General features: G+C 39.7%; 2 protein-coding genes across 5 annotated transcripts; one reads left to right on the forward strand and one right to left on the reverse strand.

Annotated features, from left to right (window-relative positions):
• The first annotated feature begins 3,020 nt into the window (after positions 1–3,020).
• GPR65 (G protein-coupled receptor 65) lies at positions 3,021–11,266 on the forward strand. 3 transcript variants are annotated; one of them, XM_038139333.1, is made up of 4 exons: positions 3,021–3,132; positions 4,809–4,904; positions 5,856–5,910; positions 7,770–11,266. In XM_038139333.1, exon 4 carries the CDS (start codon positions 7,894–7,896, stop codon positions 8,929–8,931), a length of 1,038 nt encoding a protein of 345 aa, XP_037995261.1. In that variant the 5' UTR covers positions 3,021–3,132; positions 4,809–4,904; positions 5,856–5,910; positions 7,770–7,893; the 3' UTR covers positions 8,932–11,266. The 3 variants fall into 3 exon arrangements, with proteins under 3 accessions (XP_037995261.1, XP_037995259.1, XP_037995260.1); XM_038139331.1 differs by lacking the exon at positions 5,856–5,910; XM_038139332.1 differs by lacking the exon at positions 5,856–5,910 and having other exon boundaries at positions 7,773–11,266.
• Positions 11,267–61,449: 50,183 nt separating this feature from the next.
• KCNK10 (potassium two pore domain channel subfamily K member 10) lies at positions 61,450–118,880 on the reverse strand. Of its 2 annotated transcripts, none has more exons than XM_038139588.1 (8): positions 118,450–118,880; positions 117,534–117,591; positions 94,319–94,647; positions 88,869–88,986; positions 85,720–85,880; positions 73,626–73,812; positions 70,407–70,549; positions 61,450–68,457 (listed from the first exon to the last, which is right to left on the reverse strand). In XM_038139588.1, exons 2-8 carry the CDS (start codon positions 117,583–117,585, stop codon positions 67,852–67,854), a joined length of 1,596 nt encoding a protein of 531 aa, XP_037995516.1. In that variant the 5' UTR covers positions 117,586–117,591; positions 118,450–118,880; the 3' UTR covers positions 61,450–67,851. The 2 variants fall into 2 exon arrangements, with proteins under 2 accessions (XP_037995516.1, XP_037995517.1); XM_038139589.1 differs by lacking the exon at positions 118,450–118,880 and adding an exon at positions 117,943–118,009.
• Positions 118,881–121,309: the final 2,429 nt, after the last annotated feature.

A 121,309-nucleotide genomic window follows, 5' to 3' on the forward strand; every position in this document is an offset into this window, starting at 1 on the left:
CGCCGAAATGAGAACAGCCGAGGTGGTGCTGAGCCGCACGCCAAGAATTTCCGTGAGGATTGCCGGGGTGTTCCCGCAGACTCCAGCTCATGCAAGCATGCGGCACGGAGGAAAAGTAACCCGGAGACTGGCGATCAGCTTGATTATCGTATAAACATTCTTAATGGGGAACTCTCTTGTCTGTTGACCTCAGTATTTCATAGAGATGCTTCCTGTGCCTAAAGGAGAAATGAGCCATGAGGAGATGCAGTGGCTAAAGTCCGGCGTTGTGAAAGAAAAAGCCCCGGTTTTGCACACATTCTAACCATAAGGAATGCTGTTATTCGAGCCTTGGTCGCTCTTATTGTCACCGTGTCTCTGCCACTGTCATTGAGGGTTCTAATATCTCAGTGATGACATTACCTGACTGACGTTTCCTGTTTATTTCTTTTTAAATAACAATACCAAGCACTCACAAAACATTTTGCACTTTATAGCAATATCGAGCATTAACTAATGAGCCTGCTCACACCCAAATGAGCTATATGACACCATTATTACATGCAGACAGTCAGAATGACTTCCTCAGGGGTATTGTGAGTCAGTGCCAGAGGCAGCATTATGCTCCTGGTCCAATTTCACATTCATTCCAGCAGACTGTAGAGCTTTGCACACCTGGAAGGCTTGCAAAACCATTATGAATTGTTAATTGATTCATTTTGATGGTTTGATTGATTAATGCATTAGTTTATGTCATGTAAAAGGCTTCAGCTGGGAAACTTAGTCTCTTATTCACTCACAAGATCCTAAAATTGTCAGTTTTCAAAACTTGTATTTGCAATCCTGTGACATGCTGTGTGCCCACCCTTTTCAGTTGATACAGAAAAATATTCTCATAATCTGTTTTGGTGGAAGGAAAAGGATATTTTGGTGTGACTCTGTCAACTTTCATTCTGCATCTTGACCTTGTGTTGAGCCATTTTTTCCTTTACCCTGAAAGGAATGAGAAGGAGGTGTCTTTACAAACAAACTATGGGCCAGATATGGAGAAGTGAAAGAAGCAGTGGAGGGGAACAATGAATTCCATAGGAATTCCATTAATTGACACAGACTCTTACTCACTCAAGACTGTTCTACATGTCTGGATTTAGAGAACAAGAACAGAGACACAAGGAAAAAGAAAAATGAGGGGGGTATACATTAGAAGGGGATATTACACATTTTAGGAAGTCTGTACCTCTCAAGTGCCTCAGCCAATGAGGAAAGAGAGAGGGAAATGTGCCCAGGAAATTAGGATAAAAAGGAGGCTGCATCCCCCAACAATTTTGAGAGACCCCAGGGGAATGCCCCATGATCTCTCCCTTTATTGAAATCAAGTTACAGGACTCCTCTGTCTTCTTTTTGGACATAAACCTCTGATGTTTGTGGATTAATTTTCCTGACAACACCTTTGTTCATGGACCCTTTGTAAACTCAAACAATAAACTTATTGAGGACTTACTCATTGCTTCTTTCCACTGTTAATGCTTTTCTGTTTTAGGGTTGGGGTAGTATGCTAGTCATACCTGTTGTTTTTGGATGACTGATCTAAGATACTGTGTATGTCCAGATCTCACAAAAACCCTGGAAAACTGTGCTGCTTACATCAGAAATTAATTTTTTTGCATATGGACACAATTAAGATTTATTTTAACATACAGCTTTACTTCCAGAATGCATAAAAGGCTTCATCTCCTCTCTTGCTTCCTTTGATCTTTCAATTCTGCTGTCATCACAGCAAAGAACTGTAGAAATGTTCCAATTTTGTTTCTCTATTTCTAATAATTATAAGAACTGGTTTTTCTTTAGCAAAGTATAGGAATGCTCAACAAAACACAACCAGCATACTGGAGACCATGTATAGGTACCATGATAGAAAAAAGCACATGGAAAGTGATGAAAAAGGTCTTCATCTGATGACTTTTCTCTCAGTAAAAATGAAGGTGTGGCTGAAATTTATTTTAGAAATTTATCTAAGTGCTCTTCCATTCACCAAACAGGAAGGGGCTACTATAACTGTTTGAAAACGGCCACAAGTATTGGATAGTTTAGGCTTCATGTAACAATCAGATCAGTAAAACACTGTGGATGAAAAGGTCACACTGATTGAAAAAAAGGAACCAAATCTCAGCATACAGTGGTTAAATATTGTGGAGCTGCCTGGTATTCTCAAGGAAGTCAGTGTGCCCCTATTTTAGAACTTTTCAATTTGTTCCCTTTCATTTCTCCTTAGCATCTGAATCATCAAACTGCTGGAGAGTTATGGTGTTACTCAACAGATGGACAAGTGAAATTGTACCCGCTTTCTTAAAGCAGAATTGTATTGTTCCAAACAGAATTTAAGAAAAAATTCAATAAATTATTCTGATCACAGAGGGGGAAGAGAACCATGCTCATGTAACAACTTTCCACCGGTCTAATTGAATAGAATTATCTGTTAAAAGAATCACTCCCCTGAAAACTGCATCCAACCTCAGAGTCAGTTTATATAAAAATATGTAAATATGTAACCCGTCACAGTGCGTGAAATGCTATTATCCTTTGTAAACTAGAACTATTCGTGAACTTCTCATAAATTCTGAAAATGCTTAATTCTTTTTCCACAAACTCCTAAAGTCATTGTAAAACATTTTTGAGCTCTTCTCAGGTGGATTCTTACTTGATTCTGTGATCAGTTTGTAGGGAAAGGTAGGTGAGGTCCTTCAGTCAACTAAAAACATACACATTTTGAACTTATACAAGTAAACACAAATCAAATACAGCATTTTATTTCTGTGGGTTGGATGCTCTGAAGAACATAATGTCTCCTAGATAAGGAGTGTATAATATGCTATGGTCATATAATTAGGCAATATTTTAAATTAAACTTCTGTTCATCATCTTTTTTCTCATGGGTAAGCTTAGATTAACAAGGAGTTGGGGACAAAAAAAAAAAAAAAAAAAAAAAAGGAAGCAAAACCAAGATATGTGTGAACCGCTGCCTGTTTATCTTAGAGCAGCTTCCTGTCTCTGTATCTGATCAAGCAGAAGCAGACACTTTTCTTAGAAGCAGAAACAGGTTACACTGCCAATGGCATAACGGGAACCACTGCACGGCGACACGTGGCGGCCAAGGTAAGTGCTCTGGAGCCAGGGACAGGTTTCACCTTACTCTCCCTAATGGGATGCTGACATCATACATTTGAAAGAAGGGACACAAAAGGGGCTGGAAAAGATTGCTTCGGGAGAAGGATTATTTCAATCCCAGCGCAACCAAAACACGAGACTAGGCAAAAGATATCAAAAAATTGAATTAGGAAAGACATGCCTAGGAATATGAAAGAAAACTTGATTCGTTGTTTGTTGTAATGGCATTGCCATGATCAAAATACTGTTGATTACAAAAGGGGAGAAGAATGAAGAAGAACTGTATTTGGGGGTGAATTTTCAACATTTTGAGCTGTCCCATCACTGTAAAATATGCCTCAGGCCTCACAGAGGGTTCCAGTAACTCTTCTATTAGTGTTCTCCAGTATTTTCAGATGCTGTTAAGATACCCAGTGGTATTTATATGAATATGCAAAATGCTTAAAACTTAGCAGAAAAATAAGCTCTGGTAAAAGTAGCTTCTTTGAATGCCATGTATCATATTTGTGAAAAGATATTGTACGTCTTCCTGTGTGCGTAGAGGAAAACATGATGCACTTAATGATAGAGCAAAATAATACTTGCCTGCATGGCCTACATTCTAAAAAATGTGGGGTTTTTTTCCTGTTTGCTCACATTAAGTGAATGTTTATGCTCAATGAAACAGTCTGTAAAGTGTATCTTAAAAAGGCTGAGCACTTTTGGACCTGTTTGAGTCTCTACAGACTCTCATGGAGTCCTGTGGGTGAAATTTAATGTTGCATGAGGAAAATTGCTGATAATTTTAAGCAAAAAAGGCCAGGTTTCTGAAAAGCATATTTCAACTCTCCTAAACTGTGAAGTTTTTCAGAATTGAGATATAAGATAAGCTCATTAGGTAAAAAGAGGAACATGGAACATCGCCTGTACTTGAAGAACTCAACTTGGCAATTGAACTTATTTTGAGAACACAAAGCAATCTACTTTGTTGAAATTGCTTAAAGAGAAAAAGGAAAACAATCTATCTTTCCATCTTATGATTGATATACTGTATCACCAGTACAGCAGCTACTGCGGTAGCTCACACAGCATTGTTCCTTTTCTTCCCTTACAAAGTTTTTTACAGATAGGAGTATGGAATATCCTTTTTTATTTAAGCTTATGAAAGTTTAACTTTGTACTTTGCGACTTTCAAAATGTCATAAATGGAGAGACTATATAAAGCTCTCTGTGAACCTGAAGAAGATGCTGTGGAAATTATACGAGTACAGTGTATAATGACTACTTTTCACTACAAAATCTCACAGGGTTCCTTTGCAGGCTTGTTTGCATACAGTACTTGAAGTGTAACATATGCTAATCCATTTCACTAAATTTTTTGTCTTAATGACTCTTCAGAATTCCTGTACAGTATGTTTTCTGTAGCAAAATGACATATGCAGGAACTATGGTAATAATTGAATAACATGTCTAAAAAAAAAATTACTGTTAAGAATTTTTATATTTTTTTATTTGAAACATCTGATACCAAAACAAGTCTGTAAAATAAGTCACAAGTATATGGAATTAGTCACAGTAGGCTTGGACCATGAAAGTCCAACCATTAGACCATATCATTAAACCAGAATTCCTTGATGGTTAAAAAAATATAACATTGGGGAAAATAATCAAATCTTGTTTTTTAGGATAGCTGTAAGCCAATACCATCCTCCTAGGCAAAACCAGGAGGTGTGCTCAGTAGCAGAGAGAAAACCTGGGGATGCTTCAGATCATGCATTCAGGTAAGAAAAAAATCATCTTGCATTACAAAGTCCTAATTATGAAAAAAAACGACTCAGCAAGAAAGTGTGATACGGACTCCTTCCTCTGAAATAAGGCCCCAAGCAATTTGAGAGAAATGTGTTGTAATCAGGGCAAAGTGGTGCTTTCTGCTTTTACATTTCTATGCAAGAAACTGCAGCATGCCTTGTGGTAGGCTTTATTTGCTGGTTCTTTGACACACTTAAGTATAGGTCATCAATACATGCCAGAATGACACACTTCTCCTTATTACCATCATTGAAAGCATGTCCTCATGTAAGTACCATCGATGTGTCATCAAAGCTCGACATGGATTACCTGGGAATGCTGCACAGCCTCCAGGGCTGTGTTTGTAGGAACTAAGGAACATACTGGGTAAGAGGAAAAGAAAGCAATGGGGTACAGTGACTTGTGATTATGAAGGACAGAAATTACTTTCTGAGGTGACAATTTCCATGTGTCTCAACTCACTTCTTTGAATTTCATTTTTAGTGTCCCAGCCTGCCATTAGCCAATTACACTTTCAGATATTAGCTCCTTAAGGCAGATGGCAGAAGAGCAAAGCAAAGTCTTGCCCCAAAGGACTTGTGGTTTATTCAGATAAGAGCAAAATTATCATCAGTAAGATCAACAGAGTCAAATTCTTAGAAACAATGAGCTAAAATGAAAAAGCTGAAAAAAAACCAAGTGGTATGAGTAAATTAGCATGTTGGTCTAAGAGTAGATACAAAAGAATCTGTTGTGGGTAATAAGAGAGAAGTTGGGTGCTTACAAGGATGGTGAGTCTGTAATACAACAAGTTAACAAAAGAGAAAGAGTTTATGGGGGAGGGAGAAGGAATTCCAATTTCTCAGTCACGAGACCAGGAAACACTGCCTCATACATTTGCTGCATTACACACATGCCTCTGAAAGGGCACGTTTCCCTCTTAGACATGAAGAGACCTGTCACAGGAAAAGAGATGCTAAAGTGTGATTAGGAGAAGAGGTAGGTATTTTATCTTTGATTCATCTGGTCTGTATGCATACATTTGATTTCTCTTTGGTGAGAAGTGGGTCACAAAACCCTGGGATCCAATTTCTAGAGCTAGATTTTTATTTTGTGATACTTACCTGTACTGATGAACTTACAATGCCTTATTTACTGTGTGGTTTTATGAAACCAAGCTGAAATGCAGTCGTGTTGTGTTTGTCTTAAATATAGACACTGCATTTTTTTAAAATTAGTCATCATGTTGATAAGGTTCCTCAATGGACCAAATTGGCAAGCCCTTTTCAAGAACTTTCCTTGGCTTTCAAGCTTGTGAATGAGTTTAGCTCTAGCTGATAATTTAGGCAGCTTGATCAAATAAGGCAGTGACAGGTAAAATTGAGTGTGTGTTTTCTGGGTAGTTTTGTCGTTGCTCCTTTTTTTTATGAATAATAATGAAAGAGGGGGTTTTTTTTGTGGTCAAGAGATCCATATAATAACCTCTCACTACAGACGATAAACCTGTTTGGGGTTTTCTGATAAACATACAAACACATCAAACCTATAAAAGGTTGGGTTTTTCTTACCACATGGTAAAGATTCTGCACACAAGATGTATTGCATTGGAGTTCTTTCCCACATGAGAACAGTTGTAGACGTGCTATCTTGCAACCTACTCATTCTTCAGCCTCTTCACCTCCTCTGCTGCAGGCTCAAAGCACAGATCAGCTATCACAGCAGTCTCTCAAGCAGTTAGTATATTTGGCACTATAACTCGTCTGCAACCAGTATTTTCCATTCTTGTATTTCCTGAACGTAACAATTAGTTCTCTAGAGAAGTGAACTGCCAAGTGTCAGAGCTGTGATACTATCAGTGAGTACCAGCTGTCCCACAACTACAGCTGTACACCCTTTCTTACCCTCTCTTCGCCCTTTCTAAAGGTCAGCTCTTCTACGTGTTCCTAAGGCTCACACATGCAACACCTCCAGTCCCACTGCTTTAGTCAGGGCTGCCATTTTACTGATATTTTCGTGTTGAAGCTGTTGATAACCACAGTCCTGGAAGTGACTAAGAAATATTTAATGCCTAATGGCTTTATAAGCTCATGCATCGCAGCTGCAATTTTTAGAGGAAAGAAATGTTAATGAAAAACTGTGCTCAGTCTGCACCTCACATGTTCAAAGGGACTCCCAGCAGATTGTTCCATGCAGGAACCCCACAGCCTGGCGGGTTTCACATGAGGGTTTCTGGTACATACAGGGATTCTTGCTGGAACAGCACAGTTGATGGCAAGTTCATGTGGGATCACATACAAAGGAAGAGAGAGGAAGCAGGGATGTGTGAGGATGCAAACAAGAGTGATTTGCAATATGGAAAGATACCAGACACACATTTTCCCCTTCTGAGCAGATCCCAACATCCAGTGGTACCTGAATCCCTGTATTTCTATCCTTGTCTCTCCATTGCCGTAGGGGGGAGGAAATAGTTTTAAATAAGAAATCTGTCATATTCATATGCCCAAAGCAGTGCTTACCACAATAAGAGAAGTGTACTTCTGCTATTTTAGTTGTGGTCCACTTTCTGATCTCCTTTAACTCTCCCACAAGAGAGACCCAGGATTGCAGGACACCACCCCACTCCTAGAAGAAGTGTCTTAACTACTCATCCTACTTCTGCTGTGGAAGCTTCCATCTAAGTGACTTTGACAACCTTAGATTTTGGGTTCCTCTTCCTATGCATTGTTAACTCCAGGAGCATTAACATCCTCCGATCTCATAAAAACAGTTTCTTTCTTCTAAAGAAAAAAAAAGACACGCACCAAGAATCCCATAAAAACAGCAGAAATGTAATAGCTGACATTTTTCCTTTTTGGTAGCAGAAAGCTGGAATCTTGTCAATCAGGTCCTGAAGAACTGACAGATGACAACCCATCAGACTACAAGAGGGGGTTTTATTGCACCCAGGCTGGAATTATCTCAAGGATACTACCAGGGGGGACAATGAACAACATCACTGAGTGCCACGATGATCACACCCTGGACAAGTATTTGTTTCCATTTGTGTACAGCGTTGTGATGATGATCAGTATCCCCATCAACTGCATATCCCTCTATGCATCTTGCATTCAGGTGAGGAAAAAGAATGAGTTAGCAGTCTACATCTTTAGCCTGTCTCTGGCTGACCTTTTGTACTCTTTGATTCTGCCCCTGTGGATTGATTATGCCTGGCATGGAGATGACTGGAGGTTCTCTGCCTTGCTTTGTCAGATTTTTGCCTTCCTTATGTATATGAATTTCTACACCAGCACTGCGTTCCTTGCTTGCATCTCTCTTGACAGGTACCTGGCATTAGTTCACCCCTTGAAGCTCCAGTACTTGCGCACAAGAAGATTTTCATTGATTGTCAGCATAATTATTTGGCTTCTGGAAAGCATCTTTAATTCAGGCATATTGGTGTACAAAGAAGTATTCAATGATCCTTGCAATTTCACTAATCATACATTATGCTATGATAACTACCCCCTGGAAAGGTGGCAGGCGAACATAAATGTATTCCGGATATGCTCAGGGTACTTGGTCCCTTTGATAATCATTGTGTTTTGCTACCATAAAATCTACCAAGTCGTGAGGTATAACCAAGCCACAGTAGATGAAGAAAAGAAAAAAGTGAAAAAACTTATTGTGAACATCACAGTTAGTTTCATTTTTTGTTTTACTCCTTATCACATTGTACTGCTTATTCGCAGCATCACAGAACCTTCCACCTCTGACTCACATCTTTTGTTGCTGATGTATAAGGTTTACAGAATCACACAGGCCTTAGCAAGTTTGAATTGCATTGCGGATCCCATTCTGTACTGCTTTGTGAGTGAAACTGCACGGACAGAGATAGTGAATTTGCTCAGGTGTTGCTTGTGCCTGCAAAAGCGTGGGGAAGACCAAGTGAAGGGGCATGCTCCATGCAGTTCTGCTACAAAAAACACTGCACTGATCACCTACAGAAGTTCCTGTGAAACACAGACTGTCAAAGTTTCCTGAATGAGCACATGCAAAGGAAAACTGGATAACCTAAAAGGAAAAGAAAGAAAAATTGTTCTCCTAGGAACTTGTGTACCTAGGAAATGCCCCAAAAGTCAGAGATACCAGTCTAAGCAAAACCAGTAGCTGGAGCCAGTAAAAACTTACTATAGGGTCAATGAAATCAATGGAGTATCAACACATATATTTAAATCATGTGTGGTGTATAAACCAGTGACTACAAGCAAATGCAGTCCAGAAGGATGGCTGTGACATGCTGACAGAATTATTGAGGATCCCCCACAGAACTGTCTCCTGTGGGCAGCTTGCTAGCCAGCTTGCTGCAATGTACTAAGCTAGAGGAAGGCTGATGTCCTCTTTGTCCTGATTAGCAAAGGACTAGACAGAGGGAGTGTGGTAAATTTCATCTTGTTATTTATGCTGCTATGATGGTTCTTGTGTTTCATTAAAGACTCCAATTCTTCTTTAGCATACCCTTGAGATCAGACACTTCTTAAAATTGTTTACCCTGCTGTGTACAGACACCCACACTTAAGCTTCTGTTTTTCTTGAAAAATACATTTTCTAATGTACAGCTGTATGTCATGCAGTTTCATTACAATACCAGTATTGGGTTTCAGATAGTTAAAGATTCATTAATTCAAGTGCCTATAAAGAAGCAAATTCTAGCCACCAGTGTTTTAATTTGAATGAAACTTTTCCTGATACATGCAGAGAAGCAGAGGAGGATAGAAAGGTGAGGTTTCACATCTCAGCAATGTAAAGGGCCAGCCTTCAAAGTTGCTTATTGTGACTGAAATCTGGAGTGTGGTTCTGTTTTCAAACTCAGTAGAGTAAGGTTTGTATCCATTTACTAAACTGCACGTGGAGGCCTCAGCTAGATGTTCCAGGGCTGTCAGTCTGGCAGTTTTAAAAAATTAAACAAGCCAGCCAGCAATACTGACAAACCAGCAAAGAGCATGCACGTACCAACAAACAGTAAGAATGGATGCAAAAGAACACACATTTTGAAAAAGTTGGTGTTAGCACAAATCTGAAGTACAGCTGTTAATTCAGGGACCTGTTCATGTGCAGGCAGAAACAGCTGCCGGGCTCCCTGGTTCCTTGTCCTGTCCAGATACCTGACCTTCTGAAAAGAGTTGAAACATTACCTTTTTTTCTCTTCTCACAACCTTTTTACTTTTGCTCAATTAATTCCCAGGAAAAAATAGTTGGTTATGGTGTTTTTTTATTTCATGGGGAAAGAATTTTTCTTTCCATCAAAAAAAGAATCGCCCTCTAGCAAATTTATGTGGTGGAAAGATTTTGACCAGCATTTTTCAGCACCCTTTTTGGTCTGACATTATGTGTAGAGGTTGTCCATAAAGTGGTCACAAGCAATAAGATATTTTTTATGAGAGTGTGCCTCTGTGTTTGAATAAAAAATTTCTCCATTGCAAAGAGCATTTCCATTGTTTTCATGAGTTGCTCTATGTGTCTATACTTTCTGTTAATTTCATATTCTGAAATGGGACCTTGCCAGGCTGTGCAAGCTGGGCTTATTCAGCCTGGAGAAGAATTTGGAGGACCTAATGACAGCTTTGTAATCCTGCAAAGAGGATATTGAGACGATGGATCCAAGCTCCTCACAAGAGCTCATAGCAGGAGTGGTGTGGTTTAAGCCTGGCTGGAAATTAGGGACCACACAGCCACTCGCTCAACCCCCTTCTGTCCCCCCACAGACAGGTGGAGTGGAAAGCAGAATCAAAGTCAAACCTGTATGTTTGGTTAAGAACAGTTTTATAATCAAAAATAAATTTTAAATGTAGAATAATGGGCAATTATAATAATAATGATAATAATAAGGGAAAAAACAATTGACCAATTGACCACTCACTGACCAATACCAGACCCCACTTCCTGAACCCAGATCAGCCACCCTTCTGGGTAACTTCCCCCAGGTTATCTACTGGGCAGGACATCCTATTGTGTGGAATATCCCTTTGGCCAGTTCGGGTCACCTGTCCCAGCTGTGCTCCCTCCCAGTTTCTTTTGCAAACCTCCTGACTGCCAGAGCATGAGACAAGAAAAAAGTCCTTTACTTAGGATAAACACTTAACAAAACCAAAACAAATAAGTGTGTCATCAACACCGCTCTCATTCTGAATTCAAAACACAGCACTGTAACAGCTATTGAAAGGAATTTAACTTTACCTGAGCTGAAAACAGGACAAGAAGGGACAAGAAATCATGTGTAAGATTTGAAGCAGGAAGGGTCAGAGTTGATATAAGGAAGAGTTTCTGAGCTATGAAGAACTGATAAGCAGTGGAGCAGGTTGCACCAAGATGTTCTGTGTACTCCTGTCATGGTTTGACCCTGGCCCAATGCCAGTGCCCCCATGAAAGCCCATCTTCCCTGGTGTCTGCTGTGAGATGTGATCAGAGACAGAGCAAAGCAGGCCTCCACTTGCAAACAAAAGGGAAAAAAACTTTATTATCACACAATTACAATAAAATTAACACACAGAGCAGAATGGAAACCTTTCAAACATTTCTCCTCCCCCCACTCAATTCTTACAGAATATCACAAAACCTTAGATCTTAATCCAGTCCATCACCCTTCAGATAATCAACTCAGTCCATCTCCACCCTTCCGACAATCACTTTTCATTTCATCAAGGAGAGAAGGAGCCCTCCTTGTGCCACCACAGGTAAATCCCCGTCACTCAGCAACTACACGTCGTGACTTCTTCCTTCCATGTTCAGTGCTCTCACCACTGCACATGGACCAGAGCTGCTTTTAGGGTTTCCCCTTTCAAGGACGCCTTGCCCAGTTCCAGAAGAGAACGACAGTCTCTCACCTCATTTCGGGACACCAGTCCCCCCCAATATTTCACCCCCTGGGGCCGAGGGGTCTCACCATCACTCATCACCTGTCGTCTCCGCACACATCACTCCTTTGGCGCAGCCTCCCCCTAAAATGCAGTCTCTGTATTACAGGAAAGGTTCTATCCATGGCTAATACAAGAAAAGTCCAGCCAAAAGCCACTCCATCATCTCCTCCACCTAGGATTTCCTCAACTTCTCCCAGTCCTTCTTCACTTGCACAACTCTGCATCACACTTGCGCATTCCTTCTTATCCGTTTCTCTCCTCCCTCAGCTCCCAGAGGATCAACATTTGCAAGGTTTTCCATCGTCTCACAGAAGGGTTAAAATCACAGTCTCTGATTATCTCGAACTCCCACACTACTCATCGGGCACTCTTCCCCTCGTCGGGCCCCCCCTTCTCTTCCTCGGCCAGGCCAGTGCTTATCAAGTTTCAAGATAGCACTGGCACCTCTCTCCTTCTCTCTCTCTCCTGAGAAAGGGGGGCTGCCCACTACCTCTCCGAGTTCTTCCACCCTTCCGTTTCTTCCAAGGCTCTGGCTCACCTCCCTCGGCCGCGTGGTTTTCCCCTCCCCCACCCAGCCCGCAGCTGGGCAGGGGAGGTCTGACTCCTCCATCCACCGGAACCAAGAGAGAGAGCGATCCCCTGGGAGCTCTCGCTTTTAACCCCTGTGTTCTCAGAGGCGGATCCATATCCTCAATGGTCAAACCAGGTGCCAATATCCACATCTGGGCACCTATTGGTTTGACCACTACCACCTCCCAAAAACTCATTTCCTCTCAAACCACGACAACTCCATCCTCAGCAATTTCCAATACCCAACTCGACAAAGCTTGAGGAACATCTGACTTTGTAGCTGACCTTCCTTTTAGCAGAAGGTTGCACTTGTGATTCCCTGAGGTCCCTTCAAACCACAGTTGTCGTGTAATCCTGTGGATAGTCACTATTCTGGTTGTCGCTTTCCTCTCTGGAAAATTACATTCCCTCCTTTTCTTTTTTGTTTCCATTTACTGAATTTTGTTTTGATGTGGGTTTGTGTTTCTGATTTGGTTTTTTTTTTCTGTAGTTCCTTCTTATATATTATGAAGGAAGAATTATGCAAACAGTGGTGAACATTACTTCATCATTTTTTCCACTGCTGACCTATGTATTTTGCAACAGAATGTGAAATTTCACTGTAGCATTGAAATGAAAGCAGAACCAAACTTCACTGTAACTTCATGGAAAAAAGAACTCAGTGGTCCAATTTTAAATCTTTCACATGCCATTAAGGTTAAAAAGTTAATTCTATTTGGGCTTTTAATTTAAAAAAATTTAAGAATTAATTTTAAGAATGATGAAAACTGAAGCTAAGCAACAAAACTGAGTCAAAATAAACCTCTGTGTCAGGGAGTAGTGAGAGCTGCAGCTCCACAAGGGGCAGTGAGCCAGGAGCTGAGGGTGACAGCCAGGCACACTGGGCAGCATCATCACCAACAAGCCACAGTCCCATGGCACCCAGCAAGGCAGAAGAGCAAGTGTGGCCAACTGCTCTCTGATGACCAGACAAATCTCTGGTGACAAGGCAGGTCACGGGTCAAGCTGGGAAGCCAAGTCAGAAAGGCAAGGCTGAGATCTGCAAGGTACAAGGACATGGCAGCACCATGTCAGCATTGCCCCGTGCACAGGCAGTTAATTCCTAATGTAGTAGGAGAAGAGACCACAGACTCTGTTGGTAAAGTGACCCTGAGCCTCTGCAAAAAGTTTCATTTCCACAAAATTTCACCCTGAGATTTTATATTCTTTACTATTTCACCAATGCTCATTAAAGCCATAGCATGGACCAGCTCACATGGGTATCTGAGGATGTTTTTCATAGCATCATTTCCTGTGGTACCTCCCTGCATTGCTGGAGATTCACTTCAAGATAAAGGGAAAACCATGATTGTGGCTGGCCCATAGGCTGGGCTTCATGAAAAAGCTCAGATAAGTCCAGGCTCCTATCCCTTTATGATAATAAAATGTAGGTTACTAATTCTTTAGATTGCTCAAAAATGCTTCTGCCTCAGACAGCAGCTCCTGGTGGTCCCCAAGCCGTCTGAGATGGCAGCTTTCCCCTGCCCAAGGCCACCAACTCCTCTTCACCTGCAGGGTCCTCAGTGGGGCTGATCCAAGGCAGTATCTGATAAGTGATGCTCTAGCACTCATAAGGGGAAAGAGCAAAACACATAGTGCATGTGTTTTTTCATGAAGTTTTTTCTTTCATTGCTGCACCACAATGGCTGTGTTACTAACAAATTGCTAGCCTAAGCTGACACAGGGAAATTTTGGCTGTTCAGCTGAGAATTAAAAGTAACCAAGCTATTTCACCTAAATCCTTTAATACCTTAAAAAGGGACAAAGTATGTTCTGGACTGGGACTTCACAAAAGACAAACACAAACCAAAACAATTAAAACAAAAAACAAAAAACAAAAAAAAAAAAAAAAAAAAAAACCAAAACAAAAACCAAAAAACCCAGCAACAAAAATGAGACAGAAAACATTAAGGAGAAGACTGCATCAGATGATATGTAAAAAGCCTGATCGAGGTGAATTATGAAGGAACTGCACAAGAGAGAGTCAGATTCTCATCTCAGCCAACCTAGAGGCATTGTCATCAGTGTATCACAGCCTGTATCCAGCCTCTGTACAGCACAGTGTGTGTCCTATAGCATCTCTCACTGAATATCAGAGCACACACATCATATCACTAACGTGTCACGGAAGTGCTAAAATAGGGGGAGGTGCAAAAAAAAGTGGGAAAATAGGTCAATTCGGTTTTGTTTTCTTTTCAAAATTAACTTTGAATATTTTGGTGGTGGGAGCTCAGACTCACTGCTTCTTTAAATGGAGTGCGAGAGAAATTGAAAAAATAAAAGGTGATGTCTCAAGAGCAAAGGTAACTGGTACTTTGAATTTAGTATTTTGAGAAATGTTATTGCTATAGCAACTGCTAAATATTCAATACAGAGATAGAAGATTCTTTTCTTTTCTTTTGTTTAATTTTCCTGGTAGAGTCAAGATCTGTTGCTGGATGAAAAACAGAGCTGATGACAGAGTGGGTAAAAGCACTGTACTAGTGCCCAATCACATATAACCCTGCCGTGTGCTGGTGGATGAGAGGCTGGACATGACCATGCAATGTGCACTCACAGCCCAGAAAGCCAATCCTATCCTGCTTCCAAAGCAGCGTGGGCAGCAGGGCAAGGGAGGGGATTCTGCCCCTCTGCTCTGCTCTGCTCTGCTCTGCTCTGCTCTGCTGAGACCCCACCTGCAGTGCTGCATCCAGCTCTGGAGTCCCCAGCACAGCAAGGACATGGACTTGTTGGAGTGAGTCCAGAGGAGGGTCTTCAAAATGATTAGGAGAATGGAGCAGCTTTCCTATGAAGAAAGGCTGAGAGATTTGGGTTTTTTCAGCCTGGTGAAGAGAAGACTTCAGGATGCCCTAATTGTGGCCTTCCAGTACCTGAAGGGGGCCTATGAGAAAGATGGAGAGGGACTTTCTACAAGGGCATGTAGAGATAGGATAAAGGGGAAAAAGCTTCCAACAGAGAGAGAGTAGGTTTAGATTAGATGCTGGCAAGAAACTCTTTGCTGTGAGGGTGGTGAAGCACTGGAACACATTGCCCAAAGTGGGGGAGGCCCCAGCCTTGGAGGTGTTCAAGGCCAGGTTGGATGGGGCTTGGAGCAACCTGGTGTGCTGGAAACTTTCCCTGCCCATGGCAGGGGGGTTGGAACCAGGTGATCTTTCAGGTGCTTTCCAGCCCAGGTCACTATAATTCTATGATGATTCTTCAGATCATTTAGCTATGGCACGTTGCCTTTCAAATGACTTACTGAAGTTCATTTAACATAAACAATGACTTACACAAGCTTTTTGCAAGAGATGGTCCTAATATCCCTACATTTTGCTATATTTCATACCTGCTGCAGCTTTATTTTGATTTCTTGTAGAATCTTGGTCTTACCTGCCATTTCTCCCTGTTTGAAAAAATCTTTCTTCCTTTTTAAAAAAGGGGAACAAAATAATGGCTGTTTTTCTGACCCCACATGAAGAACTACACCAGGAAAAACCTTATTTCAAATTTCTAGCATTTCAGCACAGAGCTTTTTTTGCATCTCAATCCTAGTCATATCTCAGGCATCTATTGAATGCCTGGAGAAATTGTCACCACAGTTTCCTTCATCTGATAGCTGGTACCTTACCAGATGTCCCAACAAGTACTAAATCCAGAAAGCTACAATCTAAAGGAGAGATCCATACACTGTGTTCTGTTTCACATACTTAATTATATGTGTGATGAAACACTGTGAGGAAAGGGCTGTTGGTCCTGTAAATCAGGAATTCCTTAGACTCATATCCTTAGGCTCACATCCTTAAATGAAGTGAACTGGTGAGGCTGAGATGAGTATCCTATTTTGAGGCACCAGGTCTGAACAGGTGGCCTGGCTTATGGCAATTCATCTTCTTAGTTATCATTTCACCCCAGAAGACCCAAGGACTCTTAAACAAAGAGATCGTTCTTAGTGGGCAGAAGGAATTCTTAACTCTGCCAATGACCTACCAAGTGATTCCTGAGATTCATTGTGTACTCAGAAAGACAACATAAACACATGGCTTCACTGTCTTTGCTTATCCTCATGCAGTGCAACCCAGCAAATAATCCTCAGTAAATCAAAGTTTCTGTTCCTTCTCAGAATGCATTGCTGCAGAAAGAAAAAAAACAGAAAAGGTCAAACTATTGAGGTCTGCTGTACTCATGGTAACCCCATGCAAACATGTGAGCTCTCCTTCCTGGCATGCAGAGAACAAGCATGTGTCACTGTCTGGCAGCTCAGTGTATGTGAACCTAATATAGGTTCTGTGGAGCACAACCAGCCTAGAAAAAGCTTCATCCTGAGACATTATACAGGGAAACAATGCTGCAGTCACATTTGTTATAGAGTTTGTGCCAGAAATGTGTGAAATACAGGATATAATTTCTTGGACACCTGCTCTGATGTGATCAGTGCCAGTCTTCCTTCCCTGTCTGATGGCTGTTGGCTCCCAATGCAGGGTCTAAATCCTGTTCATGTATGGCTCAGACCTCATAACATAACAGAAAGGTACTACAGTGTATTGTGAAGGGTGCTGTGTATTGCCTGTGACTCCACATGTAACTTGGCATTGAATTTTGCAGCTGTGAAAATTCCCCATGCTCTAAGAAGACCATTTTATCATGAAGTCTAGTATTCTTAGAGGATGATTTACTTCTGTGGAAAGCAGGAAATAAATTTAGGCAGTAGCATTTAGCAGTTTAAATTTAGACCTGTTTAGAGAGGAAAAAATATCCAGACAGTTTTTTTGATCCCTAGTACACTGATAGTGGATTCCAGTTTTGATTTTGTATAACATTTGCAGTTATATGCATACTGACATATGCAGTTTCAAAAAGACCTAGAAATGTTCATCAGCACCAGGTGCCATAACTGTATCTCTACCAAGGCAAGTCAAAGAAACTAACTTTATCTGAGAGAAAAAAACTGATTCTTCCTGTCCCACTGTTGTTTATACTCACAATTTCTTCAGAATTCTTTCATGTGGTTACCTGAAAGTCACAGCTCTTGTATTTGGAGGTTCATGTGTATTTTCCCTTACTTTTTCTTGTGTTTTATGTTCACAAATGTACAGTCTTTACAATGTTAATTTTAAAAGACTATATGTATGCCAGGAAAAAATAACCTAAAATATATTAGATTTAACTGTAATTGATTTTTAAATAAAATAATAAGAGTGATTTGCTATGTGTTTTTTTTAAAACCTTAACAGTCAGTTTATTTCTTCAATGTCATAGGAAACAAATTACATATGGTGTGTCATGGTGGAAATAATAGAAAAGTGTCTTGATCATTCAGATCAAACAAAAGGAACCTGCAAAATGGATTTAACTGGGAGCCTTTCATAAACTTGCCAACATGGTACATAGGGTGTTATCTTTCCTTTGTTGCACATTCACTTCAGTTCATTACAGACATACTAACAGTGAAACCACTTCTTGATACTTCTTTGGGTTTTGGCCAGTTACGCAGTCTGTTTATTTTTAGCAATTCATTCAGAGAAACAAGGAGGAAGAACTCGGAGACCTTTTGCAGCACTACCTGTGCAGGAGGCATAAGACACCCAGCACAGACATTAAACCTGGTGTAAGACACCCAACACAGACATTAAATCTGGCTCTTCACTCAAGATTCCTGTAAATACATTTTGAAGACAATAAAGTAAGCATCTTAACGATTGGAGTGAGAAGTGGTATGAACACCTGTTCTTGGATAGATATTATTTCACAAAAATGGCTGTTTCTGTTACTTCAGCAAATACATTTTTCCTTAAATTCTTGGGTTTTTTTCTTGCACAGTATCAAACTAAATGCAGTGGAGTATTAGGATTATTCCAGTTGTGTTTACAAAAGCCTTGTGTAAAATGAGTGAGCTGAGAGACTGTCCTCACTAGATGGCGATTTTGGTCTGTTTAGGCAGGCTTTATGGAAAAGCATGAAAACGTCCCTAGTTCAAAGCTGTGTTTCTTAAACAGAAGAAAAGTTTGAGAATGGAGCTGGCCACTGCTCCCCGAGTTCCCATGAGGCTGCAGGAAGCCACCATGGTCCTTTCAACCTCTGCCTGGAGCTGCAGCAAGCTGTCAGGCTGTCAATCATCAGACCCAGGAGCAAAATCAAAGAGCCCAACAGGGAGCCTGGAGAGCTGTCTACAGTAGAACACCATGAGCTCTCGTTCAGTCGTGTGTATCTAAACATTGTATTTAACAAAGAAAAATGTTCAGTGTTATGCTGTGCTAGTCCATCCAATATGAAGCCTTAGGTTTCTCTTCTTCCTTCTTCTACCTCCATTTCACTAGTCCTTATGTTCATTTGCTTCTTTTTTTCTTTTTCCAGAGTTCATTCTTCTATATTGCTCCACCCTGGTCCATTATGTGTCCTGAAGAATATTTATGAAGAATCTTTGCTCAACTCCTCACATCTTTATTACCAATATAAGCAACCCTGAGCCATGGCACAGTACATGGAATTGTCATGTTGTTAGGGAAGGAAAAGAAAAGCTCACTAGGTATCAGTATTTTGACTAGGTCAGGAAGGTCATGTTTGCCACAATGGCAGCCACAAGCAGGATTCAGGAGAATTTTCTCAGAGCTTAAATGAACTCCAGGGCCAATCACCATGAAGTTTTATATGAATGTGATGGCAAAATAAACAGATGTCATGCAACCCAGGTTCCTTGTTACTGCAATCTTCTGTGCTTTTTCCCCCTTTTTTCCCTTATATTTGGGCTATTTTTGTCCCTCTTAGTTACTTCTCTGAAGAGCTCTTTAATATGCAACTGAAGTAACTTAGAAACTGCAGGTTTAAAATTTAAAGTTGTTTACTGGAATAAACATGTCTTTACCTTACCTTAGAATACTATGAACATGATCTAAATTTACACTGAATTTCAAAAAATTACTAGAGACAGAAAAATTGGCTTGATCAGAAAAGAGAAGAAGAAGAATCTTGCTGAGCTCTTACATCATATTAATAATTATATGTGAATAAACACAGTACAACTGTAGAGTGCTATGTTGGGCAGGAATAACAACAACTTATTTAAATAAGATGATTTTTTCCTCTTGCAATGAAAAGCAGGGATATAAGACATTTTCTCCATATTCTCAGATATGAGTGGCAATGAGGAAAGTATTAAAGGTCTTTATTTGCTTTGAAATGTTTTGTAAATATATAAGCATTGCAATGAGGTGCTCAAATAACTATATGAGCTATACCTGTTTAAATGGTCTCCTAGCTATTGACATGGAGCTTCATACAAGACGCACAAAAAACCTTTCCATTCTTCCCTTTTGCAACCTTGGAGTCATTATGATGTGCAGAGCTGAATGCAGGGAGGATTCCTGCTCTCAGCTCAATCAGTATTGACTCTGTTGTGGTCTGTAGTTATCAACAATGCCAACAATGCTTATCAACAATAAAAGTAGAACTAATCAGTATTGTGTCAGGATGACCAGTGGTATGTTAAGATGCTGGGAATATAAATCTTTGTCAAGAAAACATGATTTCAGCTTCAGGCTCTGTTACTTCAAGAACTATTGAAGTGTTGGAAACAGACTTAGTTTGTTATCTCAGAATATGTTTTGGTAATGTTCTCAGTATCTCGCAAAAATATTATTACTATTACTATTAATATTTTAATAATTATAGTAGTAATAATGATAATAATTATTATTATTTGCTATTGCCACGTCTGGGGTCACCATTTATTGCTGCGGGTCTTCTGGGCAGTTAGGACTTGGTGAAGCAAAGGAGAGATCTTGACTCCATTTCAGAAAGCTGGTTTATTATATTATGATATATATTACATTAAAAAAAACACACTATAACTATACTACAAAGAATAGAGAGAAAGATTCATCAGAAGGTGAGACAGGAATAGAAAAGAATGAATAACAAAGTTCTGTGACTCCTAGAGAGTCCGAGAGCTGCTGCCTCCTCGATTGGCCACCAAGTAGAAACATCCCACATTGACCAATCGAGAAAGCACCTGCTGCATTCCACAGTAGCAGATAACAAATTGTTTACACTTGAAGCTGAGGCCTTCTCAGCTTGTCAAGAGAAGAAAATCCTAGCAAAGGGATTTTCATAAAATATCACAACCACAATTTGCCACTTACACATAACCTTTTTTTCAAGAATAAGTGGTTGTGTAATTTACCATAAGAATAACACATCCCTGTTATTCTCACTCTATGCCATTCAAGACAGAACAAGAAAATATGTGCTTAAAAGCTTTGTCAATAAGGAATGTATCTGAAACATTTGGTTCTGTGAGAACATGATCATATGAAGCAGATACTAAAGGAACAGAGAGCCCTGACAGTGTGCTGAGTGTCTGCTAGGCAAGAGTCACTTTGCCCGTGCTCCTCCCTCTCCTGCCGCGCTGCCATCCTGGGATGTTGCTTTGCTCTTTCCTTGTGTTGGCATCACTTCTCCTTGAAGGTGCAGTGCATGCAGTCAGCAGGGGAGCAGCATGTGTGCAGGTATACGCGTGCACTCACAGACATCTAAGACTGTTGGAAAATGGGTTTGCAGAGAATCACTGCAGCCAAGAAAATACCCTCCCCTGAGTTATGGGAAGCCGTGATCCTGTATTGCACAGCCACTCCTACCTAACCAGTATTATGTCATCTTAAACATACATCACTAGCACAGTCCCTATTTCCTAATGAATTTAAAAGCACAGATATAATAACTTTTATTTTCCAATTAAACTTTTTTTTCTGTATTAACTACTAGCAAACTGCTACTACCAATAGTATTTGCCTTACCAATGACTGTGCCAGAAAAAAGGCTATGGCTGAGCTGGTCAGCCACCAGACCTGGATATAAATCTCCCACAGCAAAGATATAAATAAGATCAGAGTCTGAATACAGTGCAGCTCAGAGTCTGGATACAAGTGCAGCAAGGAGTCCAATTATATATGTGTTATATATGTCATGCACATACCAAGTGTTATAAAAAACCAATGCCAAGCAGACAATACAGAGCTCTAAAAATAACTTCTTGGTCCTGACATAATTGTATTTCTTCCTCGCTGTCAGCTATTTGTGGAAAACTATTACATTTCATATGAGGTGCTAAACCACAAAGATTCCTATAAAGAGGATATTAAGGAAGTCATCATCTCAGCCCAGAAGGGAAGAACCCCCTTGTCTCCAACGTGGCTCTCATTTTTCTATCTATTGCACTTGAGAAGTCACATAAAATATGCAGCTATTAAAAATTTAATGTACATGCTGACTTTTAACTATAGCGGGCATTAATTCAATTAATTCAGCTACCTGTAAAAATAAAATTGTTTCCTTGGGTATGGCAACAATGAAGGGAAGCATTTGTGGCAAGGTATATTACTTATTTCTCTTTCTCATCATCTTGTGACACCTTGTTAATGTTTTTTTCATGCAGCAACTTTCCTTCCAAAATCAATATGAGTGTACAAAAAGCATAAACTAGCTCCTGTCAGATTGTGAAGAAAGCTTTCTGGGGAGTTTGGTGAGTTCTGAGTTGTGCTCTATTTCATCAAATGAGTAGCACATGTGATATTAGTAATGGCAAGTTGAAATTTTAGATAGAAAGTAGTATTTAATCCATGCGATTCATTTTTCCATAACACTTCATTGCTAAACATTTCATTTGGTTAGGCTGCTTTTATGGAGAATCACAAGAATTAATATATAGTTTGAAAACACTATATTGCGAGTTAAATTATGATCTCTAACATTACCAAGAACTGCCTCCTTCAATCAAATTGTGGCATTCCTGTACTTATCACCATTTCAGGAGATGATGTGGTACAGTACATTCTGCTGTCAATGTGCTTGTCACCTCGCTGTGACTGACTAGAAACTGTCAGCATCTGGGAGCCCTGTCAGTCAATCCAGAACACCCTCAGACACAATCAGCAGTCATACCTGAACACTTTATGTGGTTTCTCACCCTGGCATTCTATTCTGAAAGCAAAATACCGCCCTTGGCTATTGCTGTGCAGCTTCTGAGCCAGTGCTGCGCTGGGATGAGCAGCCCTGTGAGCACGCCTGCCTCCTCAGCAGAGTAATTTTGGTATCTGCTGGTGATTGCTGCAAGTGCACATTGCAGGCTGTTCCTGCTGGCAAGAAATTAGCCCCAGTGCTCCGTCCCAGTGTAAACCAGTGTGTGAGACATGAACCACACCCAGATCCATCTGCTCGGATCCATCTCTTCCCATCTGCCACCATGCTCGATGCTTTCCATAGGACATCGCCTCAGAATTGTGAATCATCCTCTCTAAGCTCTCGATATCCTACTGTAACAAATGGGCGTGACATATAGTCCATAATATCCATTCTGGACATGGCTGCCCTTTGTTATATTAATGAGAAAGGAGCCAACTAGCTGGCATTACTACATTACTGACCTTTCAGGTAAAAAAGGCTGCAGTCCAAGCCTGCGTTAGTAACCCCAGAGAAGGCACAACTGTGAAAGAATGCATTTTTCTTGGTTTGACTGGAAATCAATACATGAGGTAAAGTCCAAATCTTTGTTAGTACCACTAACTATGGCAGAGTAATTCCTAGAAAGAATTAGTGCTGTCTTGTGAGCAGTACTAGGGCTAAATAAAGGTAATGTTCAACACTTATGACATTTTGTCAATAAATCAGTAAAGAGAAATAAATATTTATTAGGAGTGATGCACAGATGAGTCCACAAGACGAGAGAAGCATCTCTCTGCTGGTTGTTTTGTATGATAAAATGCTATGTGCATGCCAATTTTTAAAAGATGTGAACTGCTTTCTGCTGCACAGTCTAAATTTCAGAACTGAAGATCCAGGCACTAGAAAAATGTATTGCAGGTCTCAAGGATTCAAGATATTTGATCACCCAAGAAGAAAGCTGAGGAGTAATTTGATTACTTTCTTGCACATTTAGACATTGAAAAGGCATGTGTGACAGACTTATCTGCCTGTCTACCCAGAAAGGATCACAGGTCCAAGTGCTGAGAAGGTGCAGTTTCCCATATGGAAAAGGCCATTTCTATACAACAGTGGTATTTAAACATTGTTAAGCTCCAAGGCAGCATCACTGTCACTTGGACTCTCTAAAATGAGGCAAGATGATGTCAAAACATCTATAATCCATTTTTCCCATAAATATTCTGCATTTAAATATGCAGGCTAGATAAGTAGGATAGACTGTGATGACCCATGAGTGACTGAATCCTTGCCACTTATCCTGAATGCAAGCAGAGATTTTCTACGGTGGCTGAAGGAGCTGCAGCTGCCCCCCCTCCTGCACAGCCAGCACAGGAGTGTGCTTTAACCCTCTGTGCATCACACAGGGGGGAACAGACTGTGCCTCAAAGTTTTATTCCTGCTGCTCCCTCAATGTCACAGCTACAGCCACTAGTGCTGAAATCAGTAACTCAATACCGAGGACAGGGACAAAAATACACAAGAGCATGAGGCTCAGTGTGTGCAGAGCGTGATTTGAAACAGTATTTATGATAGGAGATAGTTGGAGAAACATTATTTTAAGAGCTTGGGGTTTTTGGGTTTGTTTTTTTTTTTGGGTAACATATTATAGCCTAGCATACAGAATTGCTGAAGCATTTCAGAATCAAAGAGTGCAAAGGGATCTCAGGCCTCTCACTGTAAAAATCTCTGTTTCCATTTCTCCAGCAACAGTGGCAGGGACTGGTTCCCATTGGGCTATCAGGTTTTTTCTTGAACTTCTCTTTTCCACTGGATGTGAGGGATGGGGGTATGGGGTGTGGAGATATTCAGACAGGTCACCAGAATACAGCAAATGGTCTCCAGTTCTGCTGAGGATAAACATTTCTTCAGCTACTTTGTAGATCTCTTCATTGGTGATGGGATTTTTTTCATCAACACCTCAAAACTTCCAAAGGAAACAGTTACTGTAAAAATGTAATTGGTGGTGCATGTGACACTTTAGTGGTGCAAGTGACAAACACAGGCTGCATTTTACATATGCACATGATTTTTGAAGACGGTTGTCCATCTAACTTCAGAGGATGGAGGACATTGCTAAATGAGTAGCGTCCTTGACTTATATATACTGATGGCATCTCCAGAAGAGTCTACCGTCCCTTGCTTCCAGGCAACAAAGCCAACTTGCTCTTAATATTGAAAACCAGGAATAAAATGTGCTTTTGTGCAATGGCTGTGGTAAAATTTAAAGTCAGTAATTTATTTTTCTTAATAAGTGACAGAATTCATTCTCATAATTTAACAGGTTTTATCTAAACATTTTATTTTGTTCTCAGTAATCTTTTATTTGCACTCAATTCCACAGTGGCTAATTAAGATTTATAAACAAATCCAAAAATTAGACAAATTCAGCAGAATTAACTTATGCTGACCATAATGCATATTATTATATTGCAGCTTTCTACTTATGAATATCCTTTAGAATGTGTAATTCTAGGCTATAGAAAAGTGCTTTCCCTGCATTTATTTAGGATCTGTACTAATGGTTTTAAGGCTGGTATCATCATTAATAACAATTATAATTAGATTCACAAATCATTAATGGAGTTATTTCTGCAGTATTTCATGCTGTTCTTTCACCTTTAAAAAAATCTATTTCTCTCCTACATTGCTGAAGGAAGGGCTCTGAATCGCCCTGTGATTTGCTGTGGATGGCCCCTAGACCATAAAGCAAACCCAGTACACAACTTCTGGCTGAGGCATCAGAGGAAGTCTGCCCTGTGGTAGGAAGCATCTGGCAAGGGACCTCCTTTGCTGTGAGATTGCTCCTGGTGCCACACTGGCACAAACAGTACACCTTTTTTGAAGATACTTCAACACCATCTAGAAAAAGGGCATATGCTTGCAAGAAAACATCTCTCATTAATGTAATCTCTCATTACATTAATAGCACTTTCTCCTCATAATCCATCTATTAGGACAAAGAAAGAAGCAGCTGATTACTATGACTGATATACTAAAGGGAAAAAACCTGTCTTTCCCACCATTCCCATTGCAGGCCATTGCCATTCTGTAAGTAGATTGCACTTTTGCAGGGGATAATTATCTTCAACTTGTTTCTAGGGAATAACTTTCAAAGTTTCTCTGGAAACAGCACTATCATGATGGATTCATTTATTGAATAACCATGAGACACCTAATATTTCAATTAAAAATATTCCTCCCTCAACCTGCATTTCTCCATTCTTCTTGAAAAATGCCATGAAATTTTGATACCATGAAAAATGCCATGAAATTTTGATACACCTTTTGATAGAAATTATTTACTTTCATACACATATGCACACATCCATCCAACATTTGGTTCAAATCACCATCAGTTAAACTATGTCGGACATCAAAGAAATATAAGAGCCAGTTTCAGATTTGCTGTGATGAGATGCAAATCCAGATCCTGTTTATTCATTATCTGAATTTTTCTTGAATAGGGCAAGGTTTAGTACTGGCCTTTTGCAGGAATAATTTGCAGATATCTCACTAAAGGAAAAATGGGTAAAGATTGGAAGGAGTCAATTTAAAGTTGTGATTTGGAGTCTAGAAAAGTATTAGCACAAAAGTATTCTGAGAGCTGATGGTAAAGGAACCCTGATAGCATGTGTGAAATTCAGCCGTGGTTTGAAGACAAATCTCATAGCAATAAACATTACAAGACATTGTTATGAGTTTAAAAAGGAACTTCAGTCTAAAAAAAATTATTACTACTTCTGTGCATCCACATTGACAAACATGAGCCAAGTTCAGCCTTTTTTTTGTCCTATAGACTTCAGCATGGACAGATCAAAATCGCCTATGAAAAACAGTCAAATTATCACTTACCCCACCAATGTTATGTGCTATTGGCAGACATGTGAGGCTTGGTGGGGATGGTGCAGGGCCGGGAGTTGCACTCGATGATCATTGTGGATCCCTTCCAGCTCGGCTTATCCCATGATTCTGAGATTCTGTGACATACTGAGAGTTCAGAACTGGAAAGACTGAGTACCAGAGTCATTTGGGGTCCCTCATCCATGATCCATATTCAGAAATTTGATCCATGTCTCAGACAGACAGACTTGCCCTGATGCTCTCCAGCAATGGCAGAGAATGGAGACCACCCCCCTCCCTCCCTGGGCTCAATTCTGCTGTAACCTCTGCAGCTGCACAGCTGTCTCCCTAGATCTTCATAAAAGCAATGAATTGGTGACATGGTTATGGGGCTGTTACAAAGTTTGTGTAAAATCTGTAAACAAAATCAAAGCTGGCTATTCTGAAAAGGAAATAATTGCCAGATTGAATTGGGAAACAGATTGTTATAATTAATTCACTTGGATGACACTTCAATCTCTATAAGCATATCACAAAGACTCTTCATTCAGGAACACAGATGTGATTGTATCTTTCAATTCTTTATCTATTCCACCATAATTGAGCATGAATAATGCTCACTAAAAGCCAATGTCACCCAAATTAATGCCATTAAGAAGGAACAAACATCTATCTGTTAGCTGAACTGTTGCTGAACCTGCAGGCTTATGTGATTCTTGTCGCTAAACATACCATCAGCATTGTATAATGACATGTAAATGAATAAGAATTGTTCTGAATGAAGATGAAATGGTTTGAGAAATAGGAGGCAAAAAAATGCGCCACATATCAAAATATACACCTAGAAAGTTCTTCTGTTTCTGGTGGGGGTTGTCAGTCAGATCTTTTTGCAGTTCACTTCAGGTGAATCTGCTAATGTGCCTATCTCCTTATTCCCTTATTTTTCTGTTTAGGTAATTCCCACCTGTAATTTAATAAAATAAATAACTTATGTATGATTAGATAATAATGCCTACTTAGATGAACAAGACTAGCTTAAATACATTAGACTTGGCCAAAACAAATCTTTACATTTTTATGTAAACAGAAGAAAGTAATAGAAGCTAGAAAGACTCCCTGTTCTGCCTGTCCTGCTTGCCTGAAATATGTATTTAAAGGCTCCAAAATGCTCCACAGAATGAATTCATCATTTTCACTTTGAAGAAGGGGAGACTTAGGATACACTGTTCACTTCATGTAAAGTTCATATGGTCAATCATACTTTTCAATCATTTTGTTCAAGCATCATAAGGTTTAATGTCCAACTCTGAGCCCCATACACAGCCCCAGGGCTCACATTGCCTTTTAATCCGCAGTGAATCTTGTACACGTGCCCTTTTGTGTTCACACATTAATGTACATTTATACTTCATTTTCTTTCTCTGCTTTGTGTGCATACAGATAACACTTAGGATTGGCCAGAAAACTACAATTTCAACACGAGGAACATTTTGGATTTTTGATTAAATATTGAAATGTAAAGTTACAGTAAAGTGACTATATAACCTGGATAACAAAAACAGCTATGAAAAATACTTCCAAACCCCCTTAAGCTTTTACTACTTATCCTCCTCATCAATATGTGTTGATTATTAATTTTAAAGCAGACACAGTGCAGAGCCAAGACAGCTTATTTAATGGCTAATGGCTCAGAAGACACTGTTAGTATGCTTATAGCTTTTTTCTGAAAATCAAATTATTTCAGTCTCAAACAGCATTCAAGTAAATTACTGGAGGTGCCCTTTGCCACTTAGTGCATAGCCAATTACCAAATGCCATTATTTTCAAATACAATGAAATGTTTTGGTACCACAAGGTTAAAGAGAAAACCTATTTGGAATGAATGAAAGGGCATAAAATGTCACACACAGAAACAGAAAGACAGATTGAAGAGTTACAGCAGGAGTCAGAGGTCCAAAGCATAGATTAGCTATTTCCCCAGCATGATTGCTGGCTGTGAATGAAATGGGATATTCACCTGAGATTCAGGAGGCTCTGCACAGTAGAGGATATTGAAGTAGATGTTAAATGCTTTGTGCAGCCTCCCGTGAGGAAGATAAAAGGTTTTTGCTTTTATGTGACATTGTGTTAAAAACATGCACTAGAAGAACTTTTAGTTGAAAGAGCTGTGTTGTGTCAGGTTAATCTTTCTGTATTTCAATAATATCCTTTAAATTTGTGAATATTGTTGGATTTGTTGCTTTCTCTTGGGGTTTTTTTGGGGGATTTTTTTTCTTTTTTTGGTTTTTGGGGTTTTTTTGGTGAAACACCTATGGCAGATTTACAAGTTTACAGATTTACATTCTGTAATGTCAGTACATCAATTTGTAGGTAAGAATTACCTTTAAGAAGAAGCTTGCCTTCTGTTGTTTGACATTCCTTTCCTGAAAGGCATTTTGCAAACTAAACTGAAATAATTTCAGATCAAAAACATTTAAAAAGTCTGGAGTCCAGTTTCCATGAGAGAAAATGTCAGCTTGAATAATTAATATAAGTTTGGAGTATACAGCAATTGAATCTGCTACAAAACAGCCACCTTCTTGCAAACAATGAAATGATTGCATATATGAGAAATACAGGTGGTTGTGTAGGTATACACATTGCCCATCAAATCAAAGAAGCTGCTGACATTACAAAAGGCTTTCCAAATATGTTCTCCATGATCATATGATCTCCATGATGTCCACAATTGAAAGTAATCACTATCAAAATAAAGTAGCAAGCATGTAGGCAGAAATTACCAACTAAATTCATAAAAATACATCATCCAGGATATTTAGTTTCTCTCTACCCACAAAACTGGCTCTGTAGAACAGCTGTAGATCTTATCTTTTGTTATTGTTGTCATTTTAGCTGTACTAGTGCCTATTCCCCAGCACTGTCTCTATTTGTCATTTCATTTTCCTCCAGTTACTGATTTATGCTTCCCCTTCTGGCTAATAGTGTCTCATTTCAATTACTTCACTTCCAAAGTCCAGTTCCTACAATTACTTGAGAAATGTCTGTTTTCTTTATTGCCCTGGGCAGTTTTTTTACCACGGCATTCCCCATACCATGGCATCTCAGAAAGCTTTGTGCCTGCCATATAAAATTGTCTAAGCAGTATATTTCACTAAACACATTCTCTTCTCAGTTTGTGTTCTGCCTTTCAAATCCTTGAAACCTCTTTAAAGACTCTACTTTCAGAACAAGCTTTCTGTGATACCATAAGGATATGAAAACCTTTCCAGATCAATTAAAAAGGTACCGGGACAGTAGAAATGTAAGACTAAAAGTGAACACATGAGCTTCAAAAACATGACTGCACAATGGTAGGCACAGCCAGATCCATGGAGTATCGATTCCCCCTTACTCCCACATGCCATAAAACATTTCCCCAAACCTCCCTAACAACCTTAAACCTTTAATAAAATACATACAGACACAAATAAAAATTTTAAAATGGAGATAGCAAGTGAACTGAAAGACATTGTTAATGCTCCAGGCTCTTTCCCATAGGGGAATCTGTTTGACAAAAGAGATCCAAGGCTGCAATCCCATCCTACACAAACACAGAGAAACCATGAACAGGTGAAGCTTAGACTGGCCAGTTACTGCATGAGATGGAGAAAACTTCCTACCAAGCTCCAATCATGAGAAGAATTTTTTTAATCAGTTTCTTTTTCAGGTTCACATTATACTTCTAGTATAGTGTGAGTGTGAAATTTACTAATTAAAAAACTTCATCAGCTTATGTGATGCATCATATAAAGTCTAACCCTGGAGGCAGTGTATAGTCTACTGTATCATATGAAGTCTAATTACCCTGAAGTATCCCTGTCATTGAAGGTTTATTTTATTAATATACAGTTTAAAAGGAGCCTCCTTGGGAAAAAAAACTTAAATCCCTTGGTATATATGTGGAAAACATGTGACCCTGGCTAATTTACTTGACTGAAGGAGTATGTTGAAGCTATGCTGCAGTGCTGCTTCCCTACAGGACAAACAGGCCTGCCTTCATTTAGGGCTAGTCCAGTTTGCTGAGGTGATGAAGGTAAGCTGACTTTGATATCCTTTCACTGTGCGTCCCTCATTTTCTCCCTGAATGGGAGATGGTAATGCAATGGGTCATGGCAGAATATTTCAGCACAGAGAAGCAGAGAGAAACACAGACATGGTAACTGAGGGATCTGCACAGGAGGTGTTCAAAGAAGAACAATGTGACGTCAGTGCAAACTTCCTCTCCAGTTAAACATGTACCGATCTTACAAAGTAAATCCTACTTACTAATATATCCTTTAACACAGCAGCAAAGAGCTTGATTTTCAAATCTTGCACCCATGACAGTGGCCCTCATAGCTGAAGAAGAAAGGCAAGGAAGGTATTCAATGACATGAGTGACTAAAGGAGTGGAAAAAGATTGATATAGGAAAGATCTGGGATGGGTCTCTGTTTCAAACACACTAACATGTCTGCTATATGTGCCTTCTGAGAGCTGACTGACAGCTCTCTCAGTGGCCAGCCTGCCAAGATGTGAAGAAACTGAAGTACTGCCTTGTTTAAAACTGTCAGATCTATAGGTAAAAAGGGTTAAAACAAGAGTAAAAAGTTTCAAAATCCCAATCATTTGTGTTCCTGCTTCCTTTCTGTGCCTTTGATAAACTTCCCCAAAAGGCATTTGGCATTTCTAGAAGTAGATATGCGTTTCTCTCTAGGTTTGATCAAGCTTTTAGAGGCATAGGGCAGCTAATAATCTGAAAGTGTAACTAAAGAGAAATAAAATTAAAAATAAAATTATTAACATCATCCCTGCCTTACTAGGAGGAAGAAGAGAGAAAGCCAGTGCTTTCACCTAAACTGGGCATAAACTCTCCTCATGTTCTGTAGCCAAAGGTACTTGTGCAGAGGGCTGAGCTTCGCCCCCCTCAAACCTAAGCCAGTGCTTGTTGTTAATTACCTGCACACACGTAATTAACAATAGACAGGCTCTAAGTGGTGCTTAGACTAAGTCCAGAATCAAGCATTAAGTGACAGCTGTCAGTGAGATGCAGAGCTGCTGCTAAGGGCTCCTGAGCTGCCAATCATGCCACTGCTCTGATTTCCAGCCACTCCTCCTTCCGGAGTGATGTGCATCGGGAATGCTCTCCTTGAACCAGGTAAACAGCAGGAAAGTCAATGCAAGAATAATGGCATGGACAATCAGACCTGTCCTCCAAAGGGCTGTTCTGAAAAGAGACAGCAACCCTGAACTGCAGCATGTGAGGTGAACAAGAACAAAACCTTCAACAATAGTAGTGGGAGCAAAGTAAACCACGACAAAGCACAGTTCTATCTCTGTAAAATTTCCAATTTTCTAAATTTGCTCTAATGTGAAAAAAGATATTTTGAAACTTCAATTACAAAAAAAAAAAAAAAAAAAAAAAAAAGAAAAAGAAAAAGAAAAAAAAAAAAAAAAAAAGAAAAAGCAGCAGGCTTTGCTTTTACCAAAGCCAGTTATTTGCTCCATTTGGATTTTAGTTTGTTTCAAAGTGTCCTCTACAAATCCAAAAGGATGGGGACAGCACCTGTAAGTGAACAAGAGCTTTGAACCAAAAATCAAAACCAGAAGATATAACAATTTCCTTATACATGCAGTGATCATTAAAAGGAAAAGGGATTTTGATCACAGGAAGACAGCTGATTTTGTTTTTACACAGAATTAATTTTTTCAAAGAATAAGAACCTTTCCTATTTGGTAATCATAAAGATTTGTATATCCTATAATGCATTTTCTCTCTAACTACTCCAAACCTAAAATACATTGGAGACAGTGCAAATTCAGAAAAAAAAAAAAGTTCAGTATAAATCTCTGAACCTTTTCTTTCCATAATCCCTGTTTGTATTGCTGGTTATTGCATACAATAATTTTCTCTAACCTTTGTGCAATTTTTTAGCAATTTCAGAGTGGTATCGTTGCCTCTATTTTTAATGGGTTAAGAGAGATCATTGTACATGGGGAAACATCACTTTAAGTGACCAGGAAAACAAATTAACCTAGCTAGCCTTCAGTTAATCAATAGGAATATAATCCGTAAATTTTGCACAGAAATTCTAATAATTTCCCTTGTTTCTTTCTATCCTTTATGAAAGGGGCAGCTGAGCAGTCTGACAAGCCCTGAGCTTATTAATATTATTATATTAACTGATGCCCTTGGAAACTGAAGTATCTAATGGCTGTGGTGCAGACAGCTGGAGCCATGAGGCCTAATTTTTATTCTAGATCACATAAACCTACAGTGGGCTCAGTGCCACATCACCTCATGTCCCTGTGCATTTATTCATACATTAATGATCAGAGCAAAATGGGAATAAAATATCTCATAAGAGCGTCTTGAAACTTAATTCATCAGCATCTGTAAAACAATCTGGGACCTGCAGATGACAGCTTATACATTAAATGTATAAATAGTTACTATTTTTGTAACCACTATCAAGGACTGATTTCCCAATTTCGCTGCTATTGTGTCTGTATTTCAGTGGTTTGCTGGTGGTCCTCAGCAGCTGCAGTCTCAACCTGGTTGCCAGATTCTCGTGTGTCCATGAGAGACCCAAACACTGCACATTTTCCATTTTTCCATGGTCCTTTTCTTGGTGCATCGTATTGCTGCCATGGAATTAGATGTTTAATGTTACTGCAGTATAGACTCAGCCTGTCCTGAGGTTCTTCCACACTTTCTCATGAGGTGCCACAACTGCCAAAATATGACTGAGCTTATTCCATAAGGTATCCCAAAAATTATCTGGGCCTGATTTCTGGTCTGTTATTGCTCAAAATGCATTTGAACCAGTGAACTGGAAGACAAAGACTTGTTTTCCAGGCATTACTAGTGTTTTGATTAATCTGCCTCCTGGTTTATCATGGAAAATAGTTATTCATTGTCACTAAAATTTTTCTGATCCATAATCAAGGAAAAACAATCCTGGCAGATGGTCTGGGGCTGTCTAGGTAGAGATAAACACCCCACACAAGATTGTGAAACTCCCTGTGCTGTAACCTTTAGTATTTTGAAAGGATTATTCAAAGCTGTATAATACTTCAATAAATAAGATGATGGGACTTGCCTACATGCTGCTGCTGCCAAAAGAGTATGTTAAATACTCTGAGGAGCTCAAGCATTCTGAAACTACTGAGAAATACTATGCCTTTCCAGTATTCTTCAGAATAAAAAGGCTAAAGAATCATTTATTAAAGCACCAAAATCTCATCACAAAAAAAAAATTAGTGTTTGAACAAAGACTATATGTCCTTTTTAGTGTTTATAATTTTGTTTTGTACATGTGCTATCACTTTTTAGGCATCTTATTTGCCTTTCTAAAGGGTAAACAGAAGACATCTAGTTAAGTTTAAATACAGACTTCCTTACTTTAGGTCTGAGGCAGAAAGCCACTAAGAAAAATTGCTGAAGACCAGGATTCCATCAAAACAACAAAAATCTTTAATGACTTGTTGAAATTCCAGCCTAGTTTTTCATTTCTTTACAAAGTGGCAATTTTGCTTAATATTCCTGGGTTTGGTTTGTGATTGATCTTTCATCATAAAAATCCTGATTTCCAGGAGTGCCCAGGACTCCATCTCGGCTCCAAAGAGGTGCTGTAGTCATCCTTCTTAGAAAACAAGGGCATATTTCAATGAGCTGTGTGTCACAGCTTTTGCCATTTCTGCATAACCTAATCTCTGTGGTTAAGCTCTGACACTCTGAAGGCTGCACTCATATTTTATTGGAAAGGTAATTTACCCTGGATTAGGAAGAAAAGGTCTCCTGTTTCTCTGTGCCCCTTCCATCCCATGTCAGAGTGACTGTGGGGCTGGCAGCTGCCCCAGTCCCCAGCCCATGCTGACAGGCAGGAACATGCCCAATTTCACATTAGCAAAGAAGCCTTGGCACATTAGGAGTTTTAGCTTTCTCCTTGCCATTTTGCTGAAAATCTGTATCCTTATCTATTTCTGTGGAAAAATTATAAAGCAGGCAAGGGAAACAGAAGGGAAATCAGATACCCTTTTAGCATACACCAGTGGAAACTCACAGGCTAGTGTTTCATCTCTCAATTGAATTATGAAATTAAATGGTTGTAACAAAAGAGCAGCCTCAAACACAGCAAAACACAAAGAAAATTATGTTGTTTATTATGTTTATTTATGTTCCTTTTCTCCACAATGCCACCACTGGCGCCTGACTGGGATGTGGATAATATGATCAGATATTTCGGTGATGAACATGAGGGGAAACCTGTAAGAGATGGGGAAAAACAATGGACTGCAGTGCTGAAAGAAAATTTGTAGGCAACTCCTGCTTAGTGCAATAGAAGGTTTTATGGATGATGAGAGAAGGGTAAGGAGATCTCTGTCCACCTTCTAGCAGATATCCTCATCACAAAACTTATGGCATCATTCAGTACCATTAGGACCAAGATGAAAGGACAAACTTTTTATTACTGTAAACAATTATTCTTCTTCAAAGGTAAGGCCAGTGGCACAAAGCAGATGTCTGTGCTGTTTACCAGGTTTACCTGTACATGTCCTGCCTGGGCTGTGAGTAGCCAGGAGAACCAGTATTAATTCTCAGGTCTGACTTGTGTACCACCTCCTGAGAAAGCCATCTTAAAATTTTCCAGATTAAAATAATCCCACAGGTCTCCTGTGTCACTACGCAAGGGCTGCATGCTTACAGCTCTTACCAAAACCAGTCAAGTATTTCTATTTGGATGAATTTTAGCCTTAATCTAATTATGTATTACTTTCTAGTTTCGCATCTCAAAGACATTGCACTGTGCAAAATGGAGACCTTGAGGGACTTTCAGCTCTTTTAAAAGGCACACACTTTGGCTTGCAAGAAATATAGAACTATTGACATAATTTGAGCTACGCTGGTTTTAACGTATCTTCTTCAGCCAACTAATAAATTTTGCCTTCACTTTCATCCATGCCCAAAGACTGTATTTCAATAAATGTGAAATTGATACTGCCTTTATGAAGCGTTAAGAGATGGAAATTTCATCCAAAGCTATTTTAATTATGATAATAACAATGCTGTGGTTACTAATGATGCCATGAAAACAATTCCTATGATCCATAGGAATATATCTGCAAACCTAATTAGCTAAAAAATGAAATTATTTAGCAAAGTCATCTGATAGGTTTTTCAATTTAAAACCACATATTTTCTTCTTTGATAGGATGAGAACTTTTAACATTTTTCCTCTTTTACTCTAAAGTGACATCTTCAAAAGGTACCTAGCTTGTATCATGGAAAGTCTTGATCTCAAACCTGTAAAAATTAATATGCCTTACTATTGAATTCAATGAGATTTATATCTCACCATTAATCTGTAATGATTGTTACTAGCTTATTTTTCACCAGTTCATTTAAAATGATTAAGCATAAAGTGTCTTGTTGCAAAAAAAATCATTAAATGCAAAATAAACTCTATTTCCCTGCTGTTACCACCAAAGTCTCCCCTGTTAGCCAATTCAGATGCTTCTCTGTTTAGATACTTCTCTATCTATAGCCAGATGCTTATCTCTGTTTGTCACATTCATTGCCTTTAATCAGAGAGAGGTGGAGAGAAGAAGAGACAAGGTGAAGCCTGTGATGTTCTTTAGGCTCCCTGACAAGTCCCTGCTTCCTGCACTACAATAACTGAGCCCTGTGTTGAAGTCTCCTGTTACAGTCCATCAGATGTTCTCACATGGACATGAAATGCCATCTGGAATTGCAGAGCTGTTGGTGAGGATGCTGGTTTTCAGTTGTCTTCAGCTGAGCCCAGTGGTGCTGAAGTCTCTGGGAAATTTGCCATCAAATTTAAGTAGGCAGCTTTTCCCCAGTGTTTTCACAAAGAAGTTCCTTGCAGTACTAGGGCCTATTGCAGCTTAACAAAAGTAATTACATGCAACTTATTTGTAATCATGTGGCAAACTATCTTCTGTCTGTCAGACACTTCCTTACTTAACAGGATTTTCCCCTCATTTTAAACAGAAGGAAATTGAATATTTCATTACATTTTTTTTCTTTTTTTTTTTTTTTTAATGAAAGCTATTTTTAGGCAAAGAAAACTGAATTTTAGTCTCTGGTGCTCAGACAATTGAATCATCTGACAATTTCAGAAGAGAGAAATGCTGAACTAATGCAATGCTGCAGATTATTCAGCTGAGTGCTTACGTATTTGGAGGTACCAGGACCACAGAATGTACAGTGCAGCATTCAGATTGAAGAATTGTTCTTCTCAGAAACGTTACTGTAAGAGGGCCTATTGTCTGTTTACTATCAGGAATGTGCCTTTGAGTAGTGCCCATTTCCATTTTCCTTGAAACCTATCTTGCTGGCTCATTGCACTGTTGGAAGACAAACATATTTGCAACTGGAATGAATATAAGAAAGGGGCAGAAAAAACACAGAGAAGTGACACGACTTTTCATAGGAAAAATAATCAATTGTATGTATCTACCAAGATATATTTCTGCTCTTGCTCTCATTACTCAGTTTCCCATCATCTGAGCTTTAAATTAAAAACATTTTAGCTTTGCCTGATATATTTTATCATAAACAAGTACTTGATCACCATGACAACCATGTTACTTATTGCAATGATTTTCACTTTTAATGATGGGCAGGAAAAGCTTCATTTGCATTCTACAATTTATTTAATCCTTTTGTTATTCAGGTCTGTAGAGAGTGAATCAAATATTTGGGACCATTTCCATTTTAGTTCAACTCCACTGCAACAACTGTGTTTCTACTGGAAATTATATTTTATCCTTTGTTTTCAAAGTGCAAAACAAAAGCAAAGATATTACAAAGCAGGAGACATACAGGAGATGCATTTAGTTACTATGAAGTGCTCTTGTTAGTTTATACAAGTAGCCTGGATGCTCCAGCTTTAAGCAGTAAGTAGAGTGATGCTGTGGCTGTGATTCAGAGCCAGCTCTCATGGTGAGCAACGTTGGGATGGGCCCTGTTTGATGTAGCTCCAAGAAACACCTACATGCTGCAGGAAATGGTGAGTCAGATGTCAGCAGCTTCCCTCTAAAACACCACAAAACAAATGCCTTAGTATGGTGCAAGAGTGATAGAATAAAAATTAAGTTAAAGCTTGAGCTAGGTCATTTCAGGTGTCACAGCTGTTACAGCCTTTGCAGCCAGAGGTGATCAACTGTGGTGCTGTAGGCTCTCGTACACACCTGGGTGAGTAAGAAGTCACTTCTAGCTAAAGATGTCTCCAAAGCCTTTTGGCTGACAGGGGTATTGTGGGGGCATGGTGTGCTTGGATGTCTTGGCTTGACATGATTAGCCTGTGTCATCACCACATTGCTCAGGATTCCAAACCTGAGGTTTATGAGGCTCTGGGTATAAGGTGATACTGAGGTCAGAGAGCCTTGGTTTTAACCAAAATGGTTTTTACCTAGTATCTCTTTCATTTTTCACAGAAACCTGGGTGTACCTGTGGATGTGCCTGTGCATTGCACGAAGTGGAATAACAAGCTCAATGCCTGGAGCAAGCTCCCACTCTAATGACCTCATAATTGCTCAGATTCACCCTTGCAGTCAAAAAATGGTTGTCTCGTTGCTCACAGCCTGCCTGGTGTTAGGCCCTGTGGCTCTTCCTCATAACTCCAAAAAAAAATCCGAGCATGGGTCCAGAAGGAAACTCAGCTGCAGGGTTTTGAGAGACCCCATTTCCCAGCATCACCTGCTGTTACACACATGAAAGAACCATCAAGCTTGATTTGTTTTTGGAGTGTTTGACCTTCAAACACTCCAAAAGTGAGTGTGGCAAGAAATAATATTCATCCATCTGAGAGAGAAAGAGGCACTGATTTCAGGGGTCTTTGAGAGTCTAGGAGGATCCAGCCCCCATCCTTCACACATTTCTATATAGCCTGCACAATGCAGCTGTGTTACCTGTAAGGATTTTAGTGCATTCACTGAGGCAGAACATTTCCCCACTCTACTGTAGTTAGGATGAGAGAAAGGAAGACGAAAGATCATGCTTAAGGGTTTGCATCAAATAATCCAACTGTTTTAATTTGCTGGTTTAAGTATACCTACCATTCCCAAAGACTTTTTGAAGACAAACCCTCTTTTGGGGAGGCTGTGGTCTTGACCTTTAGTAGCATTTGTTACATGTTAAAAGATCAGTGTTAGCCCAAGTATTCTCCAAGGAAATATTTCATATATTGCTGCTTTTGCTGGCAGACAGTGGCAAGTTGTACTATAAACCTTGTGTTATGAATGAAAGGGCAGAACATGACCTCCCATAACTAAACTCAGTCAGCTGCTTATTTATTGCATTACACAGAAGTTGCATCCTGAGAATTACTCAGTAAGGAAAATAACAAAGCTAATAATTAACAGGTCCGAAGCTTTACAATCTGCCAGTCAACAATTCAGGAAAAGTAGAAATCTTCAAATTATTATTTAATGAAACTCCTGTTTCCTCCATTGCATACAGGAATTTTTTTAGTGTTACACAGCTTTTATGGAGCAGTAGCCATTTTATGCCTTACACAGATTCTTCTCCTGTACCCATTCACCAGGCACCTCTGCAAGCCATTCTCCAAATGTCTGCAGGGAAAGCTTTTCTTCCCTACCAATGTTTTGCTCTAAGACTGTGCAAAAATAGTCTGGATGTGATATGGGAGGGATAGATGAGAGTCAAAACTGGGAAAAACACCACATAATAAATATCTAAGTGCCTAGTCTTTGTAAATAGGAATTCTTTGAAGTCATTCTTTTTCCATTGGTCGTTTTCTATTGAAAAAAGATATTTCATGAAAATGTCTATAACCAAAAGAAAAACTTTTACAGCATCACCTAACCACAGGTTATGCTTTTTTTTTTGCTTTCTCTGGTGAGAACATGCATGAACAATTTTATCTGTCTGTCACAGGATATTTGTGACTGATGTAGTGTTGAAATATATTGCATGCTTCATTCATAAAGTCAACACATTCATGGGGACTGTCTTTTGGATCTTTCATTACCTGAATCTGGTACATCTTGTCTAAACACAAATGTTGTGTGACACTTCCTTTTACAACAGCAGATGAACTCCTGCTTGCTGCACCAAACTCAGCTTGAAATAAACATGGCTTTACAATGAATGTAAATAAATATAGCTTTCATTTTACTGCCTTCTGAATTCAGGCATGTTTGCTTCATGATTTCAAGATATTGGAGTCTTGGTTTTGGTCTTGGTCTCCACGAGATGCCTGTCTATATCCACTTGTGCAGCAGAAACCAGAAAAGGGATTTCCTGCATGTTTACTGTTCTTTAACTAGATTTAATTTTCTTTAAATTAATTTTCATCAGAATTCTGCTCTGCCTCATGGACCATGCCATCAGGATTTTTCATCTGAACCATTGTGTCCACAGTTCAGTCTCTGAGCACCAAGAGAGCACCAAATCTGCTAAGTACTATACAGAAAGGGAGGAAAAACAAAAGCATCTTAAACTCTCACTGAGGAAAAAAATGAAATTATGAAAGTCAGAGCTAAGGTTTGGTGAAATGAGTAAGAGAAAAAGTGCTTTTTCAAGATGCCTGTTTTTAGATCAAAAACATTTAAGTTTCCCTTGGATCAATTCACCAGTTCTCTTTTAGCCCAGCACCCAGGAAGTTCTCAATGACTACCTTCAATTTGGAAGAAGCAGGCACGTATGGGCTATTTCCACAGCCATCTTCTATAAAAGAGGTCCTCACAATAATCTTCCTATTAATCAAGATTTTGTTATCTCAGAAGTCAGGCAGAACCATCATCGTTGTAGACAACAGACGGGTTATTGACTGCAGAGGATGTGAGTGGGCAGCATGGGGACAAAACAGCTAGAATAAAACAGAATGAACCTTGCAAGCCAGCCATATTTGGTAACTGTACATTTGTGGGTTTAGTATTTGTTAGGAACACAGTTCAGCCTTCTCCTAATTGTTGGCAGTTTGGTATGTGGAGTCTCACAACAGCCTTAGTCATGACCCAACTGCTTTAGTCATGCAATGAGTTTGGATTCATGACTTCTGTTGCTCATTTTATTTCCCTTTGACAGCAATGTAAAGAAGATATACAGCTGCAAAGATATCCTCTTCTCACTGCCTGGCTGGCCTTCCACCATTTTCAAACTGAACCCAGCTGCGGAAATTGTGCTCTAAATAGTCAAGTGTATTTTTTGGAATTTGTCACTCCTAGCAATGGTTTTGAATTAATTCTTTTTGTGGGAACCCGCAACTGGGGCAAGACATGCAATTGGGGCAAGATATGCAACCCACAATTGTTCCAGACATGCAAAATGCTGTATCTGCAGGACAGGTATCTGGCATTGAGCGTGATCCACCTCATCCAGACTTTTTCTGTCTGTCACTGTATGCTCTACTAGAAAAGAGTCTCCTTTCAGTGGATATTGACAGACTATCTCCAAAACCAAAACTTTCTAAAGGAGAATCTGGACTAAGTTAAAGTTCAGGCAGCTTCTGGAAGATGAAAGAAATTGCTTCCCAGGAAGATATCTGTCCTACCTGCTGGAAGGAAAGGTGGGGTAGAAGCTGAGGAGTTGCACACTGTGGGGCCTCCTGGTTGACACCGGCCCCTGGGATGGGCCAGTCCACCCCTGTGGGAGGCTGTACCCAGCTGCCAGCCGGGGCTGCAGCGCAGCAGGGACGTGACCTGGGACTGATGTGGGTGACAGCCTGTTTATCAGGCCTCTTGGGGACAGACAGACAGCAGCCAGCTCCTTTCAAAGCAGGCAAATGAGGCACGACCGAGTCCCAAGAAGAGCACACCATGAGCAAGGCAGGGCTCAGTGGGGTAGGCAGCACTAGAATGGGTGCTGGATCCCACACTTGTGCACGGCTTGCAAACTCAAGGCAAACAGGCACAAGGCAGCATTTCTCAAGGCAGTGTAGATACAGATTCCAACATCATCTAGACTTCAAAGAGTACCTAACCCAAATTTTATTCCACGTAAACTTTATTCTACTATGCCGTTAGCTTTTCAAAGATGCAATTTTATGATTCATCTAGATCAACTGTTATAATAGCAAATCTTTTAAATTAGTGCTGTATCTTTGCACTAAAGAAGTGGAAACAGTCACGTGAAGTAGCTTACCAGCACATTATGGAATTTTTCCAACATTCATGCCAATTCAAACAGATGTATCAGTCCTGTGTTACCCATTAACATTTTAAGTAACAGAAGTTATCTTGCTGACATACAGAAAATATATAATTAAACAGCTGACTAGTAAAGAAAACAGCTCACTGAAGAACATATTGAAAGTAAACTGCTAATAAATACATTTGGAAGCATGAAGTAGTATATTAATTCATTTACATGATCCAGAGGGACTTATGATTTGCCTTAATGAGATAAGTTTGGGGCTTTTTCATTTGTTTTAATTTACCTGGAGCACTACTGCAATCAAATGGCATTAAGGAGGACCTCAGAATGCAAATTCCTTACCAACTGAATGATGTTTAAATCATGAAATTAACCATACATTTATTAGAGTTCTGTACCAGCACTCCAAGCTGGCAAGACAAAACCATATTAATTTCCAGATAGTTTCTGCTGGGAGATTTGGAATCTGATTTTTACAGATTGCAGGGAGGCATGGGAATTGATCCCATAATGAAATCCACCCGTTCATTATGAGCAGAGAAGTGAAGATCATCAAATTTTTTACTCTATGGAATAACTTCATGAAATAACTATTCCATTTGCAGTGTTTTCCATCAGAAAGTCAGGATTTCCCCTTAAGTTTCCCTATATTTATAAGAGATGCTGTCAGATACTGTAAGTGCAGAGTAGCATGTGATATAGGTAAGCATAATTTTATATTCTGGATAGCTGGAAAAGGTTGATGTAATATTTAACTCTGCAAAACATTGAGAATGTATACTTACATTTAAAGTTGGTAAAGACGTGAAAACACCTCTGCTCAGCAATGTACTTACTCTTCAGTACTGTTGAAAGTTGTTTTCCACTACAGGAGTTCTCCAGCAGTAAGCCACACTCTCCTTACTGAGAAAGCAAATACACTCTGCCAATATAAACCAGTTTTGGTACTGAAGAGGAAAGTCCTCAACAGAGAACCAAAAATTAACATTATTTTCTGCTACAAATGCAGAATTCTCATTAAAATAATGTCTAAGTATTGCTGTAATGCACAGCCAGCCAGAGCAGAACACATCATGTACCTGAGGTAGCCACTGACCACTGAAACACTGATCATTGCTCAATGATCTTTCGTCCCAAAACTGTAAAAGTGACTTTGGGGCACTTCCCATTTCCCTGCTTTATGTATCATGGAAACACCTGCAATACTGAATTTCAGTTCAAACTTTACTAATATATTTTCCTGCGCTCAGTCTATGTTTAAAAATCTGTCCATATCAGCTGGTGTTTCTAAATCTTAGTGACACTTTCTAAAAAGGATGTATTGCATTTCATAAGCTATTTAAATATGCAACTTCACTGAGATCTCCTTGATCTTTTATCCTTTTCTGCTAGCTATAGATATTTAAGAATATTTTCCTGTCTTTCCTTCTTTTCCTTCTGCTTGTCACAAAATTAAATCCTTCAAACAAGAACAGCATGACTTGTGCAACAATGATTATTATTCACAAGAAAATTGGCCCGTCACGCAGTATGTATTCATTTTTGAAGTGTAAGTGGGGAGTTTTGAGGTTTAAACATCACTGTAGAAAACCAGAAACCTAAGCATCTCGAAACTTGCTGTCACTGTACCCAAATCCTCTGCAGCTTGGCCCTTGTAGAAGTATTTGCATGCACTCAAACCAAGAGCAAACCTTTCCAATCTGGCTTGCCTGGTGCTGTCCCGGCAGAGCTCTGGAGGGTGAGCTGGTGAAGAACCATGCTCAGCACATCAGTACTGGGGCGTGCTGAAATAGCCATCTTTGGACAGGGTTGGAGCAAGTGAGAAAAGGTGAGATGTAGGAGAAAATGTCAGAATCCTTCACTGAAAAGCCAAGCCCAGAGAAGGTTGCATGCAAAAATGGCACTTATAAAAACAAAATTCTAATATGGTTGGCCTCAGAGACATTTGCAATCACTGCTGTGCTACAAAATACAGAGCTCAGGTTCATCTCACTTTGAGACACAGCTTCTCCTGAGTTTCTGCTTTCAGTCCAGATGAAAAAGGCTGCTCAAGAAGGCTCTTTAAAATTTGACTGCATTCTATGGCAGAAAACTTGAACTTCAGCAAAATTTACTCTGAATTTGCCTTTTATTTTAATGGGATTTTAAAATATTTACCATAAGACAGTAGCATTCCTTATTGATCTTTTGGAGAATTTTTTAGGCTCTTTCAATGTTGACTTAGAATACATGTGAAATAGTTTTTAAAGGATAAAACTTAGCAGGGCTTGTTAAAGAGCCTCACTCCAATCTGTTTGGACAACCTTGCCTTCTACATGTTTGGAACCTTGATGAGAGAAAGCCAGCAACTGATGGGGGGTGGAGAAAGAGCATAAGCAACCTGCTCCTTTACCTGGTGGGGTGGCTGTGCTGGACAGCCTATTCTTCCCTGCAGCTAAATGCCAAATATCTTAGGGAACGGAGCAACAGACCCTTTTCACAGAAACAGAGCCATTTGTGACCCAAGCAAGTCAATACCAGCAGGGTTTTCACCACCCTCTGTGGTTTTTCAGAGGCTCCATTTCTCTTGCTCTGCAGACAGAAATATCTATAGCTCTTGCAGTGCCCTCCTGATTCAACCTTGTGTCAGCACACTGGTGGTCCAGAGCTGAAATGGGCTTAACCTTTACTCCATTCTGCAACAATATTGCTCTGTTCTGCTGGAGTGGAGGCACAAGCTATTTTTTGTCTGGGTTTTGAACAACTTAACATCATATCATGAGAGGAGAAAAGAAGAGATTATATAAAGAAAAATGGGGTAAGAACTATGCTTCTATTTTGAGGGGGAAAAAAGAAACTGTACAAGCAACAAAGAGCAATTTTTTTGAAGAAGGAATAAAGAATAAGCATCCAACTTCTAGAAACTTTTCTCTTAAAGATGAGAAAAAGGCTTCTTGGGGCGGGGGGGAAAGATATATCCATAGAAACTACACACATTTCAGAGGCAGTTTTCAATAACTTCTATATAACATCTACCACTTAGGACAAAGACCCCTTTATCACATCACCTCAAAATACAAATCTGATGTGGTGCTTTTGATGCAGCTGAAAAGCCGTGCATGACACAGAGGAGCATTAGCAAGGTCAGCACAGAAGTTCTGCACTGCCCAGTTCCTGTTGCTTCACTCAGACAAGCATAACCTGTATTTGAGCTCTTACATCATTCCAGAACTGGCTGGGCCTGTTTTCCCCAAGTTGGTAAATTTGTGAAAATGTCAGCCACAACAACAAATCTGTGGCTTTGCAGGTATGCCAGGAGCACGTGCCCATAACAGGACTTTGCAAATGAATCCTTGGAATGCAGTTCAGCCAGACTTGAGCTAAGGGTAGCATATTCCCACAGTCACTCATGTGAAGTAGGTTTCCCAAATTAATTTTGCTTGAAATTTATATGACCACTGCTTAAATACTAAGGATACACTTCCTGTGAATTAATTACCAGCTTAGATGAATGGACAAATTATTATTTCCACAAAATAATTAATTCCCCCTAAAATCTCCTTTTCCTGGTCGTTACTGAAAGCAGAATACATCTGTAGAATTCATCAAAGTAAATCTTGCAACTAATCATCATTCAGGAAAGCCTTGGGGAGCGAGAGGGTTTTTTGGATTTTAACCTTTTTGATGTGGCCTTTCAAACACATTTCCTAAGAATTTGGCTAACACTTCTGTTAGTCTTGCAATGATTGTGTTTTTATTCAAGCAGCTGATGAAATTAAGGGGGAAATGATACCAGTTGGTATCAAATGATACCAGTACTGATTTTGGATATTCCTGTATGCACATTAATAAAAAAAATTTTTAATGTAATTTATTACATACATGTAGAACATTAGTTCTGCATATATATCTCATGGTTTAGTATTATAATATAGCCTAACATGAGTCAATCCTTTCTCTCCCTAGACTTTGGCTAAAATATGTTATTCACCTGTCTTATTGCAAATTTACTGCTTTTTCTTGTGCTTTGGTTTCACTAGGCTGGCAGTTTGCATGCATTGATATTTTGTAGCTCTCAGTTAAATTTTCAGTTTATTACCAAATCTCAGTTTGATAATTTTAGGTGATAGGCAAAAATGAGGCATCCTTTCACTGGGAAAACTCATTATCAAAACATGAATAACAAAACCCAATTTTTTCTGTCTGCCTGGAGTAATTGCAGAAGACTTAAAGTCTATTATTAAAAAAATTGCTATTGAAGGCTTCTGGTGGTCTGTTTTATCTTCCTATATCATTACATAGATTTAAATTCCCACAGCTTCTGAAATTTATGTTGCCCAGCATGAACCCAGCTTGTTATAGACCTTCTTGTCTAAACAGACTATGCCTGTACTATGAAGAGATGCCCTGCACAGTATTAGCAGAAATAAAGCTCTGGTGTCTGCCCTTATTGTCCATCTGCTCTGTGCCTTTGGCAGAAATGAGGGCCCAGGTCCCAGGCTGATGCTTTGTGCAGCTCTTACCCTGCAGAATTCTGCTGCTAATAGAAATATCAGATAGGAAATGCTACAGAGTAGCTAGCACTGGCAGACTTCCTACAGTCTCTTTTCTGAGGAGGCTGCTTTATAAACTAAAGGCTTAGTAAGACTCTTAGCCTTAAGCTCTATCCTTTTGCTCCTTTTGACCCGAGACAAAGGGAAATGTTCTCAAGCCAGAGGAAGCACTAGAGGTAAGGTTTTCACCTATAGATTAGAGAGGATCCCAGAATGAGCTCTGACTTGCTTAGGTAACCACAGACTCAAAAGTAAACCTGAAGATAAGGATTAGTTTGCCTATCAACACTTTGACAGCTGAGCTGCACCCTGTGATATCTGTGAGGATCAAAGTCCCCATCAGCGGTCAGGCAGTGGCCTTGGGCTGGTGGTCAGTCATGCAGAGGCTCCTGCCCTGGCAACCTCCCAACTCTGCCAGCCCAGCAGCTTGGGTGAGGTTTGGCACTAGAGGCCTTGACATGTATTAGCTCTTCTCAATATTGCAAAGTTTGTAGGGGTTCCAGCAGGAAGATTCTTGTCTTCATCTGTTAAGAGTGTGCACATTTCTACCTCCAGCATTTTTTTTTTGGTGCAATATTGATGCTAGAATATTTCAATTCGCTGTTTTCAGATATTAACATTTTCCCATAAATTTGATATGAAATCTGTTCTGTGGGATTCTTGGGAGGAAAAGGCACATTGCTTCCTTTTGTGTCCCCAGCTCATGTCCGGGATCAGCGCAATATTTCAGCTTTGACAAACAGAAGAAGCTTGTAACTGAATTAATAACTGCCTTTGGATTAAGGAAAAAAAATGAAGTCAAGGTCTTTAAATAAGCTGTTTAGCAGCCATGAGACAAAGAAACCCCTGAACATCACAGTTATGATCAGAAAACTGAAACTATAGGCCCATAAATTCCTTTGGGCAGGTTACCTGAAAAAAATCAGTGATATGTGTGTAACTTTGAGTATGAAAGCTTTTTTTCTCAAGTGGTTTAAACCAAAACCAAATAAAAATAATATTTCCTTCCTTTTAATGATCATATTCAAGCAGAAATCACCTACCTATGACAGAAATTTTGAGAATTATGGATTTTTGAGAATTATGAATTTTTAAGCTATTAAAAAGCAAAGCAAACAAAGTTGTGGCAAGGCAAGGAATTGCACACAGGTTCACCCAGTGCCATGGTCAATGCACAGCTCTGAGGACTCTTATTTGGCCACTGTAGGCTTTTCAGGTTGGACTCTGAAGAACAGGCAGGTCCTTCAGAGTCTGGGCAAGATCTAATATAATGAATAAACCCAGAATTTTTAGATATTTATGACATTCCAGAGTGATGAAGACTGAGATTTCAAGTGCATTTTGCATTTTTTGATATTATCTGGCTCCAGATAGAATCATTACAATCAGAGACAGCTTCCCACAGGGAAGGCAATTTCCACAGAGCAGCACATTTATCTCCTCACCATTTGTTTCACTTCCCAAGAAACCAGATGCATCTATCCCTGAAAAAATTCAGGCTGAGGAAAAAGAAGCATTAAAGTTGACCCCATTTGTGATTTAAATGAAGAATAAGGGAATGTATTTCACAACAAGCTTGTGTGAGATGTGGATTTGGAGCTGCCTGAGCATGTCCAGGCACACAGGGCACGTTCATGGCAGCAGGGATACAGGTCCTGCTGCTCTCTCCTGGCATCCCAGGCAAGAGCAGGGACAGGGACACTGCAGACACATGCACTCCCACACAGCTTTGCAAGCCAAGCACACTTCAGGTTTCCAGGGCTGGAGTGTTTCCTTGGCACTAATGGGTTTACACACTGGAGTCTTCTGTACCTGTAACAGAGCCCTCACTCTCATTTTCTAGGTCTGCTCCTATTTACTTGTCCTAGGTATTATAAAGCTGCTGTTGGGTTGCCTAGCTCTCTTGGAATTGCTTCTGACATAGATTTCTACCACTAAAGGGTTCACTCTCACTGTGTTATCTTCCAAAGTTCCAGGTCCTGCTACTTGCAGGATCAGAGCGAAAATTTAATTTCTTTTCCATTGTTTTTTTTACTCTACTCCCTTGAGCCATCTGGATGAAAAGCATTAATATAAATGATTGCTTCAATTATTAACACTGGTGACCTTTGCTAAAATTCAGCAAGGAGGAGAAAAGTATAGTCAGGGTGCTTTGCTAATAGTAATAATCAGCAGGAGGTCTCAGTGGGAAAGGGAAATCATGGAGTTATATTATCTGGCAGTTCAAAGAAGGAGGCAGAGGAGAAGCAGAAAGCAGGAGGAGAAGGATTTGATGCATGTTCCACTTCTACCTCTGTATCCCATGGTACTGTCATGTAAAATATTACAGAGAATTTAGTGAGACATGAAGCCAAGAGAGGCACTTGGTCTGGCCCAGCACAGCAATATTCTTACATGGTTTGGAAAGCTGAAGCACATTTCTAAAATGCTCTAAATGCTGTGATTCCCAAATAGACAACTAGCTTCTCAGGTAGTGTTCTTGTGCTTATTTTCTCTGGACTGAACCTCTGCTAACCACACGCAATTACAAACCACTTGGGTATTGCCAAGCTTCTTTCAAGTGTTTGGGTTTACAGCAATGCTCAGGCAAGACACTGAATGGGTAAGCAATCTTCTCCCCTGGGGATGATGGCCTTGGTCGGTGCAATGTGCAGAGCTCCTTGGTTTCTTCTGATTGCAATCCTGATGCTGAGTGCTGGGGAGATAACACAGAGGAGAGAGCAGCAGCTCTCCCTGCCATATCCAGCCACATTCACTGCACTTTGGGGTGAATGCTGTAGCTCTGTCTTAATCTCAGGCAGGGAACTGTCCAAAAAACACTAGAGAATGATGATTAGCGAAACAGGAGTCCAATATGGCAAGATGCTCAGGCAGAGAAGCTGCTCCCCTCCCCAGAGAACTTAGTAATTTTACCATCTGGTTGTTCTCCAGTTCTCAGTCAGTTTCAACCACATGGTTTCCCCAGGGAATATGACAACAATTAATGGTGATTTTCTCAAGTGGAGACATTTCTGTAGTGTTGTGGATGAAGTCCTGTGTTCTGGCTGGAGCAGCAGTGGCTTGGGTGATTTCCATGCACTCCTCCTGAACAGTAGGGTAAAGGCACAGCTTTGCTTCCTGTGCATGGAGCCCTGGTAGCTCCAACACAGAACAATGTGAGACCATCAGGATTTTCTTTGGTGCAAGACTAGCAGTGCACAGGGTGAAATACAGCATAGAGGTTAATTAGGGTTTATTCCCCTGTGAAAAAGTCTCTGTTCTCTTGTTGAGATGCATTGGTTTTGTTGCTACCAGTAACATCACTGTTATAAATAGCTGTGCTGAAAACAGTGCCCAGGGCAATTGAGTCTTTTACCATTCCCAGTCAGAGCCATCTCTCATCCTCAGTTTCTTCCCCTATCTTCTTCAAATCCCTGGCACACAGCTCTCCTAACCCAGAGCATGGGGAGACTCTCCTGGTGGCCAGTCCCCTCTTCCTCTCTAAACTGAAGGAGGAGCACCTCGACTAGCCTGGAATGTATCAGATGGACCATCCAAGCTGATCCAGGCACAGCAGCTTTGGGGAGAGCAAGAACAGCAGCACACCCACAGCTGGCATGGATGCTCTGTGCTGCTCCAGTGGGTCTGAGACACTTGGTAGTAGTTAAATCCCCTCAGCTGAGCACTGAGGGTTGGATTTCCCAGACTAGAGCTTTTATTAATTCAGTCTTCATAGTTGTTAGCAGGCAAAATATGTGAATTGATTTGATGTGCTAATCCTGCTCCCCCAGTATCTTTTTTGATGGGACAGCTTAAACTGCACTAGGCCCTTTGAGGCTGGGGCAAATAATTGATAGAGGCTCATCAATTACAAGTCTGTCTGCTCTCTGAAGGACTGCACCAAATGCCTGAGAAAGGCTCTCACTCTTTCCTCTCCTGGAATAGAAGTATTGGCAACATTGCCTTGTGATGCTGAGGCTCTCCCTGAATTAAACAGGGGGTGACTGTCAGCAACACAATGTGTTTTACTCAGGAGGATGCCCACAAGCACATCCTGGCAATGCTCCCTCTCCTTCTAACCCCAGCAGGATCTCTGTCCAGACACCAACTGGGTGCTCAGGGACCTTCCCCAGGATCAGGTGGCAGCTGTCCCCAGCTGCACTTTATGCAGGCACTGCAATTAGCTGTGATGTAAATAAAAGCAAGGAGCAGAACATACTATGTATGCAGGGATGGTTTGGGAGCCTGAGGCAAATGGCTTTTGTCCATCAGCTGGTGGGCTGAGTTACTTAGAAATTCTTAAATAAGTGGTGCTGGGCTCTAGAAAATATTCAGAGTATAAAGGGAGATATAACTACTCAGAAAAACAATAAAGGGAGATAATAGGAGGTTCCCAGGGACTTCTTTTAAAAGTTGATCATAAACAACATGAAATATATCAAAGACTTGTGTATAAAAACCAACACAACCTGCCCTGTGTTGACTAGAGATTTTGATAACAGAATAGTTGAAAAGCTATGTTAAAAGGAGGTAAATAAATAATCTAAAAGATATGATTCAAGGAATAATTTCTTCACTGTTGTGCTTCTGTTGAGTTCAGACAGTGGCTGGGGTTTTCCCCACACTGAAAGAAGAGGCATTTTTCAAGTGACTGGAAGAGCATCTGTTATCTGTCCTTGTAGGAGCCATGAGAACACAGCATGGAAAGGGCAGGTGGGACAGCCTGTGGTGGGGAGGAGCTGCCACCCCAAGGTGGTCAGAGGAGGAACACCCAGTAGCCACCCAGGACTGCTCTCACAAAAGGTTAGCAATAAAACCCAGAACCACCCCAGCACATGGAAAGGCATATTCATGCAAAAATTATCATCTCACCTTGGGAGTTGATTCTGATTTCCTACCATCTGCTTGTTCTATATTTACTGTACAGTGAAGACTGAAATGCATTAGAACAAGTAAGTAGAAGACCAAGCCATATGGGTTCCAGGGTCCTTTGAGTCAGGCTCATCAGGAATCACTCAGCTGTCTAGGTGAACACTAAGACCTCACCGTGCAAGTGACCCTTGCATGCAGATAATTCCTTATCTCTTTCTCCTGTGGATCCCCTGAGCTTAGAAGGAAGCTCAGCATTTATTTCATCAGTATTGGGCAATCCCACACTTCAGAGCCACAGCTCATCAGCACTGAGGAGTGAAAGGGGTACCAGAAGCCACATACTACACTAAGTATTGGAGGCCAGAACATCTCCTGTCACCTCCTTGTTTGCCTCAAACCACTTTACCACAAAGCATCTGGAATGCAGAATAGCATTGCCACAAGGGACAGCAGGTCCTAGGTCCTCTGCCAGGTCCACATACAGCTGGAGAGATCATCCCCTCTCCTGGCTTCTTACTGACTTCAGACCTCACTTTCTGGATGCTTTGGTCCCCATGACAGAAAATCAGCACCTGCCAGGCACAGTGACAGTACAACCCTCTGGATGAAACAGCACAAGGCCTTTTTGAAGTTAATCTTCAGTAAAAATGTATGAAGTCCTAAGAGGGGGAGGGAGACAGGAAGCCTCTTGGGTCTGTTTGAGAGAGGCAGATGTGAATACCTCTAAATGACATAAGTGAATTTGATTCATTAAGCAGAGGTCTTTGTTGCCTTTGTAGCTGCTTAGGAGGCAGCAGAAAGGAGGCATTGCTGTCAAGCCATTCTGCACAGGCAGGAATCCACATTAATCACTCCACACTGGCTGCTGACCATCTCAGACAAAAAGGGCACACCCCACTTTGAACTAGCATGATGGTTAGAAGCCACTTGTAAATTAGTGCAATAACCTCAGAAGACTATGGCTGGCTAACACAAATGTGGTGACTCAAAAAATGAAAAAATGAAAGGAAAACATAATCAATAATTCAGAAGATTTCCTGAATGAGATACAATTCAGCGTGCTCCAAACCCTTCAGCTCTCATCTATTCTCTTTCTGCTTACAGCTCACTGAAGCAAGTTAAACATTTTTTGCTCCCTTTGATGCATATATAAACAGATAAACTCATTGAAGTGGCATGGCATGATAACATGTGTTTATGATACTGGACATGCACAGCCCTATTTATCTATCACCATTAGCAAGGGTCCTCTGAGATATACTGCCATATTGTAATGAAGTCCCCATTGTACCCAGGACCAGTCCCCATCCCTGACAAGTGTCACACTGGCGCTGCCGTGCTCAGTCATCAGCTAATCATGAAAATGCAGTGCATAAAGAGGTCTTTGAAAATGCTGCTTCAATGTCTTTGCAATTTATGGCTGTAAATATTTCCTCATGGAATTGAAGGGTAACTGTGTCTCCATTCCTCTTTGCTCACAGAGGTTCACAAATGTTTACATTAAATTTAAATGACTTTTATATAAGAAGTAAAATTTTAAATTTACTACCCTGCTCCCTCCACATTTCTCATAAAGGATTGAAATGTCCTTTGATAATGTTATGTCAAAGCCACTTCCTCAATTTGAAATTGAGCTAAACATTTGCTGTATAGAAATCTATGGGACAACAACTAGAGGACTCTTTGAAAAGCTTTATGTTCCATGATTAACAGGCTACTGAATTCAGAAATAAAGGTTTTCAAAATGCAGTCTTTTGGAGCTGGGCAAAAAGGCAATTATTTTTTCATTCCAAATCCTTTCAGTTACAATACTTACAATAGACCTTGAAAAGTTACAGGATGAGCCTTAAATGTTCTGCCCTCTTCATTTTAGGGAATTATATTTTTGCCTTAGAAAGGACTAAGATGATGCAAAAGTGACTCAATCTCTAAAACAGCTGGTAAACATTAGGCTGACAGTGTGGTTCTACTCTGACAATTTGCTATATAAAGCTGGTAATTGAACCTATCCATGTTGTGGGGTGTATTCCGAGCCATAGCAAAGCAGTGCCAAGGCTAAATACTTTCTACGTCTTACCCCTGTTAGCCCAGCACAATTAATGCAACCAAGGGAGAAGGAACTGCACTAAGGTTTTTCTGCATTTAACTTGGGCCTCACTGAGATAATGGAGTGGCTCAGCCATGACAGGAAGTTCAGCTGGAAAGAACCTATTAAAGCTGATAGACCTCTAATAAGCAGACCTTCAATAAGATATTGAAATACAGAAATGACTATGTGATGCTCCAGATCAAAGACTTCAAGACCTCAGTCTGCCAGAGCCATTTCAAAAAGTAGCATTTTCTATAAAGTTGCCAGAGGATGAACTGGGGCATTATTATGGCCACTTAAAACAAACAAGCGAAAAATCAAATAATCATATAACAAAAGAATAACTGATCACAGGCTATAGAAGAATAGATACACTAAAGAAAAAACACAGACTGCCACTCTATTTAGAGGTAATTATGTACAACTTGAAGGAAATATAGTGAAGTATAAACAAGTGAGGTCAAGCAACAGATTCCCAGTTTCAATGCAAAATGTGCTGCACTATTTTCAGTTTTTCATTCAGATTCCAAAAGTGCAAACCAAATTCAGTTCCCACTAAAATCTGTGATGGGGATCTATTTGGGGAAAAATATATACTTTCCCTGGAACTTCAACACAATTTTTTCTTCCTTTGTAGAACAAAAAAGAAGAAAAGACATAGTGTTCAGTCTACCTGAGTTTATAACTATAACAAAAGGAGAAAAGGAAAAGGAGATTCCTGCTCAGACTAAAGCTGTTTCATAAGGGTATCTGCTCATAAAGGACTTCTCTGGGATGGGTGAAGATGGATATGGATGGGTCTAATACATGGGAGTGGCTTCCAGGACAGCTATAAGTGTCCAGCTAAGAGGAAAATGTAATGCACAGAGCACTCCAAAGTGTGGACAGAAGGGCAGCATGAGAGACAAACATGAGAGCCCTCACTTCCCGCAAGACTGTTCCATAAGCAGCAGAAGAGGCACTGGGGTGCACTGAAGAGCCCACTCTCTAGCTCCTGACAGGCCAGACTGACTCAGGAGGACATTCCTCATCCCTCCTATTTTTCTCTCTTCTGCCTGAAGCTCCTCTCCTTTTCCCCTTGCCAGGACAACTGGCCATATCAAAACCAAGAGACCCCTCATCTTCTAAGCATCAGCTTCACCAGATGGCACAATTGAAAGGACTGGGAACATCTGCATTGGTAACATCTGATGCTCACAAGCCTTGGGGGAGAGAAAAAAGGGTTACTGAAAAAAATATTGCAAAAAAAAAAAAGAGAAAAAGGATTGGAAAAAAGGAGACTAGATGCTGGTGTAGTAGGACTCTCTGGAGAAGGGTCCTATTCCAGGATCTCCCTCACTAACCACTCTCTAGTTTCTCATTAACTTATGGAAGTGGGAACACAATGCTTAGAAGTGTGAGGTCTCAGTGCTTTGCCCATGTGGAAGGCAGTTCAACAGGCAGTTCCAAAACTGAGCCATTGCTTCCATCCTTGATCAAAGAGTTACCCAAAATCCATGAGCAAATTATGAAATATTTAAGATGAACAAAAATCCCAAAGTATGGTGTCTTGCAAAGCCAAAATAAAAATTCTGCCTGAACCAAGAGGAGTGCAAACTGTGCTATTTCTGAATCTAATTGTCACGGATACATGTGGGTGTTCCCTTTAATGCCCTTTTAGAAACCTGGAACCCCATGACCTTCTGGAATACGTCATCTGGAAAATTGCCCTTTTCTTTTGATTAACTTCAAAATACTATAGGTTTGTGGAGATTTTTGCATTTCAGGTACTAACTTCTTCAAATTTGAGATCTCATAAAAGGATTTAAATCGAACTGCACACAAGAAATATTTTCTGAAACATCCATAGTCTTATCTATGTACCTTTCACTTTTCTCCACAGCTTGAAAACGAAGCAGAAGTAAGCAATACACCCAGGGCACAGAAAGGCTGGCTATTCATAATACATCACCAAAAGTTCACTCTCTTACCAGGGAAATATTTGCATTTTGCTACTGTTTTTCTTTAACTCTCTATGCTGTATTTCCTTTTTACAGATGGATTCATATCTTCATGCACTGGTATTCCTCTTTTGCCATTGCTCCAACATGGGTTAAGATATGCAAGGCTTTTATCTGATGGTCTTTTCAGAACTTGGAAAGAACTTCAGTACAAATCCAGTTACCTCTTTGGCATCTGAAAGGTTGCTGCTGTAATAGCAAACATTCTTGAAGCCTTCCCTAATACTAGCTTCTGTGTTGAATAAAGAAAAGAGAAAGTCTCAAGTCATTCCTCAAGCATTTTGCATAGACTTCAGTGAAAGCACTTGTATCCTTCCAGGATTTGGTATGTCTTCAAAAACTCTGATACAGAAACTAGAAGACGTCTCTTGGTTCGGGAAATTAAATGCCATGGTAGAAAACTGCCTTCTTTCTCCTTTCTCTCCTTCGAAATGCTGAACAAGCCATATATCCAAGATTTTTTAAGGTGATCAGAATCTGTTTCATCCTCATTTTCTGGACATTTACCCCTGGAGCTGTTATATCCCAAGGTGCTACATAGTACTTCACTAAAATCTCATGTTCCAAACTCCTCAGACCGAACCCCGGTGTTAATGGGAAGGCACTTTTTGTCCTTCATCTGCCCTCTGAGTGGAGGAATAGCACTGCCTTATCTCCCTGCAGCACCCCTCAAGGGTAGTCAGTGCTTGGGAATCATTCCTGATGCGCTCGTGACTAACACTACTGCAAAGAACACGAGAAAGGATCGATCCACAGGGTGTGGGTGGAAGAGCTCTCAGTAAATAAGGCCAGGGTTAATGTGGTGGACATGAAGGAACAGATAAAGTACTCCATAACTGATCAGAACCCATGGCATGAGACAGAAACCCTATGAGAAGAATGAGGTGATGTAAATCAAAGATTGTCCCATAAAACAGACATAAGAGGAGGAATTAAGGTCCATAGACAATTTCCATTCTGGCATCTAGCAGTTTTGTGAAACCCTGACTACAATTTACCAATTAATTAAAAAAAAATGCATGGAGTATCTCAAAGCTTAATCCAGCAGTTTATTTATAGGAAAAGCTGTACCTGAGCCACAGTATAGTCAAGAAAGCATGGCTAGTCAGCTACTAGAGCACATAGTAACAAGTTAGAGTTAAAACCCTTGCTTAGACACAGGTTTCTGTGCAACCTGAATTATCTAATTCATTTCCTATGCTATGAAGTAGGAATAAGGATATTTACTAAGTATTTTTACAACAATTAGTTGTTATTTCCCAGCACATGAGATCTGGCAAGAGAGTGTTCCTCTGGGGAAAAAAAAAAAGTAAGTAAATATTAATCATCACATCACTAACAACACTACAATTTTTTTCTGCACTTCACATTCTCCTATCGTCCTAATGCTTCATTTAAATTCTGTGACTTTAAAAATACAACACAGTACATTAAATATGAAGCCTGAAACAAGAGCCTCAAGGAAGAAAACATCCTCTGTCTAGAATTTAAATTAATACACAGATAGCACTTACAATGCTACCAAAATAATTTAAATTATCAAGTGTTTATACATCCCCTAAGCTTAGCATTGGCTGCTCAATTGAAAATTGGCTCCTTACATTAAACGACTAATGGCAAAAGTCTATGTTTCCAAAATATGGGCTTGTTTTTTTCTAGTCATTTTGTGATTGTGTTCAATGCACACTGGTGAGAGCAGGCTTCAGAGCTGCCCAGAGATTTAGTGTACCACAGGAAAGAACCAGCCTGCTCCTACTTGAGCCATATATGCCTCCTGCTGGCTAAACCAATGACTTCTCATTTGGGTTGACAAACCAAATTCAATTGAATTATATGTTGCTTACTCATCTAAAAAAAAAGAAAGAAAGAAAGAAAAAAAAAAAAGACTAAGCCTTTTTTTTTTTCCTTCATAAGCCTTTTTTTTTTCCTTTGAAGTAATATATGGTTCCTCTAACTTTCAGGGGAAAGTTCATTTTAAATGAAAATGTAACATTTGCTTTCAGATTGAAAAGATAATTCCAATTGAATTTGACTGGAGATTTTTTACTGGTTTTGTATTTTACTGGGAAGATATTACTTCCATTTGGTTTGACCCACAAATGGTGCTTTTTTTTTTTTTGGTCTTGCAGAGATGATCTTTGAAGTGAAAGATCAGTAATTCTGAGCTCCAGTTTTACCAAGATTTCATCTCTTTTCCACTCTGTCTCTAGCCCAGGTTTATCATAGTATTTTGCTGGCCTTGTGCAATTTTGCCTCTAATGTTTGATCAAATCCCTATTTCAAATCTGATCCAAACATAGCATCCCTTAATCCAATCCATTCCTATTTTACTTTCCTAAAATAAATTTTAAAAAACAAATCTTATTATTTAGCAGAGTTTACTTCTCTGGAAAACTACTCCTAGTACCCATCATGATACAACAGAATTTTTGTTATAATGGAAAGAAAAGGTAAGACTTTGCTGTTATGGTTGATAAAATAATCAGAAACAAAGTGAGTGCTTCTGCCTCTAAATGAACCAGAGATGCCAAAGAAGGGCCCTGCTCACAGTAGGAAAAAGCTCACTTCTGCCTGCTCTGCAGAACTCCTCATTAAAGCTGGTCCTGAAGTGTCCCCACAGCTGGTGACACGATCATGTCTTTGCCTGGCCCAGGGACCCTGAAACATCTGGATTTGTGGCTTGACAGGCTGGCATTTCAGCCAATGTTTTCTGATTTCTGCACTCCAGATACACATCAACTGCAATGCAAGTTATTGATGATTACATTAGGAGACATGAAAACCTCCTCCAAAGAGTCTTCACCTTCTCCATATAAGACAGTTCTCCTTTGCAAACCACACATCACTGTAAAACAAAGTCCCTTTTCTGGGTCCCATAAGCACCTTTTGATTGAATAACTAAGCAATACCACCAGACACAGAGAGGAAAAGTCTTAACTATGTCCTCTTATTGAGCTACATGGTTTGACATGCAACACTTTATTTCTTTGTAACTTCTTTCAGCACCTGAGAGCAACCCAGTGTACTTCTTTCCCCATCATCTGTATGCTTAATGGAACTGTACTATACATGTTAATAGTAGATAAGTGCGCCTAGACCAGTAGGCAGAGATCCACACACCAGAGATGGTCATTGCTTAAGACAAAGAGCCTGAGGACCACAAATATGATCGTCACTATCATATTTACAGAAAGTACCTCCATTTTCTTGGCCTTCCCATCTTGACCTTACACATGAAAAAAACATACATCAGCAACCCCCTGACAGAGAACTCAGATTAAAATAACTGCAGGCAAGTCCCTTGCCACAGGTGTTAGTGAGGAGCAGACAAGCAGGAATCAGAAACCCAGGGAGGGATGTGTGACTAATGATGGGCAAGAGAAATTGTCTAGCACAGGCTGAACCGCTTTGCTGTTGCATTAAATTGTCTTATTTGGGAACTGCCAAATAAGAGCTAACAAGCTCCGATTGCTTCATACAGGATTGCAAGTGGGCAGGGCTAATTTATTAGTACTCAGCCTGAGGGAGGGAGGTCCATTTTACAGAGAGGAAGCCACCTGTTTCCATAGATTAGTAAGGGCTTAGCAAGGCAGGAAACTTAAGCAATCAAAAGCAGGAATGAAATTATTCATTTAAAGCTCTTGTTAAGCTGTAAAATATAAAATAACTTCCTGTTAAAAGGAAATCATCGTTGCAGGATGCGATAGTAAAAATTTTATTTTTCAGTTTAAGACAAGCCCAGATTTCAGAGACATTCCGCCTCTTTTCCTTCCTGTGAGCAATGTAGTCATACACCTTTCTTCAAACAGCAAGACTTGCTGTTCCTAAACAACATTATAAATGCTGTTATAAATCATTCTCAGCAGGCAGCTGAAGGAATCCAAGGGGGAAAAGTGACAATTGCAGCCTCTAAGGGGATATTTGTTGCTATTTTGTATTTAGTTGGGTTTTTTCTTTCTTAGCTTGACAAAATATGTTTAGTTTGCCAAACTGAGCTACATCAGACTGAGAAATGGAAATGAAAGACTATAACTGGCTTCACAGCACAGCATGAATTCCCCACAAGATGGACCTGCTCTAAGATAGAGTCTGGGCTAAACACTTGAGTAGGCTGTAGTTTTACAGACACCCATGTTTGGAGGATTAAACACTTCGGTGTAAATCTGACAGCACAACTTGTATCTTTTGGCACCTAAGGCACACCTGAAATCTTGTTATTACTCAGATTGTGCCTATTATTTCCCTTGTTACAAAACATATGGTCATCATTCATTTGTGCTTAATCCCTCAAACACCTGCTGCTCTATTCACTGTGGAGGAGTTATTGATTAGCCCTGCTCCAGCCTCTCCACACTTCAACAGATGTGACAATGATTGCCAGGGCTCTTGCTTTTCCTGCTGTGACATCTTAAAAGTCACTCTCAGGTCTGTAAATTGACATCATAAAAATGATCTCATGAGGTTCCTGTCTGTATTTAATGACTCTTTGCAAAACAGCCTCAGTTTGTGTGCTGTTTTGTTGCTTTTTCAATCATAATGTTTTCAGCTTGTGCCCTGGAACTCACTGGGTGGTTTTTTTTCCCCACAAACCCTTGTAGAAAGAAGAGATGCGCTAGCCAAACCTCTGTCCTTTGTGGAATTTTGGTGTCTCTTTTTCTGCCCAGATATTCATGCAAGGAGGAAGCAAGTTCTTCACATGCACAACCAAGATTCACAGTCACCACATGCCTTGGAATGTAATACAATCTTAATTTACAGCTTTATTCTTCCCAGTCAGATAATTGTACTAAGAGGGAAATAGTGGCACAGGTCCATTTAGCAAATTGCTTCAAGTCAAACCAATGATGTCCAACCATCCTGTTTAAATTGGGTTTGGTAATGACATTTACATTGCTCTGCTTCAGAAATGGCACTGTCAAAAGATTTTCCATCAAGAAAAACATCAGCACCTTGTGCCAGAATGAAAGGAAGGGATGACCCAGAGGCAGTCTCCTACAGTGGGGGAAGTCTCCAGGGTGCCCTGTGGAAATGATCTAAAGCTTTGCTAGAAAGCAGTGACAACTGCCAGGCCAAAAAATGTGCTGTGAAATCTCTGTGAGATACTCCTTCCTGAACTATTCACTTTTACTGTATACTTTATATTATATACTAATTTATTGTTTTTAAAGCAGCTTTAATTGGTTTTCTACCGTGTAACTATTTGTTTCAAAAATAGTTGGTATTATGCAAAACAGCAGACTGTACTGAGAAAATAATTTTTCAGCAAGAATTTTACTGCAACCCTCAGCATCCTGCATACAAATTTTGGAGAAAAAAAAAAAAGGTATTTCACAATTTGTCACACATCCACCCTTTGGTTTTTGCTGGCTTGTTGGGGTTTCTTCTTCTTTTCTTTGTCTTTCTCAATCACCTCTTGGAACAGTGACTTGAGTCAGTTTGCTGGAGGACTCCAGAAACTGTTTGCTGGAGGACTCCAGAAACTCCAGGCACCATCTCTGTATCTCAGGCAATAGGTCACAAAGCCAGAGAAAACAGCTGCAGCTTGATAAAGTCTGGCACTGGAAATCAAGTGAACAGGCAGAATGTGAAACAAACTTGAAAATGCAAATGACCATTTTTTCTTGAAAAATAAGAATGATACAGGGTAGCTAAAGTAGGTCCAATCAAGAGACTCATAAGGGAAGAGAGAGAGAATTTTGGAGACGGAGGTGGGCTTTGGAGAAATATGTATTGACTTGCACAGTTCATACACAACAAGTAGCAAGAATCAGTATGGACTGAGTAGAACAAACAGCATATAAAAAGTAGCACAAATACAAGGGAGATGGTTTTGCTCAATCCAGAGAAGATTTGGGTTTTTTTTCCTCAAAGTCAAGCAAAGGCTCAGCCATGAGGGATCTCTATACACACTATGCAGAACTATGAGCCACAATTACTGGAATTTTTATCACCCCAATTTGCTGACAAAAGGAACCATAGCTCAAGAGTTTGCACCCTCTGAGTGGACTGGCCTGTGTTGCAATTTCCCAAGCTAAAGGAAAAACAAGATGTGAGGAAATCTGAGGCCCAGCATAGAAAGTAGTTATCACAGAAACATCAAAAAAGCTGCAAAAAGACAAAAGAATTCACAGTAAAAGACAACCCCAACTTTGTCTGTGCTTCCAAGGTCAAAAAGCTTCACCTCATCTCTCCATCCATAACTTCTTCCAGTCATTCTGGCAAATAATTTCTATGTAAGGAAACTAGGAAAGAGAGACAGAGCCTCCTCAAAGTTCTGATTTGTGCTTCCCTATTGAGTGGTCACTAAATGCAGAAAAGGCTAAGTATGAATAGAAGTGGGGCTGAAAATTTGTGTTTTCTTTTTGAAACCAGTCCAGCACCATGGCTTACCAAATCAGACACCCAGAAAATACGGGAATCTGGATCATCAACCAAGGAGAAAAGGTAGAAGGGGCAAAAACAAGCTCAAAGTTCCAGCAAAAATGATATTGCCACCATGCACTGTTTTCTAGAGGTACAAAAAAAGAGGCGATTAATTACAGTTCCTCTCCCATTGCTGGATGATAAGACAAAAGAAAGAGAAGGAGAAAAAAAAACAACAAGGAAAATGTTTTCATCTGGATGGTCTTTGTTGCAATTTTTTTTTAATATTTCAAAACATTACATCATAAAACAAAGACAATAGCAGCAAAACTTATCAAGTTGGTACAAGCACATTCTGCTCTGCACTCTGGAAATGACATTTCTGAAATCTTCATTTTTCTGAGAATGCCTTTCTAAAGCACCATTGAATCTTACAGAAAGAGTGAAAGAGGGACAGAGACGAGAAAGCAGATAGAATACCCTTGTGAGCGGTTTTACTGATTGTTTATAGTATAACTTGAAGTTCATCAGGGAAAAATTTTAGAACAGCATCCCAAAAAAATGTTTCCCCAAATTTTAAGAAACTTCTTTTTTAAACACAAAGCTGAAAATTACTAATAGTGGTTTCTCAGTATTGTCCAAGATCTAGATCAAGTTCTTTTAGAACTTGGGGGAAAAAATCACTCTAAAACTACAGTGATACACTGCCCTGAATAAATTTTAATTGTTGGGAAGATATGATCTAGACACAAACTCTGCTTTTTTTTCTAATTAAAGCTACTATATGAATCCAAGATCTGAGAAACTGCTAAATGGTAGGCTGAAAGCTGGTATGTTCAGCTTACATCTCACAACAGGCACCATTAGCTTTCCTCTTGAGAGTATCCAGCTCTCACAATAAAAAGGACTTTGGGGATAGAATGTATTTGGGAGACAAAAGTATCCTCACATGCCAAGTATCACCTGCCTTTGCTTTGCTCTGAAGATCAACGAGGGAAAGCAGATCCTCTTTGCCTCAAAAGGCTAAATGCTATAGAAATGTCAACTTGCGCCCAAAAGCAGCAGCCCTGTCATTTCCTGCTGATAAGACTTAGCTCAGATATGAGCTGTAATCAGAGAGGAGGGAGCACAAGAAGTTTGCATCTATCTGCATGGAGCGAGGAGGCAGCACCAGAAAATCTGAGTGCAAGAGCCAGTTGTGTGAGCCATGTGAGGGGTGTTAGCACGGGGCCATTCTCCAGCTGGTTCCTAAGAACTCACCCGTGTGGTGGATAAGGCTTGCCTTTAGGGTGACCTTCCCATCCCAGCATGATCCAGCTCACAGATTATCCACTGGCTACATCAGGACAACTCCAAATTAGCTTTTGCAACTGCTTCCTCCATGATTTCAACAGCCCAGCCCAAGTCCACAGAGACTAACAATGTTATGAACTGCAGTGGCAGGAGGAAAAAATACAGTCCAGTTTAGCAATGGTATTAAGGAGAATAACTGTTACTGATAGTAAAGGAGATGGGGACTTGGGAAAATTTCAGCAACCCAAAGGAATTTTCAGATCTACATTTTTTTGGTGATACATTTTAGCCAACCACTTTCATACATTAATCTACAAGCCTCTTTTTGAGTTCCACATATTTGTGTTGATTTGCCTTGTGTTTTCATTGATATTTAAATGCCTAGGGAACTGTTTCTGAAGCTCAGCTTATTTGTGTTTCGTATTGATATAATGCCATTCCAGTAAGTATAAATTGCACAGTAGTGATGAATTATAACAGCAGGTCTTTGCTATAAAAAGCTTAAAAATAACAAGGCAGCTTCACTTTACTGCACAAGCTTACAGGGGCAGATTTTGGCCTAGATTAGACAAAACATAGCTCAGAACAAGTAAATGTACAGGAAGGACAGAAACAGTCCCCAGTCACCTTTCAAATTCATATCTGTTTAGTAGGAGACTTCCTCCTCTAGGTTAGTACACAACATAACATGATGCTTGGTCTTTAATTTATTTCTAGAGGTCGATGGGAAAAGTGAGAGTAGCAGACATCATGCAACCTGACAACACAAATAAACCCCTGAGAAAACCAAAGCTGACAAACAAACAGCCCATGTACAGTATAAACACAAATACTTCAATGAAGGGCTTTTAAGGACAAGGTTTTAATAACCTGAACTCAGACATAATTTCATTTATTATGGGTTAGAGATTTTTGCAGAAAGTCTCTGGCATAGTCCATTAATGGCTTTGGAGGAAGCAGACTGGTACTAGCGACATCCTAAAGCCAGGCAGCAGAAGCTCGGGTGATTTATAATTTCATGGCCACAATCCAAATCAGGTTCCATGAATATAAATCACTGGGGGGGGCGGGGATTATTGTATTTTATTTACTATTATTTCTAGGATTTATTAGAAATAATGTTCTCTATTAAGTGGTAATGAAATTACAAATCTTTTGAAAACCAGTAGCTGCATAAGTTCAGCAATGTTTAGGATGGTTAATGGTTCAGAAGGATCCCCAAAGTGGCATAGCAAAATTCTCTTGCACAAAGCAATGGAAAGTGGGATTGCAGAGCTGAAAGCTATAGGGATACAGCAGTTGAGTCATCCTCTGTGTGTGAGGGCTACAGAAAAATCCATGTTTCCTTGTTTTTCAGGTCCCAATTCCCATGTCAAGTCATGTTATGCTCAGGGCAGGATCAGAGAGTTAAAGTCAGTAACTCACCCCTCAGTAGCCCAGCCTTATTTTCAGGCTGCTGGGAAAGGGCCTAATTTAGAGAAAGAAATTTTGGATATGGTTCAGACTATTTTTGCTAAAAAATTTCTATAATGGTGGAATAGCCTCACTAGAAATAACATGACAAGTTTTTTATAGGTGTTACTAAATGCCAGAAGATGAGAATTTTAGCCATAAAAACACTTGATGTTTGAACTAAGATTCTCTCTCAAGCTGTTGCAGACAATTAAAACCAAGGGATGCCCTTTAAAAGGGGAAAAGCAATTTAGCTCATTGAAATTTCATCTTAGGTGTCAAGATGTTTCTGTCTGGCCCCCTATGAAATACACCATTTGCATATCCCACATTATAATAAAAATTATGTATATTGAGGTATTTAATAGACAATCATCTAGCAGAAAATATTTACTCCTGTCATAGCTTGGCAACTTTCTCAGCAAGTTTCACAGACACAGAAATGGAGAGGAATGAAAGATGAAAGAGAGCATTTTGTTTTCATATAAAAGGTCATCAGACGCTCTGCTCAGTGTCTCACTGAGAGTTTATTGAGCATCATCTTTTGTCACTGAACTATTATATCCCAAACCAGGGGATGCTGAAGAAACAGCTGATAAAATGTCAGCCAGGGGCTCCTGCATGGCATGGCCAAACAGAAAGCAGAATGATACACACACACCATCACCTAGAATATGGGCAGGGGACAGATTGAGAACTCAGAAAGTTACGATTAAAACTATGCCAAGATGTCATGTCCTTCTCTTGCATCAGAGCAAACAGTTCTGAGTTTGCCTCCAACAAATTTTGCCTCCTCACTTTTCCATGTTGACTTGTTTTCTGTGATTTCTCTCTTGTCCAACTCACTGCTCACACAGAAAATTCCTACAAGACAGACTTTACTTTCCCTGACCCTCATCGGAAGAAATGCCCTGGCAATGGCTAAACTTTATATTTCACATATGGAAAATGCATCTCCCATATCCTTACAGATGTCTGCATGACTATGCAGAACTTTTCTATAGCAGGCAAGCATTTCTTGTAAGAACCCATCTGAAGAACAGATAACACTGCATGCATGATATTGATCTTGGCATTTGGTAACCAAGGAGAATTATTGGCAAAACTGAATGGATTGCATGCTTTCAGAGTCAGATGAGATGCTTTTGGGTGCCAGATCCTTCACAGATGCAAAGTGCAGGATGATGTAACAAGGAATTACTGCAATTCTCTGACCCAAATTGTACATCTCAGCACTTCTGAACCTTTTCTGGAATTCAAACACAAATCTAAACTGTAGCTTTCACTCCTATCCTCCTACCAATAAAACACCAGACCTGAACAACCTTGCTACATCCAGATATGTTTCATCGATCCTGACACTACACAATTAGTGATGCTCATGGATGAGACTTCAGAACTTTTGCTCATATGTGGAACTCAAAGCCTACCCAAAACCAGCAGTAACAGATTAAAGCTCTGGATTAAAGAGCTCCAGAACTTGAGGAGACCTGCACCTTGCTGGTGTCTGCCTGGGGCTAGAGGAGCATGGGGTGCTGGGATGGCCACCAGCCACCGTGTTTGTGAAGCCGAGCACAGGGCTGTCTGGCACAGAAGTCTCCAGAAACCACAGCAGCTCTTGAGTTAAGTGGAACCTTCTCCAAGGACTGGGCTTACTGCCCTGTCTCTGGTAAGGTGAAGCCAGAGTGTAGCCCTGCACCTGAAGAGATTCACTGGTGAAATAAGCAGAATTCAATTTCTCTTGAATCTTTTTGAGTTACAGCAATTGCAAATGACCTGAAATTTTTCAAACATTGCTTTTTCTTCCTTGATTTTCAGACAGATAATGAAATTAGAAATGTGATAAATCATTTCAAGAGAAATTAACCCACAGTCAGAACAAACTAAAAACTTCTTTCCTCCTCTGCACTAGTGGAATTTAGCTCCCTCCTGCAAATTCAGCAGAGTTATTAGATTTGCAAATATGTATACTCAAAATTTGCCTACACAGTGCCATGCTTCCATTCACAGCCATGGCAGTCTTGAATTCTGGTGGCCAGTTTGATTTTGAGTTGTCTTATTGTGCATAAAATCTCAGAAAGTATCAGAGAATCGTACATGCACTTCTGTGAGTGTAGACATCAGCATGCAATTCCAAAAGTCTGTATCTGCATGACCTGGGGATGTCTGCATGTTTGACTAGCTTGCAAGAGTCTCTGCAATCAACATCCATGCTTACCTTACCTATAAGCCTACAGTTTGAATTGCAAGAATATTTAGAATTTTGTGAAAGCTCAGGGAAAGCATTGCTGGTACAATCATGTGTATCTCATTTCCAGCATGCAAAATCTTCTGTCTGCAATGGCCCACCCAGTAGCCCACAGGCTGACACTTTAAAAATTTAGTATCTTTTGCAATTCCCATTAATTATTTTGCAGCATTTTCTTTGAAAACACAATTCTATTTTTCATATCCATATGCCCAGACAGCACAAAGGATTTTTAAAAATGCCCACAGTTTAGTTACCTTTCACTTTAGTCTAGAAATGCAGAGAGCTCATGTTTAGTTTTTATCAATAACAGGGATAGCAAGTTTCCAACAAAGATAGTACTTGAAAGAAAATGAACCAAATAACTCAAAATACTTGTTTAAAAAGTTACAAAATATGACAGCATTAATGGCACTTAAAGCTATAAGCACTTAAAAGATTACCACAATATTTTTTCCTAAATTTCTTTTTTTTTTCTTTTTTTTTTTTCTGAGACTATGACAGCAGCTTTTGTCTAAACAAAACCAGCAAAAGGGGAGCAGAGAGCCCTGAGATTCTATGGTAGCCCTGGCCCTCATTTGAATCACGTATATGCTTTTATGTCTATTTTTAAAAATTCAGATTCAGCTAGAGAGCAGCAGTTTGCTGACATGCAAAAGCTACAGCTTCCCTTCTGTCCTTATAGTCTTACAGCCTTAAAATAGAAGGGTCTTTTTCAGTGGTTGAAAGTGTGAATGAGAAATTCTTTAAAAAAAAAAGTTGGCCCACTGTTTTATACTTTTAGCCAAATATCATTAAATTGATGTTTCTCTTCTTCTAAACAACATAACATGAGATGTTGTATTTTCTTCATATGCATTTCTTGCTGTGATTTTACATTGAATTTTCCTACATGAGAAAAAAAAACATTTGTTTCTTTTCTTTTTTTTTTGGTTTTTTTCATTGCTTAAGATAAATACCCACAGAGTTTTTTGTTTTGTTTTTTCTTTTCCTTTTTTTTTCTTTTTTTTTTTTAATGAAAAGAGCAATCCAACCCTTACTTATATCTATGTTGATTTTCCAACCAGCACTCAGCTGCTAGCTGTGTCCATGGACATTCTTTTGGCATTTAGAAAGGTAATGCATCTGACTCCAGTACAGGGAAAAAAAAAATCTAGCTGGGATCACGTGCCAAAACATAAACTAAGCCTTACTGAAAGTTTCTAGTTCACTCCAATCATTTCTCCTCTTTTTAATCACCAGGGGAAGGCTTTATGGATGCATACACCATTACAAAGATACACTGGTTTTCATCCCTTTCATAGGCCTCTCTTGCATAGCTGCCCTTTGTCTAATATCACACCATGGTGGGAGCCCTCTGGTGATACTGCCATGGTCCAATCCCTTCCTTTGTGTCTTGCCCTGGTAATCTTATACAGGCTGAAATTTCCATGTGCGTAGTTTTCTGTTGCCATTCTGCAGTGCTGTGTTCCTGATTTGTTTTGGCAGAGCAAGCTTGAGTCTTTATGGCACAGTGAAATATTCTTGGATGCTATATAATTCAGACTGAATAAGGAGTCTGTATAAGGCACGTGTCTCAATATATATGTATATAAAACCACCAACATTGTTAATTCAAGTCAAGCATCATTTACATTTAACTCCTGTCTTAAAGTCACACTTTGTTTTTATGCTTCCTTTCTTTGGCTTCATTGGGAATCACTCCATTTTCCAGGTCTGAGTGCTGCTGGATACAGTTGGTCAGAGCTGCAGTGCTAGAAGTATTCTTGGAATTACACATCTTCTCTGTCTCCTCTTCCTTTTTTCCTTCATCCATGGAATAGTTTCTGAAGGTCTCATAAATTTTATGCATATCCTCAGGCATGGTCTTTTTGAGGTCTTTGTTTTTCCTTTTGGTCATCTTAGCGGACGATCCAAATTTGTTGATGATGTTGTCCTCAGATGCCCCCTGCCCGTGCTTGTTGAGCTTATCTGACCCTTTAAGGCGCAGGTTGTTAGGCCTGTTGTTGATGCTTTCCTGAGAGGAGGCCTTGAAGCGTCCTGTCTCCAAGGTAGCAAAGACAGAACGCTTCTCTGGAGAGAGCATGTCCAAGGAGTGGGCTCGCTGCTCCAGGCCCAGGCGCCGGCGCTCCATGCTCCGGATGGTGGCTGCCCGCTGGAGCTTATCATGGATCTCCACGCTGAGCCGCCTCCGTGTCTCTCTGAACTCAGCCGTCACGTTTGCTTTCCACTCAGCTGCATGGGCTTTTATTTCTCCAACCTTTACGACATGAGGAAAGAGAAATTATTAAAAAAAAAAAAAAAAGAAAAATAAAGAAAAATCTTTCCTGTAGAACAGTAACACAAGCACTTTCTTCTCTGGCATGAAGAGGTCCTATCTCCACAGCATCCATCTGGACCCAAACTTCAGTAGTAAAGGGCTTACACTGGGCAAACTCTAAACATACCAGCTGATGGCTTTTGTGACATAGAACTCATCTGCTTGTGTCACTTTGCCACCCCGCACATTTTATAGCTGTTTTACATGGTGGGACATGTTCATGCTAATCCATCCTTGATTAGAAACAAAATTCCTGATTTATAATGTCAGCAGTAGATGGTCAAGAGTGGGCAAAGTTAATCACATACAGTTAAACCAATACACTTCAGAACAACACAACAACCAGTGCAGCAGTACAGGAATGTGTTTTCCTGTATTGCTCATGGATGCAGATGTTTAGTCCCACTGAAGGTTCTGTTCAGAGCCACAGAGTCACAGAGCAGTTAATGTTTAATACACATTAACTAATTTCAAGCGGCCCTCTGATTCCTCCAGTCTAGAGTTCATTTTCAGGGACAAATGTAGCTGTCTTTAATGGAGATTTCCATTGGACAACTGTCTAAATACCACACTGTCAAGCCATCTTGGAGGAGTTTTCAACACACATTCTGTATGGGCACCATGAGCATATCCTTGAATGTCCTACTCTCTGTTATATTCCTTTGCACTGGAGGCAGGAATAATGGCTAAGAAGAAAGCACCAAGCGATGAGTGTATTCAATAAATATGCCTTCCAAAATGAGAAAAATCAAGATAAATGACCAAGCAATATTTCAGTTAAAACAAGCCTTTCTCAAAGTTCAGCTAAAGAAGCACAGATTTAGGAGTACAGTTTCTGCAGGAGCCCATCAGAGTCAATGCTTTGTTTGTGCTGCTGCAGCCTGAACTCAAGTTTTTGCATCAAATAACCCACAAGGAGTCATCTTTTTTCTGCAGGCCAGATGTGCAGGTGTCCATTTAGCATTGTGACAGAAGGCATCTGTGTGGGAGATCAGATTCCTCCCTGTAGGTGCCTGATGATCAACGGAACAGCCACACTCTCTGCAGCCCCTTTTAATAATGGAGATGCATAAGGGATGCACCAGGCATTGGGTGGTGCAGATGCCTTAAAAAATCAGAAACAGCACTACCCCCCTGCCAAATTTTGCCTGCTATTTGGTTAACTCTGCCAGGTAAACTTTGCTAGTAAAGCAGGGTTGCCTTAAAATTTGAAATTATACTACTAACATCCTCCACCACAGGCTTCAGTTCTAGAGGCATGGCAATTGCCTTTTTATTTTCAACACTTATTTGAGTGTTGAAAATATCCACACTCAAATAAGTGTGGAAAGTAGAAAGAACAAAATAGAAAAATAGGAAATAGAGCAGTATCCTCTTTGAATCAGGGAGAGTATGTTCTGAGGGAATTTAGTCATGCTCTCCTTGATGCTGACTACTCAGTTTCTTCAATTTCTAAAAACAGAGTACACAGTAAGGGACCTGAATCTAAACTTCTTTTCAGAATCACATTCCCTGGCATAGGAAAAGACAGGAAAATTTCCTAATTTTTAAGGAGAGGACACTGAAATTTTTAGTACAATTTCATAGCTAGTTTCAGAGTAAAGGCTGGCATCTCATTCCATAATTGCAATCCTACTGATGTGTTCTGTGTATTTTTGAGTACTGATAGAGGTATAACAGCCTTGGTTGCTTCCGTGGCTTTTTTCTCTTCCTTTGTGAAGGAGCTAAAGATGAGAGCTAACTGTATACCAAAGGCAGACAGTGAAGCAAACCACAGGGCATATTGAGCATTGGTCATGCAGAGCAACATCCTTATTTAGACAAGCAGGAATCAGGCCCTTAAATCTCTCTTGTAAAATGACAAACTGCTGAAAAATTACTGATCATACCTCTTCTTGTGTCTTCTTGGACAGGACTCTTAACCAGTCTCCAATCATACTCAGAACAGCAGCAAAGTAGGCAAGGCCAACAAGGATCCAGAACCACACTAAGGGTTTATACCACTCCATGTATTTGATGTCAGCATTTCCTCCTGAAATAAGCATATAATTATGCTTACAAATCATGAGGTGCCAAAATCATTACAAAATGTCTGCAATTCTGAAAAATGCCTGAAGTATTTCTTAATTCTTGTCAACTGCACTGCAGTTCTGATAAAAAGACAAGAATCCTGCCAGATGGGAGGAACACAGCCTGTTTTAATTTAAAATTCTTCAAAATGACCTATTTCTCTCCTGCTATGTGGCCTGCCAGAGTACCCAGGAAGCACTTTCCTTTGTACTGCTCATACACTGAAGCAGCTCTGAAATTCTACTTTGATAGTACTTGCAACAGCACAAACATCTGTCCAAGAAAAAGTTTAATACAGCTGGTCTTCCTTATTCTGAACTGCATGCAGCCTCATTGTTGAGAAAATTTACAGATCAACCTCTTTAAGTTATAGAGTTTTGAGACTTTGTTGGGTTTATCTACAATATTGAGAAATCTTTGTGCAGAAGAATAAATGTAGCCTTTTCGTCCAAATCAAGGTATCTGACAGGAAGCCAACCATGCATTAGCCCTGAAAATAAGGCTGTACAGTCTTGGGTATCATTCAGAGGGATGCATTCTCTGGACAGTGACTTCATAGGAGATATAGATCAAATCAAGTAACAAATACACTATATTGTTCTTCATGCAAGTCTCCAGATGAGCTGGCAAAAGAAGTGAGACATTTGGCAAACCTAATGGACTACGAAGACTCCTAAATAAGTGCAGTAGGGGCCAGGTTGCTGCCTGCTATAGAGTAAAATACAGATTTTTTTACAAAAGAAAGCAACCACACTTTTGAGACTCTCAGTCCCATCACAGTGCTATGTGCACTGCCAGAATGAGCCATTGAGAGGCAGGCACAGCCCTGAGCGAAAGTGAGTGAGCTGCAGAGCCCCATGGGCACCACCATATCCCTCAATGCAAGTGAACATCACCTTGGTGATACCTGTGTAAATTCCTGCCTGAACAGCAAGCCTACCAGGAGACTCAGGCAGAGGTCTGCATATTTTCTCTGTACAACTGCAGAGAGATTTTAGGGTTTTTCCTTGTTACAATCACCAAACAACACAGCTCAGCATTTTCCCTTTTGCTTTTCACAATCTGAGACATTTCTATGACTCTTTAATTTTATCAAGACTCAATATGAGTGTAGTTACAGTGTTTGAACACCCCCATGGAAGGTCAGACATTTGAGACTTGGCAGGGACCCAAACATTGGGTTTGATGTTAATCTCTCCCCACAGACTGCATGAATCACACTCTTTTTTTTTCCAGTCTTTAAGAGTCAGAAACAATGGGAGGTAGGGACCGCTGTTGCTATGGTACAAGAAGCCTCTTCTGATCATACATGTCCCTGAGGAAGCTCACTAGGAAACGGATTGTCTGGATCTATCTTGCAGAGTAATCAGGTGACTGAGAAAGCATGAGACCACTTTTTCCAGCCTATCAGATACTCTGTTTTATCAGGCTCCATGCACAATTTTATTTCCAACTGTAGTACAAAAACCTCCAGTTTCCCAAGAGCTGGGATTTGTTCTAGGGGAATAAGCCAACATAGCTCCATTGACACTGTTTTAACCATTAAGATATAGTATTTTTGATTTGCTGTTGAAGGAACAGAGATACTGAGAGATTAAAGTGGCAGAAAATAAAAGAGACAGAAAATCTCTCTCAAAACCAGCAATAAACCACAAATCTCCTGGTGATCACCTGCCTTAAACTCTTATCATGACAAGGCCTCTGAAGTTCCCTTGTTCCAGGTCTTCCACGTGATTTTTGGAAAATCCTGCTTGTTAGCAGCCACCCAGCTGTGGATTATATTCTCCTAATCATGTGCATATAGAACAATTTATTATTCAGAACTTTTTTTACTATCACATTATTAAACAATACTAAAATGTTGTATTAATAAGAAAAATATTGTAAATTATTTTTATTTCACACTGTGATTCCTCAAAGAATATCAGTGAATTCCTTTACACATCTAAGTGGTTAAAACAGACAAAGCTCACACAATCACTTCTGTAACTGAATGGTCCTAAAACTTTATTTTTTATATCTGGGTCTTTCTTTGTTCAGTGACCTTTTTTTCCTCAATATTTCATGTCTTCTATGCCAGTATGTCATAAAAAAAGGAAGATTAGAGTATTCTCTCCAAAAAAGACTTGTCTACTGTTCTTCCACAAAGAAAATTTTGTAGTTTTATTTGATGTTTTTAACTCATTCTGTTTATAGGGACTAAGAAGCACAATATGACTGTTTGTAACACAGTCAAATAATACCTTTAATTAGGATCACTAACAGGAATGAGGAGTAGAGGTCATGCACTGATGGGAAAAAAACTCACTTATTTTAACTGCCTTTTTGTTAGCAAAGCAGCTGTGTGAAAAAAAAATGTATCTCTCATCTCTCCAGCCAGCTATCTCAATTCCCTCTTTGGAAACTGTATATGGGTAGACATTAATAGTTCCTGCTTGTACTATATTAATCTTGGAGAGTCTCCCCCAAGTACTGAGATACACACCCCCTTAGTCCTTCTCTCCTACGAGAGTTTTCCTTAACAGGTCAACTGCAATGTCAAAATTTCTGCCAAGGTTAGGAAACAGAATTCAGGTTTTGAAATGCTGCAGCTCCTGCAGTAGCAGCCCACTACTGCATCTGACCAGAGAATTCTACAGACCTATGGCTCAGTCATCCTTTGTAAAAGCTTCCTCCATTCATCATTTGGGCTGCTTGCTCCTGCAGTCAGCCTCAGACTGAGCCCTGACGGACTAATACAAATCCTTAATTCAACGGGAAAGTAATTTTACTTTTGCATAATTCATTGCATGATAAAGGACAATCAGGACTTTCCAGGCTCCCGTTATCTACACTGCTGAAGGCTCACAATGTACAAATGCCAAGGCACCAGGACCTTAAATCAGCCTGGTGTTGGACTGCACGGTAATCCCAACAGGAACACCTGGCATCGTTTCACTGGAACATAACATATTGTGAAGAGCCTCCTCTCTATACCAGAAAGCAAATTCTAAGAGCCAAAGCCCTTGTGCACAGTATCTTGGCTCGAAGCTGCTCACCTGCTACGAAGTCACCGAAGCCTACAGTGGTCAGAGTGACAACCACAAAGTAAATGGACTCCAAGGCTGTCCATCCCTCGATGTATTTGAAGATAAATGCAGGAATGGTCACAAAGACAATGCAGCCTGCCAGGATGAAGGCGATGGTGGAGATCACACGGATCTTTGTTTGGCTCACTTGTTTATTCTAGAGAAAGGAAATAATAGGAAAAAAAATGTTTGAGTGGATTTCTGGAACTGAATTCTTTGTGAATGACACACTGATTATGCTGGTGTCCCCTGGTATGTCTCTTTCTGTCTCTTGTGAGCTTGTTGGGTGGAATACAACCTTCTTTCCCTGTTAGTGGGAGTCCTGCCCAGGTAACAGTAAATCCCCATGCCTGGCCTCAGTTTATCGTGATTCCCATTTTCTAGGCACTAGGAAGTGACTAATCTACCACAAACACCACCTGGAAAAACATTCCTGAGCTTCAGAAAGGCATCAATATGCTCCATATCAGGTTCAAAGCCTAAGAAAAAGTGCACATTCACACCTCCATACATGTATGTGTACACCCACATTGCCTCACCAGCACCAAGCATTCAACAAACAGGACCAAGTTTAAAATGAAAATAAACCTCTTTTCCCTCACTGAAAAGGTGCAATTTTATGTAGAAATAATTCATGCTTTGGGTTTTCTAGACTCAGGATTTCCAGCTTTCATTCACAAATATGAAGGTTAAATCCCCTTTTCAAAAATATAAAGCTGTATTATTGATTTACTCCAGAAAAAAAAGGATTTATGTCAAATACCAAACAGCCTGAGATAAAATTACCTATGTAAATCCACACTGGAAAGCTCTTGAACAAAGAGTATGTGTTACTAGCTTCTATAAACTAAATTCAAATATAGCCAGTGTAATTGTAATATTTTACACTCCTAAATCATATAAAATCTCAATTTATTTAATATATACTTAGATTTTGTTTCTATTAATATTGATGCAAGCCTGGATTAACACAATTGACCCTGTCAGATTTATTTCAGATTTTCCCTGCTGTGAATAAACTCAGCACCCAATAAAGTTTTATGAGAACCCTGTAAATTACTAGAAACCTTCCTGTGGATTAATTTCAGTGGTAGTGTAAACTCTCTATTTATTCTGGGAAAGAAATGCGGAGGTCACTGTAAGTCATATTTCCAAATTAGTTTTTCAAATCAAACATCTCCCTTAACCCAGGAATGAGATCTCATTTCAGATTAAGGCATTGCCTAGACAGGAAATAAGATCTCAGAAATTATCTTTGTAATACACAGAAGGGATATTGCCTGAACTGGTTAATATCTAACCAGCTTGTGAGCAATGCTGTGCTTTCCCTAAAACGGAGCATTTCTTTTAGAGATGTAGTGTCACACCCTCATTAAGTGCTCCTCTGATCTGGGATGCACTCAGAACCAGGTAGCACAAATATGGAATATTTCATAGATACTTTTAGTTCTGAAACTGTTTAAGATGATCCTTACACTAAATATTTCTTTTGGGTGTGTGTTTATTTTCTGTGTCTGGATGAATAGAAATAGTTCAAGATTAGTAATATAACGCCAAATGTAAGACATGGAAGAAACTGCCAAGTACCAAGGGGAAAGGCAACACAAAAAAAATAAAATCTGAATTCATTTCTTATTGCCTCTTTTTTCAAAGATCCATTTTGAGTATTTTGCTAAAACACCAAAGGACGGTCTATCTTCTTTGAGAGCTATGTACACACCTTCACAATGGCAAGAATCAGACTTATTCAATGAGTAGTGAAAGGAAAAGAACAGATCACATGGATGTTACATAGTGTCCTACATTGGCACCCCTGCCTGTTTTCATTGAGAATAAGGATTTAACCAAATTGATGTTCAATTTCTAGTTTATCAAGGCGACTTGTTTACTTCTACTAAATGCTTCAGTTTCCTGATATGTAAAAATGAAATGTCAGAAACCTTGCCTTGTGGAAGTTAGGAGACAAGTGCCTCTTGGACATCCTTGAACAAAAAGTAACTGGGAGCTGCCCAGCATCAAAGTTGTGCATAATAATTCTTCCTCCAGTCCCCACATAGCAAAAATTAAAATTCATTTCAGTATGTGTCAGAATTGTCTCATGAGAGAGACAGGAACGAGAAGAATGGCCTTCACATGAGTAACAAATGTTCAGGACATCCCCTTGTCCCTGAGCGATAAACTCAGACACAGGTTTTTGGGTTTTTTAAGTAAAAATGGTAATAATGTTAATGAAAGGATCTGTAAAATGCCTGACTCATGGTTATTGTGCACCTTTGTCACTGACACAAAAGCAGAGCAGCTGAGGGTACAAATGAAGGCAGAAAGCAATGGTGAATCAGGCACAGCATTTTTAGAGCTGCTGAAAAGAGCACAAAAGCAGGACTCAGAAAAAAAGAATTATTTAATGAACAATAACACATTAAATGCAGGACCGACATGAAAAGGAGGGTCTTTTTACAGTTAGGCATGCATTCAGAGAAATTTCACAGAGAGTCCAACTGCTACAGATGAATAAAAATGCTAAGGCATAATTGTACTTACTAATGAAATATGTACATTGTAATAATGACATACTACAAAAATTTAATCAACTGCAGTGTTACACCAAGTCATTATTACAATAAATAAATAAATAAATAAATAAATAATCACATTATATAACACTAAGGGTTGAGAAGTCTGAATAAGTTCACACAAATTTCTCTTTTAAACAGTATTTTCAGCTTGGAGCAAACATTGTCAAATAGTTGAGCAACTTCTGCCAGGCTAAGAAACCATCTGAACCCATTTTGTGGCATGAATACAGAACTTTTTATAGGTGTCAAAAAGAAAAAACAACAAACCTCTTCCTCCAGGAAAGGTAGCTAATCTTATAGTTGTTTAAGTAAAATTAAAACACCTTTAAAATAGATGTTTTCCACTATCTTTCTTTTTAAGTTTGTTTACCCACAAGTTCTTTCCACAGTGATGAAGCAGGTAATTTGTAAGACATTCTTCAAATATAAATAAATTAGTGCCGGCTAATGAGACCAATTTAAATCCACCTAGAACTAATCTGGAAAACATCAAAGTAATCTAAGTATTTAAGAACTGAGAGTTTCCTGTGCAGCCTTTAGGCTCATTCCCATTTTCCACTGACAGTGCTGATTTTATTCTTGAGGTGGCCAAGTGCTAAACTGGCAACATTACTGATGTCATCTTGCTTACATTAATTCAAACAACCTACTGTCAATTTGCTCTAGTGCCAAGAGGGGTAAGGACAGACAGAGCAATGAAAACACCCTTATCAGTGGAATTTAGCTCTTATCCATCTTTTCCATCAATAACTGCAGCTTCACTTTTTCCTCATTTTGTATACATATACAGGGGGTTTAGTAGTTTTGGTCTTACCTAATAATTTCAGGAGTTAAAATAAACCTTGAGGTTTTTACTTTCTTTTTTCTCTCTCTGGCCCAATAGATCAGTCAATGTTGTGGATTATTTTATGTTTTCTGCTTTCTTCAGGTGAATTACCTGAAGTACAATTTTTCTGACCTGATGGTAGACAATAAAAGCACCAAACAGTGTTTTTAAGTTTGCAAACTGAGACCACACAGTTTATATATATTCCTATGAAAAAGGAGCAGGAGGCATTAAGTAGGGTATCAAAAGAAGCTACAGTCATTTATCAGACTAGGCTATATGCTAAATATGTGGAACATGTATACTTCCATGAACAGCTTATTTCATATAAGCTTAATCCAAGATTCTGTAGTGTCACCTGTCATTTCATAGAAAGCTCCCCCAGTATACAGTACTACTAAACCAAAAATAGCACTGCAACAGTTGCTGCTTCACAGTGAGCTCAGATGGTTTTTCTGTCTTCCAAACTTTTCCTTTTCTGAATTCCTGACAAATCTCCCCAAGGCTCCAGGCAAGCTGGCTACGTTTTTTGGTAGATGACCAATGGCATATTTTTAGAGATAATGTAATATACCTGCATGGAAAACGCTGTCCTCATCTCTCCAAAAGGCTCTGTGTTTTGGAGCAGAGAAAACACATTTCAAACAAAACACATTTCTTTAGTATTTCTTTTGTTCCCTTCACTTACTCTTAACTTTTTGCCCTTCCCCATGCTGCCAGCTATTCTCAGAACAGATTGTCTCTGCCCATGCACTAATTAAACAGCTTGTCTTCTAAATCACTTTCTCTAGACCAAAATATTTTAACACTAGGAATGACAGTCTTTGTACCAAAGCCATAAACCAGAATATCACATATATCAGCTCACAAACATTTGATATGTCCTTAGTCAAAATAATAAATGCAAAGCTAGCATGGATGGTGCAGGCAGTCATAGTTCACACTGCTTGTTTTTCAGCTCAGCCAAATGCAAGTCCTGGTCCAGAGCCTGGCACACAGATTAAGAGGTGTGATGCCCTTCTCAGCAGGCTATATGGAAAGACTGGCTCAGCACTGGCTTGGTCATCAGTGATTTGGTCACATCAACCTCTTTGCTGCCTGTAACAGTCACTGTGTATTTCATTGTAACTTGTCCGAGCTCCTTCACATTCAAAATGAGACTGAAACTAAATGTATTTTAAATATCACTGAGTTGGACATAACACTTAGGAAAAATATAACAATATTTTGTTCTTCTCTGTTCTCTGACACTGCTGGTTCCTGTCAGCTCCAACAGACCCACCACAAGGCACTGCCGAGCCACTGAGATGACATGGTGGCATCTCTGGGAAAGTGTTTAAGAAAGGGCAGAAATGCTGGATGGGCAGAAGTCAAGGGAATAGAGGAGAGAACAAGGGAATAACAAGGTCAGCTGAGTGGGAACTTCTCCATGGCAACACCGGTACTGCAGGGTCTGCAGCCCATGGAGGACCAGCAAAGGAACAGAGGAAAAGAGTTAAGAACAGCAGAGAAACCACTGTGTTCTGACCCCAGCCCCTGTGCCATTTGTTGCTGCACCAGAGGGACTGAAGGTGACCCACAGTAACATGGGTGGAGGAGAGGTGTCTCAAGTGAAGCTGAGCTTGAAAAATGGGGAAGAAAGGAAGAAAGAAAGGCATTTTGAATATCTGTGCAGATTTTGTTTCCAAGCACTCAATTCAGTAATTAATTTGTTTTATGCTATTGTCAATAAATTAATTCAAATTCCACCAGTCAAGTTTGTTTTGTCTGTGAGAGTACATGGTAAGTGACGTTGTTGTCTTTATTTTGACCCACGAGGTTATTTAGAGAACATTCCATTGTTCTTCCCATGTTTTCTCCATCATTGTAGGCGAGTGAGCAAATGTCTGTGAGGATGCTTGCTGCCAGCCAGACCTGCTCACCACATCAGTGAAGAAGATAACATCCCTTGAAAACAAGCAGCAGAATTATAATATATATGAAAAACATATGACATTTCAGACACCTCCATGGGTTATGAAAAGGGGGTAGAATCATTCTGCTAGATATGGGTTTCCCCTACATTGTAACCTCTTGGTTCCTCAGTGTTATTTTAGTTCTCATGTTTTATAAAGAATGCTGCCATGGCTGCACAAGAAGGTGAAGAATCCATCCTCTGCTTTTTAACTGCAGTCACTACCAGAGGAGAGACAGATATTAAAAGCTGTAAGCAGTCACATTTATTATTAAGGTTGGGAGACACAATCCTGAACTCATACAAGACACAGATCAGAGTAAAGAAGGATTTATGTTATTTTTAACATAATTTTTTTCCTCATAAAACCATATTTCTGTAGGGTGTTTAGACCCAGATGGAATATGCAACAAGCTTCTCACAGAGCAGTAGCTTTCTCTAATGTCATTTTGGTAAATCTCTGCATGGATCTTGCTGCAGTTATAATGTGAGTACTGTGTCATGAAAATACAGAAACAGTATCAGACATTTCCTAGGCTTGATATACCCTTTTCCAATCTCCTTCCTCTCACTAGAAAGCACACAGAGGTATTTCTGATATGGACCCACTAATTTATGGATGTTGCTTATTACAAAAATAAAAATTATGATCCTAAACCTCTGTTATGGCTGAGCTATATTCAGCCCAAGGGAAAAAAAATAGTAAAAACCCAAATTGAATAAGAGGAATCCATGTATACATAGGCTTTTCTCAAACACTGGAGCAGACAAAGGACAACAGAGGTTGATGGCATAGACTTCAGCAATTTTACAGAGGCCAAATTTGTGATGTGCTGCTCCTCCCTTCCCTCCTTCAACTCATGTCTGAGCTACACCCATATTCCCCCACCCAGAGAGTGCAAAAATGGGTTAATAAAGATTGTTCCACATAGCTTCCCTGTACCTGAATGGATCTGATCTTGCCATTCCTGGTATAACATACTCACCATCAAAGACCAGAGGATAAGAACAAAATTAGCAAAATGTCTGCTACACTTAAGTTGCATTCCTCGAAATGGGATAGCTGTAAGCATCACTAACTAAATTAAATATCCAGTTAGATGGCCTAAAATATCAAAATCTGAGATCCATAGATGTTGTAATTGATTTTTTGTACTAACTTACTATCTTAGGTCTGTGCAGAAAAAAATACTTTTCTGCAGCTCAGACATAATGGAGGGGGTAAGTGATCCAAAGAGTAAACCCAACATATTCAAGACAGTGGTTTAACGTAAAACAGAATTCAGAGACAAATTTGGCTCTGGTTGATGAGCAGTCACCACCCATAATGAAGTCACAACCCTCACCATCAAGCCTACAAGCATCCCTATTTTAACTCTGCTCAGGGAAATGTGACTCTTAGAAGGGCCTTTAAGGTGTGACCAGCAAAAGAACAGATCATGAGCTGAGATTGTTTACATGCATTTGTTCTGGGTTTGTAAATCACCTTTCTAATCACTGATTTTTTAATATTTCTTTGCCTTTTTTTTTCTTTTTTGGTGGAAATGACTTATCAAATTTTCAGGCTGAGGCCTGAACCCTGAACTTTCAGCTAATAAACCTTGTATAATTTTATAATTTTGGAATAATAATGTGAATGTGCAACAGTAGGTTGAATTTCACACCCTGTCCTGACAGCTCTGTTCAGAGAGAGGATGCCAGCAGATGGCAGATAGATCACTGCATCAGACAGTTACTCTGTGGAACTTATGTGAATATATTTTTTTTTAATTTTGCCTTTTTCCTTACAGAAAATTGCAGTGAATAATGCTATACTAAAAAAATAAAATATAAAGTATTAATATCCTCAGTGGGTTTTTAGTAGCTGATGCAATAACACACTGATGCTGGCTAGTAATGCAATGTAATGAAACAAAATAAAAGAGATTGTCTTGAACAGAGCAAATCCATGAACAAAGGGGACACTGAAAAAAGAATGCATTTTTAAGTGCTCCTCCTTTACACAGTTACTGTCTTATATTAAGTTTTTTTTCCCAGATTCTGTTTTCCATTCACTTTCAGAGAAGGAATTCCTGTCACTTTTGTAGTAAGAAAAGCCAAAAATCTCTAAAAAGAACTTGAATCTTTAAGTGAAAGAGTAGCTAGAGATGATCAGATGTATTCAGAAAGACAAACAATAAAGTTTAGGACAGGTAAAGCTTTGACAGGTGCTAAAAGAAATCTTTCTACCAGCTCAATGTGACTACACCAGCCCCATCCCTATCTGCCAATTAAGAACTTTTCCTAGGACAATTCCAAGGTTAGGTGATGCGTACTGTTATCTTTCAGAAAAGTATTAAGTGTAGATCATTTTCATAGCATGTCTCTGACTGAAAACTAGAGCAAAACATGTTCTCTGAGCTGAAAACCTGAAAGTCAAGTAGCAGACGAGTGTGTTCTGACAAGTCCCTGGTTCAGTGAAGCACAAGTTGCTTACAGAGGCATTGCCTTTCTGCACAAAGCAGTGTGTTTCAGTGGTGCAGCCTTGCCATCAGTCATGTCTCTGGCTGCTTGCTCACATCCCGGTACTGCAGTTCACAGTATACCAGCTGGGTTGCCAGACCTGTCCTCTGTGTCCTGCTGGAAACCAAAAGAGAGAAAGCAGCAACCAAGCCCAGGAACTGCTCACAGTGGCCTCACCTCAGAAGCCAGAAAATCCTGGAGTGCTCTCAGAAACTCATTGTGCCCAGGCTGAATTCCTGCATCTGTACTAAACTGCAAGATAAGGGAAGATCATTCAGGTTCTGCTAAACCCATCTACTTCTGGTGAGAATCTTAACACTCATTCAAGCTTTGAAAAAAAAGACTATCCAAATTAGCCTATATTTAACTCATGATAATGGCAGCTGCTGTGTTCTGTGACAGTGTACTCTGCCTATGGAATGCTTTCTATCTTTAGATGCTTGCAGACACTGTGTGTACAGAGCATGCCAAGAGAATGGGGCTTTGTTCTACTGTTTATTATGGAAACATACATACATGAGGGATCTAATAAACAACCTGTGAAAGATAAAAATACTACTTTTATGGCATTATGTCACCTTGACATACATGTTTCATTTCTGTTGTGTCTGGCCTTGTACATATTCATTTTCTGGGGAATCACACTTGCATGCATGTAAAAACAGACTGGGACCCAGGTTCTGACCTAGATTATTGAATATGGAACATACAGGAATAACCAGGAGCTGAGAAGACAGGGCTTTTGTGGGGGAAGCTTTGTTTTACATCTCTGACCTGGTTGATGCTTATTTACTTGTACCAAATATAACCATTCCAGTAGGACAGATGGCATAAACTATTCAATGCATGGTGTTTGGGATAGCATCATCCTGCCAGTGCCTCCATTTCCTAAAATGGTACATAAAAAATATCTATTTTTTACAAAGCATTATTTTGCAATGAAGTACCTCCAGCCCTACCTACTCACGAATGAGTAGTTGTTTTCCTGGCTAGTTACACACAGAAATAATGGGAACATTTTGGATTAGATGAGTGGTGGCATGTGCCCAGCTCCTCTGCTGAAATCTTCTGTCAATACTGTTGGGGTAGTGTGTACTTGATAAGAGCAGATCTCTTTCTCACTTTATGTAGTTCAAATTGTTCTTAAAATTCCCACAGAATGCTGATTACTGCAGTAGCTAAATGTGGGATTCCTAAGGCCTAATTTGTGGTGTTAATTAAGGTAAGGTTGGTGGAGCTCTGCACAGGTCATGTCAGAGGCAGCAGAAATGCGCTAGCACAAATCCTCTGGGAAGAATCCTCCTTTCATCTTTCCAGATATGCTGAGGAATGCCAGAGGCAAGCTGTCCCTAGTGTGGCATGGGCTCCATGCTCACAGATACACTGTTGGATGGAGCAAGAGACCTGTTAGGGAAATGCTCTGGGTGAAAGGACTGCGGTGACAACAGAAAATTCTTCCTCTCCTTCCCACGTGCCGATGTGTGCATCCTGAATCCTACCTAGCTTCAAAAATGATCCTAACCACAATGCAAGATCAAGTTGCCCTCAAGTCCCTTCCACCTGTACAGGCAATGACAAAGTTGCAAGGATTTCCAGAATTCTTGCTGCCCTGACGCCAGCCCTGCAACATTCCTAAGAGTGAAGGGCATAAACAGATGCAAATAGATACACACAGAAGCAGAGTGCTGAGGCATATGAACATGGAAATTTGATGCATTACACACGAAGTATAATGCTAAGTTTCTTCCCATTCTTTCCGCAAGAAACTGGACTGTCCCAAATTGCCTGTGAGGACAAATAATACAGGTAGCTAGTTGGTACTCTGTCTAGAGCACTGATGCACTCTGTGACTTCTCAGCTCCAGAAGATTTGCCAGGGACCCCAGAAGATTTGCCAGGGACCCCACCCAAAATTTTATTATGTTTTTCTGTGTCTTTTTAGCCTATGTTTGTTCCCTTTAGTTTCTTGATAACTACTCTCATAATTTGTATGTCCTCTCTTTACAGGTGGTAACAGGTTGTTTTACACCCACAAACATGCTGAATTTCAGTTCATTAAGGAGATTACAAAATAAGTAATTACAGTTACAAAATAAGAAATGAAACAAGAGTTACACACTGAATTAAAATTTGCTCAGTGCTCAGCATTAAATCAAAAACTTGAGGCTTCATCTGATTAGGTACAAGCATTTATGAAGCCTAACAATGTAAATATAATGTGATAATAAATTACACAATTACTAAAATTATAATGATTACTCTATTCTGCATATGCCAAATGTTAAATAAGCACCTAAAGTGAAACCACTGATATTAAGACTATTTTCTAAGATGCATGTAAATTCTAAACTCTATCAGGAATATTTCAAATAGCTGAAACTGATTAGCAAGAGTAACAAAGGAAATTATGTATAACCCTGTTCACCAAATCACAAAATAATAGATGTAATGGAATGCAATGGATTTGTGACAATCAAAACAAAGGAATAAACACACATCTTGGCTAAACAAGAAGACCACAATCTCTAAATTCCTTTGGAAGCTGACAAAATACCAAGGAGGAAAACAAATACCTTGAATGGCTATAAGCAACAAGCAACTGCATTGACTCAAGAAAATGAAGGAATACTTTGAATACCAAAAGAACTCACATTATGTGCCAAATGGCTATAATCTGGATGAAATATTAGTATCAGCATTCATCTGTGAATCTTAAAGTACTTTGAGTATGTAGTATGCTTTAGCACGGAGGCTGGACTAGATGATCTCAAGACATCCCTTCCAGCCCCAGTTATTCTGTTATTCTCTGATTATTTTAATCATAAACTATCATACCAACAGTTTAATGGTCTTGTCCATGTCACTCAGAAATACAACACTCAGCTGACAATTAATCAAAGATTTTTCTGACTCTCAATCCATACCATGACTTCAAAATTGTCATTTTTCTTGGGCAGAAGCAGACTGGAATGATCAGAAATTCCACTGAAGTGAAGCAGGTGTAATAAAAAGGTGGAAAAAAAATTAGGCATCTTGGCGTCTTTTGCCAAACTGAACTGAGACACTTTTCAATAAGATTCTTTTAATTAAATGAAAATATAAGCCTTTTGAAGTGTTCTCCAGATGGACATGTACATGCTTACTCACTGATAATCACTAGTCACTTCTCTATATTTATTCTGAAATACTATTCATGTCTGGTCTGGGACCACTAAAAGTCATTCAATCAAAATGGAAAGTGCTCATTCTTCAGTCTTATATTTAATTACTTCCTTCCAAAAACAGTTACAACCAATTTGCTCTCATCTGTGGGAATGTTTTTGAAATAGATGCTTATTAAACTAACCAGCTTGGGCAGCTTCTCATCCACTCCATCCCTGGACAGACTTACATTCAGTTATGCCACTTCCAAGGGAAATATCACACAGGTCTCCTCTAGAAGTTCTGCCTCAAAGAGAGAATCCCTGAAGTGAACCATAAGCAAGTTAGCAAAACAGCATTTGCCAGGTCTGTGGCACTCCTTGCGAAAGAACTGCTTACAGCAATTCAGACTCAAAAACAGAGGGTACTGGCAACAGAAAGGGAAATTACACATGAGGAAGTCCACACAAAAATTCAGGGTAGGATGTCTTCCTGGTAGGCAGGGCAGAGAACGATCATGATTTCAGCCAGTGGCATCACAGCAGTTTCTGTGGTAGAGCTGCAGACCTACCCCAACACATCTGTCACCCTGCAGTGAAGGTGTATCACTCAACCATCTCTCTTGCCAGGTTCACATTCACAACAGTAACCCTGCTTTCCTGATTTTCATTTTGGATGTATCAGTAACACAGTCAGGACCACACCCCTGTTCCTTGAGGGAACCATTACCTTCTCTCCATTTTCAGTGAATAGATGTACATATTTAAAGCAACTCACGGTGTTTTGAAGACTGTTTTACAACAATTCCTTGTAAGGAAACTAACTTAGGAGATATATTCCCCAGCAATACTTCAATAACAAAATTCAGAGTCTGACCTATAACCCCTGCATCATCATCTAGAGAAGTCTGTTTCTCCACTGACTACAGAGATCTTTACAGACATTAACTGTCATCTCAACATGTAAATATTTCATGGTGTCCAACATGTGAAAAATGCTGCAGGTAATACCAACAAAATTAAGAGCAGGCTATACAACACAAGCAAAAAACTGACAGTGAACTTACTCTGAAAACTTTTTCTACCCTTGCAATACCCTTCCCAAAGATGGTTCCAAGTTGATCTCCAATCCCAGCCAGCAAGAAGCCAAACAGTGGAATCCCAAATAGGGCATACAAGATGCAGAAAACCTTTCCACCAACAGTGCTTGGGGCAATCTTCCCATACCCTGAGGAGAAAAACAATTGTCAGACTCTCAGAGCTTATACACAGCTTTTTAGAAAACAAACTAATCAATTTTAAAAAACTGCTCTTCCTTCAGGCATATCTTTGTTCCATCTATAATTCCTATTTATAGACTTTCAATGGCATGATGTCATTTCCTGGGTAAGCCACCCTCTGTTATTCCATTTTTTGGTGAAGCCTCAGTTATCCATATTTCCTGTAGATTTTGTCTTTCTAAAATTGCTGTTGGCTTAATTGATCTAGCTGATGCCACAGCACAAAAATCCCTCCCTGCTGGCCTGGTGCCTGCATGCTGTTGCCCCTCTTGGCCTGTGCCAGTGGTTTCCTGACAGGAATGTGATTCACCTGACAAGGCTCATTTTCAGTGGACAAGGCTCATTTTCAGTGGTTAGCTCATACTTTCCTCAGCCCCTCATCATACTGACTAGTTACACTGAAGCCTCCAAACTGTATCCACACTATGCAAATCTGCCCTTGAACTCCGTTCAATAAAGCATTATGACTCCAGTAGATATGGAATTTCTATTAAAATATTAAAGAGAAAAAAAAACCAAGAATTTTGACAGTAATATTTGCACCTTTTTATTTAAAACCAGCTATTTTAATTGAAATGTCATAGAGATTTTGATTTTCACTATACATAATTACTTAAATATTAAAAATTACCATATAATCACAAATCACTGATGCAATAATGATGCCTTGAGAGGCTACCTAGAACAGAGGCTAGACAGTGATAAAGGAATAAAGTAGGTATTTATTAAAAGGCCTCCAAAGGATACACCTTGGGCAGTACAAAAGCCTGGCCATGGCTCCACCCAAGATGGACCCTGAGTCACGAGTTTTCACACTTTGATAAGTTTTGGTCCATTTAATAATGGGGTTAATTGTCCAATTACAGCTTCGGGTTATGAAGTCTCATCCTCCCAAACTGCTCTCCTCAATTCACTGCTGTTTATATTTTTGAGGCCTGAAGCTGCAAGGGTGTCCTTGGTTCTCAGGGTGGAAAAGGATTGTTTTGTCTAACTGAACTGTGAAGGGAACTTGCTAGCACTTTATATGAAGTTCAGAGCTACAAACTAATGCAGTACAGAATCTGGAAAATATGAAAGCTAAAACTTAAGGCATCAATAAAGCATCCAGAGAGGAGGAAATCTATGAAAGTGTCAGGTCCTATTCCTGCTGGGTTGGCATCACTGGCACCAGATATACCTCTCTGTCATGGGATGCTGAAAGAGCTATACTGACACACAATAACGCATGTCCCACAACCTACTGTCCTTTTCAGGCTGCATACATCATCCCAGATGTTTCCTAAAATTCCAAGAAAGTCCAGGTTCCATGGGACACTGGACTGAGGCTGACAGGGTAATCTCCTGAGTTTCTGCCTAAGAGGAGCCCTAACAGGCCTCTGGTGCATAATCTAAAACCATTTTCATGCCCTGATACAATAAAAAGGTTTTATGCAGAATGAGATTTATAAAAATCTCATTCATGGAGAATTTACAACAAATATGGGGGAAAATACAAGGTCTTTTCAAAATTATTTAAATAGCAGATGTCAATGAATATGCCTGCATGAACTATGCCTACATAGTGGCATTTACTTAATGAGTAATTTCAAAGCTTGTCACTTGGGTCTATTGAGTAAACATTGAGTAAAATATCAAGGGGGGGTTTTCTTATGTATGAATCAGAAATGTTTTCTTTCTTGCCACCCTCTGGTTTTATGCTACCACCAAAAATACATGGTAATGTAGCTTAATACAGAAGAACACAGATTGTGCACTCTATACATCCACTCTTTCCCCCTCACTCTGACAGCAAAGAAAAGGCAGAGGCAAAGGCACAGACTCTGCTGTTAGAGATGATCACCACAGCAAGTATTTAACTGCCACAATATTTTTTTTGTTATTGTACTACCTGCTTAAAAAGCCTACAGAATTTAGTCAGTCTCATATTTTATTGAAGGGTTATGTGATTATCAAGTTATTTGTCTGTACAGTCACCACTGCGTGCAGCACAGCTGTAATGTGGAGAAGCAATTTATACAATATTGAAAGCAGAATAATACTCAGAGAAAATGCAAATAAAAATCAACCATTTGCCAGTGATTTCCAAATAATTAGATCTCTTGATCTGGTTATTATCACAGCACTGAAATCAAGCTAAAAATTATAAAACTACTGTACAATTGTCTGCAGATTAACTATATCAACAATGCTGTTGGTTTATTTTCTTTTTCCTTCAGACCGTCTTCTGAAATCCAAGCTTGTTGAATATTCTTCAAGAGAGGAACTGGCTTAGAGAGGAGACATTAAAACCCTTAGTATATCTAAGGCCAACATTCAGAGATCAAATTCTAAATATATTGGACACAATGCATGGGGAGAGAGATGCTAAGGGTCTGAATAATTATCTTATTAAAATTAGTGGTTCAAGAAAAGTGAATGGAGCAGTTCAGTATAATTTTCGTTGAATACAGAGAAATGTGTCAATAATCAAGGCCATGAATTCTGGAAAGAAAAAAAGGGTTTTTTTATACAATGTATCATTTGTGTAATTCCTTCTAATTGTTAGTATGAAAGCAAGTAAGAATTTTTAAAAGGATGTACTAGTTATGAAAATACATTTCCAGTTATGGAAAGGAGGAAGGTATGAAAAGAATTGCTTCTTCTCAAGGAATTGCTTGTAAATTGCTTCAATCTACACCAAGAACAGGGTTATAATGCCTGCATGAGTGTTACCTGTTTTCAGCTCAGCATTGCTATTCTACCCTAATTATATAGACAGCTTCTGACACTTACCCACAGACTCAGAGCCCTTGACATATGATGGAGTCATGTCTTCTGCTAACAGAGAAATACACTTCAGCTACTTTACTTCTTTCTTGCCTACCTTCCTCAAATTTATTTCATTATCTATGTCTCAGTGTGACTGTGTCTTTTTAAAAAATAAACAGTAAACATACCTATAGTAGTGATGACTGTTCCAGCAAAGAAAAAGGCACCTCCAAGGTCCCAATGACTGCTGTTGTTAGAGGAATTTCCAACGGGACTGACTCCTGCGTTGTCAGCATCAACAGCATGCTGCAAAGAAAATACAAAGAATCAGCATCATGCATGCCTTACTGTATCCTATGCTAGTTGGTATAGGCTCCAAAGGGAAATTTCTAGGACCATGGAAACAGCCTCAATTTAAGCTTTTAATATGTGCTCATAGTGTAGTAGCCTCTTCTGTACTCATAAGTTGAACATACGACTGAACTGAATATCCATTAAGGTGGAAGAAAGATAAAATGCATAAACAAATTACAAAAGATACAAAGCAATTGAGAAGTAAAGGATCAACACCACAAATCCATCCATAAATATAATTCTTGTAGTGACTACTGCCAAAGGAAAAATTCCTCATTGGGAACAGCTCATGTTAGAAGCACCTAGAAAGGTGGTAAATACAAATAATGTTTGTGAAATCAACTGAAGCTAGTCAGCCAAGGATTTACATTCCAATACAATCAGTAGCTGATTAAGTAATTTATATTTTATGCTAACAAAAGAAAAATATGGCATATATATACCCTGTTTGAAATTAACAAATAAGATATCTATGGAAACATCATAAATAAACTTTGTGATCAGCTCAAACTTCCAGTTGCCACACTCCACATGATCTCATGTCCACAGATACAACATGATACAGAGACTCCCAGACAGTGCTTGAATGAAGTATATTCTGGATAGAAGCTGAGGTAGCTATACTGCTTCCTGGTCACTGTCCTGTGTCCCACATAATACTGAATCAAACCAGGCATAATACTGTGGGTCCTGTGTCCCACATAATACTGAACCAAACCATTCAGCCTCCTGAATGTTTGTTGGGAATTTCTAAAAATGCACCATATTGTACATGGGGACATACACATTCACTTTTCATTGCAGCCTCACAGTCCAATGGGAGACAGATCTGAACATGTCAGCCTACAAAGTACAGAAATAAATCTCTCATCAGCATATGGTACACTCACCTGAATTGCTCTAAGTTGACTTTTGAGATGCCCTTCAGCAGGAATTTTCAAGTTGCTTTTCGATTTCATACAAGCTATTCTTCATGATAGAGAAATTCAGACCTCACTCTTGAACAGCAGCAGAAATGTACCTTTCTCCCTTCCAAAAGTTCCTGAGTCTAATTTCCATAAAACAACTGCAGAGGAACCAAGCTTCTCTTTTTCTGTCTCCTAACATTTCCAGCTCTTTGCTTTTCTCCCATTCTGCTCCAGCCTCACTTCATGTTGCTGTTATCAGCTGCTCACACTACTGCCAGACCTTCTCCTTCTCTTTCTATTATTTGCTCCTCCTCCTAAAGATTGCCACCAATCTTTAGCCTCAGTATTTTCAGTGAACTTATTGCTGGGTTCAACAAGTGAAGCAAAGGGCATGCTCTTTTTCTTTGGCTTGTTCAACCTGGAATTCCCACCTATCAACACAGATTTGACTTTTCTTATTGCATTTCTTTAACTAGTTCTCTTTTCCCTGTGATTTATGAATTGTCATGGTGGTTTTCAATTTCACCTTTCCCTATACAGTCCATGTGCAAAGCAAGGTTAGCCATTCTATTTTACCATTGCCCCACTTCTTACCTGGTAAAGTCTATGAGTTCTCTTTTAATCTTCTCTAAAACCTCACATTCTCTTATGGGTTTAGCGCTGACTTTTAAACACATCCATTTAACACTGCTTCTCTCCCTAGCCTTCAGGATACACTTTCCTCCTCGTTAATCTCTTTCCACCAATGGTTTATTTACCACATTCTTTCTTCCACTTCCATTTTCCCACTTATTTTTTGCCTATATTTCCAACTCACTTCATGGTCATAAATGTTCCTCTACTTCTTTTTTAGCCTGGGCAAGTTTCAGCTAATCTGCTTCCCAGATTTTAGTTATTCATCACATTGCCTCACAAAAGGGAAAGGAGTGGGAGAAGAGGCATATGGGCAAGAACAGAGACAGCTACATCTAAAGAGATCAGTATGGGACAGCCTTTTTTAAAAGTAGAGCTACTACATGCCAGGCTAAGCTGATCGTGAAACTCTAGCACGAGCAAGCTACAGGCTGGACCAGCTTCATTTCATGAGGGCAGAAAGCCAGGGCTCCTCAGCTCATGTCCATACCTCAAGAAATAAGGGTATAGAGAACTGATGTGTTTTGGACTAAGCCCTTTGAAAGGGCTTCTGTACCAGTTGCTGGCATATTGCACGTGGTGTGAAAGCAGAGAGCATTTGTTGGTTTATGCAGAATAGCATAAATCAGCATAACAGACAGGTTGCCCATTTAAATAGGCCATGACACACTGTCAGCTACCCTGGTTACTTCTGCCAAGGAATGCTGTCTGCCTCCCCTTGAGTGTGTGAATGTCAGCAAGCTAATTACACTTAAATTACACTTGAGTTTACACAGTTTAGCAAGTCTTTCAGGGCCAAGCACTAACCCCTGAAGTGAAGGAGTATCCTGTTGCCTTAGATAGCTTTGAGATCCTCAGACTCCCTTCTCATCCAGAAAAAATTCATTTTTTCTTTAAATCTTCACTGACATCATTCATTTATAAATATCCAACTATTCCAACGCTGTCATCTAATACATTGTATTTTGCATAAAGTGACGGAGGACAAAAACAGAGCAGCAAAACAAAAGCAGCCAGCAGCCTGCAGCTAAAATCACTTAAACAACCAATTTCAGCTCATACATGAGAAAAGGATGCCTTACTACTACCACCACAAGTCCACCTACACAGAACTATCCTGCTGGATGGAAAGTGATACAAAATTTAAACAATGATACTATTACTGGCAAGACTCTCCCAGTTCACACAGACCACGAAATTTTTCAAGTTTCCCATCTGAAACTTCAGAGAAGTTTTGCAGCAGTGACCTGAAGAGAGACATCCTCAGGTTATCTCAGAGTAGGAAAAAAGCTAATTTCCAGAGTGCTAAACACTACGTTAACAAGCCTCACATATTTAAGGTGTTTTAAACTAGTAGTTTCAGCTACTTTTATAGTTGAAATATTGTTGACAGTAAGAGGTCATGAAAGTACCCAAAGCTGTGTCACACCTGCTCCTTTCCCAATCTTTTTCCTTCTCCAGAGGAGCTACAAGCACAGTATACAAGTACACAGTATTTTTTTCAGTATAGTTTATAAATTGAGCGTGCAACCTTCTTTACTGAATGACTACCAACCTATGGTAATTTTTTTCTTTTGAAATGCCACCCATTTCAGGGAAGGCAATAATTTGAAATACCTCAAAGGGCAGAAATTGCCTTTCTGGATGTTTAAGTATTGGATGCATGCTAAAGCCAACAGATAGGTAGGAGTGAAGAGAATGACAAAACTACTGGAGTAAATAAAAGTACTTGATATTATTTGTTTTTAAAAACATGCATTTTTTTATCACAACTTTCTGGTTTTCTCCCCATCATTGCATAGATGTGTGTTTTACTCTCAGCCCCTTTGGTATCAACACAGTACAGTCCATCTGTAAGAAAAAAGACATGCTCTGGTGACATGGTCTGCATGGGACCGAAGGCAAATCCCAGAGCAGAAGCCCAGCATTTGGGGTGATACTGGGACAATTGAATCCCGTATTAGCAAAGAGAGTGAAACCAAACTGCATCTCAGTCTGAAGCACACTTCATCAATTCCACTTACATAAGCAACAAGATAGCTGGAAGCCAATGCAGCTGATGAGGAGAGAGGAGCAAAACAGGCTGTTTCTGGTTTCTCCATGAAGAAAGGTTTTTATCTGGCTCATTTTTCATGTTTCTGTAATTTCTCCAGTAAGATCCCAAGTATGAAGAAGAAAAATCTTTTTCAAGGATAAGAGTAATATCCCTCTCAAGTGATGAGACAGTCAAAGATGTACCTACCCTATGTGCTATCAAGGATAGGAATTTGATAGGAAAATAAAATTCTTGTCCTTTTTTTGCCTAGCTCTACTAATTCCTCTTCACAGATCATTCTAATCCAATAATTATTATCTCCCTCTACAATTCTTTTTCCAAGCAGATTCCTATCAAGCATACAAAGAGTGACTTCAATTGCCTTTCATGCTCTGATATTTCTCAATTAGGATTATTAGGACACTTCTCATTAGCAAACAGCTTTTAATAACTAATTATTTAATAACTTTTTAATATACTTCTTAATTCTCTACTTATTCTCACCATGCCTTATACAGTGATTAGGAACCATCGTTCTAAATTCACATTTATTTACTTTTCCACAATAGCATTTTCTAAGGACCAAGGCCAGCAATTTTTTTCTGGTTTAATTCAAATGTAACAACTTTCAAAGCCCATTCCTTAAATATTTCTACCTATCCCACAAAGGACTTTAAGAACCAATCAGCCTAGGGGTGATCTACCTATACTTAGAGTGATTTGATAGTCATGCATGCACTGTGTCTGAGGGTAGACCTACAGCATTGAACAAGGTATATGCACAGAGAACTAAGTCCAAAAGGTTTAGGTCCCTGTTAAAGATGTCAGCTAAGTTCTGGAAGCAGCATAGCTACAGGACAGCTGCAGCCTTGTGAAGCACCTTAGGTTCAGTGTGCCTCCAACACAGCTTCCTTCAAAATTGATTCTAAAACTTTTCATACTACATCAGACTAAAAATTCCAAAGCTTTTAAATGGCAATTATTTTCGATTTTGATTTTTATACTTTATCCTCCTTAATCTATTTAAAAATTACAACAGTAAACCTGTAAGTTCAGAATTCTTGGCTGAATATTTATTTCAAAAATCCCACTTGTCATGTTCTATGTGCCCTCCTGGTTGCTGTGTTTAATTTTGAAGAAAGAATTAAGAACTTAAGACCACTTGAAAATTTGTAGAGATGAGGGCATAAGTCTTGCAAATCTGTCACCTGACTCAAAATTTTTTCCAGATATTAGGTTCTGCTTTTCTTTGCACACATCTTTCATAATTGACCAGCGACAGGACTCAAGGAAATTATCTGAATCAGACATGGGAGAGATCTAGGCTGGAAATCAGGAGAAAGCTTTTCACCCAGATGATGGTTGGGCACTGGAACAAGATGCCCAGAGCAGTGGTCACAGCCCCAAGCCTGACAGAGTCCAAGAAGCATTTGAATAATGCACACATGGTGTGACTCAGGGTCTCCTGCATAGGGTCAGGAGTTGGACTCCATGATCCTGAAGCTTATTCTATGATTCTGTGGTTCTATATTTACAATATTTTGGACACACAGTTTCTGCTTCTCAGACCTTAAAATGACGGCTCTTCACACTGCCCATTCCAAGGCCTCTGTGAGAAATTTTGCTACCCACCAACTCAGCTGGTCAATAAACCACTGAGCTGTTTCTCCTAACTTCCAAGAAGTACCAACTTCTTCACATGGCCTACCTGAATGAGTGTCTCCAGCTCTAGCTCGGTGACACAAACGTGCTCCCGAAGAAAGTCAGCCTTCTCTGACGCGATGGTGTTCTTCTGCCTGTTTTCAAAGGGCTGCTCCAGGGCACGGAACACGAGTCCTCCCGCCACCAGGTAAACTACCACCACGATAAAGATGGCCACCACTGCTCTCCAATCCATGACTTTCTGCCGGCCTTTAGAAGGGTCTTCCATGGCAGCAACAACAGTGGCTCGGGAGGAAACGGCGAATGGTGGAGATGGGTAGTGCCCGATAGTTTTGGGCTCAGGCTCACAAGCTGGCACTGGTGAGGGAACAGCCGCTGAAACACAAAGCAAAAAACCTTATTCAAAATCAAATCTCTTAGGGTATGACATTGATTTACATTAAAAAAATCTTAAATAACATTTTTCAAGACTTTTACATAAATCATGTTCTTCACATAGATATGGTTCTTCTCATCTGGAAAGTTCCATGTCTTCTTTATCCATTCATACTCAATGGACACCTCGAGGGTCCTTTGCCTGTTACCTCTAGAGCTTCACCTATTACCTCTAGAACTGGACCGGTCAGTTATGTGCGCAAAAAGTTCAGAAATATGCAGAAAACCATTTATGCAAAATGAACATGGAAATTCTGACCAGCTAGCATATAAATTACACATGGTGGTGTTTGGTGAAGGACCCTGGCAGTGATTTATGTCCTTAAATCATAATACTAACAGTATTCATAGTGCTAAAAAATTGAACTGCTAACGAACACTGATCACCACCTGCCCTGATATTGGCAGAAACCAAAAATGCTTTGCAAACCACAGTGCTCTTTGGCTCACTAACATAAACTGACCCATACTATTTACCTGGATTCACAAAAACATCACTTGTGAAAATGTCCTTAAAGTCTGGAAGCTTCACAAGGTTTAGTATAAATCATGTGTCAGCCAGAGTATATGAGATGTTTGAGGTCAAAGTTACATGCCAAGCACAGCTGTGGATCTCACACCTTGGGACTGAGACCCTGTATAGCCCAGATGACCTTTACAATACATCAGAGCTAACCAGTCCTGACCTCCAGCTGGACTTAGCAGCCTGACCACTGTGTCAAGCTACCAAGGCATGTAAATCAAAGCTGGGTCACCTCCAAATACTTCAGGTGTTCCGTGTTCCATCATCACACTTCCCAACTCTGTGTTGCTAGTGTTACCAATGGCAAGATGAGGCCAGGTTCCTCAGCATCCACTGATATAATGGTACCACATGTAGGATTTGAAGATGCTGGATTCATTTTAAACCAAATTCCTGAGTAATCTTTTCATGGTGCAGCTGCCGCTGGCCTGTTATTTCTTTGAAACCAGATTAATTCTTTGCATATCAGACCTAAATCAGACTACAGTTAAAATACAGCTACTTTAGCTGCATTCTCTGAACTTATACACAACGTGTCTGTGCTGTTTCACTTAGAAATTAAAGCAGAAAGATTTACAACATCCCATCAGAGTGGCATTGTAACCCCATTCTCTAAAATTTAAACATACAACATGATTATACCTTGATTCTAAAGTGGGCCACAACTCTTCCCCAACAGAAACCATTTTATGATACTGAATAATTTCAGAACTTGGGCATTTACTACAGTCATGTTTTCCTACAAGCCATACAACTCTGAAGCATTGCATGGAGGATAGAGCTTCCAGCCTGCTTGATAATCAATAAACTACAGAAATCTATAGTTGCTTTATACTTACAGTTAATATATCATTTCATATATGATTTAGAGGTTCCAGATACCAAATAGATTAGAAAGGATGCAGGATCAGGGCAAAAGCCTTTGTTGTTGATTCCGTTTTAGTTTGTTTAGCAACACGGCGTGGCACAGCTGTTCAGTTTGACCATCAAAATGTCTTTACGGTTCCCAACACTTATAAACCAGGATGGGGTGATATCAAACTTTAAAGGATATTTTCTCTTACCTAAAGATGTATTTCATGTGACGTTTAAGAACTTTATGTGACAACAGGAAGAAGAGTGACAGTATTAGAAAAAAGTCACACTTTTTGTAAGATGTCAGTTCATTTATTCTCTAAGTCTCATGAAAGTATTGCAATAAATACAGTGAATTCAACAGGAAACAATAGAAAAGTATGCAGAAGAAACATAAAATATTAAGGTTGTATGAAGCAGTCAGAACTTCCCTTTCTCTATAGACAAGTATCCTAAACCTGAGTCACAGCATCTCCTTACTGAACTAAATTTGAGTACTCACAGAAGTGGCTCAGTTGATGTAACTCAGTGTAACATGGCTTCCATAGATTCCACAAAATTCATGTAATTTGAATTAGTTAGAGCCCATAACTGCTGTGTATACTGTAAACCAACACAAAATCTGCAAGCCTGAGGACTGATTTTTCACACTTCAGATTACTGAGCATCAGGATCCGAAGCTCACATGGCAAGAAGAGAGCAGAGTTCATATGACAATGCTACAATTTTTTGAAACAGGCATCCACCTTATCACTACTGGCATAGTCCAGTATAGACTGGGTGAGCCTCTCAGTGGAAAGCAATGCCTACCTTTGATATGACATAAATAAGTCAAGAAGATGGAAGTAAAGAGCTGGTACCATTAAAACAGTGTTTCTAAGTTTTCTTTTCCTGTCTGCTAGTAAAAAAGTTTTTTTTTTATTCAAATAATGTTTCTGGCGAATGTTAGTAACAGCCTTACAGTAAAATCATGACTTGTTTGATTCTGTCTTCTAAGGAAAATGTGTTGTACTAATTTAAGAACAAAATGGGAAGTTCACAGTAGAGAACTTAAAACGTTTTTATAAATATTTTGTCACTTAAACAGCTTAGTGGATTACTGTGCTCAGCTTGCTTATCTCTAAAAAGAAGAGAACTGTCTTAGTTTTTAATTTTCTTCTATTAGTAATAACTATCCAAAGTGAATATAGAACTGTTGATCCTAAAGTATTTTACATTACATAAATAAATTCACAGGAAGACTGTACTAAAACAGCTAGTTAAGCAACTGATGTGTAACAGAAATGGTCTTCTTACAAAGCCAGTGCGCAAGGCACAACTGCAGTCAATACTGCAGAGATTTCAAAGCAGGGTTACATATTGGAAGAACACTGTAGATACTCCATCTCCAAGCTATCCCATGCTTTATGAGACAGTGGGGTTAGTGACTTCAGCACATGGTAAGAAGTCATAAATCCTGATTTCTAATTAGAACACTGTCTCTGTGAACCTGAACTCTCACAAAAATGCTGCCATTTGCCTTTAAATAATAGTGTCATCAACTGCAAAAAGAGAAAGTAGTGCTTACTTTTCTATAAGTTCCCTGGGAGAGTTCATTTCTGAAAATAAGAGCTACATAGAATTCCAGAAGTTTAACAAGTAGTTTTACTAAATTCAAAGGATGATCTACACTGGCAATTCAAAAATATGCAGAGGTGTATGCCTTAAAGCTTAAAAAAATAATGGACTACGTAAATTCTTACATTTGTAGAGATGGTTTAGACCACAGTTTAGGACAAACGTAGAGCAAAAGAGAAGAGGACATGTTTATAATAAATGCAGAACAATCCCTACTTCATTTGTTCATGTTTTTTCAAAACAAGCTGCTATCAGAACAGGCTTTTCCCCAAACAGAGCCTCATCCATGTGTTTGTTAAATCATATCAAAGAAGACTTAATCAGCCTCAGTGAAAGCAATGATAGATATCCATTCACACGCATGCACTATATTAGCTGACAGCCAATCTCATAGGTACAAGAACCCTCAAAGGAACACTCCAGTGTTTCAAAACAGGCCTTATCCCAGTAAAAGGATGCCAGAGAGCAAAGAAAGGAAAATTCCTGATTTTTTTGGATAACCTTCAAAATTAAACAACTGAAGATATTAATGTTACAAGTAAAATTGCAATGTTAGGATCTCTACAGTTGTTCACATCTGAGATCACCACATTACCTGCTGTTGTATTGGTGAACATCTTTGCCAGGGTTCACGTGTGAGCAGCTTAAATACCTCAGATTTCTGCTAATATTGATGGGAATTGAAGAAGCAAAGCTCTCACTCATCATCAAGATGAGTACGGCTTAACTGGTTGAAGTTGTAGGCAATTCCCTCCTGTGGAGAGCAGAGGGCCCAGAGTGCCAGCCAGGCCCAGCCCACGGCAGGGTGTGCTGCCCCTGGGGCCCGGGCACGGCCATCACCAGGGCACCTCCCAGCCTGGCATGGCCCTCACGCTGCTGCCCGTCCCCATCTGCCACAGAACGGGCCGAGGAAACGGCAGCACATAGTCCAAGGGCGATCAAACAGGACTTCAGGGCCTTCAGGTGTTTGCTGAGGGAATCTGGGGTGGGGGTTGTAGTCTCCTCTCTAGTTACAGTTGAAGGCAGCAACATGGGAAGAAATGGACAAACTGAGTCTGCGGCTTCACGGCTGGCGTCATCATCAAAATTTGGGGCATTTTGGCAATGGAATGGTTCTACACAGCCCCAGGCATGCTGGCATCAGATGGGATTCACCCTTCGCAGTGGTGGAAGTGAGTCTTTGCTCAGGAAATAGTGGGGCTCACTGGCAAGGCTTTGAACTAGATGTGAGGGGGGTAGAGGGGCAATATGAGGCTTGTCCCTGGCAAATGTGAGAAGATATAAAAATAGACAGATGGAGGGACAGGGTGCTAGCGAGGGCTCTTTGCAGTGACTCTGAACTGCGCTAGCCATCCTGGACCATACCGGCAGTCTTAGGGAAATGAGCCAGGGAATCCTAACAGGAGCCACAGGAAAACACCAGGGAAATATCTGAAAGGAATAATTCCTCTAGGAAGGCAGCCTGGCAATCCCCAGGAAGAAGAAATTGGACATGGAAGGCAAGAGACTGGTGTACTGAGAGTAGGGAACTGCTGATCAAACTAAAGGTAAAGAGACAAATTCACAGACAGTGGAGACAAGGACACGTAACCTGGTAAGAGTACAGAGATGAAGGGATGGGGTAAGGACGGCTAAGACAAAGCTAAAACTGAACCTCTCAAGGGACACCAATAATAAGAAGGATTTCTACTGGTATGTTAACCAGAAAAGGAAAGTCAAACAAGCCCCCTGATAAACAACATTGACAAACTGGTAACAACAGATGAAGAGAAACTGGGGTACTCAACAACTTTTTTTACCTCAGTCTTCAGTGACAGCCTGTGTTCAACTGACTTTTGACTATGAAAACATCAAAATGTTGCTTTGCCACAGTGACATCTATCCTGGCAACTATCTTACTCAATATGCTAAGAACATAGGAGACACAAAGAAACCTTGCTTTGGAGGAGAGCTTCGTAAATAGTTTAAACCAAATAATTTCTAAAAAAAATAAACATGACCTCCTCTGTGTTAGTGGTGTCACAATTTCTATCATGAAAAATAATGTAAGTCAGGTTTAACAGCGTCTTATTTAGTACTTCATTTTATGCCACATTCCTGTGTTACACAGGCACACTGCAATGTATGTGCATTTTAATGAGAGGATAATAGACACAGCTAATAAAAATGCTGCTTTCACAGGATTCAACACAGAATTCCATAGAGGCCATATGCACTTACAAATTCATAAACTCAGCAACAGGCTTTAAGCTTGAAACATGAGTTGATCAAAAATGAAACCGGACATTTCATCTCCTATTTTAGTGGTGCCATCAAAGGAAGAAAACAAAATACTTTCAGCTCAAGTAAAAAGGTTTGTTGATGCATATCTAAAGGTATGCACCCCAATATTTTTTCCCAAAATCCTCATAATACAACATGTTTCTTTAAAGAAAGGAAATTATGCATTCTTCAGACATGTTCATCGTCAAACATCCAAAATTTTCCATGAAGCCTTTCTTATGAAAGCTTCTTCATGAAGCCTTCTTAAACTAGAAATTTAGTTAGAATTATAATCTCACCATGTAGTCCAGTTTCACTGAGAAAACTCAGGAGCAAATATTCTTCCCTACAGCTTTTATAAGATCCTGCATTGGGTTATTGGCACTGCTACATCCTTCCTGTAGCACTACTTAATAAGCCAGCATTCCATCCTGAACTAATGTAGAAATACAATTTTTTGTCAAGTGTGTGAAGTTGCAGGACACAGCTCTCATGCACCAAAGCTCAGAAATGTCTGTGAGGTGTTAACAAAGTCCACTACAGCTTCCCTGAACTGACCACTAAGAGTAGGTGGATCCACCTTCTTTAGAATGGATCATAAAGGACTGGGGGATGAAGGGACTTCACTGACCATAATTATTTTTAAGTCATTTATTTCAATTAAACTGGACAGGTTTTTTCCCTCCCCCGGTTCTTCTTCTGAAATAGCCACACACTGAATTTAAGATTAAAAGGCTTCCTGACTGAACAATATAGAAAAGCAGGGAAATGAGCAGCCCACCAGGGGATAAAATATTAATCTTTGACTCCAAGGCTCTTGCTCATCTCTAAACAGAAGTTCCTGGGGGATGTGGGCATCAGCATTTGCTTCCAGTCTCAGATCTTTTCCACAGACACCCCAGGTTCTTTCAGATAAGGGCTGCTGGAGTTAGGATAGCAGGGCTGTGCCTGGAAGTCATAGCAAGTATAAGAGGTATGTTAGAGAAATAGTGGAGGCAATCAGTGTATTAAGCTGTCACCTACAGGAACTTCTCAAGAATATGTCACAAATGGAAAATGCATACAGATCCATGAATGAAGGAAATTGGATGGTCTAACAGGAAGCAGGTGAAAGTATTGAAACACTAAAGTTTCCGTCCATGTTACAAAAAAAAAAATTAAACCATCAAAATTTTGCACTTTGAGGATACGGCAAATAATTTCCACTTCCTGATTTGCTTGTTATTCCACTCCCCCTCATCCCCCAGTCATCTCTTTCTGTTGTGGTTTTTAACAGGTTTTGTAGAGAGCATCCATTTAACCAGCACAATGAATTCCGGATTTTTTATAACAGGGTATTCAAAAATCTGATGCTGGTTTAGAAAGTCTGGCTTTTAGAACAAAAATCCCAGTAGACAATGGTCATGTTTGCCTTTGTGTTTGGGCAGCTTCTTTGCATGATATGGGCTAATTAACAGGTGAAATTACAGCTGTGATCAAGTAATGGGAGAAAAATCCTGCCTGCAGGCTACGATTACATATGGGACAGAACATTAGTATCCCTGTGGCAGTTTTTCTGGATTGAGGAATAAGAATAATAAGAATTGCTGTCTGGGGACCACGGGATTCATACAGTCATGGATCAAGAAAACTGTTATCAGTGCTGACATGTTTTACACCAGTTTGGCCCTGGTCCTTCTGCCTGTCCTCAAGGCACACAAATTGAGCAGTGGAAGTCATGGCAAGCTTGCCACACAAGGGGAATTTCACCCTACTGCTTCTACAGCATTTTGCTGAGAACTGCCACTCAAGTGAGAAACATTACTATTACATTTACTGTTCATGAAAGGAAAGCTTGACATACTGTTTGTTAGGAAAACACAGAGTGGCTCTGAGCATAGAGCTTTTCACTGCAGCAACACCCCCCTGGGTTAAATCTAACACTGTTTTCCCTGAAGAGGATTCTCTAATGCAGCATTAGTGCTGCTGACTTCAGCAACATCTCAGCTGTCTGCTGCAAATGCAGTCATCAGCAGCAAGGCATTACATGGAGTATGAGAAACAGGTAAAGGCAGAAAGGGCAATACACATTAAACAAAATAGATTGGATGTGCTGTTAGAAGAAAAGTAGCATTGATTCCTCCCAGTTGCCCCTTTCCCTGAGTGGGGTGGTGAGAAGGGAGGAATAAGTTAGGTTACAAACCTGCATAAGGAATAAAGGCACTGTTTTCTTCCTATTATAGGGCAATGTTAGTGAAATAGAGTAAAAGTTTATAGTAGTAAAAAATACTGAGTTGTCTCTGTTGGTGGGGAGAGAAATGTCAGCACTATGTATCAAAGGGAATTGTATCTGACCATTGTTTTGCCATCCCTGGCAGCAGCTTTAGGAAGTATGTCATACCAAAAGGGTTCTACAATTTCTGTACCATTTGTCATATATTCCCATCTAGTGCTCAAAATAATGATTCTCAGTAAGCTTCCAAAAAAATCTACGTAATTCTGCTGCATCAGTTATAATTGAAACATACACATTAATAGCTCTTGGAATACCCTAGCTACTTAATTAATTTGGAACTCAGTTGTTATGAGAAAAAAAAAAGCACTGTTTTATAATATTTTTCATTCTTTTTCATTAGAAGACTATAGTTTAGGCAAAAATTTAAAAAAAAATTAGGCAGCCTAAATTGGAGCATGGTAGAAATTAAGAAATCAGTAAGGTCTGAGTTAAGGTATCTCTTTATCAAGAGCTTTCCAATGATGAGAGTCTTCACATAGTGGTGGTGCTGGTGGCACTGTAAATCATCAGAACTAAGGAGAACCTAAGCCTCTTGTCTCTTCCCAAAGAGCTTCTTTAGTGTCAGACAAGAACTTAGCTATGCAGTAAGTAATGAGAATGGATTTTACCTTCCACTGAAGGACAGTATCAGTCCCATCTGAAAACAGTTTTTTTCCAAAGAACAGATCTTGAGAGATCTTCTCCAGTTTCCACTGTCCTACTACCAGAACATACTGCTCCCATTTACCTGTGCAGCAAGTGCCTGACAGAAACAAATACCTGGCTTAGGTGGCAAGGCGATGGGAGCAGGGTGGCTACACTGGTGGTCTCTGTAGGAGTCCTGGGGCTGCCCCTTTCTGGACACAGACATTCTCTACTGATTCCAACAGACTCCCAACAGAACATAGCTGAGCCCATCTGGAAAGCATGCTTTAGAAAAGGTAAGTATTGTGCTGACTTTGAAGAATGAGGAAAAATGTGTGAGAAAAGATCCTAAAAACACCAAGGTCAATGAAAGAGAAAGAGGCACTCCAGGAGCTGTAGGAGATATTTTCCTGCTGCCTGTGAGTTTTGGAAGACATCATGATGGATTTGGTATTTCCCTGGAGCTCATGGAGAGGATCACACCAGAGCAGATATTCACACTGCAGTATGTGGAGGATCCCAGCTCAGGGCAGGTTGATTATTTCCTACCTGTGGAGAGACCATTCTGGAGGAGGTTTATCCTAAAGGACTGCAGCCCCATAGTATAGACTCATGCAGGAGTAAGTAAAAAGTATAAGGAGAAAGGTGCAATCTAGAGGAGCTAGACCCACCAAAACCCCCCACTTGCTATCCCCCCTGCACCATGTGAGGTGTGGAGGATGAAGAAGAGTCAGGAATAAAGCAATAAAGTTGCTAGGAAAAAGTAAAGCAGGGGAAGGTATTTTAACCTTTGTCTTTATTTCTTACCACCCAAATCTCTTTTAATTAGCTGTAAATCAAATAAACTTTCCCCAAGTCAAGTCTTATTTGCCTGTGATGGCAATCTCTAACTGGTCTCCCTGGCTTCATCTCTGAGGAGGAGGGGTGAGAGTGGCTGGGTGGGCATGTGGTAGCCAGCCAAGGTCAACCCACCACAGAGAGTTTGCAGAGGTGCAATAAAAATGAGGACACAACTCAGATTGTATTGTTAAGCAAAGCCTTTCCTCTGAGTCCCACCAGTTACTTGCATATGGATTTTGTGAAAAAATCATCAGTCCAAGCACTAAGAATATCAATGTATAGATCAGGATTTAAAGTACAATGATGAACAGGAGTTAGCTACAAAGGGAGCAAACATCCTTCCAACAATAATGCTTTTTTGTCACTCTCTACTGGAGTTGGGTCAATTTGGAAGAAAAACATTCATTTGTCTTGTTGAGTGGATTTGATTTTTTTACTTTTTATCACCTTTCATTCTAGTTTTCCCTTCTCAAACATAATCATTTTATTTCACTCACTTTCTACACACATTTAAGAAAAATGGATGCCAGCAGAATACATTTTCACATAAAGCTAAATGTCAAATTGATTAAATTTTTCATGCTGGCAGGAAGTCCATGCATATGTTACTAATGAAGTACCAATACAACGTGATGCCTCTGACAATCCTAAGTATAAGAAAACCTCAGTCTTCTTGTAGATGTTAAATGGCTTGAAATTGGGTGCTGGGTAAACCTGACAGGTTGGACTACTTATTAATCTAGTAGTAATCAGTTTAAGAAGTATGCAAAAGATTTAAAAGTCTATGCAATTATCATTCCCCTGAGCTATGCCATGTCCCTCTGCTTTGTGAGGCTGTTGTAAAACTCTGCTATTCTATAATTTAGCAATTCTGAACCTGCTGTCCCTAAAGAAATAGAAAATGTATGTATCAGCAAATTTAATTTTAGTCAAGAAAGTGTAGTGAGAGAGGAGGGTCTGAATACCATTTTCATGCTTATTCTATTTCTGAAAGACAGTGTCATTTCTAATTGTGAATGTTTTAAAGCACAGAAGAATGGCAGTTCAAGCATCTCACAGGCACTTTCAAAACAGGGAAAGGGAAAACTCACAGTGGTGGCCTAGGAAAACAAGAAGTCTGAAGGGCTAAAATCTGTGTCCTTAACCATATAAACCCCAGAAAGTCTCACTATGCCAATAGGTTTGTTCCTAAATTAGTTTTTGTATTTGTCCTTATTAATAGTCAACACAGTCATCTTTTCAACATCCCACATCAATTTCCATTGCAGCTGCCAAAGTATTTGCTTAACATAAATGAAAACGCTGTTTAGATTATATGTAAAAAGGTGAAATGTAATCTCAAAAATAAAAATAAGACACTGAGTAACTAAAGAGAGTGATGAATTCTTTCCTAGATCTCTTAAGAACAGCGCAGGAAATAACTGATTTATCTGTACCAAGGAAGTAGAGGAATATATATTAGGAAAAAGTCTAGCTACAAGGAGAGCTAAGCATGGGAACAGCCATCAATATATTGAAATGTCCCTTATTGGAAGTATCTAAGAACAGAGCATAAAATCATCTTCCAGAAATTGTCAGTGTTATTCATGTCCTGCATATCCCTGTGAATCCAAGAAGAAAAGCTACCAGTGAAGAGTAACATAGAAAAACAGACTAATGTTTTTGCACTCAGCATCCAGAATCTGTTTAAAAAAATCCCAACTACTAAAATGTTAAAAGTATATTTAAAAAAAATAATAAAAATCATTCATCTTGACAATCTAGTCTCAACTAGATTATCCTAGGAGGAAAATACTCTTGAAATCCTTCTCCTCCCCTTCAATGTAAGAAGTCAATCACACCTCAAGATTCCTTTTTGTATCAGTTGTGCCAAATCTCATAGCAATTCACAAATAATAGGTAAACCCCTGTGACACTGAAAAGAAACAACACTGTATTTGTGCAGTTTGTCTCATGTAAACACTGCCACAGAGAACTTAGCAAATTAATTAAATTCAAGAGTAATTTCAAAAGCTGATTAAACAAGCTCTTTTTCATATGTGAATCAAGAAGGTACAACGACTTTTCATCAATGTATTAGCAAATTTTCAAGTTCTTTCAGGGGATATGCTCTTTCCCACTGTACATTACAGAATGCCGTTCTGTTACAAAATTAATAGACAGCCATAAACCAGATTCTTTATTTTGTTGATTATAATGGAAAAATATGATAACCATGTGTAAGCTGCTCTAGATGATTATTCACAAGAACTTTCAGATTCTGAACCAGCCTCTCCTCTGTCAGAACTGCAGTCTGAGCGTGCTCAAGAGCTTAAAAGGGACTGCCCGAGTTACCCTCTGCAAACACAGCCTTAGAGCTCCTGCTGCTGAGGCTATGCAAATGTCAGGGAAACAACAGGAAGCCCAAGGCTGGCTTGAGCAGGTATCTGCCAGGACTTATCCACTGACATTAAAAAAAAATCTGCAAAAGCCATGGTCATGGGATGCTGGTATACTTTCCCCTCCCTCCTCCCTCTCCCAGGCACTGCACTATTCTAATGCATACGTGACAGCTCACTGGTCAAAAGAATGGATGTGCTAAGGCAGGACATGAACTCCAGGAATAGCTGAAAGCATCAGGGTTTTTTTCTCATTTGGCTTCAGGACAGCAGTCCTCAGAGGGGTTCTTAGCTAACACTGGCATTTGCAGGAAGATGCACTGCTGCTGACACCATTTGTAGCACTACTTACAGAGCTGCCAAGTCCAGACGAATACTTGATAGAGGTTTGTCTTGTGCTGGAGTGAGATTGTACACTCACTGCTGGAGGGCAGTTTGGATTTTGTTTCCTTTGTTTTTGCCTTCTCTCTCTCCTGACCTCTCTTCTACCCTGCCCTCCTCCAAATCCATCCATCTGCTCTTGTCCCTCACTTCTTTCCAACCGTGCTGGCAGCATGGGAGGTAGCACACCCCTAACTCCATGTTCAGTTCCTCTTCTCAGCAGTACCCTTCCCATAGCCCCAGACACCTGAGTCCATGTGCATGTGTGACAGGACTCATCAATGAACTTCAGGAGAATGAAAAATTGAGCACAAGAGCATTACAGTGAGAAGCAGGAAGTACTGAGGGGAGATTAGAAGTGATTGACAGGGGCAAGTCCCAAATACGGAACCCTCCTGCTTCAAGATTGGTGACTGTGTTTGTTCCAACACACTCATTGGCAGCAGAGCTACTATCAGCTTTATGAGGCTATTTATAGAGAAACTGAATACAGAGAAACCCATGAAAAATTCTCACCTTTCTCTTCCTGAAATAAGACTAAAACCAATAGATCACGCTAAAACCTGTTTCCCTAGAAATAGATTGGTAATTCTTGCTCCTGCTAAAATTGAGAGTTCTAGTTCATGCAGGTCTCTGCTCTGCCAAACAGGAAGCAAGTGCTTTTGGCTCAAGATCTTGAGGTGGAGAGATGACTTTATGAAAAAGAGTTCCTGTCAAAAGAAATGACCATACCGTTGTTTTTCCTCATTAGGTAACATATAGAAAAACTGATTTTTTGTCAGTACGGTACAAGCAGCAAGGGATAAACAGCTTCTCTCTGGCTCTCTGCAGATTTCACCCTTCAGTGAACAACAGACAGATTGAATAGTGATGCTGCTATTTATCCATAATCTTCTTTTTACAGACAATACCAAAATTTTTCATTACATCATGTGCTCCGTATGAAACAAGTTGTTTAGTTTTCCTCAGTAGAAGTGTCCCAGGATTCCAGCAACATTTAGGAAGAGTCTGAATATCCCACCACTGGTTTTCAGTATGGTCCTCTTCAAATACTCACAGGATGATCTAGGGTCAGGGATTTTGCTTGGATCTTCTAAATATTCTATCTCACAGATTCAGAAAAGAAATTCAGCCAACGGTGTCATGGCCAGACCAAATAGTCAAGGAAACCTCAGTCTTGGAATTTAGCATAAGAAAGCCTGTGTACAAAGGGATGGACTTTCTTATTGAAAGAAACTAGTGGTAAAACAATCAAGTGACAGAGACAACAAAGCAAAGATTGGTGCTGGCCTTCCTAGAAGGAAGCTATCTAATCTACATTGAAATATGATTGATGCTGGCTGTCTGCCAGAGGTACAGCCTTACAGCGGAGTGAAGGAATTTATTGATCATCTCAGTCATGAGAAGGGGACTTTAGCAGCACCATTGACTGGACATCAGGCTAGTGGAGTGTCCCCCAGTCTGACTACTGATTAGGATCTATAGAAAAATACTTCAAATTCAAGCAAATCTCATTAGCATTTCAATTAAGTGATAATTTCCCAAATTTTCTGTGCAACAGCAATAAAAGTGGATCTTTCCATGTGGCAATGGTCAGAAATCTTAGTTCACTGAAGCTATACTATTTGCATAACCTGAGGATACAATCTATTTTGTGGTCTTAAGTTCTTATACACATTAATACTCTTAGTTAAAGTGAATGCAAGCTTCCCAATACTTTAAAAACCTATTCTGGAACAGGATGAAGAATACATAAAAACAGGTAGGACAAAATTAATCTGTGCAGAAAATATTTTTCACAAGGAATAAAAAGTTGCTGTTTGAAACACATTTATTCAGCATTGGCATTTTTATATCCTCTTATTCTAAATTCTTTATAATGAACACATTTTTCTTTTACACTTTCATTGTGGAAGTCAGCAGAAGGAACCCTTGTCTCTGCTTGGCTGTAACTTGGATTACATCCCATTAATCTGTCAATACAGATGTGGTCAAATCAATCAGTGCAGCCTAGAGAGAATCTGCTGACCCTAAACCAGACATTAACTGAAAATTTTCCTGGCTCCAATAAGCACATTTGCCTATAGCTCCCTAAACCATAGAAGGTCCTTAGAAACTTAGAATACCCTAGAATTTCACATACCTACTTATATTTAGCTGTTTTGTTCTCCAACTAAGTCACACTCAAATGGTGTAATTCAGTTGCCCACACCACAACAAAGTGAGAGGTTATGGGATAACCTAACTGGCCTTAAGCTGGGCTCCAGAAGGGCAGAAGTCTCCCTTAGGTCTATTATCATATATACCAGGCCTATACAACTATGTCAGCGACCTTAAAGCGCCTTAAATATCAGCAGATGCCTATTTTTAGAAAACTGAATCAACAAAAAAAAAAGTCTGGTAGCAATGAGAAAGTCAGGTTGCAAAGTTACATGTCAATATGTCATTGTAACCCAATAAACAGACTCTATTTCCTGTGAAGACAAATTAGGCTGTAGGATCATGAAGAGGTTACTCTGAAGGCCCCTCTGCCCAGTGCTTTCTTGTCCAATCCAAACTTAGCAATGTTAACATTTAAGTAATCAGTGATAGATCTCTGTTAACCTAGAATAGCATCTTTGAGATGTTCCTGCTGCTTCCTGCATTTCAGCTGGGAGCTTCTGCAGTACCATTTCTTTCATAATTCTTTCATCAATGAGGTCTTTCACACACAGCAGTTAGTGACTGTCTTTTGTTTCTCTAAGATGAAAAGCTGAAATCTGAGAGGTTAAAAGCCCTGGACAAGCTGTTAGTGTGTATTTTCTGTTTTCAAATCACACTAATATTATTATATTGCAGTATCAAGAAATCATTCAAACACTCTTCGACAACAGATCACTGAATCTTCAAAAACTCAGTGGCACAAGTTTAAGGTGCCAAAATCCAAAATCCTCATCCAGTAAAGTCAGTGGTATGTTGTTTTTTCTTCCTAGGGAAGAAAAGATAAGTCAATCCTGCTGAGATATGAACATATGGCTCTAACAAACCTAGGTACTCTAAGCGTGGTGTTTAAGGCACTGTGATTATCCTGTAGGACAGTGAAATTATAATAACTTGCATTGCTTTCTAAGAAGACTTTTTAGGGTGTTGTCTTTTGTCATCCTCTGCCAGCAAAACAGTCTATTGTCTTCAGCAAAAAAAGTATTAAACAGTCCTGCATAATACACAGATTACCAGAAAAAGAACTGAGGCAATTTAAAGCTCTATTAAATGCATCCATTTTGGCGCAAAATAGAGGAACAAAAGGAAGAAACATTAAGCGTGTTTCTCCAATGAAAGACTAGTCAAATAAACAGATCATCATCTGTTTATTTACGATAGATACTTAATTCATGAGCTAAAAATATTTTGTAATATGTCCATGAGATTATTTATAATGTGATTTAGTTTGGGTCACAGAAGAAGAGCTTGACACATGCCTGTGGCACCAATAGAGAACACAAAGATATTTCAGGGATTTTTAAAATATGAACTATGATATATGCTTACTTCTAAAAGTCAGAAATAACAACATGTGCTTGAAAACAGTGAATTCTAGTTGAAGGCAGAAAAACTCATCTTTATGTCCATACATTTATTTTCTTTTCACAGCATTTTCAGACTTACCACAGGTACACTGTGTTTATTCTGCATTTTCTGCACTTCTCTCAGCAGATTTGACCCTGTCACACTTTGTACCCACTCTTTTGTAATCCATATTTCCTGAAGCAACTTATTTTGTCTCTCTTTGTTAGGTCTTTATATCTTTTCAAATACCTTCTAAAATATCAAATAGCAAACTCTCACAAAATGCTAGAGCTAAATATGTCTGGATTTCAAAAAAGAAATTGAACCACACCCAGATTTTGCCACTGTTTACTACTCCTATTCAGTACTCCAGATCCTAAGTGCCGCATGTTTCAAGCCCTTTCATATATGCTGTATCTCACACCTCTTGTCACAACTCCAGTTTCCAGCAGGATGTTCCCTTTCCATTTTAAAAGCAGAAAAATAAAATTAAGTCAGGCTTGTGCATCCTCTTCCACCTTTTTATTCCCCCAGATAGGTTTCAATAACATATTCTATCACCCTACTAACCTTCCTTTCAACTTCCAACACCATGATATCCCCACATTCAAATTTCTACCCTAACCTCAAAATTGCACCAATGTTCTCCTATGCTCATCATATTTTAGGACAACTAGATAACACATATTAACACATATACTTGAGAGATTTTGCCAACAGTAAGATTTGTAATAGCATATGGATTGATTAGCATTTAAAGAAAAAGATGAAATCTGAATTCTTGGTTTCAGCATTCCCCAACCAAGGAAACAGTCCCTAAATTCTGTGACTCATTAACATATAGATAAGTAAGGTAAGAGATACATACTTCAATTTTGAAGTATATATTTGTTTAAATACTCTGAGTTGATATTTGATTGTGAGAAAAGCAGCCCAGAAAGTATGCTTGGAGAATAATAGTCGTCCGTGGACTAAAAAGGATTGGAACTACCACATGGAAGTACAAGGGTGTAGGATATATGCTGTTCTCACCTGTTATTTTATCTCATTGGGGTAACCAGTGAGAAGTGCATGGCACATCATGTATGAAAGCCAGCTGGTTCATCTTAGAGCAGGTTTCCCGTTACATTATAGACAAAAAACAGACATTGGTATAACCAATGTCTCGGGAACTGGGATATAAGCAGCCTATGCTTGACAAAGGCCAGGTCCCAGGATGTTAACTCCTACAGAAAACAAAGACTAGAGATAGTCCTATGAAAAAGTTATTTTAAAAGGTATTATTTAGCCTTTTGTTGAATGTCACTTCTTTTACATAAAACTTCTACAACTTCAGACAACTGTTCAGCATTCATATTCTCTGCTTTGGACTTTGCTATTACACTGAGATTATTATAAAATAAAGGTTAGGCGCTTGCGTCACACTGAGGTCTTTAATAATCTACCTTGAATACTAGTGTGTTGCTTATCCCTTTCTTATATCGACTTCCTCATTTTTCCCTTCCCATTTCTGCACTCCAGCTGCTTACCCTATTTAGAGCACAAAATCTAGGGCCTCTCTTTTCCCAGTAATTCCAGGCACTCCCTTACTTAACTTAGTAGCCTGTGGCAACAACACAGTTCTTTAAAAATGAAAAATTGCATTTTGCTCTCACTGAAGTGAGTGGTAAAAGTCCCAGCTCTGGATTAAATAAAGAGGGTAAGAATTAAACTCTATCGCCATCTATATGCACTCTTCTGTCTGAAGCTGATATAGTCCACACACTAGCTACATAAATCCACATAAATGCCAAAAGCTGAACCAAAGCCTGCCCAATTACAACTGGTATCATATATCTTCATCCCAAGAGCAAACTCCATCACTTCAGGTAGCATCAGTTTTTTCAAGAGTTGCCCAAGGGATTTTTCTGTCCAAAAGCCATTAACGGATTACTCTTGTACATACACAGCAAAAAAGAGCATTGGTATTCTTCACTGAAATCATAATCCTGTCCTAACCTCTCCCACTGATGACAATTCTATTGCTCTTTCTATCTTCGACTTACAGCTTCCTACTGCCTTTGATTTTTTCATTCCCTTTTCCTCACACTACAGATGACATCTTAATGATACCCTACCCTCCATATTTCTTACCTTGACTAGAGCTCAGTCTTCCTTCACTACTCTAAGAAAGCTACTGTCAAGTCTTTTGCTCGGCCACTTTCTTACTACTAATTTTACTTTTCTGAATCCTTCATTTTACCATTACCAGGGCATCCTAAAAACAACAATGACAAAACTAATAGCTGTCTGCCATCTTTCTTTCTCTCCTCCTAATTCAATTGTATCTTTCTATCTTTTACCACACTGGTGTCCACAGTCCTCATCCGTCTTCTCTGCAGGCTCCACATAGTCTTCAGTTAAGAAGATATTTTCATTCTCTTCTATTTGTTTTCCAAACTCTTCAAATTTTCCACCTTAGTGCATTTGGCACTATTGTGCCTACACCTTGCATTTCCAGGAGTGTCCTCCTGTTTGTCCGGTTTATATCCTCCTTCAGATATCTTATTTAAATAAACTCCCTGCAGTGTTCTACAATCCATATTTACTAGGCACAGCAGAGTCCCAGTCTATCAGATGGGTGGGTAAGTAGCCAATATGACTTCGTGGCACAATTAGCACAGGGTCAGTACCCTCTGACCATGGGTCATTGGCAGGGATCACACCTACTTTTTCACACATTACATCTTCCCAAAACAGTCTTCATCTACTGAGCTAGTAACAACCAACTTGCTAGTGCAGAAAGATACTGTCTCACAGTTGCATTCTACTCCTTTTTACATATCTCCTTGAAAACAGAGGACAGAAACAAACACCTTTATTCGACTCATCTGTGCCTTACTAATCAAGTTTACCTTCTGCATTGGTGTCTTCAAACAAAAGAACAGAAGAAGCAGGTACTGCAGCAATTTGTAACACTTCACCAGCAGCATCAATTTAATTTGTACTGAGTATGGATGTTGAAAATTTTTCAAACAGCCATCAAGGGATGGTCCAATCCTGATACCTGCATGAAGGCATCTGAGACTCAGCTCATTGTCCCACACATAGGTATCCAGTGCTGCTTGAGGTGTCTCAGATCTGAGAAATCCCAAGGTCAGTGACAAAGGACCTATGGAAGATTTGAGCTTCTCTGAAGCAGCAGCTGGGGAATATCAAAGGTGTTTAGATACTTCTAATGAGAAACTCTACTGACTGTTCAGTGTCTGTAAAGAAGCATAAATAATACTAGTTTCCTCTTGTTGTAAAGTGCAGAGACAACCTTATTTCTTAATTGATGTGATCTGTGTATGATGACAGGCTGTTTTGCTCCCTCCTAATTGTTTTAGCATTTAATTGCAATGCATAAGCTCTTCTTTCAATAGCAGATTTTAGATTGCTCTAAACAAGTTAATTATATTTCACAACACCCTTGTGCATTAGGGAAGTATTAATATTCCTGTTTTCCAGTCTAGGAAAAAGGGAAGACAAGAAAGGGTAAGTGGCTTCCTGAAGGTTAAACAGCAAGTCAGCAGCAAAATTTGAAGAGGAACTCCAGACTCTCAATCACAGTTTGAATTTCCCACAGACCATTAACTCCCATGTTAAATGTAAGGATGGTAATAAATACATTATTTTAGAGATTAAACTGCAAACAGTGCATTTGTGAAAGGATGCAGGAAGTTAAATGCAGAGTTCCAAAACTTTAGTGTTGAGGTAAACATTGAGCTGGATATCCAAAAAGCTCTGACAATCCACATCACTACAATGACAGCAGAAACTGCAGGCACAAAGGAACAAACAAGACTGAATTCCATTTGCTCCCTGCTACGAGCATCACAAGACAACCTTCCCTTGAAAAAGACATCTCACCCTCACCCTGAAAGATAGTCACACTTGGGGATAATTTCTAAGCATATTTGAAACTGTCGCATCTATTTTTTTTCCTACAAAGAAACACCAATTTTAAGCAGATAATTTTCAGGAAAAAAAATTATATTTCTGTAACATCCAGATGTCTCAGACAGGATGAGGGACACACTCTGGTTTAGGTACTATATAAAAATACATGTGCGAAGACATGAGCTAATTCAAGCACAGAAAACAGGTGGGTGTAACAAACAGCAGGAGGACTGCAAGAAAGAGATATGAAACAAGTATGAGAATTGAAGTCTTCATATGCTGCTAAAAATCCAATCTTATATTCTGGAAAGTATAGATGAGATTTGCAGCAAATGTGAGAAGCGACAATAAGAGATTGACAGATCAAATTATTCCACCAGTAACACAAAATAGCAAGCTTGTTTTTTTTTAAATGTGAGGCCAGGTACTGTGATATCTTTTACTCCTACTCAACATGTCCAGTGCTCCCTAAAACATTCTTCAAGTACCTGCTTGGGGTTTTTTTAGTCATTTCTAACCCTATTCATTCACTGAATATAAATTACATGGGTTTTAATCAATATATATCAAATTCTAGGGCATATTTCACATTGGATTGTTAAGGCCAAGTCCCAATGATTTTTTTGATTTAGTTTGATCTGTTTGTTGAGGGCTTCATATTGTTTGATTGCCCGATGTAGTATGGGAACTTCACTGTCGGAATCCGGACTTAACGCTTCCAGATTCATGAAATATTTGCTTTATCTAGAAAACACACTCAGCATTTCCATGTAACACAGAGATATACTTTATGCCCAAGACACATGAAGATAATACACAACATGATAAAGTCACAGTTCCATCTCCAAGCCCTGCTTGGACCAGTTTAATGGCTAAGAAATCAGTCTCCCATCACCTGTCTGTCAGACCCTTCTTCATGTCAATGATATTCTTTTAAATACCTTCTCTCCACAAAGTCTTTCTACGGTATATTGATCTTTGCTGATGCAAACTGAGATTACCAGTTCTGTGCCAGAAGACAGTCACCAGCAACCCCTAATCTATCTATCTATCTATGTAAATATTTTTAGTTTAGCCAGCATTATGGAGTTGAGCATTAATTCATTTCAATGACTATCATTCTGACCTGGGTTCAAACCAGCAATATCATCAATTCCAAGCCAGCTATATCTCCAAAAAAAGGGTCCCAACCTTTAGAAATGTGTATAGTTTCTAGAAAATATTGCCTGGAGTAATCAGGTCTAAACAGCCTTTGAAATGCCATAGCTCTCACTTATGTCCTTGGGCTGCTAGCTTGCTTGCCAGGAGCATCAGTTGATCTAATCCAAACACTGTTAGCACAAGTCATCACAATTCCTACTAGACAAAAGTATGGAACCTGCATGTTCTCTGACTGACAACCAGTCATAAAATACACTCTGAAATGAGCCTGGTTTTAGAGTGCGAATGCTAACTGGACATGAGCTGTGCTCTAATACTTAGGACCCTTTGCATCCCTTCACTGCCAACTTTCTACACATTGATTGTTGTAACTGAGAAAAGCTCCTAAGCTCTTAATTCCAGAGGCAACACATAGGATGCAAAACATAACATCATTCTTGTACGTGCAGAGAACAGACTATATACGTGATTGTAAATCCAATTCATTTTAGAGTTTTTAGTTATTTCACACAGATCATTACTAACATTTATATCTACATAAATACATTTTTGTTTCAAAAATAACATAACTCTGATCTACTTTGTCTTCTAGACTCATAATTCTTCAGTGGGACTATGTGAGTACAATTTCACTGCACTACTTCCTCTGTTGGTTAAAGGATTGGGACTTTGACAGCTTTCCTTTCCAAATTGCCTTTTTTCCATTACACCAAATTTTATCTATTTTCTGAGTCTCTAGGACAATTAGAAAATATTTTTTTTTCTTCCTTCTCGGCGATACATCAGCATCCTTTCTGTCTACCTAACAAAGTCAGTATACTGAGGGGAAATAACTGGTAGGATTCTGAAGTTTTTAGCAGGCAGAGAGGAAACCTGCTGGGTTTGGGGTCTTTTAACTGCTACAGTACTATGGTGTTATCACATCAGTAAATTGCGGCCAACCACCTGCTGGATCCATATGCTTTAAAGCTGATTGCCAAGCAAAGGAGCTGCACACAGAATGCCATCATACATCCTCCTATGTGCCTTGTCAGAGAAAAGAAGGAGAGAGACTTTTGCATTAAAAGATATTTTGCAATTCATAAAATGGATTTAAATTAAGCTGCGGCAAACACACATTTAGAAAAACACCTGGGTAGACCAAGTTTTCACCACAAAGGACTTGAACCCTAGGATAAGGAATATATTGTTATTTAAATAATCAAATCTCTGTTAGCACTACTACCCATGTGTTCATTAGAAAGATGGGGCGGAGGAGGCTGATGTGTCAATTTCAGCCTTCACCTAATTAATGATGTTCTAAGGCTTAAACTAAACCTGAAATGTGTGTACAGCAGATTGTTCTGCTGTATTCCTTCTATAACATGAGAAACAATTTCTAATGTTTCATTTTGTAAATGTGAGGTCATGGAGGATGACAGGCAAATTGACCACTAAAACCAAACCTGTGGAATAGAGGAATAATCAAAGCCCATGTTATCGCTTCATAATTCCTGCAAGCACTGCTGTACAGCAACTGGCTGCCAGCAGTTCTGCTGCAAACCTGAGCAACAGCTTCAAGTTGTTCTGCTCCGGTACCAATGCACAGAAATATGACACACCAGTGTACAAATTACCAATAGAGTTTTTTCAGTCACTTCTGTAGGATGCAGATGAACCTCCTCCCCATGTCAGGCAAGGAGAGTATTTGACTATGGTTTATTTTTAAATACTACTTGGATCATCTTATTGAAAACCACCGCACTGGCGAAAAATCTCATTCCACCATCACACAAACACATTCCCTAAGACTGAGTCCAAATGTACCTATGCAGTTAATCAAACTATCCACTTGGGCTGATCAGTTGTTAATAGGACACAGTAAAGAGTGTAAAGGTCCCTTTGGGCTCCCTTATTTAATGTGTAATTTCATGCCATCCAGACTAAAGGTCTGTCCACACTAAAAGTGATATTGCTGCAACATTCTTCTCCTGCCAACAAACATGTGCCATTGAGGAGCCCTGAACAAGCACTCACATCTGTGTCCACTCCTGTACCACCCATTTAGCAGAGACAATGATCACTAGAAACAACAAAGGAGCCACTGATAAAACAAACAATGCTGTGAGCCAGAGATCACTGTCATGCCAGCCAAGTTTGCCTTGAAATTACTCAAGAAAAAGGGAGAGGGGGGATGCAAGAGAGATATCAAATATAAAACTGTAAAACTTATACCTAGAAGAGGTTTTAGCCATGCAGCCACCCAACCCCACATCTCAGAAGCATTTTCTAATGCACTGCTACAGGATTGAGCAAGAAAGACTGAGCAGTGCTCATGGGAAGCAGACAAACATCCAACACCTCCTCCCATTTGGAGTCACATAGTCTCCTACAAGTCAATAGACACAAGGAATAATAATAATTGTTATCACAGTAGTAATGATAGTAATAGAGAATCACCAACCTTGAGGATCCCAGTTCACCTGTTTTCTTGGAGTCTCAATTGGAAATTTCATCGCTTCCTTTTTGCAAAGGGAGTAAAAAGAATTAAATGAATTCCCAACCTTCCTGTCTGATGCTGCAGTCAAACAAATTAATTTCAAATTATAGGGAGCCTGCGCTGTTTGACAGAGGGAAACTGGTGGTTGCCAAGGAAAGAAATACACAAATAAATCGAAGAAGGTGGGGAGGGGCGGGCAGGGGAGTGGAGTGGAGGGGTTTGCAGGCACCCCAGCACAGACAGGGGTATAAGGGATGGACTGAGGACAGGAGAGAATCTGGAGGAGCAGGAACGGAGCAGACTGAGGTAGGCAGCGGGTCCAGGGTGCTGCTGGCTCCTGGGGAGGCTCCCGCAGCTGTTTCGCCCCGTCCACCTGCAGATGTCAGGGTGGCGGGGTCCCCGCTGCAGCGCGGCCCCTCTGCTGCGCCCACCCGAGGAGGACCCGGGCTGGAGAGAACGCAGGCTTGCAAGGATCGGGGAGTCGTCCAGCCCCCCACGCCCCCAGAGACACCTCCCACACGTGCACAAGCTCCCTGGCCTCAGCCATCCCCCAAAAATGAGCGCACCTCAGTTCAGCCCCGGGCACTAGAGGGGTAGCAAAAGTCAGCCATGGGGCGTGAGCCGCAGCAGCGCGGCTGGGGCGAGGCAGGGGCGAGGCGGGGACCACCCCGGCTCAATGCAGCAGCAGCCTGGCTCGCCCGGGAGAGCCGGAGCAGGAAGAAGAGAAGGAGGAGGAGGGAGCCACCCTATAGCTTTGGAGGGATTTCACGGAGCCCCTCTCTGCACTGGCATAAAAAGGGGGTGGGGAGAGCCTGCGAGTCCCTTTGTAAGAGGCAGCGGCGGGTGCCTAGGGAGGGGGCAGGCTCCGGCTGGTACTCACGAGGAATCCTTCCCGGGAGGGGAATGCAGCCTTGTTTGGCGGAGTTTGCAGCCGGAGACACGCTCGAATAAGCTACGAGCAGCAGTAGCGGCGGCGGCAGCACATGGCAGGAGTACGGCAGCATCCAGAGGCTCTGCAGCGCAGGGGGAGGGGAAGGGCAGGGGATCGTCCGAGCCCCCACAGGCTCTGGGGACCAGGACAGGGTACCCCGAAAGCCAGAGGACCCCTGCACCCCTTTCTGTCCCCGATCCGCACTGTGGACGGGGACAGACACTTCGCGTCGAGGCAATGCCTGGCACAGCGGGGCTGTAAGATGTGGCCAAGCTGCAGGGAGGGGGCAGGGGGCTGGACGCTCCTCGAAGCTGCCCTAAGCTGTCTGGGGCCTTCGGGGAAACGGAGGACACTTGTGCAATTACCAGGCACTTGCTTCTTTCCAGATCTGCATTCTCCCTCCTCTTCCTCATTCTTCAGGCTTTCCCTCAAACCCCAAACAGGCTAGTAACACCAGAAAGGTCTCCAGTTCCAGTTACAATACATGTCCCAGCTCCCCTCCCTTAGCCAGGAAAACAAAACCCCAGCCCCTTTGGGGGCCTGAAGGAAAACTGTGTGAGGTTAACCCTGTCCTGCCCACTTCTCTTCCACAGTGGAAATCAACTCTTTGTGTGAAGGGGATCATCTACAGGGGATGGTTTAGTGGACAGATCCACAAATTCTCATATGTCATGGTCAGAGACCCATACCAGAATCAGTCCAGAGGTCCATAGGCCTTCCAAATTTTCAGGAAATGTGGCTGGGATCTAAAGCTGGTGCCTGTGATAATTTGTGCTCTGGTTTTTTCCCTGTACTTTTTTCTCAACTGCCCTTTTTCTGTTTTTCTTTTCTATCTGTTGCTCAAGGTTAGCTCTGAGCTAACCTCGTAAGACCAAAAAGGAGAAATCTGCCCTGGTGAAGAAAAAAAAAAACAAACCCAAAGCAGTCCAAAATGTGTGACTCTTCTCAGGAAACTCTTACTGTGAAGATTGGCACACTCTTTTCACATCCACATTGCGAAACTAAATCCATGCTTTTTCCCAGTCTTTGTTCAACCCTAAACAGGAACAGGAAATCAGTACTGGGGAATCCACACTTTCATTTAGTGGTGGGCAAGGTCCTGTAAAGCAGCACGTAGTTTGAAGAAACTAGATGGAAGTAATATAGCAAGTTTTCTCGGGGGAGGTGCTAGGAGTCTCTCCTTCCCCTAATCTGAGCACCCTGTGGCTCTTGTTTTGCGCTGTACAGGAGGAGGAGGGAGAGACTGCTCTAAGGGAGGACATGGTGAGAATGATAATGAGCCTGTTCAGTCAGACTTGAATTTGAGATGATTGCAATGATGACATCAGTAGCAGAAGGTATTTCCTTTGCTAGTAAGCCACGATGCATTCTGAACAGCACTTCGGGATTTCTGTTGACATTACTTCTGCAAAATGAGTGGGGAAAAAAGTGAGGGTAGGCTTTGCTAATTGTGCTGTGTAATCGCTTGAATTATGGTTACAGCAACCTAAAAGGCTACAGAAGCTTTCTGAATCCCCAACAAGACCAGTTATCACCTATGTATCAATAAAGAATAATTCATTTATTTATACACACACATGTATAATATATATATGCGTGTAAATAACTTTTCCTTAGCATATAAAATTTTCCAGTTTACTGGCACCTTCCTTGTATATTAGATGGAAAAACCTAACATAAAGACAAATATTACTAAACTGTGTCACCCTAACCCAAGCACTACCCTGTCCCTCTGCTATAACTATCAGCAGTTAACTAATGAAGTGTATTCTGCCACAGACACCTGTCCACTGAGAACTCACCTCAAATAACCAAACTGAAACAGTCCACTGACAAGCTGACAGCATTAAATTCCTGCAAGACATGCAAGAAGTCTTTAGTCTGGAGGTGAATTCTTCAGGTTTCTTACCAGAAACGTATCCTGATTGTTACTGGCTAAAGAGGAATTGTAATGAAAATGACATGATGGAGACATCTCCCAATTGTTTGACTTACTGTAAAACTAAATAGATATTAATGACACAATACCATATTCATGTTTCTTGTGTCCCCTTAATGTTCCCATATTCCCAAAAAAGTCTGTAAGTTCTACATACTTGCTCTAGCTATAAGACTGAAAAACCTTGTGGCAAATCAGTTGTGGTTTATCAGGTACATAAAAGCATGACATCATGTAATTGTTTTGCAATTTTTTTAACCATGTTATGATAGTGGAAAACTTGCTCAATTATTTCAATGTCTCAAACCTGCAATTTTATTGAGTGGGCCAATTTATTCCCAAAGTCACTCATTTAAAATCAATGGGGTTACTCCAGAGATAAATTTGGCATCTTTCACTGACAGCACAGCTGCTGCATAGAAACATAACTATTATCTTATGCAAATTAAAGGCCTTTCACCCCTCAGTGATGTCATATTCTTATGACAGGGAGAACTGGTGCCTTGAAGCTATAGTGTTTCAAGCTGTTACTCTGTCAACTTTCATAAGCTAAGTGGATTTAGTAGTATTTAATGTTTAAATGAAAAATCACCAAGAAAAAGAAACCTATTTCAGTACCTGGACAAGAATTTTCAGGATTTGACTGGTCTTCCTAAATTCTTGCTTCTCATTCAGGGTTTATTGTTCAGACTTAAAGTCCTCAGAGCTGAAGCTAGTTGAAATTCAGTGCCTTACAGGACAGGGCCTGTGACAGTCACAACACAAAAGATAAAAGGCCTTCTATTACAAGCCATCTCATTGAAAAAAGAATAAAATGCTATGTGCCCTTTTGCTATTCATTAGTAATATGGTATGAGTGATTTAGAAGTG

This window comes from Motacilla alba, chromosome 5 (assembly GCF_015832195.1).
Source record: "Motacilla alba alba isolate MOTALB_02 chromosome 5, Motacilla_alba_V1.0_pri, whole genome shotgun sequence".
NCBI lineage: Eukaryota > Metazoa > Chordata > Aves > Passeriformes > Motacillidae > Motacilla > Motacilla alba.

Bases quoted from the DNA above. Each gene is read 5' to 3' on its own strand.
- KCNK10 (XM_038139588.1), bottom strand. From the start codon at position 117,585: ATGAAATTTCCAATTGAGACTCCAAGAAAACAGGTGAACTGGGATCCT. The intron at 88,987-94,318 runs GTAGGCCATGTG...TTTTCTTTGCAG, and splicing joins AGCTGGAGACACTCATTCAG to CATGCTGTTGATGCTGACAA. The intron at 85,881-88,868 runs GTATGTTTACTG...TTTTCTCCTCAG, and splicing joins AACAGTCATCACTACTATAG to GGTATGGGAAGATTGCCCCA.
- GPR65 (XM_038139333.1), top strand. From the start codon at position 7,894: ATGAACAACATCACTGAGTGCCACGATGATCACACCCTGGACAAGTAT.